Raw genomic sequence first — 119,038 nt, forward strand, 5'->3', positions numbered from 1 at the left:
ACACCACAAGATTTCTCCACCGAGCCCTCGCCGACAGAGCCCCAGATAACGTGGTGACGTCACCAAACTACGTTTTTTTAACTTGGAGACAACACATCGTACAGGCATGGATGTTCTTCCCAGTGTTGAATCAGATCTGCCTCCAGGGCCTGGGTCCAAATACAATGCGCTCCCCATGATCCTGTGGATGCCGCCATTGTTGCTGTTGCTTGCCAGCTTGCTTGTCCTCCTCACATTTCTTCCGTCCTCCCGGGTGCTGACTTGGGACATATCCTGCCTCTCATTGGCTGATGCTCTTTGTCAGTCGTGTCAGACTTCTCCAGTTTTCTAGCATGCCAGATATCCAGTCCCAGTCGCAGACAAAGGGGCGACTTGCTTGTAGGCTTGTTGACACATGAGGACTAGTTGTGGCAGACTATCTGCCAACTCACCTCCGACCCAAGGTGGCTCTCAAGTTCCTCTGCGACGTCAAAATCAGGTTGAAAATCGTGTAATGTGAACTAGCCTTTAAGCGCCAGTTATAGTTTGCTTCAATGGGACAAACTGCAGGAGATTGTGCAGTGTTTCTCATACACTGAATTCTCTACAGCAGTCTGCCACTATGCCAACATTGACTGTCCCATATTATCATTTTATGTTATATTTTTTACTATTCAAAATGGATAAAATCTTATTTCATCACAGGGCTACATGCAGGGCATTGATTTTCTCATTCATTTTCTCAGGGGTTGGCTCCAGAAGTCAGTAAATCCCCAGAGACCCCCATGCTACAGTTTTGGTCCTTAAAGCTAATTTCCTCATTCATGACAGCGGCACAGGAAGTAATTCTTATTACAGCTCCCCTGTTGACATTTTATTAAAGCTGTAAGTTATGCATAATAAAGGGAAGGCCAGGTAGCTACTGTGATGTAACCAATAGGTTATATCACAGTAGCTACCTCCATTATTTTCATAGTTTATGATTCATACCTGTACTCAGAGCTGTCCATCTGTGATCTGATCAGACACAGGTCAATACCAGGTGTAAACAGTGCCACACATAGGAGGTTGTGTTGCTGATGGCATGTACTGTAAAGCAATTTTCAGCTTTTTGGGAAATGCATGTCTTTGCTTTCTTGCTTAGACAATAAGATTGATATTGCTCATATAGGGCTGTTAAACATGAAGCTAGCTTGGTTCGGTACAGATCGGGCAAATGATATATAGTGTCTTAGCTTTAGAGGTGCCGGTAAGCAGATTTCTTTTTACCTTTAGAATGAACCAGGCTCGCTGTTTCTGCCTTTTTCCTGTCTTAATGCTAAGCTAAGCTAAGCTAATGGGCCGCTGGTATCAATCTCATCTTCTCATCTAGCAAGAAAGTGAATAAGTATAATTCATAAAATGTCAAACTTGTTCTTTAAGTGGAGCCTACATTACTATGGATAGCTCTGACCCTGATGGAGGCTGAGCCAGCCGAGTGTCTTTTCTGCTATGAATAAAGTGATTTCTCATCACTGACTGCAACTCTTTCTCTCTCTCTGTTGAATTTGAAACAATTTTCAATTTAAAATGTAGTAGTTAATGTGTTAAACATTTACAATGACTTCTGTTAAATCACATTTTATGCAAGTAATGCATCTATTATATCAATTTCAAGAAGAGATGTTAATCAACAAAACTCTTGACATTGTGCTACACTGAGTAAGGTGACCTCAGGATTGTTTTCTTTGGTTTATTTCTTACCTTTTCTAATGTTGGCTGCTGATCAAGTGAAGCAAAGACAGCTCCAAAAAAGGTACACAGAGACTCTGAAAAGTGTGTTTAAGCTTTTTGTGGAGCACTTATTCTTTCTCTCTACATTCAACAGGTTTTCATTTCAGCAGGTTTCTTGATGGATGTTTTCTCACATTGCTCATACTTAGTGACTCAACCAGTTGGAAAAACATGGCTCTTGAAACTTTCTCCTATTTTTAGTCCGGCAGACACCAGTTTGATTCATCCCTTGACACACAGCTCTCTGCGCCTCCTGTAGGACAGAAACTACTCGCCTCTCTTGCCGCTCTTTTTCTTTCACCTCACTCAGTCCTTTCAGAAATTCCTTTTGTGTTTTATTGCTATTGTCCTCTGTTTCCATCCTGTCCCCACTTGTTTGACCATTATTCTTTCAGCAAGCTTTTATTGACTATCTCATAAGGACAGCACAGCAAGCATGCTTTATATTTTAAGCATCTTTTCAGAAGGCGGATATAAACGACCGGCTCATTGTTAGTTGGCTTTGTGTCTTGAAATCACAGCCTGATCAAAGTAGGCTTGACTCCATCTGTGTTCACACCACTGCAAATTAAAACTGAATTTCAGCTTTGAATCAGCTATAAAGAATTTATCAAACTTTCAGAATAACCTGTGCCATGGTGCAGTGCAGGCTACTGTAATGAATATTCCATAGGAGCTAGCTAGAGAAAAGAGTTTGTGGGGTGATGTTAGAATTAAATGTGGAACAGTAATTTGGTTCTGTATCAGCCCTGCAATGGAGATTATCACTATGGTCAATTTTACATAAGAACACTGATGGTGAATGAATATGTGATAAGGTATAAATTATAAGAAATTGATAAATAAGACAGACCAGTTTTTGAAGTGTGAATTTTTCCTGTATTTATTCCAAAGTGTGTGTAAAACATGCAGTGACATAGTGAGATGGGTTTCCATCCCTTTGCTCTTGTTTTCTGCACGATTTACATTTCGCCTCTTTGCAAAGGTTTTGAAAGCTGTGATTGGGTGTAGAAGATAGAAAGCTTCCATGAAAAGACGGAGTAGATGTATGAAATTATGTTGTCATTCCTCATGTTCCCCCCCCCCCCCCCCCCAGCATGTTACTGTGTCCCATTACTGAGAGCATGTGTGACTGAGAGCACTCTGAGTCATTTCCCAGCAACAGCAATAAAATACAATGATATACAAGGTCCACCATCAAAATTTGCTGTTGCCATGGTAACGAGCAGCAGTTTTGAGCAAGTGGTTCTTGGGAACATAACACTGAAATGATATCTCTGTTTCATCTAATCCAGTCACTTTACATTAGCACGCTCTTTGAGTCGAAACTTCACAACACCTTATTACATGCAAGAATAGATTTTCATATAAGTCATCTTCAAAAGCAAAAAAATAAAAAGATAATGAAGGCACCCTTCATTTTTCATTATTTAAAACAATTACAACTGTCATGTGATACTGGCATGCAAGGGAAATCCTTGTGTACACTGAGCCAAGAAATACCATCCACAAACAGTGTTGTTTCAGTGTGCACAGCGCTCCTGTTTACAGTACAGCGTGTTGCATGTTCTTGACGTTTGCTGGCTAATGATTAATTTGTTGGCCAATTATTTATTATTTCAAGCCTAGAAGTTGTGCTCCCTGTCTCTGTGAATATGTCAAGGTTTGTGTCTAATTCCTGTGCTGTACATCATGTCCCACCTTAAAGGAACACCTAACCCCCCAAATGATGGCAAAACTATATAGAAACATCAATCTACAAACATTCATACAACTCGTGCAGTGTCATACAAGTCTCATTTATCCAGCCAGGGCACCAGTACTTTCCAAATAAGCATTTGTGTTTAAACCCTACGATTTAAAACGCTTACACATAAACTGCGCAGGCACACTTCTCGCCCATATGCGAGACACTTTATTCGGAAGTATTTTAAATGCTGAGTCTATGACTGGATAACTGAGACTTATAGTTTGGGAGTTGTTAAAGGCAAATTCATTCTACTTCAATTGATTAAGAAAGTTTGCCTTTTTGGATTCTCATTTTACCGTGGAGGTATGAAAGAAAAACTTACTTATTTTTTTGTTATGAAGTTATGAATACACAAATGTCTTCCATATAATAAAAGACATGATGTATCCTCCTGTCATATCCCATTACAGCTTACTGTATATTGTAGTCCAGTTTACATGAAATTGTTTTTTTTATTGTTCACACCAGCATACGTATCTGCTCTGTAAATCACATATTGTGTGTTCTGCTTTAAGAAAAAAAGTTTGGAAGTGCATTGCTAATATTTCCCCAGACCTTTCTTTTCTTCCTTGTAAAATAATAATGCATTTAAAAAAGATTTTGACATTATTTTTACTGCAAAAGCAGATGACTTAATGTGATCTCAGTTAGACTTTTAATTGTTCATTACAGACTTCATCTCTATTGATTAAATCATGTTTGCTGTATCTTTGACGTGCTATCAACTGGTAAATGAAGTCATACCAACAGAGTGTGAGAGAGAGTTATTTAATGTGAGCTTTAGATTTACAATGAACTTGCTCAACTGCAGCAAGTGGCCACCATAAGATGTATTGCCAGAGTCACTTAAAGGCTCTGAAAATTTTTCATGCAGGATCTTACAATGAGCAATGTTGTCCTACAAGAAAACACTATTTTCTGCCAGAGCAGGAACAGTTTTGGTTATTTCTCATGAGAGATTTCTGTTTGTTTTTGGCAGTGCTCTTCTCACTGGTTTGAAATGGGTGGAGCTCAGTTGGAAAAAATCAAATGTTGGAATCCCCCACCCCCCCTTTTTACCTTTGATGCTTATTCAGTTATAAAGAAATACCTAAGAAGTGAAAGCACGTTTTCAGGGGCTTTAATATAAAAAAGGTTCAACATGTTTAATACAGTTAAATTGAAAGCTGTTTTTATTTCGGCATGAAGACCTGTAGGGCTTAAAGAGTAAGAAACACACTCTGCTAAAGTTAAGTATGACAAATAGCCTTGGCCAGCTGCTACAAGACTGACTTAGCTGCCTGGTATGACAGCACGGCTGTGGACCGCCTGTTCAACTCATGTGTATCATGATTTCTCTTGCTTCTACAGAATTCCAGCCACACAAGCCTCTGCATCCTACAAAGGGGCGGCGCTCTTCATTGTGAGTTTGATCTCATTTGAAGAACATGCAACAGGATCTTTTATTTCTATCCAGTTTTCTTGTCTATCTTTAATTTCCTGTGGTGTGAGTTCTGACTTTGTGTGCTGTTTTCTAGCTTATGTTGAGGGAAAGAAAACCCTAATTGATTTACAGAAACCAGATGTGTTTGAACATCAGCCCAAACTAGAAAAAGTCCACTGTTATTGCTGCAATTGTTACAGCTCAGCAGCTCAGTGTTACAGAGACATTTTTCCTTGCTTTTGCTGTCTTGGCACAGAAATTGAGTGTAATCTGAGTCCATATTAATGCATTAATCACCCTGCTGGAATTCTGCGGCTGCACACAAACAAGCAGGAAATCTTAGACATGAAATACTGGGGGAGCAAGTAGGATATGTGTGTGTGTGTGTGTGTGTGTGTGTGTGTGTGTGTGTGTGTGTATGTGTGTGTGTATATATATATATATATATATATATATATATATATATATATATAGTGTGTATATATGTGTGTGTGTGTGTGTGTGTGTGTGTGTGTGTGTGTGTGTCAATGATGGTTATTTGGCCATACTCATCACAACAGAATCAGTAGGTCGGTGTGGCTCTTCAGATAATCTGACGCAATCTGGAATCTGGAAGTCACCAACTGTCTGACTGGTCAGTCTGGCTGTTTGTATCCAAATGCGCACACGTCTGGCGCGAAGTCCACCTTTTGTAATAACGACCAGACGCTTTGTGTTTCTCTTTGATCATCAGCTACGTGTCAGATGTTCATTAAAACACAGAGCAAAAGTACACGGAGTTATTGGGACCATGCGCCAGAGACAGTCTGCGCCTCGACGCACATGCATGTTTTAGAGTTGATGGTCGGTTTGCGACACAGTTTGGTAACAAATCAACTGCAGGCAGAGTTTCCAAAAGACACGTGACTGAGTGAAACTTGGAGTGGGTTTAACAATGGGGGGGAACTAATACATTTATTTCTGATGACGTGTCTGGTCATTATGAATACTGGAGAAGGAGGGGGGAGCAACGTTTCCATATTTATACATTGGCGGGGACATGACCCCCGTCTCCCGTGGCGATTGCGCGCTTGCACACACGTGCACGCTGTATGAAGTGCCCACATATGCACGTCCCGTGTTGCTGCGGGCTGGACTCGTGTTTCTAAGATCCCTGCAGTTGTTGACATCCCGTTCCCTCTGAAATGCAACGCAACATTTAAAAAAAATAAAAAATAAAAAAATGGACCCGATAACTTTAACAGCGGGGTAGGAAGAGAAAAAAAAAGCCGTCTGGCAGCAGTCGATATTAAAAACATGCAGAGGGAGACAAGCTCGGGGCCTTCCAGAGTCAGGAAAAAGACTTCGGAGAGCCGCAGCCAGGAGATGGGTATGGCATTTCTATTTTCCCCCAGCCCATTGATTTGTATATGAAAACATAGCGCTTTTATTCTCCCCCCTTCTGGGCTCTGCTTCTGAGTGATCAGCTGATGAAGAGACTAGCAGCTCGCCGCTATGCTGGCTTGCTAATTCTCTCCCCCACAGCTGCAGCCGATCCTGATAGCCAGCCTGCAGACTGCACTCAGGTAAATATCCTCCTCCATGTCTTTCTTCTCAGGCTCAGGATTCAGCCAGGCTACATCGCATGGGAAGAGAGGAAGAGATGGATAAAATGTGTGTGTGTGTGTGTGTGTGTGTGTGTGTGTGTGTGTGTGTGTGTGTGTGTGTGCGTGCGCGCGAGCCAGGGAAAGAGCGAGTATCTCTGTGAGCTTATTCCCGTCTGTCTGTGTAAGCGTGTGCGCGCGCACGTGTGTGTGTGTGTCTGTGTGTGTGTGTGTGTGTGTGTGTGTGTGTGTGTGTGTGTGTGTTTGAGAGCGGGGGGAGAGAGAGGGGGTGTGTAGGTGTGTGTTGTAACAGATGAGAGGGAATCTTTGCCAGATTAGTCAGGAAAGAGGCTGGCTTGTTAGGAGATAGCACAGGCATGGAGCATCACATGCACACACTGACACCCTTCCACTCACACATGTACAGTCAATCAGGCAGCTCTCAGCTGTGTTATACATCTTTGAGGATTACCCTCTATCCCTCCTGTATTCCGCTGGAACGATTGCAGCCCCTTAGAGAGAGCAGCGGGGCTTTTAAAGCCTTCATTTGAGCCGAGCGATGATGAACAGGATTTCTATTGTTACCTCTGTAGTGTTGTTGTCTCCTCTAACTCAATTCTCTGCCATGTATTTTTGGTTCGGGAGTGCAGGCATGCGTTTTGTTTGCTTTTTTGCCACCATCAGTCCTTTTCTTTCTCTAGGCTTGGATGAAATTATTTTCAGTAATAATTCTGCATCCTGTTCCTCAGACCACTGTGTGCAATATACAGTCATTCAGCATGCTTTCATCTTTGTCCTTGAGAAATACATTTCCACAAGTGCATGCTTTATTATATGATTTGAATGCTAGTGTGTGTACTATTGATGCATCAATATTCTGTTCGGATTGGACAGCATGCCTTCTCTATTTCCTCCCTCTCCTCTCCAGCCGGGTTGCTGCTGCTGCTGCTGCTGCTGCTGCCGCTGCTGCTGCTGCTGCTGGAGCTGCTCTTGCTGCATGCATACTCATGTTTCTGGCCTCTAATTGCTTTTGTGGGAAATACAGTGGTTGCAGCAGATATTTGAAAACGAGCGATGAAATGGTCGAAAATAACTCAGGATGCAGCAGTGGCATCCTTTCTCGATCACTGCGCACATGTGTTTCTGTCTCTTTTTTGTGCAAAACCAGGGAAATATGGGTTAATATTTATTGCATTATTAGCATTTTTAGACTCTGTGCTTTGGTATAACGTGGCTTCTCCAAATGTGTCAAACGTATTCGCATCCATTGTGCATTTTAAAAAACTCTGCCTCCCCTCGATAATCATCTGACATCAAAGCCTCCAGATAAAATAATCTGTCCTAAATTTGCAGAGACAGCACAGCAGTTGGGTCGCTTCAGTCCATGCAAATTCATATGCTTTTGTAATAAATAAATGAACGCTCTTTCATTTGAATACAAAACCATACTCTGTAATTCTGAATGCTTAAACTCCAGCCAGTACTGCTAATTAGCTGGAGACTGTAAGTGCTTTAATTTTAGGGTTTTGGGATTGGATTCTATAGCTTGCTGTCTGAAGTGCTTCAGGTTTCTCTCTCAGTGGTAAATGAATGTTCGAAAACATGTAGTTTGTGAGCATCCCAACTGTCAATATGAAAGTTACAAGAAATGGGAAGGAAGAGTTTAGAATGGAAATCGGTCACAGTTCTCCATTTTCCCTCCCATTCCCCAGTTGTTATTGTCCTTGTAATGCTGAGGTATAAACTGAACAACAAGGGAAGTGCCTCACAGGCTTTCAGTATAAACGGTACATATTTTTATACCACAGTGTTTCATTCGCCTAACCCCAGTGCTACAAGTTTGTTTAAGTTTGTTAGGTGTCGCTCCCTCTTCCCGCAGCCTGAGGCAGGAGCAAACGGTACCCTGGAGGAGATGGAAGAGGACATCAGTCTGAAGAAACGTAAAAGTGAACAACATGGAGAGAAAGAACTGCAGGCCACGCAGGAAACTGGTGAAAAAGTCAAAAGGAAGCGAGGACGTCCACCTGCTGAAAAACTGCCTCCGAACCCACCTGAACTCACCAGAACGCTGAGCACACTGGTAGATATGGTTATCAACTACAAGGACGGGTGAGGGCGCTCACTTCTTTTTGGATCATGTAATGACACTGTTATGCAACTAGATTTATTGTTATCCCAAACAAATGAACATGAATTCATTGTATTGCTGGGCAATATTGAGAAAATCAAATAATGATATTTGTTGATACTTAATGATATTTTTGACCATATACCTCAGTATCAATATTCAACCCAGATGCCAAACAAAATATTGGCAGTATATGTTTCTGCAAACCATGGATATGTTATGTTTGCATGTTATTATGTAGTTATTATGTAGTAGATATATTGAAACTTTACTTTTCAACAAGGCTGTGGTTAACATATGGTTACATTTAAGCATAAAACCCACTTGGTTATGGTTGTGGCTTAAAGGTCCAGTGTGTACGATTTAGGGGGATTTAGTTGCATCTAGCCGTGAGGATTTCAGATTGTGACAAGCTGAAACTTCTCCCGGTTAGAGTCTCTTCAGTGTTTCTTACCAGGTATTGAGCTATCTGGAGAGGTCTCTTCCTCTCCAAAACAAACCTGGTGATTTAAACCAGTCAAAACACTGAATAAAGCGGTTTCATATTACGAATCAGTGTTTTTCCAACAGTGTTTGGCACTTTGCAGCCACTAGCTTCGCAATGCTAATGTGCGTCCACCTTTTTTCTCTGATAACTTTATGTGTGTTCATCTTATTGCTGATCCAGACTTTCAGAAGTTTTTCACCGGGGGCTGAATCCTCCGTAGAGGTCTCCTCCTCTTCACAACAAATTGACCTGGTGATTTAAACCAGTAAAAACACTGAATAAAGCAGTTTCATGTCACAAATCAGTGTTTCTCTGATAAAGTTTGGCATGTCAGAGATGGGCTGTTGGCCCAGCACCTGCTAATGTGTGCTCACCTTTTTTTATGATAATTTAAGATCCAGATGTTCAGGAGGTTTTTCACGGGAGATGAATTATCTGCAGAGGTCTCTTTCTCTCCAAAACAAACAGACCCGATGATTTAAACTGGTATAACACTGTGTAAAGCAGTTTCACATTTAAAAAAATCAGTGTTTTTTCAACACTCTCATTGCAGAGGGGCCACTAATTGTGGTGGCAAATGCAAAACCGCAGTTGGCCCTACCCAGAGCCAGCGTTTGGTTTGTACGTTATAGGCTACTGTTAAGACATGGTGATGCAACATGGCAATCTCCGTACAAGAGGATTCGCTTCCTACGTAGATATAAACGGCTCATTCTAAGGTTAAGAAAGCACAACAATTTTTTTTTTCTTCAGGTAATTAAAAACTAAAGAAGACATACTTATTGTGTTACATTCCAATTCTGGTGCCCTTATATTCTACACACTGGACCTTTAAAAACTTTTGAATTCACAATCCCTGCTGGAAAAGCAGCATCTTCTCAGTAAAAAAATAAACGCTGTCTGTGGCACTATTCCCATTGGAGCAAGCATCAGCAATGGGTTGCTACAAAGCAGCACGTTTGGTGCCAAAAAGCCACTGGAACAAAGCAAAGACTCACTAAATCACATCTGGTTGTGTTGTTCCTTGGTCTCAAACAGTGGTCTGCAGCTTGGTTGTTAGTGAGGCGCTGGTCAGGGTTTTCTAAAACTGTCACTAACTCGGCCCGTTATGAGAGCCAATCTGCCGTGCCCAACCAAGAAACATATGTGCAAGTTTCTGTCAATGACCATCACTAACAACAACCTACTGCTGTTGGTTATAATGCCTGTCACAATATAAGACATGTTTTGTGTTTGGAAAGTACAAATGTAGGAAGACAGCAAGAAGCCTACTCACCCATCTTTTAAGTGGTTACATCTTAAGTTTGATCTTGAGCTCACAGCTGATATTCAACATGGTTTGTTTACATGAGCACACAGCTGATAGGTACAGTGGTTTGTTTACATGACATAACGGGGATGTATATCTAACAGATTCAGTTTAGACAGAGAGATGCTTGCTTGCTGTTAGGACATGATATTAGGTCTACATATTCTCTATATTTATATATTTATATTCTATTGTTTTGAACAGACATTATGACCAGAGATTTAAATATTTTAGACTTCCTGGTCAAAAACCAAAAACCCTGAGTGCAGTAGCACTGATTATAAAGCAGCTTGCTGTGTGTGTTTAAGAGAGACAGAGGGAGAAGAAGAGAAGGTGGAAGGTGGACTATTGCACAATATTTCTTTAAGTTAAACTAACTCAGAATGGTGCTTTGTCAGTTAATGACCTGCCTGTCTGATATTTTCTAACAAGCTTACCTGAACTGCCCGACCCACTGGTCCCAAGTTTATATCAGCCCATTCTCTAATTTCCAAGTTGTCAAATGTCACAGTTTCGTCAGTGATTTGGGCGTCAGGCACTGACACAGAAAGGCACTTTTTGTACCTCGCCGGGTGGTGTTACAGTATAATGCTGCTGGAACAGCATCAGTTCGAGATTGCCGTGCAATTTGAAACGCTGCCTGTAAGAAGGTAATATAAGGAGCTGGAAAGTCCCTGTCAGCTGGGTGGGAGGGGCAGTGGAGGAGTCCAGCACACTACGGACTTTCACATAGGAGCCCGCTGTTTGCTTCACGTGTGAATGTAAAGCCAAACCATTATATTTTTTTCCTTAATTGAACCACATACTTTTGTTGCACAAGGAAATAAACGTAAATATGAAGGGTTTTACTAACATTGTAGGTTTATTTTGAAAAAAAGACTAACAAGCAGAAACTGTACGTGTCCTGTGAAAACAGAAGTTTATTTTGAAAAGATATGATGCATGTAACAAGTGTAAATTGACACAGCATCCTGGAATGTCAACAATAGACGCAGGAGGACACCTAGTGCGTAATATGTAGATGTGAAAGTCCACTGACAAGCGGCGATATTTGTCAAGATGGGATGAGCATGCATTGGCCATCCACCATCCCTACCAGCTCCGAATGATACAGTTAGCTCATATTCTACATCACTTTACATAGCCTACTTCACGTATAAACAAATGAACAAATGTAACATATTCGTGGTTTGCAAGACGTACTCTGCCAACATGTCTTCTGGCAACTAGGCTGTGTGTGGAATATTGTAACAGAACTAAGAGTGTACAGTCATGTGAGTAACTCAGTGGGGCTGCACTTATGCACAGTGGTGCTGGAGTTTAATGCTAATCTTGCTTACATTTGCCAATCCCATGAATGTCAATCACATGCTGATGTGCTTTTCAGACACTTTCTTGATAAAGTGAATTCACATGACCTATCATGTTGTACTTCCAGGTTGGGTCGACAGATCAGCAAAGGCTTTGTGCAGCTCCCCTCAAAGAAGGAGGTACCTGAGTACTACGAGCTGATCCGAAAGCCTGTCGACTTCAGAAGGATCAGGGTACGTGTCACTGAAGACCCTCAGAACTCACATACAGATATCACTGTTATCTTATCTGTTGAGAGAATCTCAAATAAAGGGAGATGAAACTCCAGCTGATACATAATACATCAAAAGACACACTAGTATCTGTATTAAATATTCAAACGCTTCTTTTATTAAATAAATACTGATTAAGAAAATGATATAAATAGTGCTTAGGTAGCCTACAGTGCGGTGCCAAATGGATGATGTACTTCTGAAATGTGTATCAGTATGAAAAAAACCTTCAAAGTAACTATAGTTAGCACTGAAACTCTCAATAGAGCCTTTTTCATTTTTATGTCACCTGAAGGCCTTTGTAGGTTCTTTACATGCTGGCTGAGGGGAGGGGTATACAGTTGATTACAATCTGCAACCTCACCACAACATGCCATTAATTGGTTCAACACTTTGGGAAATACATGTATTTGCTGTTTAAAATTTCATTTACACCACATCAGATGTTGTGGCGTTTAGCTGCAGGGTTGTGCGGAGGTGTGGGAGTGTCACTTAAATGGCATGTGTGGGGGAGTGGAGGGTGGACACAAACCATAAAATAAACAATATCCCCATCTCAGCGACTCAGTATTTGTCTCCGGTAAGTCTGTTGAATCTTCAGTCAGTTTGTATGTTGGTTTAAAAGACCTGTAGAATTCCTGTTGATGATCATTACTGTGGCATCTTTACTGCCACAAAGACAAACTTGTGTTCACACACAAACAAAGCAAGCGCTCTCCTTTGTAGGATAGTACACACATGCTGTTAATAGCCAACATACCTAATGTCTTTTACTTACTGTAATGTTTAAAAAATAGTGACAGTATTGTTCATGTGGACTGGAGGACCTCTCAGGCCCAGAACTGCAGCCTTGGTTCACTACCCACATTCTGAATGAATGGGGGTAATGGTGTTTTGGCCCTGACGCTGGATTTGGTGTGAATACAGCCTGAGTTCGATGAGAACATTGTTGCCACTTTCGTGTGTATTAACTATGCAGCTACAGAGAGTTGTATTGTTGGCACTGTGATGTTGCCAGGCAACCAGTGGAGACTCCAGGAAGTCACTGGGCCCAGCCAAGAAATAGTGCCCCACCCAAATTTCAGCCCTTGTATGGATTAAACAAACAATATGTGTTAATGAATATGTTTTAGAGGTGCTGGCTGGTAGATTTTGTCTAACTCTGGACAAAGCCAGACTAGCAGTTTCTCTCTGTTACCAGTCTTTATGCTAAGATAATCGGCTTAAAGAGACAGTTCACCCAAAAACAAAAACACATATTTTAACTTTTACCTGTAGTACGTTTTATCAGTCTAGATTGTTTTGGTGTGAGTGTTGGAGATACCAGCTGTAGAGATGTTTGCCTTTTCTCTGATATAATGGAACTAGATGGCACTCAGCTTGTGGTGCTTACTGTAAGTGCTAAAAATATGATCGAGAAACTCAATAGAAGTGTCTCTCTACAGAAATTATAACCAGGTTGCTCAAGGTAATCCACAGGCCTTGTTGTGAGCAGTTTCATGTAGGAACTATTAACTTTCTACCAAAGTACACCCGCCAACTGTATCACTGTGCAGAAGGAAGAGTGCATCTACTCACTGATGAGAGGTTCGTGCTTATGACAGCACAAGATGTAAACATTGATGGTGTCCTCCTCAGCTGAGCTGTAACATTACCAAGATCAATGGTGCTAGGTAAACTAGTAGTAGGTGCACACTTCCTTTTGTGTGGTGATGTGGTGGGCAGGTGTGAACATGAGAGTGGTCCTCATCCTCTCATCTAAGTCAGCAAGGAAGCAAATGAGTAACTGTCAAATTTTGAATTGTTGCTTAAAAATGGGAGATTCAATTATTGTGAGACTTTGTGTGGGTTTGTGTTTTTGTTTTTTGGGAATGTACTTTTTGTTTTTTCTTATGGGGAAATCCTGTCTTGGAGTACTTCTTCTGCTAATTACTTATTGTGACTGTCACATTGAGGTTTTAATACTGACTCTGCTTCACAGGAACGTGTGCGTAACCACAAGTACAGAAGTGTTGGGGATTTGGAGAAGGATATTTTCCTCCTGTGTCACAATGCTCAGACCTATAACCTGGAGGGATCTCAGGTGAGCCCCCAAAAATTCTTCATTGAAATGCAACAAAATTATTTTTCACAGTCTCCATTTTATTATTGTAGTCGTAAATGGGTTTGGATCTCGATGTGGTGAAGGATCCATGCAGTTTATGTACGTGGAGGTTTGTGTGTGTGTGTGTTTGTTTACCTCTGCAGATCTATGAGGATTCAATTGTCATTAAGTCTGTTTTCGAGAGTGCAAGACAGCGAATTGTCACAGACGAGGAACAAAAAGAGACAGTTAGCGCCAGTCACAGCGATAATGGCGGTGGAGCTGAAGACCAATTTGTTCCATCAGCAGGTGAGAGTTAAAACGCTAACATCAGGAGGGGTTGTGTGTTTTTACAATGATCACAGGAAAGCAAAAAGAAGATGAGGACCCACACTGTCTGGCTAAAAATGATCATCTGTATAATTACTGTTTGCTGGATGCTCTTGTGTTTAAAAACTTGACTTTTGGATGAACTGAAAATAGACTCGTCCTTTTTTGTGTTTTTGTAACCAGTGAAACCATTACCAGTCCAGCTAAAGAAAGGGAATAAGGAGGAGAGAAGCAGAAATACCATGGCCAAGAGGCTCCACAGTGATTTAGACAGCGATGAGGATCTAGAGGATAACACCACAAAAGATGAAGGTTGAACTAAAGGGCCCTCCATGTTTTTGTATTCTGATTCATGTCTGTTCTCTATCACATTCCTTTTCATTGGTTTCTCCATTTTCTGAGCAAAAGAAAGGAAAATAAAACTGGAAGGACCACTCAAAGAGAGCCACTTATGGAACATAAGATGACTCATGCCACTCAAACACGTCTTGCTGCACATAGTGCTATTCATTTCATTTACTGTAGCTGGTCTTTTATTATGACTCCCCTTTTATCTGCCTTAGTCTCTGTGATTGCTTCTGCAAATGTTATGTAAAACACCAGTTTCACTGACTGTTTTTAATCAGTATATTTGATTGTATGAAATGCCTTCATATGTCTTGGAGCATGAAATGTATCTCTCCTGAAGCTGGCTCCTCCAGAGTAGCACCCGCTGATGACAATGTTGACGTGTTCAGGGTCTGAGAATCGAAGCACATGGGATGATGTTTTTAAAGGAAATTAATGTGATTTTAGAGATGATACATCTTTGATTTAAAAAGCAGTGGAAGTATGAAGTCTTACTGAAGTATTACTGATGCTTTTGTCTGTTTCTGGTACTTGGTGGAAAAAGTTTGGTTCTGATCAAGGGTACTCAAGTTGAACATTTTTATCCCTTGTGCTACAGTATATTCACATATTGTACAGTTTGTGTGAAAAGTAAGTTAAATACAAAATTTCTTTTCATTTACTCTCCTGGTTGTTGGGGGGGAGGAATACATCATTGTTAAGACAATCCCTGGAAACATGTATCACTTAAACACTTGAGAAATAAATTTTACCAAAAGACCCATTGGTTGGTGATTATGATCATTATTATCAATAGTTGTAATTATAGTGGCCATTTTTGTAGTACTTGCAGTAGTCATGAAGTCATGGATGATGACTGCAGAACAGAGAGGTAGTCATTTATATATATATATATATATATATATATACATATATATGACAATATACATAACAGTATATAAACCACTATATTAACTGGAGACACTAAAGATGTTTTTTCAGTTATAGATATCACGATCAGACCTCACCCAGTTGATTACTAATATTTTTGGTATTACAAGTTTTCTGAGTTGTTATGTTAAAATATGCAAATTAAATATGCACTGATTTGTAAATGTCCAGAACAGAAATCTGAACATTGGATAAAGCCAGGTTCAGAATTCTTGTTTCATTTTACTGACATGTTAAGAGTCAAAGTTTTTCCAGAGGAATTATCTCTTACATAAATGTCTCTATTTATCACTTTAAAAATAAGAAAACAAGGCTGTGAATGACATATGAACAAAGACCAGTGTAAAAATCGCTTGATATCACTGTGATATGAGGCAAAATATTGTTTGTGAGTGACAAATCTGGTATAAGAGAATGTATGAATATAATGATTTCAAGCCTTTTGACTTTCAAGGTCACAAACATTATGAGTTAGAAAATGACACTGACCCAGAGACCCACTTCTACCAGGACATTAGAATGACTTGTGGGTATTATTCTGAGGACAAGTTCCATCCTGAAAGAGCTTTTCTGTGATCCACTTTAATAGTAGAAGTCTCTACAGTAACTTCTCCAAAATCAAAGATTACCTTCAACAGTTTCAGCAAAGGGGGCGGCACGGTGGTGTGGTGGTTAGCACTGTCGCCTCACAGCAAGAGGGTTGCCGGTTCGTTCCCGGGTGTGGGAGCCCTTCTGTGCGGAGTTTGCATGTTCTCCCCGTGTCAGCGTGGGTTCTCTCCAGGCACTCCGGCTTCCTCCCACAGTCCAAAGACATGCACATTGGGGACTAGGTTAATTATTTGTAAACAGAGTGGATAACTTTGTTGCGAAATATGAGTTCTCTATTGTGTTGATATTCCATATGTACGGGGGACTGACCCCCACGGGGACAGCTGACATGGATATGAGTTACTGAGTGACCATCAATATGGGTTTAGGAGTAACTGATCTACATCTTTAGCAGTGATGGACTTTGTAGAAAATATAGCAACAGCAGTAGATAAAAAACAGCACACTGTAGGTGTATTTATTGATTTACATAAAGCGTTTGACACAATTGATCATTCCCTCCTTCTTCAGAAATGTCAACGCTATGCTGTAAGAGGTGTCGTGCATCTTTGGTTAAGAAGTTACTTAAATAACAGATATCAGTTTGAAAAAAATCAATATACTGAATCACATCTTAGAAGAGTAACCTATGGTGTTCCACAAGTTTCAGTATTGGGACCTTAGTTATTTATACTTAATTTACATGATATTTGTAAGGTATCTAATATGTTGAAATTTGTAACATTTGCTGATGATACAAGTTCATTTTGTTCAGGAGACAACATGACAGAGTTATTAAAAATGGTAGAAAGGGAATTGATCAAGTTGAAAACATGGTTTGCCGTTAATAAGTTATCATTAAATGAAAACAAAACAAAATGTATGGTGTTCGGTGGTGTTTGGGCTAATTGTGAAATAAAACTGAACTTCAATAGTGTATATGATGTGTTTTGGAGTGTATGATGTGTTTTGGAGTGATTTTAGAACATAAACCATGTTGGAAGCCACATAGAGAATATATTAAACGGAAACTATCGAAATCTATTGCTGTTCTTCATAAGACTAGGGAGTTGTTCAACAAGAAATGTTTGTATATATTGTATTGTTCACTTGTAATGCCATATATGTCCTATTGTGCTGAAATTTGGGGAAATGCTTACAAAACAAATATAGATCCGATAACTAAACTTCAGAAAAGAGCCCTCAGAATAATACATAAAGCAGGTTATCGGGAATCTACAAATCAATTGTTTATAGCATCTTTACACCTTAAAATTTCCAGACATGTATTTAAAAACATTGGAAATACTTTCTTGAGTTGTCAACAGAAACCTTCCTGTCTGTATTCAAAAATTCTTTAGATCAAGAGAAGGTAATTATAACTTAAAAGGGTTGTTAATTTATGAAACATGTAAAGTGAGAACCAATGTAAAATACAGATGTGTTTCAGTTTTGGGAGTTAAGTTATGGAATGGACTCAGTGCTGATTTGAAATTGTGTAGCTCTCTGTTGAGTTTTAAAAAAGTCTTAAGATGTAGAATGAATATGGATTATAATGTAAAATGATCAAATTGTAAAATACTTGAGAATTAATTCATTTATTTTCCTTTCTAAAATAGGATAGGCAAAAATAAGCCTGAGGCTTCAGTCTATTCCTTTTTCGGTTACAGACTGTGAGACAATTTGTGTGAAATAATCTTTGTTTTTTCAGAAGTATGTAACCAAAATTAAAATTCTTCATTCATTCATTTAAAAATCTTCAGAATATAGACAGGAATAAAACTGGAATGTTTGTGTCAATGGTGTGTTGGTTCTACTGAAGTGGAGATCTCTGGCTCAAAGTATGAGAAAAAAAGAATAATTCTAAGAAAATAATCTGGGTGACTGAGATTTTAGACTATTTTGCTTCCAATATACATCTTCTTTCTGGCAAGTGGAAAGAAAACATTCGAAATACACATTTCATTTTATATCTTAGTTCAGATATATGTTCTGGAAATGTATGCAAAAAGCACATATTTAATTAAATGATGCCTCATTATATATTACTATATTACTATATTTAAACATCAAATTTCAGAGAACTTGTAACACAAACAATAATTGTCTTAATGTAAGTAATCAGCTGGGGTAGTTTCATGGTGATATCCGTTGATGAGTTGTTTTTAGCCCTGTCACCTGTAGATGTATAGACTATAACAGTGTATAACATTAAAGACAGAAATCTGCACATCAGTAGCTGATGTACTCTGCATACACCAAACATTTCACTTTTATTTCTATCTGTATTCTGAAGGTTTTACAGACAGGTTTGTTCATATATCATTCTAAGCCTGATTTATATAAAATTGTATTCCTAAAAACATGATAAAAATAGATTTTTTTAAATGGCTGTTGACAGTATTTTCTGAATAATGGAGTGATAAAGGGAGATTCCCTCTTGTAAAAGATTTTGACTGTCAACAAAATGAAACAAGAATTGTGAACCTGGCTTTATCCAGTGTTCAGATCTTTGGTCTGAAGTATGAAAATCATCACAAATTTTAGTGTGCATGTTTGAAAAAGAATTTTATACAAAAAATGTCTTAATCTAAGTAATCAACTGGGGAAGTTTCATGGTGGTATCTACAGGTGAAAAGGGCAGGAAATTTTAATTAATAGATATCACCATGAAACTTCTTCAGTTGATTACTTATATTAAAGCAATTATTTCTGGTATAACAAGTTTACTGAAATCTGAGCTACAATAAACACCGTAATGTGCAGCTTGGATGTTTTCTTGCCAACTAGTCTGAGAGAAGACATGAAGTCTATGGAAAGACTATGGAAGTGAAATAGCGACCGATGCATTAAGAACATCGAAAAAGGTGCCTATCAGAGTCAGCTTTATTCCATTTAGAGTGCATGATCTTCTTTGTGACTTGTATTTTTGACAATGTGCCAATAGGTGGTGCAAGAGAACTGTTTGATTGTCTCAGTATTGCTGGTTGCCATACATACATAAGCATGTGCTTGTGTAACCGCATACCCTTCCTTAATCGCTTGTCATAGTTCTTTGCAGCATTTCTAGCTCTATATGAAATTGATCTATTAAATTGACAGTAACTGATAAGAGCATTATGTTTTGTACAGCACTTGGATGAAACCAAACCCTGGGCTGTGACACAAACTATTATTTCCATTAATGATACACAAATGCAAGTGATTTAAACTCTTCAAGAAACATACCTATTAAAAAATACAAAGATACAGCACCAATTTGTTTTTGTTTTTTTAATTACAACCACTGTGTGGCCATAGTCTACTCTAGACCAACCTGCTCACAGTGTTTCCAGTTAGTTAAAAGCACACAGTTGTTGCACTAACACCAATAGTCTCATTTACATCAAAGACAAGACATGAGAGAATGAGCATCCATAAATTACACAGCAATTTGTTCTCATGCACTCAATTGTTGATAGACGTTTGATGATTGTCTATCTCTGAACTGCATTACAGTACATCATATGTCACAAAGGCCCATTTGTGGCAATGTCACTGCCAACGTGTGCCCACTTAGCCCTCGAAGGCTTCTAATTTACGTCAGTTAGAGGCAAAGAGGCACCAATCCAAACACAAGTGTTGTACATATATATGTGACAGATGAGTAGCCTTCACATGCTATAACCTGCAAGTAACATTAAAAACCTGCCTGCAAGTCCACTTATGCAATAAAGTTTTGTGAGAGCTTTGATGAGAAATTAAAAGTACGAAACCCCAAGATTTACTGCCCATGTTTGCCTCTATATAGGCTTATATTATGAGAGTATTTAATAAGTCAGTATGATGAAAATATGCAATAATTGTGATAACACCATGATGTCTGGTTATTACTGAGAAATGATTAGGTAAAAGATAGACCTGATCTACTGGTGGTATTATACACAGCGCATTCAGAACCCTGCATTTTTTTCATGTTGTTATGTTGCAGCTATGCTGAAATCATTTACATTAATTTTACCTCTCATGAATCTATAGTCAAAACCCAATAATGACGATACAAAAACAGGTTTTTAGATTTGTTTTTGTTTTTCTTATTTATTATGACTAAATCTCACCATAACAGTATTCAGACCAACAACCCAGTACTTGAAGCACCTTCGGCAGTAATTACAACCTGAGGTCTTCCTGGGTTTGACGCAACAAGCCTTTCAAACCTGGATCTTGGAATTTTTCATTCGTCTGGCCGATCCTCTCGAACGCTGTCAGGTTGGATGGGAGACGTCGGTGGATAGCTATTTTTTCTCCAGCAAGGTTTAATTCAGTAGTGCCTGATACAATCTGGGGCGCTCATTTTTTAAAACTTGTGGAACTAGACAACCTAAGGCATCCATTGGTACCAACCATGCTGACACTGCTTGTCAGGTAGGGGGGTAAGTAACTTTTCAAATTTAGGCTCACTTCTGGCGAGGAAACAACTGGCATGGCCATTTTCAAAGGGGCCCTTTGGTTGTACACTACAACAATATAATAAAAGCCCTGAAAATAAGTTCTAGCTTTTGGTTTTGTGCCACCCCAAGACTTTCAATGGCCCTATCTAGCCATTCCCATGAAAAATTTCTGGGGGTGCCACTTGTTCTTTTGGGTTACCTTTTTATTTGGTTCTGTGTAAAAATGCGAAGATGGCATAAAAAAGGGACTTGGTAACAACCCTATAGAACAATCTCTGTAAAAAGGGCTACAGAGTTGTCCTTAAGAAACTCTTGCTTTGACTAGACTGTTCTGAGGGTCGTTGAGCTGTTGGAGGGTAATCCTTGGGCCCAGTCTGAGGTCACTTTGGCCAAGTTACCTTTAAGAAGTGTTCTGGTTGTTCCAGACTTCTTACATTTAAAAATCACGGAGGCCATGGTGCTTATGGGAACCTGCATTGTAGCAGAATATTTTTTGTAGCCTTCTCTAGATCTGTGCGGCAACACAATTCTGTTTCTGAGCTCTCAAATAATCTGATCTATGCACAGCATTTTATTCCTGGTTTGGTCAGCAAGCTCCTAAGAAAACCTACTGGATCTCTTCCATTTGCTCCTGAAATGTTCAGCACACTTTAGCAGCCACCTGTTGTTTCTCACTGTAAAGGTGTCAGTGACCTTTAGTGAGCATGCCAGAGAGCTGCTCCCCACAGTTCTGCTGTACATAAAAGACAGAGCTATGTGGATTTACCCATATGGGCTGAAATGAAAGCTACACAGAGTGGCAGCCTGAGCTGACTCTCTGTGGGACTCTCAGTCAATACAACTTTTCCACATTTCAGGGAGTTATTTGAGTCATTGTTAATATCAATAATATCACTCACTGGAGCTTCAAACTGCTGCTGTTTCATTAGTGACTGGGTTTAAAAATGTCTCTGTCTGAATATACGATGCAGTCAAATATCTGCATGCAGGCACATAATAAAGGGAACTCACTCAAAAGTGAGTGATGGTGTGCTTGCATTAAAATCTCATGCTATCTTGATGTCATTGCCCGGATGATTTAATGTATCACATGAGGTCATGGCTACAAACACAAGCCAACACTGATATACAGTTTGTGTTTAATCTTAACAACTAAATGAGTGTCTGAACTACAAAAAGAACTGTTTTTGTTGGGAATCCCAACTCTTAGTTTGGTTTCATCTGGTTTTGGTCTCATGTCTCATCACTAACTCTCCTGTCAGTTCAGATCACGCCTCCCTCTCAGCCCATTCAATCTGCTCATTACCTGCACCTGATTTTCCTCGCCCATCGCCACACCTGTGGCTCATCCTCCCATCAGTCCTTCAGTATATATATCAGTCCATGTTCCCCTGCCCTCCGCCAGATTGTTTTGTGTTTCTGCCAAGCTATCTAGCATGCTTTCCCTTTTTTTTTTTGCCTGATCACCTGTTTTTGACCCTGTTGGCCTGTTTTTTGGACTCTGGATTCCCTGCCTGCCCCTTGTCAGATTTGTTTGCTGGTTGGAATGATTTCCTGGTTTGACTTTCCCTGCAACTCTATTGTCTCTTTGTCGTGCATTTGGGTTCAAACCTGTACTGTTGAATCTTACAGTTTTACATGAAAGCAGTCTGTTAAGTGTAAAACTATGTGTCAAGTGGACTCAAGTATGCTCAACCTGATTCACATTGATAAAAGCATACGTGACACTAACTTTCTCTCTAAATTTAAAATATGTCATCAGTAGAACCTTACATTGACACAAAAACACCCAGGACAGTGTTCAAGTGTTTTAGTCACCAGCCTGTAGAGTTGACCGAAAAGGATGAAATAACATCAGAGATCTCACAGAGAAAATTTTGACAACATAGCTCATTATCGCAGTGCTTTCTGACAGCCAACTCACAAGTCTGGAGGTCAGAGCGTCCTTCAATGTACCAACATAAGGGTTGCCTGCTCAGAACACTGTAACTTTGTGAGCATATTTTTGAAGCGCAGTTAAATAAAAGGAACCCAATGTTTGCCTAAAAGAGATAGGACCTAAAACATCTAAGGTGTAAAACACATCTTATTGTAATGCCATTTTACCCAGACAGAACCAAAACAACCATATTACTTTAATTTAAAAATATTTTATAATTTTATAATTCAACCAAATACCAGTGTAATAGGGAGACAGTTATATAAAGAGCCATATCTCACTGGAATACTCTGCCATACTTTATTCATCAAGAATCCGCTATTTTAAAAATGGTTTAATGAAACAACTTAAAATGAGAAAGAAAAAGCAGAATAGGTATTCTTTACCGTAAAGTAAATTGCAATTTACTTCTAGCCGCACTAGGGGCCAGACGGTCTGTCCACCACTTTGGTCAAGATTAAAATTGTTCCACAAATAATAGTGGATTATCTAATGCCACCAGTAGACTTGGGTGATAAATATATATTCACATGTGCCAGGGTACTCGGTATATGATGGTATTTGTGTAAAAGAAAAAAAGAAAAAAAAAACAGTAAAAGTAAAGTAAAGTAAAAGCTGAGCTACTAGTGACTGAAGTCACTGTAGCATGTATGTCATAGCCTACAATGCATTGTTTCTAATATGCAATGAGTCTACTTAGACAAGTCTTGCTGGGTCTAAAAACTTACGGCCCATCGAATAATAAATTGATTGGAAATAAGCACCCTTCTTTCATTTCATTCCATTTATTTATTTATTGAATTGGGACAATGCACATTAATCAACATTAATGTAATTAACATCAACGTAAATGCACCAGACTTAGCATAAATGCTAATTTCATCCGTAGTCCCAAGGCAGGTACCTACACAACACAGACACAGTAAGACCTTTAAAAACCTCACAACTACAAATCATACAATAGACAATTTCAAAACAAGACACAGGCAGACAATATCAAAACAGTCTTACACAAGTCCTACACCTGGGTACATTACAGATTTGCTAACTGTCTAGGTCAAGAATATTAAATTAATTTATGTGTGAAAATATCATGGCAGGAGGACAGCTGTTGCTGCAGATACCGACACATCAGTGGCTGAAGACTTCTGCTTCTGCAGTTGGTCATCTCAGCGTGTGGCAATTCTCCAAAACAGGGGCAAAGGCATTTTCTTTTTTACTACTCCTGTAACGTTATCCCCATCACTTAGCTCAGCTGCCTGTTCCAGCAGTATATACTGACCTCTGGTGGTGCATGCTGTGCACTGCAATAATACATTACCTAAATACAGCATCTCTGTATCAGGTTAATAAAAGACGAGTATGTATAATTTTGACGGTATTGAAAATTATATCTGCTGGATTTGTAAATACTCCCGCATACCCTCATACCTTGATACTGCTCAAACCTAGCCACTTGCAGATCAAATCTTCAATTATTAAGAGAAATATTTTAACATCTACTGAATGGACTTGCACAAAGTATTGTGCAGCCATTCATGGTTCCCACTTAACCTGACCTTTCTTTGGTACCACAATGATGATGACATTTATGGTTCTTTGTGAAGTGTCTAGACAACACTCAAATGGATTGCCTTGAAATTTAGTGCTGAGAAAACCCTTTGTCTAGTTATTTTCTGGTCAAAATTTCCATTTCCATCCACAAAGATGTGCAAAACTAACCTCAGATGTACTTTGTCTGTAGATGGTGGAAAATGCAAAACCAAAACTGTACAAAGATGGAGCCAAAAACATCCTGAATAGAGGTGATGGTACCATCTTTGTAATATGGAACCAGGGTCTGCGCAATTATGATAGGGAAGTGGAGCTGCAGTATTGAGTTCTCGCTCATACTCCTGTCTGACCCAGCTACTTGGGGCGATCTTTGGCTTCACTTTTGTGGAGCTGGCATGCCATAAATCTTTATGCACAGATATTGTGTTAAACATTATAGAGAGGTTCAGGAATGAGTCCTAAAACCTAGCAATTAGTATTTTACCACTCCTGGTTCCTTTATCCAGAAGTTAATGAGTTTCTGAACATTTTTTGGTTACATGCCTGAATAAGGTCTGTGGTTGACACAAGCTCAGGAGGCTTCACATTTTTTTTATGACATAAAATACGTCAGTAAGTACCACACTCGTGAATTTTGAAGCTTTTATGTGTCTTTAAAAAGGCAGTTGCTAAGAAGTGGTTAAATGAGACTGCAGAATGTCATCACACCAAGCACGGCTTTACAGCCTTGTGTGTAAAGCCTAATGGCGACGTGGCAGCTATTAGACAGTTGGTTTATAGCCTTAACGTTTAATGTCTGCCAATTGCATTTATGCTAAAAAAAATCCTAAAAGTGGTGTTAATTTGTGAAGATTATCTTGCTGAACAAAATGTGTTAATATCATAAACTTTTGTTTGCCACAGATCTTATTTCTGCAAAAATCCAAAATCTGTGGAAAAATTCCATAGGTGTTTTGACGAGGGAACCAGGGCAATGCTGATTTACGTGTCAGTCTACAAAAAAGCATTGTCCCTGCAACACTCTATATATGTTAAATATCAGTATGTGACATAAGCGTTTCTAGCCCATTTTTGGGGGTGCTGAAGCACCCCTAAAATTTGAGGTTTTTTTAAAAAAAAAATTTTTTACAGTATGTCCCTTTTTAACAAGCTAGAAAAGTGTCAAAACCATACAGTACTTGGTTGCAACATAATATTTTAACAACAAAAATACAGCAGCAACCCTCCCCACCCCTTGCCTCAAAAATGGTTTGATCCACCCCATCCCTCCCACCTTTCCCCGACTTGGGCTCTGAGCGCTCTATCTGCACAGAGCAATGCCCTGCCTTCCATGTGCAGTAGTGGTGTAAGTACCTGGCTTAAACCAGGATATGTGGCACATTTCCTAACTTCTGCCACTCAGTACCAACACATTATTATCATTACCAGTCCTCATTTTTGCTGCATTTAATCAAAGGTCACTGTTTATGTTGTTAGGTAGGAGTTAGCTGACGTTTTTTCTAGCTAGGAAATGTTACAGGTGGTCAGTACCACTGTCCTCTGTTTGAATTGGAATGAGAGAAGCTAGCTGCTGTGTCATGTGCATGTGTTAATATTAAAGCCAAGGTGCTACGACTAGCTAATTGACTGGATGCCCATTAACATTATAACTCCTATTGTGTGTATTTATTATTATTATTTTGTAGATTTCAAGCACTTTTCTTTTTTGAAGTGTATTTTTATTTATGTATTTGTATTATATAATACAGACAAGAAGGGAAACGGCAGAGACAAACATTGAAAAAGTCAATTAGTGTTAATATGTTAATGTTATATGTTGTGCATTGCATTTCAAATAAAAGTCCAAAAAATAAGTCCAAGGTCCGTTTTTGGTATTTTTGGTACTCAGTATAGGGGGCTGGTTTACTCCAGAAACATACATACTGTTTATGTGTATGTTGAGGAGCTGCTGTATCAAAATGAGTTATCCTCCCCCAGAAATTAGGGTTACGATATGTTTCTTTTATGATTCCAATCCATTCCTCTTTTACTGTGGCTCAGCATTTAAATAACCTTTATCAGATTTGATGGTTTAGTCACAGACTTTCCCAAAAAGTGTTGTGCTTTTCTTTCACAAATGTGGGAATGAAATTGAGTTAAAATGTACAAAACAGTGAAATTTCTCTTGCCTGGCCGGGCAGCTCTCTGGGTGCTCAGCACCCCTAACCCTCTGATCCTAGAATCGCCCCTGGTATGTGAACACCTTAGCATGCCGACATTAGTATCTAGCTCAAAGCACCGAAGCGTGTCTGTTCCGCCAGATGAGACAGACGACTGAAATATGAAACACAGAAATGATTTCTTATAACGATCCAAAGAAACAATAAAAGAGTTGTCATTTCCTCAGGGATAATAGTCTTACCTGAATTGCAGTCGAGTTGCTCTCTGTAAATCTAAATCCCACATTAATCACCAGAAGGCTCATGAGAATATTGCTCATCAACACACCCCAGTATTGCGGATCTAATATAAAGTGTCTATTATTTTGTTCAGCCAAAGTACATTTTCTGCTGTATTCCCCAGGTAGAATAGGATAATGAAAACTAAATAAATCAATTTACAATATTGAGATATGCTCCTTAACATTTAATGAAGTGCAGAGTGTTAGAAGTAGAAAAGCCCCTCACAGATGTTTAGAGATTAACATTGTCCTTAGTGTGGGCCAGCTAAAAGGCGTGGGCATCAAACAATAAATAGCTCTGGGAAACAAAGCGGCACATATGTCTTCTTGATGAAAATCACACGTAAAATGACACGTAAACCTAATGGAGGAGCAGGGACAGAGATATTGCTGGAGGTAGACACACTAATGGCTTTTGGAGATTTGTAGCCCCAGAAGGTGACTTTAATCTGTTGAGAAGACAATCCATTTTCTCTTCACCCATAGGACACAGATTTAATAGATAGTTTATCGTGGCCTTGGCTAATCAACTGTAATAATAACTGTTGATCACATCTGACCTCATTGTTCTTTTGGTGTCACTCTTGGTAGGAGAATGTCTACACCAACATTTATTTATGTTTTTATGCTTTATTTGCCAGACTAGCATGGGTCATTTGGAGTTTTTCATTATTTGTATGACCTTTCACATTTATTTCTGCCTTTCTGAAGGAGATGACACATATTTCTCTGAGTGCTGACATTTTGGTTTATTAAACAATAAAACACATCAGCTGTCTTCTTACAGTCATAGGTTACAGTACACATACAACAATTAGGAGTACAACATTATCGGAGACAGCACCTTGAGGAATAACGACCGGAATGTAAAAGTCAATAATTCAATTACTGTGTATCCTCTGCCAGTGTTGCTATTCTCTGCTTCACTGAGTACATACAGTGGACCTATAAACTCATCCTTTTTTGGGGGGGTGAGTTTTTCCTTGTCTGCTGTGAGGGTCTTAAAACAGGGGGATGTTGTATGCTATAAGGCCCTCCAGGTAAATTGTAATTTGTGATATTGGGCTTTATGAATAAAATGTAACTGATTTAAATCTTGGTGACAACTAACCTGGAAATTCAGATACACGGTGCCCGATACACAAGGATCTCTTTAGGATCTGTATGAAACACACCAGGCTTTCAACTAATCCCAGTGTAAACCCATCACGGCAATATTAGACACTCAGAGTAACTGCTATAAAGAGTGAAAAGTCAGGGACACAGGACTTTCACCCAGAAGACCACTGTTTGTGTCCTGTGTGAAATAGGGTTGGGAACGATTAACCGATACGACCGGATATCCGGTTTGACAAGCGAGAGATATGGCTACATTGGTAGCAGCCTCCTCAATCGATACGAATCAGCCATGAATCCTTATATGAATCGATTGTAGAGTCATGGATTCGGGTATTGCGAGACTAGCAATCGGTTGACTGGCTTTAACAGTTTGCAACTCGAAAACAACGCGAGAGCCGGCCCGGTGGCATGCTCTGTAGCAGGCATTACTGACGACGATAATGGATGTAAACATCAGCGCCGGCTTGACCGGTGGAGATGAGGAACAGAAGCTAATGCTGGTTGGATAAACCAGGGAGCAGCCAAGCCGCAGCAGAAACTAAAGGCAAATCCTGCCGGTTGTGAGTTGAACACGGGGTCACAGACACAGACAGAAATACGTATTCCTGAATAAGTCAATAGGTAATTTATTCCATTGAAATATCATTGATGTATTATAGAAAAGTGATTTATCTTTTTATAAATGACAAACACAGATTGTGGCAAACACAGAGAAATAGTCTGACATGCTGTCAGTGATAAGCTGCTAGTCATCACAGTCCATGATATCAACTATTAACAGGAGATGTCAGATTCTGCCCCTACATTGCATGTTATTATTTTATTCTGCTTTATGTTTATATTGTACAGCGTTATAATAAACTTTGTTCCAGACCCTAGTCCATATAAGATACATAAAAAAACCCACAGACAATACCATAAAAACAACACAACAAGTAGGTTTAAAACACTACTACACACAAATTTTACTTAAAGTTCACTTCACTTAAAGTTTAAAACTTCTTCTCATTTTTATACTGATCCCATCCAACAAAATGATGTTCATTCAGCAAGTCTTTTTTTGGTCCATGTCTAAAAATAAATACATTTGACATGTGATTTTGTTATTGTTTGACTTTTCATTTTATTTTTGCCAGTGCCATACAGCAACAATGCTTGGGGGTGTGGTCTTTTACAAATTTGAAAATACTGTAAGAATGTCACTTTTATAGAATTAGCTTCTTTATTTTACAATGTATGATTAATGTCTACATCAACAAATGTTAACCACAGAATCGTATCGAATCATATCGGTTCTACACTGTATCGAATCGTATCAAATCATTCTGTATTAAAAATATATCGTTTTTGAATCGTATCGTAACCCGTGTATCTAGATACGTATCGAATTGTCTATCACAGAGAGATTCCCAACCCTAGTGTGAAACCAAAAGTCAATGTTGACTTATTTTAACATGATGTTATGTTAAGCCATGTACGTACATCACATAGTTAGGTCATCTCATGTCACATATTTACATCACATTATGTCTAACTGTAACCCCTTAATAAACATACTAACCCAAACTATTATCGTTGTTCTTAACCTAACCAAGTTTTTCTGTTTCCTTAACCTAACTGCAACATTTCACATTAGCCATGTTTTATGGTTTCACCTAGGAGACTACTCTGCATCTGATGCAGATGTTAAAGGGTATTTGATGACATGGGAATGAGGGCAACTTGGTACGTAACCTAACTTGAATTAAATACAGTACATGATGCACTGTAAGTTAAGTGCATTACACAAGTCAACTTTCATACTTTCACACAGGACACGAACAGTGTCCTCCTGGATCAAAGTCCTGTATTTGTGTCACCCATCCATCCACCTTGACTTCATCTCCACACAGACTATGTCACCTGACTGCCTCCTTTGCACATAGGGCCAATGATCAAATTGCTGCTTTTGACTAGCTGGGAATGTGTTGAGAAGAGATGACACAAAATGACATTAAACAAGATGAGATGAAATGCAGTCGAATATTGTTTTTGGTTTGGTTTTGGTCAAGTCTACACATAAAATCTGAACAGTTTTCATGAGCTTAAAATCACATCCTCTAATCAGCAGACTCAGCTAATGTTTGCAGTAATATTTACTCCTGTATACTGACAATGCATATTTATTCTTATTGTTCAGTTAAAATGGGAATTATATAAGAGTTACATGTCCCCATCTCAAAGCTCACCCCAGGCATTGTTTCAAAGCAATTTAATTGTATAATACAAATTTACATGTCCCCTAAAATAACATAATAATGTAGCATACTTAACACTCTGGTAGTCTAAATACATAAAACAATCTCTTGTTTTAAAAAAGGCCTCTAAGGTGCTAAGGTCCACCTATCATTGAACAAACAGTCAAGATAGAGCTGTATTACCAGTGTTCATCATCCTCAGTGCAAGTATGTTTACTTCAAAGTAACTTCTCTGTCCACCTGTCCCATGATCACAGAGCTGCTGGTGCTGCAGGACTTCACCCTCAGAGGAAGACGCACATATTTCTGCTTGCTCTTCGTTAAACTTTCTAGTAGACAAGCCCCTCTCTGATCCCATGTTAGTCCTCTGACATTCAAGTCTATTTAGCCCAGCTGGAGGGCAGGTATGTCTTTGTACTGTCAGCATCAAATCTCCACCGTATGGGTGCACTATGGCTGCAAAAACACAATAAAGGCCTCAACAAATCTTGCTTGCGTGACAGCCCACTCTGAGCAGGCCTCTCAATCCCAGACGCCAGAAGAAGATGCTGGCATAGTTCATTTCTGCAAACCAGAGATGTTGTTACATTCGCTCATATGTATCATATTAATGTTTCTAGACACAAAAACACCCAGTATAGAGTTTCATTATTGCAGTGCTTTCTGAAAGCCGACTCACAAGTCTGAAGGTCAGAGCATCCTTCAGTGTACCAACATGAGGGTTGCCTTCTAGCAACACTGTAACTATGTGAGTATATTGTTGAAGCACAGTACAATGAATGCAACCCAATGGTTGCTTGAGGGACAGGATGTTTTTCAATGAACAATGTGCAATTTGGTAAAAAATGTTTGGTGTGAAACATGTCTTGTTATAGTGTGACCTTTAACCAAAGGGAACCAGACCAACCATAGTACCTGCATTCAAGAATGTTTTGATATTTTTTTAACGTATATAAAGTAAAAGAAAGTAAAGTAAGTTGTCAAACAAGGCAGATGGGGAGGGGTCACATAGGCCACCTCAACAAAACCAATGTAAATGGAAAAAACAATTGACCTATGGCTAAGCCACGCCCCCTCCACTCACTCGGACAAACTATCAACATTCATTGACTGGGTGCTATGGCAGGTGTCACAGTACATGACATTTTGCAGGAGGCAATTGATGATTTTTGGAGACATAACGATCAGATGTCATTGACAAGTAACCAAAAGGGCCTAAACTACACATTGGGATATATTCATCATTAAATTGTCGAGAAGGTCGATGAAAAGCTTAAATTACAAGCCAAAATTTACAGGTCACAGTGTACGCTTGTGAACCACATCTCGTTGCTGTCGCCATCAAAGACAACAAGTTAAAGTGCCACTGAAGTTAAGGTTTTTGGCTCAGAGTATGAGAAAAGGATAACGGCCTTTTTACCATCTTTACTAAGACTGTCTCTCTGTTAGTTTGGTGCTACAGTATTTACACTGAATCATTCAGCATAACGTTTGCCAACCTTTGCTATCTCTGCGATTACAGATAAATTAATGAAGCTAAGCTCCAGAAGTTAACGTTAGCTTAAATAGAGCCCTTTGGACAACAGCTAACAATGATGTATGATCACCAAAGTACAACCTAGAACAAAACAGGCTAATGAACTCCCAGCAAACAAGGTGACATGATGAACAACGCAGCTAGGAGCTAACGTTAGACTAACTTTAGCTAATGTTAGCTAGAGATGTTAAAGATAACTTTATATTTCTTTCCAGCAAAGTGACAATATGTTGCCTCAAACACGATGTTGACTTACCTTAGAACAGATTGTAGACATCCTTGTTAATCTTATTCACATTGAGTTTATATTGTGGTCTACCATTACCACACAACTTTATCCAAAGGAGACACTTTTCTCGGTTGAGATGTGGTTTAAGAGAGTGTAAAAAAATACACCTCGTTGCCCAGCCTCTCAGGATACCTTGTGTCAGAGTTGCATGTACCCCATGCACACCGTTTGACCATTTTTTAAACTTCAAATCTCCGAAAAAGCTCATAAAACCAAACGAAACTGACTTAATGTAATGCATTTCAATTGAAATGCAGGTTCATTAATGAACGTCCAGGCAGAGAATGTCCGAGTGTATGGGAATGGCTATACGCACTGTGATTGGCACATTGCATTTGAGGGCGGGACTTAGCCATAGGTCAATTATGTAAAGAGCCATATCTACTATTTAAAACGGGTTTTTCTAAATGAGCAAAATAAATAAGCAAAATAAGTAGGCCTATTCTTTAACATACTTACTTTGTAGTGTAAATGTTCCAGTATAAATTCAGATTTACTTATAGCCACACAAGGGGGCAGTTGGTCTGTCCACCACTTCTGTCTAGATTAAAGTTGTTCTGCAGAAATTAGTTTGATAAGTTTGGTGACCTGTTGACTGTTCCTGTAGCCACCATGAGGTGATTGGGTTGGGCCTCTCCTTTCATGAGCCTGGTGGGCGGAGTCAGGTCATCTGGGAGATTCAGCTCATCTGGTCTGGCTCCCCTCACTTCGAACCTGTTTGGTTTTGTTGTATTTAGTTTGTTTGCAATGTTAATTTTGAAAGCTATTTTAGATTTAGTCTTAGTCTTAGTTTTGAGATGATAATGCTTATTAATTTTAGTCACATTTTAGTCATTTTTATCCTCCATAGTTTAAGTCTAGTTTTAGTCGATAAAAATTAAAAACATTCTAGTCAGCTTTTAGTCTTTATGTTTTCTATGTTTCAACTGTTAAGAAGCAGAAAATAACTTAATAAAGCCTGAATTCTTTCTGAGTCTGCAACATCAGTCATGAGGTTTAAACTCCTCCTCTCACAGAGTTGGTGATTAAAACTAAACATTCATTTCTGTCAGAAAAAACTCTGCTGCGATCAGACTGTTTACTTACAGCACAGTTACACTCACGGATAACTGAGCCTCCTACCTCAGTCCGGGTTTGGAATCCTGCAGGGATCAACTGTGAAGTCTGGAGGCTGGTGGCTTCTTGCCCCACTGCCATTCAGTGGCTAACAAGTGGCGCTAACCGCTAACAGCCACTGCTGCAACCGACTGCAACTAACAGACTCCACAAATCCATTCAGCAGCTCAACCATTTACAGCCAGACACTCATGGCTAATTATTTACTGCTGAATTACAGCTCACAACTCGCACCAATGGGGCAGCACGGTGGTGTGGTGGTTAGCACTGTCGCCTCATAGCAAGAGGGTTGCCGATTCGATCCCGAGCGTGGGAGCCCTTCTGTGCAGAGTTTGCATGTTCTCCCCGTGTCAGCGTGGGTTCTCTCTGGGCTTTCCGGCTTCCTTCCACAGTCCAAAAACATGCAGATTGGGGACTAGGTTAACTGATAACTCTAAATTGTCCGTAGGTGTGAATGTGAGCGTGAATGGTTGTTTGTCTCTATGTGTCAGCCCTGCGATAGTCTGGCGACCTGTCCAGGGTGTACCCTGCCTCTCGCCCAATGTCAGCTGAGATAGGCTCCAGGCTCCGAACTTGCACCAATGGCTGGCGCTGCTGAATGTTTTCGCTGGCTAGCAAAACATCCTGGCGCAGATGTTTTACTGGTGTTTACCAGCCTGTCGCTCATTTAAATATAACTGCAAGCACGGCCGTTCTCGGCTTACAATGTCTGATAGCCCACCACTAACATTTTTGTAATATCTAATGTCATTATCAAAAATAAAACATTGATTTTGTCGTAGTTTTTGTTATCAAGATCTATTTTTTGCTCTTCATTGTTTTGTTTTCATCATGGAGAAAAGGTCGTTTTCACCACAGTTTTCCTTAAGGAAAGCAACATTGTTAGTCTTAATTTCCCTTTTAGTTATGTAACATAAACATATTTTTACTTGCTCCAATCCTCTGTGCAGCCTTAGGCCAGGTTGTGACATCTCCCAAAAATGACAAAACATACTCCTCTGAGAAATATAACTATGGCAACAGAGCAGGAATAAGAGAAGTAATAATCCTAAACCCAAAAATATGTCTACACAAGATGATGAAAGTGAGAGGAGAAAACTGAAATAGAGATTCAGTAATATATCAGAATGTGACAGAGATGTGTTTTATCAACCCTTTTATTGGAGGGTTTCTCCACAGAATGTCTCTACCTCACTATAATTTGGTTAAAGTTTAAACTTATGAAACACGTCTGAAATAAGTAAACAAGTGAAAGAGAAAATCTCAGTTTAACAGCTGCGTGTTTAGAATTGGATGTTTATCAAAGTAGTTTGTTCTGTGTAAAAAAAACATGATGATTATTTCGTCTGTATGAGATACAGTAATAATGTTCCAAACCCAACACATTGTATGTTTATCCCTTTGATCCCTTTGAGCATAATCCAAGTGTTTTCATTTGGCTTATGATTTCCAACTGTTTTTTAAACCCAGTGATACAAGGACCTGAGACATTATTAATTCTAGGTTGAATTAATTTTAGGTATAAAAGTCCATATGGGATGGGGCATCGGTAGCATAGTGGATAGCGCCCCATGTACAGAGGCGATGCCTCGATGCAGCGGTCGCAGGCTCGACTCCGGCTTGCAACCATTTGCTGCGTGTTGCTCTCTTACCCCATTTCACTCAGTCCTGTTCATTAAAGGCAAAAGCCCAAAAAAATAATCTTTAAAAAAAAGAAAAAAAAGTCCATATGGGATGTCTTGTTTTCAGCAATAAAAATAATTTTGCGTCTCACTTTAGCCTCATTCTAAAAGGAAAAATCTGTTGTTTGTGTCAAAGTACAACAGTCAGACAAATTGACTACTCCACAGCTCCAGCCTTTCGTTCAAATATGGTCACTTCTGGCTTAAAAAATGAAGATGGTGATGGCCAAAAGGCTTCAAAATGGGAGTCCACAAACCAATAGGTGACGTCACAGTAGCTACGTCCATTATTTATACAGTCTGTGGTCAAATCCCATAGACCACCATGTAAAAATGCACAACTTCACGGTGAACAAATAAAAACAACAAAAAACGCTTTCAGTCTCTCTAGCTAATTTCACCATTAATCACAACTGTATGTTTTTTGTTTTTTTTTTTATTTTTATTTTTATAAAACTCACCTGTTTATATTTTATTAAGGCTTAAGTTTATGCACAATTAAGGGCAGAGAAGCTTTGAGTGACAGGTTGTCTGTCAGATGTCACCAGAGCCTCTGAGTCAGATCCACCCCTCACTCCTCCACAGCACCATCCTCTCATCCAAATATGGCTCCAAAAATGATGGTGAAAACTTATGGCCTCGAAATAGCAGTCAACAAACCACTAAGCAACATCATGGTGGCTACATCCATTATTTTTACACAGTCTGTGGCTGGAGTCTGGGAGCCACAGACATGAGAGAAAGTCTTGAGAGTTGAGCTAACACATTGTTGGCTTCTGTCTTTTCATGGGATTTGTTGACAGTAATAAACACAGAATGTAGCATGCCTCATTATTTTAATACAGAGGAGACTAAACCCCTGAGCTAATGGCAGCCTTCAGAAACATTTTGTACAGCTCCCGAACATGACATGAAATGCATGTATCGTATTTTAATCATCCGCAGTTCAACACCTTTACATTTAATACACTACTTGGCTCCTGTGTCAAACTGAGACCCCCCTAACAAGCATCTGTCAGATCAGGTATGACAACTTGTAGAGGGCTACTGGTTGCATGGCAACTAGTGGCACATCATGAGTGTCATGGTAATTACATTGTATTATCCCTGCTAAAGCAACAACAACTCAGCAGTTTAATGTAGAAGTGAGATGGGGAAAAAAAATTTGTTTCATGTATGCACTTTTCCTGTGCACATCTAAATCATATGCTGGCTCTGTGAAATTGGCACTCAGTCATCAAAACTTCAAGAAGTCATGTTTTCATAATGAAGGCTAAAATGTAACACAGTAAATCACCTATTTTTGGATCTTTAGCGAAATCATTATAATTCCTGTAAATATCTAACATTGTCTCTCACAGAACCTGCCCTTGTTGTCTGCAGCCTTACCACTGTGATGTAACAATAATGATCACTAACGACTTTGCAAACAAGCAGCAAAGACTTTAGGCGGTAGACTTTATTTATCCACTTTAGACTTTATTTATCCATATTGTTCAAATACAAATATCAAAGTATGTAATAAGCCAAAAGGGGGTGGCTGGAATATACATTTTTGTATCCATGTATAATAAGACAGACAGGTTCACACACAAGTGCAGTCATACAGAGGAATATTTTCCATATTTCTTTACATCTTTCTTGTGGTAACTGATCAATAAACCTGCTCAGTGAAATCTATGTGCAGATTGGCTAAGAACCAAACCAAAAAAAAAACAGCCACTTTCATCAAAATAATCCGAAAAACCAATCCAGTATATATTAAATACACTGTGCACTTCATGCTCTATCAGTGAGGTAATCTCCTTTTCTTTCTATCCCTGAGGCTGGTTATTTTGTCGCTGTCAATAATGTCATGAAGAGCATTCTTATAACCGGCTTAAATGTAAGACTTGAAGAATGAGTTTTTAGGAGGAACATGGTGAAGTATCCTCACTAATGTTATCAAGGGAGGCATGCACACGCATACAAAAAAGAAACTACAAGTAACAAGAGTCCCACCTTCACTGACACAAGCACTTCATCACATAGAACTTACTTAGTAGCAGGTTTTTAAAGAAAGCAAAGGCTTTATGAATCATCATCATTATTATTATTTGTCACATTATTTAACGCTTTAAGGAGACAGTTCACTCGCAATACAAAAATACATATTTTCTCCCTTACCTGTAGTGCTATTTTTCAATTCAGATTGTTTTGGTGTGAGTTGCTGAGTGTTAAAGATATCTGCCATAGAGATGTCTGCCTTTTCTTGAAAATAATGGAACTAGATGGAGCTTGGCTGGTGGTGCTCACACAGACATTTGAAAAACAATGTCACAAACTCACAAAAGAAGGTTGTGGCTAGATGGTAACACTATATTTGTGAAAATCTCTGGCAGGCTACATTAGATTTCTCTTGTCTCACTGTTTTATGGTGTTGCCATGGTAAAGGTCTTGGTTGGGGTTAGGGACAGATCATAGTTTGAGTTGAAATTGTATCTTGAAACATGGGATATGAAATCACACTCAAGTTCTCCAAATCTGGGGTTACCATTTAGACACAACTACAAAGGAGGGACTCACATAAAATACATTGCTCTGTATCATCACTAGTGGTAAAAAAAAAAAAAAAAAAACTTCATAAGATACCTTAAAGATTTTGGCACAAACACATCACATACTGCAGCTTGCCAAATACTGACTACAAAAAGTTAAAAATGACAATTATTTAAGCACTAATAGTGACAAAAACTGGATTTTATAATAACGATGAGAATAAGTTAATACAAGAATTTCCAGCAAATTGAACATTTTACAATTATGATTCTTAACTGTACATGTTATCCTGCTCCAGTATCAGTATCAGCACTGTTAACATCCTGAGCTAATTATGAGGATTAAAATGTACTTATGTGAGGAAAAAGAGCCCACACCTTATAAAAATAAAAATTAAAAAATTACATCATTTTTACAACAGTGCTGTCTTGACACAGCTGTAACCCTCTGTGGCAATGACAAAAGAATACTATCATTATGCAAGTATACCGTACAGAACATACTGTAATGAGGAAGTTTATTGTTGGTTAAGCCCTGAAGGTTTTCTGATGATGATATAAACACATAATGTGTAGTTAAGCACAGATGTCATGGTCAAATGGTTCTGAATGCCTATCAAGCATTATATTATGCATTTGTGCTTCGTGTTGGCTTAGTAGGTCTCATCTCAATTTATATGCTGTGCTCTCAGGTGAGACTCCACACGCTTCTTCTTTTCCAGAATCCTAATGCTTATCTATTAGTTACTAGTGTGCTAGTAAATGGAAATTTCTACCCTTTGACATGGTAGTGTTTAAAGTGTTCAAATTTCAAATCACCCCATGCGCAAGCAGAGAACAGGAGGCTTTCCAACTGAGCCTGCAATCCTGTTCCCCTGTTACTGCTTGTCACAGCCATCAACTCAGCGCAACTGCCTCAAGGCATTAGAACATGCACTTTGACTGGAGGAAGTTGACACAATATCTCATCACACTACCTTGTACTTCACCCTTGAGAGATGCACTATTCTAAACGCAGTATCATCAATCGTCCAAGATGTCTAGATAGGCCTTCATTCTTCCTGAAACATTAAAAACTATCAGGGGTAAGAGTAAGGTTCAGTGCCCTTATGAATAAAAACTGAATTGCACCATGGTGCCATTCGTAAAAATCTTACAGGTATTACATCACCTGCTCAGAGAGTTTGCAGAGAGAGTTGACAAAGTTTGATAGGTTTACAATATGTGCACAACAAACAAACAATATAAACAATCAACACGGTAAGGTTCATCAAAAATGCCTGGAATGCCACCAAAACCAACTGCTTTAATGTGACTTTGTTTGGCTGCACTGTAAACAGTTATACCACTTGTCCTACTGGTGCTATTTTAGACTGTGATTACGGTAAAATGTTAATCAAACAAGGGGTAATTAAAAAATAATGCTGTGGTTACTGGATAGTGTATTGCTGAACTGTATCAACATTTCTGTGACTTGGCAAGTACGTAATTAGCAATATTTCCTCATTATGCTAATAGAAAATGTAATTCACTTGTTTCCTTCAAAAACGCATTTGCTGTTTCAAGTTATTTGTAAATAAACATAATTTTTAGGAGACAGAGCTGTAGAAAATACATATGTAAAATAATATATATGTTCATGTTTAAAGTCTATTTCAATCAGTAGAGACTTTATTTAAAAGTAAACTAAATTCATTGATATGGTGCAAAATAAAGTTTGGAAATATGAAAAATCTTTGGCAATTAGATCCCATCAATACAGGCATATTTCTGTATTTGCTTTTTCAAATTAGTTGTATATACATCTCCCATTCTCTTTTCCAAGTCATTAAATACAGATGTTTTGTCACATAACGTAACACGAGTGACATCAGTGGGCAACACTAACTGCGTTCTCCTGGGTGAAAGTCATGTTTTTGTGTGACCCATCCACTCCCAGATAACGTGAACTTTCTCACTCCTTATACTACATCAGTTGCCTTCAGCATCAAGCATTGCCGCAGATTGGTTTACAGAGATCGCTGAAAGCTTTATGCGTCTCATCAAGATGCTAATGGGTGCCTTTGGCGTCAATATCACACACTGTGGAACATGACAAAGCATTGGTATTTGGCAACCTGGGGATGAGAATAGGCTGACATTCACTTGGAGCAAATATACACATATAGTACATTCATGTATTTCTGATGCCTGTTTTTCATTGTCTTAGAAATGCAATACATAATCTACCAGAAGCCTCAGGTCCTCTGGAAGTGTTCATGCAGTGTCTCATTCTGTCTAAATCTGAGACACCATTTCCAGGTCCTCCATGATCAGGTCCTGTTCTTTGATATGACTTTTAGCAGCCAAGCTCCCTCCTTCCTGACATGAGCACTTCCCATTCTTCCTTAACACTGAACTGGCTCTTGAGCCTGATCTACTGAGGACAGCAGGCTGGACCGGGAGTACAGCATTCCCTCGGATTCGGTACGAGTAGGTCTTCTGGTGCCCATTGCTCTCAGAGCACAGCTGGAATTTGAAAGCAGCTTGAAAGCCTCTACGAAAATTCTCATTGAAGAACCCATAGATGATTGGGTTGACGCTGCTGTTGAAGAAGGCCAACCAGTGAGCTAAGGGATACACGTAGATGTTAATAACACGATACTGGTGTTCTGTCAGGCTGGCGTAGTCGCTCAGCATCATCAGCGTCCACAGAGGGAGCCAGGATAAGATGAAGAGCAGAGCCACAACCAGCAGCATCATTATCACCCGATTCTTTTTCTTCAAAATTGTGTGACGACCCTCCATGCTAGATTTGCTGTTGCCTCCACCCTGTTCAGACATACTTCCACTGCCCCTCACCTGAAGAATAGCTGTCTTGGAGAGGGTGAAGCCAATGCGGGCATACATGATGACGATAAGGCTGAGAGGAGCGAGGTAGATGTTGGCAAACAGGACGGTGGTATAGATTTTCCTCATTTCCTGATTGGGCCAATTTTCCCTGCACCAGTAGAAGGGGCGAGTGTTGTTGCTACCAAGGACAATTCGCACTCTCTGCTCCTTTGTGACTTGGAGCATGACCCCAGAGGGACACATAATGGACACAGCTAGGACCCATATAATGACGATAATTAGCTTTGAGGTGGCGATGGTCAGCTTCTGCTTGAAAGGGTAGACAATGCAGCGGAACCTGACACAAAGGGGATTGGAGGAAATGTATAAAGGAAAAGAAGTCTTTTATGAGCATATAATAACCAGTAATACTATTGCAACCCTCACCTGTCAACAGCAATTGCCACTAGAGTAAAGACAGATGCTGACACGGAAATCCCTTGAACCATACCGCTTAGCTTACACACTATGCTACCAAATGGCCATCCTGTGGAAAAGAGAAAAAAGAGAAGAAAAGAAAAGAAAGCAGACTGCATGACTAATTTGTAGGGATTGTATCAGTGAAAAAAACCACAGGTGTCCTTCTGTTCTCAACACTTCCTTTCCAACACTTTTTCCATTTTTCTCACAGTATGATGTCATAGTCAGTGGTGTAGTGGGGAGTATATGCAGGTATGCGGGATATAACCACTTCTTTTTCAGGCCATTTACCGTATACCCACCTATCAGCCAAATAGCCCTTGTAATATATGGGAGAGTATACTAACTTCCTCCTCAGTAACCTACTCATCTAACTAGTAGTACACCCACCTCATCAACCACCACTACACCTCTGGTCATAGTGTGGCGGATTTCTTTATATGGTCATTCGCACCAGGCATGCTACATAAGCGCTACATTATGTAGCCTACACTGCTACATGAAGCTTCATGCTAGCATCAGGTAAACATGTCAACTGTTGCTGGTGTTGTAAATTTCTCCACAATGTCGGATCATTATCCTGCTAGAACAGGTTCAGTTGTGTTTAAAAGATTTTTTGGGCATTCTTCACAGTAGAAAGTGCCACTATTCTGTTACAAAAATATTTCGGCTACAGTGATGATGCAAATATGCAGGAATGACCCAGAAATGAGGCAGCATTTTATAACTCTTGGTTGCCTCGTCTTGAAGTCGATGGATTTTGTGTTGTTGTTTTTTGGTTAGAAATAAGGTCTCTCATTAAGTCAAGCTTAAGAGACTTTCACATTTTGTTCTATGACATAAATTACATCAGTAAGTACCCTACTTGAAATTTTTGAAGGTTTTGTGTGCCTTAAAAAAGGCAGTTGTTAACTAGTGGCTAACTGAGACTATGCAGCATCAACACACTGAATACTAGCTTTTTACCGTTAGCATTTTACTTCTGGTGATTGAATTTAGGCTTCAAAAATCATACAAGCACTGTTCATTTGAGATTATCAGAACTTGTAAGTATGCCCAGCACATTCTCACTCCGATCTTGTCACATACCGACTTTTCGATATGACTTCTTGCTCCTAATGGCTAAAAACAATTAGACTTGATTTCCTGCACTTTAGAGAAAATTGAGTATAATATTTTCATATTATAACCCAGCATTGACATATCATTAAAGAGAGAACAATTGGAACTACAAAAAAAAGACCTGTTATGATGTTGTCCACCAGCGTGGTTGGCATGCAGAAGATGCCAACCAGCAGGTCACTGATGGCGAGGTTGAGAATAAACAGGTTGGTGACCGTACGCATGTTCTTGCTGCGCAGCACAATGAAACACACCACGCCGTTGCCCACCATGCACACCAGGAATATGAACAGGTAGGAGACGGTGAAGATTGCAGCCACAGAGGGCTTGTGGAGGTAGAAGTCAACATAGGTGATGTTCTGGTGGGTCACAGGGTTTTCCTGCAATCTTGAGGAATTAGATGGGTTCGGTCCCCCCACCCAGCTGGTGTTAAGAACTAGGTTCTGGGTCATGGTGATATCTGGGTATAATAGAGACAGAGACATAAAGACAGGCAGTGGTATAATGATGGGTAAGCTATTACATTGTGTACTCAGTACACATGGTTATATATCCGATATCCTCTGTCAATAAAACCATCCAATTGTAAAAGAACTCATTAAAACATACTTCTTCCCAGTAGGAGTGTAATCTTGTGGAGCAGAAGAAGGAATCAATTACAAAAAACAAAATCAATAAGCCAGCTCCTTTGGTTTTTGATTATTGTGGTTGGATTGAGTAGTCATGTGTATGCTCTCTCACATACCCCCAGTATAATGCTGAGCAAAATCACCAATCTGTTCTGAGAGAAGTGGCAAAGCGTGGCTGGCAACACGCAGATTGGTTGCATCAATCATCCCGTCTAGTATTCTGGGATGAAATGAGGTTATAATTGATCTCAAACTATTTATGACATATATGTGATTGGTAGATTTTACACACCTTGATGGATGAAGCATTTTCCACAAGATTGAGCTTGTGCTCTTTGCAGAAGGATGACTTGAATTAAATCTAATAAACTTGTGTTTTATTTTTTCATATGATGTGTTCACGTCTTGAAGCTCAACATCTACTGTGTATCTAAAAGACTGTCCAATCACGGTGTGAACATTTTTTCACTGTTATAAACAGATAGGCCAGGGCAACTCAGTGATGAATGTTGAATTGATGTAGTTAATATGATGAATTAATAATTACTATTTAATAAGTAATTTCTCCATCATGTAATCTAATTTCATTTTCACACTTGATTGCGTATTTAAAGGGACAGTCCAGCCCAAAATCAAAAATACACATTTTTCCTCTTACCTGTTTTGCTATTTATCTGTCTAGATTGTTTTGGTGTGAGTTGCAGAGTGTTGGAAATATCAGTTGTAGAGATGTCTGCCTTCTCTCCAGTACAATGGGACTAGATGGCACACCACACTTTGTGGTGCTCAAAGCACCAACAAATACATTTGAAAAAATCAACAGCAATGTCTCTTTCTAGAAATCATGGCCTGGGTTCTCATTTATAAAACAGTGTGTAGGATCCATACTAAAAGTGTGCATGCAGGCAAAAGTAGAAAATGGTGTGCACCAAAAAATATTGTGACCTATAAAACCGTGCAGAGAAAAAAATTAAAAAAAAAAAAAAATGTTAAAAAAAAAACAAAAAAAAAACAACTCAGCAGCAATGTCTCTTTACAGAAATCATGACCCACTTACTCAAGATAATCCACAGACCTTGTTGTGAGCAGTTTCATGTAGGAACTATTTTCATTCTACCAAACTACAACCTTCAACCGTATCACAGTGCAGAAGAAGTGTGCATCTACTGCTAGCTCACCTAGCACTGCTAAGCTAGCTAACATTACAGCTCAGCCGAGGTAGACGCCATTAATGTTTACTTCTCACACTGCCACAAGCCGTGTGCCATCTTGTTCCATTATATTGGAGAGAAGGCAGACATTTCTACAGCTGATATCTCCAACACTCCCACTAAGAGGAAAAATATGAAAAAAAAATTGATATTTGGCTAGACTGTGCCTTTAAAGAAAACATTACATCTAATAGAATTTGCCTGATAGCCAGAGTAAAAGAGAATATTTGATTACAGCTGCTCTGCTACTTATAGTTCCTTGCCCATACAATTTTGATCATTGTGCAGCGTATTATACTAAAGCAAACACCAATCAAGAACTGAATAATATAATCTAAGTCTAGCAAACATCTGAGATTCAAACCCTCTGTGGATTAGATGAGAAACTCTTGTAACAATTACACGGATGACTGAGAAGATGTTGGAGCTAATAGCCCAAATGCAATAAAATACATCCAGGACCAAGGAGACCACTGTAACACAATAGAAAATGTGCTCTTAGATAAATTATTGTACTTATTATACTTTTAAAAGTCATGTCTGGTGGGTATTTTGTTCATATCAGTCTTTACAATACCTCACTTATTGGAAAATGTCTTTATTTTCCTGACAAAAGTCTTTCTATTAAATCAATGTGCAGTCATGTGGCCTTATCATCTTCACAGTTAACTAATAAAAGTAGATCTAGTAGTGTATGCATAAATAATAAGTCTGGGGGATGTGATGGACGGAGAAAAAAGATTCCAGAGGGAGATTATTATAATACATTAACAATTTCTGAAGTTTGCCAAATAATTTTATACGAGACACTTATTTTCTTACCTTATAGGAAACAGTATATTCCTTTCTTCTGTCCTTTCAGATGTTATTTATCCAGAAATTCCAGTTGGAGCACAGTTGCGCTCTCATCCCTATGTGAGACCCTGTGCATCTGCTCAGTCCGCCTGCCGGGCAGAGACTGCTGTAGTGCTTATAGATGGCAGAGAGAAAATAAGATTCATTCATGTGAGGGGCGGTGCAGGTGCTGGGAGCAATACATATGCGGAGGTGTTCTGTGACATGAATGTTACATGGATTTCATATGCATTATGTACTGTACACTGACTCCTTGTCACTGAGGGGCAGATGGTGGGCATCTGAAGACACCTGTTTTCTTTAGCATTCATCGGGCAAGTAGGTGTGGGGGAATGTCATTGCTCATCGTGGATCAACCGTCAGATTGTCAGTCCTCCTCCTCAGTGCTCACCCCACACTGATCAGGTCTCACCTTTTACAACTCTTCTCTCACACCTACAACTCTTCTCTCACACCTGCACAAAAATGTGAAGTCTGGGTGGTGCACAGAAGTTTCTGCAGCTCTGTATGACTTCATCACAGTGCAGTATTTTAATTTGGTTTAAGGTACATGTTGGCTGAAGTAATATCAGAAATGCAGGCTGCAGCACTTGCAAAAAAATATACAAAATATTGTAAACATAATTCATGATTAATGGCATGTGGGACAGAAAATTAGCTTAGATGGTAAAAATAGAGAGATGATGGGTTTTGAGAGTGAGATTTAGTGAAGGGTCAACAGCTGATTAGTGTGACTCATCAGATGTAGACTGCAGCTATAAGCTTGCCATTGGGCCACTGATTTCGACCGGCATTCTTCCTTTCTTCTGTTATCTGCACGTTATCATTTCCAAATCACCTTTCCAACGGGATAAAACAACCTCTTAGATAACAACTTACTGTATACACGAAGATTTTGACGCAATAAGGCATGCCTGCTTTGTTCTTTCAGTGAAATGTTGTAAAGATCTACAACGAATAAAACAACTTGTGAATGCATGTCAGAAATGCCCAGACTGCATCTCGCGGGACTCTCACACCCGGTGTTGATTTGTTTCCTGACACGGCCAGTCTGAGTTGATTTGCCACATCTTTTTTACCCCTAGCAGCAGCATGCGGCAGTGACAGCGACTTCAGTAATGTCCTGATTAATTTCACTTCGAGCCTCTGTTACATCACTGTAACAAAATGGTTTAACTGCTACATATAAAATTACCTGGATGGTCTGGGTATTATCGGCTACTTCTTCCACACTGTGCAGCCTGTAGAGCAAGCATGCTAGAGGCTTATGCCAGCTGAGCGGCTAACTATTGCCAGCTGAATGGCTGACTTGTTGTTGGACCAAATAAAATGTATCCACTGATTTACAGACATCTTTTTCACAATGTACAGTACAGGCCAAAAGTTTGGACACACCTTCTCATTCAATGCGTTTTCTTTATTTTCATGACTATTTACATTGTAGATTCTCACTGAAGGCATCAAAACTATGAATGAACACATGTGGAGTTATGTACTTAACAAAAAAAGGTGAAATAACTGAAAACATGTTTTATATTCTAGTTTCTTCAAAATAGCCACCCTTTGCTCTGATTACTGCTTTGCACACTCTTGGCATTCTCTCCATGAGCTTCAAGAGGTAGTCACCTGAAATGGTTTTCCAACAGTCTTGAAGGAGTTCCCAGAGGTGTTTAGCACTTGTTGGCCCCTTTGCCTTCACTCTGCGGTCCAGCTCACCCCAAACCATCTCGATTGGGTTCAGGTCCGGTGACTGTGAAGGCCAGGTCATCTGCCGCAGCACTCCATCACTCTCCTTCTTGGTCAAATAGCCCTTACACAGCCTGGAGGTGTGTTTGGGGTCATTGTCCTGTTGAAAAATAAATGATGGTCCAACTAAACGCAAACCGGATGGGATGGCATGTCGCTGCAGGATGCTGTGGTAGCCATGCTGGTTCAGTGTGCCTTCAATTTTGAATAAATCCCCAACAGTGTCACCAGCAAAACACCCCACACCATCACACCTCCTCCTCCATGCTTCACAGTGGGAACCAGGCATGTGGAATCCATCCGTTCACCTTTTCTCGTCTCACAAAGACACGGCGGTTGGAACCAAAGATCTCAAATTTGGACTCATCAGACCAAAGCACAGATTTCCACTGGTCTAATGTCCATTCCTTGTGTTTCTTGGCCCAAACAAATCTCTTCTGCTTGTTGCCTCTCCTTAGCAGTGGTTTCCTAGCAGCTATTTGACCATGAAGGCCTGATTCGCAGTCTCCTCTTAACAGTTGTTCTAGAGATGGGTCTGCTGCTAGAACTCTGTGTGGCATTCATCTGGTCTCTGATCTGAGCTGCTGTTAACTTGCCATTTCTGAGGCTGGTGACTCGGATGAACTTATCCTCAGAAGCAGAGGTGACTCTTGGTCTTCCTTTCCTGGTCGGTCCTCATGTGTGCCAGTTTCGTTGTAGCGCTTGATGGTTTTTGCGACTCCACTTGGGGACACATTTAAAGTTTTTGCAATTTTCCGGACTGACTGACCTTCATTTCTTAAAGTAATGATGGCCACTCGTTTTTCTTTAGTTAGCTGATTGGTTCTTGCCATAATATGAATTTTAACAGTTGTCCAATAAGGCTGTCGGCTGTGTATTAACCTGACTTCTGCACAACACAGCTGATGGTCCCAACCCCATTGATAAAGCAAGAAATTCCACTAATTAACCCTGATAAGGCACACCTGTGAAGTGGAAACCATTTCAGGTGACTACCTCTTGAAGCTCATGGAGAGAATGCCAAGAGTGTGCAAAGCAGTAATCAGAGCAAAGGGTGGCTATTTTGAAGAAACTAGAATATAAAACATGTTTTCAGTTATTTCACCTTTTTTTGTTAAGTACATAACTCCACATGTGTTCATTCATAGTTTTGATGCCTTCAGTGAGAATCTACAATGTAAATAGTCATGAAAATAAAGAAAACGCATTGAATGAGAAGGTGTGTCCAAACTTTTGGCCTGTACTGTAAATCAATGGGAAAATGTCTTTTTGGGCCGCAGGACATCACATGACATTGCAGTGCTACTGTTTGGCCACTACGAAACATTAGCTCACTTGCTGGGGGCCTGCTTTTAACAGTGAGCTCCTCCTGAGCTAAAGTATAGTCACGCTTCACCTCTAGGGCGACAACTATCCAGTTAGGTGTGTCTTTTTTATCACTAAAAGTTGAATCACACGGTGATATTTGTGGGGCCTTAGTGAGGCTATAGTGCGTAACTTCTACAGGTCCGTAAATGTCCGTTTCACCCAAGCCACTACTCGAGGAGATGACACAATGCTGATTAAGCCGATCGACTCCTAACATCTCGCGATATTTTTCAATATATATCATTTTTAGTATGCGTGTCGACCGACGACATTCCCGCGCTGGCACACAGGAAATGCTTCCTCACAACAAGAAGGGAGGGGGAGGAAGAGCGGAGAGTGTCATAGCAAGAGGTAGAGCGCAGGTAGAAAGAGAAAGCAACATGGCAGAGAAGCGGCCGAGACACGGTTCAGAAGTGGATCCTACCACAAAGGCAAGTATGTGTACGGTGTGTGGCGACTGGCGAGTGTTACTCTGTGTACATGGAAGTGCCGCCGGCTTATTAGTTGTAATAACGCATTATCCGCTGGGAGGCGACAGAAGTTACACACTATAGCTTTAATGATGGTGCTCGCTTTCTTATGTACAAATGTTCCACTAAAACAAGTTCACCCCGACACTACTTTGAAAGAGCACTGTTGCCGCATCCTGTCCAAGATGACTGTAATTGGTTTAAAGAAGCAAAAATAAAACAGCTTTTTCCCCCCCATAACAGAAAGAAAATCTGTGATTTCACACTTTTCTTTAACGCTGACACAGTGCTGTGGAGATAGGTGTGGCTGCACGAGACTAAAGCTCCTTTCCAAGCAATAAACAGAAAGCAACTGACAAATTGTGAAGGCAGAGACTCGTGTGTGTGTGTGTGTGACTATGTGTGTTTTTGTGTAATAGGAGTAATAGGAGGATCTCATCAAAAAATTCTCCTATGCTCAACTTTTTCCATCTTTGCATTTTTAATTTTTCGGCTTATTGTTTGGTCAATTAATTGGGCCCAGCAAGTTACATATTTTTTTCATTTCATCTCATTAGAGAGTGTTAACTCAGTGAGTTTATTCTGCCATGATTGTCCTTATGAAAACAGTAAGGCAGGAAAGGGAGACTGTTATACCTGGGCGGTCATTAAACCCTTATTTGTCCAGGTCAGTCCTTTAGAAATTGAAAATATCTTTTGCAGGGGAGACCTTACTAAGATGGTACTGTTGCAGGCAAAACAATATAAAATGAAGCCACAACAATGCTGAACAAGAGTCTGCAGCTACATCAGGCTGTACAAGCTAAATGCCAACATCAGCATGCTAACATGCTCACAATAACAACGATAGCTGATGTTTACAGCAAATATAATGCTAACCTGCATGTTCACTACTCTTGGTTTACCCTGTTTACATGCCAAAATGTGCTAAGGAGCACAAAACGCTGCTAAAATATGGTTATAAATACGCTAAGATCATGGTCAATTGTCCATTTAGCTGGCTCTTCCATTTCTCTGACAAATGTATGTTAAAGGGACACTTCACCCACAAAATGATAATTTGCTTATCAGTTGCTTAACAGTGTTACACTGAATTTGTGAAGAGACCTTTGTATTTATTAAATGCCTCCATGGTAAACAGAGAATACAAAAACTGGGAAAATTCTTGATGAACTGGAGTAATTGGGGGCCATGTTAAACTACAGCAAAACTACATCCAAACATCTGTGTACAAACTGCCACACAGCTTGTGCTGTATAATCCAAGTCAATTTATTCAGTCAGCTCAGTACTTCCCAAACACATGCATTTTTGCTATAAAAAAAGAGGTCTGATGCATGGATGAGTGCACCTGGATAAGTGCCTGCAATTAAACTCTGCTTAATAGCTTATTACTTACTCTGCTTAACTTTGGGATTCTTCATTCACTGTGGAGGCATGTTAGGGGAAGAAAGTTTTCTGTGTGAATTCAGCAAAACGTCAGGTGAGTAATTTATATACAAATAATCTTTTTCTGTTTTGTAGTATTAATTGCAAGGCTGTTGTGTAGTATTCATCATCAACATGAAATGATCTGAAATTATTTAAATGTTACTAAAAATAAATAAGAATGTCCTTCGTCTATCAAAGGATTAAATAATCCCATTCTTCCTCTCCATCCCCAAGGCTATTAGCCGTTCACATTTTCTAACAGGGCTCTGTGCCCTCGGATAAAAAATGCTGATGTCCCATATGTCGTTCAAAACTCATTATTACAATTCACCTGACTGACCTCTGCAGGAGATGTGATGAATGCTGGGCCACTCTGTTTTTTATCAGCAATGTGTTGCCTAACAGCAGGAGAGTCGTTAGATTGAACCAGCCATCCAGCTGGGGTCTTTCGGAGTTTGCATGTTCTCCCCGTATCTGTGGGGGTGTATTAATGACCATTGTGAGCATGAAAGTCCCTCACCTGGGACCCTAATTTTCTTTTAAAGGAGTCCATTTCGGACAGGAAAATGAAAAGTATAGGTTACGAAGTTTGGTATGACTAAAATAGCAATAGCCCTATTCATCAGTCAGAAATATGAGATGATAAATCAAACTGTTGTCTGATCATCAATATGATTATATCAGAAGTCAGAAAAGCAGACCATAACATCTGGACATCATATTTACTTTAAGATGCATAGATGCATAGATGTAGACCTAAGCGGGGGCTCAAGGGAAATGTAACCTTTAATATTTAGACGGTGCATTTCTCTCAAAATAGCAGAGGACTTTTATTTAAGACATGTACTTCATAAAGCGATGCAGAAAAGCCACAAATCAGTGCATAGAAACTCACCAGAATGCATAAAGAAATGAAACAATTGTGTAGGAATGAGCGAGTACACCATTATCTGTATCGCTGTCTGTCCAAATTACCTCTATCTGTGTCCGTACTTAGAATGGGCAGAATTTAAATCAATACATTCTCACTCCGACGTCGTCACATATTGACGATTCGGTCATAGACTTTCCACATCTACATACAATGTGCAAGGTACACTAGGTGCGTTGGTTGTTGCCGTACTGGGACACTGTGTTAAGTTCAAGATACACTTACGTTTTTATGGGAAATTTACATTGGTACAACACTGCAAATTTTTTTTCTTCAACAACAAACACACATGATTGGGTTTAGGCAACAAAAACAAAAAAACAGCAGGGTTTGGCTTTAGAATTTTACAGGACACAAACACCGCTCTCTCAGGTCAAGGTCAGTATTTGTTGAGCCCGTCCACCACCCCTCCCGCCAACCACATTTGGACTTTCGTCGCCTTAACTTTCGTCATTGTCCCACCATGTTACCCCCTGACGCTGCTGAGCGCCATTAAACTATAGGCTAATTGCCACCAGCTGCGTATCATGCCAACGTTAACGGATGCCTTTTTCACTGGTTTCTGGCGCTGCAAGTCCCTGCCCAAGTGCTGGATTTCGAGAGTGAGACTGGGCTCTTTAAATCAAACATGGATGGGGTTAACCGGAAATGAGTGGGAGCCAACAGGAAGTTGTTGTTTTTTTTTTGTTTGGTTTTTTTTAATTAATATTTTTATTGAAATTTTGGGTAGCAGACAGTAGTAGAAGACATCAATTCCACCCTATTAGATGTGCCATTTATAAACCCCAGCCCACTGGAAGTTGTTACTTTAAGACTGAAATGGGTATGGGTTGTTCAGGCCCCAAGGAAGGTTGCTGGGCTTTGTAGCCAGTTTTCATAGCAGCCAAGCCATGTAATTACTGTAAATCAGTGGAGACACATTTTTGAGCATCACCACCCCCACAAAATGACTCATTTTATGATTAGGATTTGATCAATTTGGTCCGATAAATTTAAAGTCTAAAAGAGTGGCACGATTAAATCATTTTATCCCATTCAAGTTAAGGGCCAAACTGGAAGTCAGCTGCTCGGCTTTTTTAATTTTATTTATTTATTTATTTATTTTTATATACTTTATTAATCCCCGAGGGGAAATTCAATTTTTCACTCTGTCAATTATACACAGGTCCGGCTTGCGGAAGCCTGTAGTGTACCTACTGTATGGGTCCAAAAATGCAGAAACTCTGTGCACTTTCATACCCGGTAAGTAGAACTTTTTTGGTTTTATGCACCACTGGGCAACTTTTGTAAGAATGTACAGGGCGCAGCTCGACCACTGTATCCAGTTCTCTTTGTACATCTGTGGGATTAATCAGAAGTTGCTATATTTATTATTTTTTAGAAAACTATGACAGAACAGCCTCAGTATATTGAGCTTCAGATAAATCTTGATCACAAGAGTAAGAGACTGAACACAGCTACCCAAACAAAGATTTTCCTTCATCACAAGTGCAGATATTGACACATTTTAATTGGATGATACTCTTACTCATAAAAAGTACATAATCCATACTGGATACTTGTTTCATCTTAGTATTCAGCTTAACCACCTACAATTTTGCTGTATACCTATTATTACTGTCAGCTTACACACCAGAACGATAAAACACCAAAGGTGTGTTAAAATCACAGAAAAAAATAATCACCTCATTTTTGTTTTCCAGAGGAAAAGAGGCTCCATTAAGGAGGCAGGCCACTACACACTAACTAACTAAAACTTTCTAACAACATGACTTTAGAGTTTAAATAGAACAATAATTGTAGGCAGCGTCATGAAAAGAGAATTTTTTGTAGCGTGGTTTTCTGCTCCGTTTACCTCATTATTAAATTGTCTCCCAAAGTCCCACTCCTCATCTTATTAGCTCCCCCTGAGAGCTAATTGTAACATATTTTTCACAGTGGATGCTTTGCTTCATTTGGATTGCACATGCATACAATTGGCAATACTTTCACTCATGGCAGTGGTAGTATAATTACATAGCATTCACACTGTGTGGCAGAAAAGTGTGGACCACCATCAAGAAGTCTTCAAACATCACTCCTCCAACACTTTTCTTTTAACATTATGTCCCTTGCACCAGAGTGCAGGGAATTATTAATTTACACACACACACCAACATAAAATGCAGAACTAGTGGCATACAGCCAATTAACTCAAAAATACAGACTGATTTTATTAACTGTGACATCCATGATTGCCTTGGCTGGCAAGGAAGTAGACATTTTATTTAGAAAAAAAAACACCCAGAGGGAAAACACTAATGGCTCCCCTCGCCTGAGAAATGACACAACGAGCCGAGTCTGGACAGACAATCACAGGGCATTGTTATGAACCTTGGAGACCATGTCATGGGAAGGGGATGTACAGTGAGTGCGGAAAGCCAGAGGGTGCCCTGTCAGTTTATTAAGAGTGCTAGAGCTGTAGGGAAAGAAGCTACAGCTCTAGCACTCTTAATAAACTACCCCACATCCTGCGAGTGAGTGAGTGAGTGACCTTTATTTGTCAGCTCTACCTATGGCAAAAATGTGCTTGAGCATGATGCCCCCTTCACATTTATGACTGCCCCCTCATATATGCCTGCCTAGAACCGGGCTTGCTACTGAGCAGAACATACGGTAACAATTGATGCCGTTGCAACAGCTGTGAGCAGAAATGGTGTTAAACATGAACCCAAACAGAAAAACCTGATTATAACATGTGCATGTGCCTTTTTGAAAAGAGACACTACTGCCCCCTTGAGTCAAAAAATAACACATCTTGGGATTAAACACCATGTGGGGGCTCAAGCATTATCTGCTGCTTATGCATTTGCTATTTAGTTTTGTTCACATGGTAAAATGTGGATACATGACATTTGCAGTATTGAACAGAATGTGATGTTGGATTTATGATGCTTGTGTGAGCCCTCAGCTGTTATGTGATGAATGGATGCAGACGTTTCAGGATGTTTTTAAGGACAAGCCAGTCGGGTAACCCTTTCTGAGCTTTGACCATCACACATATTCAGTCACTCGGGCAACACATATAATATCCAGGAGCATTAGCCTGAGCGAATGTCAGGGGAAAAAAACCATTGATGTTCTCTCCCACACCAGAAGAGTTAATTATTACACATTTTTTTTTCCTCGTGGCAATGACAAGAACACAGTGACTCATAGTAATGAGCCAATTAGTTTCATTACAGCCGGCCCAAGTCCTGTGATCGTGGAAACTATGCAGCCATCCTTTCTTATCTTTGCTGTGAGACTGAGCAGGCTTATCTCTGAGCTCTTGAATTCAACCCAATTCATCTACTTAAAAAACACACACGCACTCCACGTGTCTGCATCTCCCCAGCCAGATAGTCAATATTCCTATCACCTTTGTTGTTAGCAGAAGTCTAAAAACACCCTGTGATCTTAACTGATATGTAAGCTTGAATAAAACCATCTGTGTGTAGTGCATGGGAAAATAATGATACGGTGGGCCCCTGGGCACAGACATGCAGAATGTCCCACCTCTGCTACACTGGAGCAAGACACACAGACCTTACAGTTCTTTTTGGTATTTTGCATCTCTCTGTAGCCCTTATGCATCTGTCTGTGGTTATGTGTCTCTTTGTAGTCATATGAAGTCTCTTCATTGTTGTTTATGTCTTTGTCTCTGCAGTCAGTCTCTTTATAGTTGTTATGTGTCTCTTTATGGTCATTTTAAGTCTTTGTAGTCTTTTTGCTTTTCTTTGCAGTTATTTCGTGTCTGAGGTCATTTTGAGTCACACTGCATTTGCTTTGTGTCTTTTTGTAGTTATTTTATATGTCGTTGGGTTCATTTGGACTCCCTTTGTGGTTGTTTTGCCCCCTTTGTCATATTTGAGAGTCCCTTTGCAGCTGTTTTGCATCTCTGTTGTTGTTTTGTGTCTCTTTGTGGTCATTTTGAGTCTCTTCCAGGTCGGTACATGTCTCTTTGAGTGGGCCTGTGCCCGGCAGGCCTGTTCAGTAATCCATCTGTGATGTAGTGCGGATCATACTGTCCATGTCAGACTTCAACACTGTTTCAAGTTCTCTTAGTCTTTTGAAAACCCATCCTGTAGGAGCTGCATGGTCCAAACTCTTCGACCAAACTTGAATGATTTAAAGAAAAACACAACAATGTATTTAAGAATCATTTGGATTGTTTTATTGCTCTCATTCAAAACACTACTCCATAAAAAACACCACCATCTGCTTCCTTCTGAGTAATCTATGGTTATTGAGCACATAAGATGCTTGTATAAAATTGGTTTAACATCAAAAATATGACATTAATTGCGGAATCAGAACCAGAGAGTCAAAAAGTCAAGATATACAGATTACAGAACAAAGTGGAAGACAATGTGGTTTTTGATTTTTGGTTCAAAGTGTTGACTGGAAGCAACTTCAGTCTTGTGCTTCACATCTTGACAGCATATTGATGTGATTGTGAAAGCATTCATTAAAGCCCTTCTTTGCACTACAAATCAGAAGCAGTGCTGATTGTTCATGTCCTTATATGCATTTCAAATGATTGAGATGTATTACATTCATATATGAATTAATATCCTAAATCAACTGAATTAGTTTAAGTTACAGTGTGTAACACAGAACAATGATTAACGATTAAAATTTAAGACATCAATCTGTCACTAAATGGAATTTAGATAATGATGCATTAAAAATAGTGTCAAAGAAGAATATGAATTTTAAAGTGAAGCTGTTGCTCAAACATTTTTTTACCCTGTATACTATAAAGCGGTAGTTCTTCCAGGGCTGGAAGTCACAACGTTGCATTGCCTCACAGTGATTGTTGGTTGATTTGCATTTTATAAAAACACACACATTACATGATTAAAAAAACAAACAAGAATTTCCTCAAAGATTGAAAATTAATCACATTTATCACAACAGCTTTTAAATATGATCACATTTTAAAAAGGAATATTCAAATAGGCTTTTAGGGTTTAGTTCACAGTCAAGTGTGGGATAACAATACAGGCCATCCCTTCCCCCCAACCTTAGCACGTTTCATGTATTGAATTTGGGGGGAAACTGAAAGCCAAGGAAAAAAAAAAAAAAAAAAAAAAAGTGAGAAACTGGTGGAAACAAAATCTCAAATGTTTTTTGCTTTTGGGACAAAACTGCAAATTCATACATAATTATTTCACGTTGACAAACAAAAAAATACAATATCTTAAGTGTCACAGAGCAAAAAGGAACTCCAAGAAGAGATTCAGAGATCCTATGCAGTGCCAGTTGAAAAAAAAAAACAATAAAATAAATCAGTGTTTGATCAAAAAAATTATAATTTGCACAACAGATGTGCTGAATATATAATGCCTGGCACCTACAGAAACATAAGAGGTAGAGCTACATACAGGTATAATACATCTACATCTCCCTTAAACAGGGAAAAGACAGCTGAGTGGATACAGACCACTGAAAGAATATCGTCAAATTTGCACAAATGGGGAAGTTTAATGGTAAAGCCATACTTAATGTTCAAACAGCAAATTCATTTGCAGAGAGTTTAAATATAATAAATATAGAAAAAGGAAGAAGGAAAAAAAGGAAAAAAGTTCCAGTCCGTATGGTGTTAAACCATTTACTTCTTACCATACTGAAACAAACATGGTATTCTTACATGATCTTCTGGTTGTGTTCTGTGAGTATGCAGCCTTGGATGGATGCTTTTTAAATAATTTATATGCCCGTAAATATAAAATAAATACCTGCAAATAACTGTGCACCGATGGCCTTTAGTAGCCCTTTTGATCACTATAAGTTAAGTGGGATTTCTCATGTGTATCGCCTTGACTTGCCTTCAAATGCAGTACCTCCACTACAGTATGTTTTAATCTTAAGATTCCAGTAGTTGGGATTTTAATTCTACAAGGAACATAAAAAATCACAATATTAAAAACAGTACTATCAGAAGAGAGGCTGGTTTGTGTTTGGGATTATTTGGAAGAGAAGATAAAACATAAAAATAAAAACTATGGGGAACACCATCTGTATTCTATAAATCTACTGTATCCTGGACATCTTTTATGATAAAACATCTTTAGTTGGACAGTTTTTTATAAATTATTAGCATATACATTCTTAAAGTATTAATGTCCCATAAAAACTGCATTAAGATGACCTTGAGTAGCCCTTTTGTTTTCTGCAAGAACTCATGTGGATGAAGCTCCAACATACCCCGTGTCAGCCCTTATTAAAATTCAGTACCACCAAAGTGTTTCAGTTTTAAGACAAATACTTCCAGCTGTTCTGATTTAAATCCTTACACAGGAAATATTTAAAAAAAAATACTGTTACGAATCAGTACTATATTACAAAAGAGGATGTTTGTGCTGGTTCTTCTGTATCTTTAAATAATTCCTTCACAGATCTGTTTCAGAGTTCTTCCTCCAGAGGAAAGTGTTATCCTCAGAGTTCCTGCCTATGCGAATTTGAGGCGAACCTTTTGTGTATGAACCTCTGTCGAGACTGAAAGAGAAAAAGACAAAGAGTGATATAAATACGGTGCAGTAGGAACTCATAAATCACACTTGTGCATTTCCTTTCAGAGAAAATATGCGACACGTGAAAGCCAGCTGGTACTCACTCACTCGGCCACTGTGGGAGACTCAAAGTAGTGCTCAGCACGACGAATGCGGGTTAAGGAAAGTCTTGGATTCATCTCCTGCAGGAAAAAAAAAAAAAACTTTTAAAAATGTACTTTACAAAGACTCTGAAATTTCAAATGGATCAGTAGAAAAAGAGTAAAAAGAAAAGAAAGCAAGCACTGCAAAGCTACTTTATTGGTTATAATATTAAGAACTCTGTGGAAAAAAAAACTGGCAGTATTATAGTCAGAAGAGCATACTGATTTTTTAAGGTGCTCAAGAAATTTGTTAGTGCATGCAGGAAGGCTAGTATGACAAGGCACAAAGCCTTTACAAGCAAAATTTGAGCAGTCCTTAGAGCTATGGCAAAGCAAGCCCTGGCTAGTACTCACTATCCATAGATTTATCACCCAACATGGGCTCCTGCTCCATCATATCCATAGAGATTTTTATGCTGGGGACATTGTCATGGTAGGGGTAGTCAGACTGTGGGAGGATGGAGGGAGAACATTAACACATACGGAGGATCTATAGGAGGATGTAGACAATCACATGACAACAACAGATATACAGACCAGTTAAATGTTTAGGTTGAAAGAATGGTTCACTTACAAACTCAATTTCACTGTCAATGCTTCCTTTCTTCTTGTTTTTCTTTTTCTTCTCATCCTCTTTCTTCTTCTTGTCTTTCTCTGGGATGACATCATCCAGGTAGCTGAGGTCATGCTGTGAGAACACGTAGTCCATTGCCTTACGAACAGCAACCAATGCCAAGATCTGCAGACAGAGAAATAAGCTTTAACAACTCTCATGCCCAGATAAAGCCTAGCTCTGTGTAACTGTGGTCAGCAACACCAGCGATTGCAGCCATTTCTCACCATGACAGGAAAGATGATGGCAGCCACGGTGGACTTGAGAATCCAGAGGAGGGCCAAACACAAGGCCTGGATAAAGGTGAAAAGGTGGATGCGTCTCTGGGGGACGTGCCGCAGGTAGATCAGGTCCGGCTGGTGCTTGGCTGGCATCAGGAGCAGCTGCAAGCGGTCCATGAACTGACAGCAACAAACAAACAAACAGGTCAGTCCGGTCACGAGAACGGACATGCTGCAGTCAGACAGTTAACAATATCTGTGTAGTATTTACAAGATATTGTAGACAGATGCTTTAGTTTAGTTTATGGCTGCAACTAGAAGTGAGTAGGGACGCTTTTACAGACAGTTTTAATGTTATATTGTATTATATAGTGTAAGGGATTACAGTTTGAAATTCAGTAACTAATCCCAGTAATGCTCTGTTACTTTGACATTTTACGAGTCAAAATACGTTGCCACCTTCGCAGAGGGTTAATATCAGTTTTGTCTCTGTGCCTTCAGAGGACAGACTCCTGTGGGACGTGTTAGCTCAGCAGAGGGGCTTAAAGTGTTGGGAGGCATTTAACCTCTATCATAAAGGGACAAATACCCCTCCCACAAACTCAAAAGTTGTGATATGTTGTCTCTTAGCTGCTCGCTAGCCAGCATTAGCTTGACTTGCACTGATTAGTAAGCATGCATTCAGGTGGGTTTTGTCCACAGTTGAAGGGTGTGTGTACAGGAGTGCTGCTGTCACTGAGGCTAAGCAACACTGACTGAGTAAGTACTGGCTGGCTGCTTGTTAAACCTCAATGTACTGTTCATGTAATTACTTAAGTAATGTTATTACTTTTACAATGAGTATTATGTAATGTATTACCCTTTTTCAAGTATCTTGTTCAACACTTGTTAAGTCACTTAACAGGACAGACTAACTCACCTGGACACCATTGAGCGACGCCACACCCATGTAGAGAAACACACCATAGAGCACAGGCATGGGAATGAACTGAAGGACACAGAGGACAATGAATAATGTTATTAATATGATATGTGACCGGCTGTAACAAAGTCACCTGAGCTTAAATGAATTCTAAAGACATGAAAAGTTTGCTAAAGATGTTAGAGCTCTCTCCATACAGGCAATGCCAGTGTTAATTTTTAGCATCACTGCTTGGTTTAAAAATAGTCTGCAAGCAGCTTTACTAGTAAGAAAGTTATTTCAGTAGACACCAGTGTGTTCAGTCACTTGGCTGAGCACACAGGTGTGGCAGCTACCTGCTCAGCCAGCAGTGGAACATATCCATGTATGATCAGAAATCTGCCACAAAGTTAATATTTAAGCATGAAGAGGATTAAGCATGGCAGATGGAAATACATTTGAAACAGCATTCACACTTAACATTTTGCATCTTTCCCAAACTCACTTCCGGATAGTAGATGACAAGCCAGTTTGGAAAGGAAAATGTATTGACAGGACCAGAAGTACAATATTAAAAATGTCCACAAGGGGGAGTACCAGCTCAAACAATATCCTCTCACTGACTTCACGTTTTTCTTTGTTGTTTGGCAGCTTAATGTGGGAATGGAAACTGGAGAAGGCACTCAGCTGCAATCGGAGCTTAAGCCCCGATGAGCATGCTTATTTCACATCGAATTACTTCAACTATGGGAGCTCCTAATCGGATGAATACAAGATTTTAAATTATTTTAAATTTAAGAGGAGTGACAGGAGTTTGTCCTAAAACAGGTGGACAGTAATCCATGTTTCTGTGGAGGCATTAAGAAGCTGAAGCGCTACAGTACCTTGAGGATAGGGGCCATGAAGACAGAGAGTCCCGTCAGGAGGAACACAAAGATACCAGTGACTCTTTGTTCCCTGGATTAGGGGAAAAAGAGGAAAAACACAAAACTAAAAGAACAACTCTGGCTAACATGGAAGGCAAGATATATGAAAAACATTTCATATGATGTTTCCATTAAATCCAAATTCACTGGAGATAACACTGCATCTACAATATACACACTATCTTTGTAACAGAAATGTCCAAAACTTTGGTTTTCAGGTCTTAATTTCTATCAGCTGTGTACACACAAAATTGATCTTAAAAAAGGCGTTTCACTTTCAAAAGAAAAAATTTTCATTTCAGAATTAACATTAAGGAAACATTCACATTATCACAAATACATAATACGCACAATATCGCACAAAATCTTTAAAGACGTGGAGAACAAGCATAGTAATCAAAACACACGTTTCTCACTTAAGTACACTGATGCAAGTCTATCTGTGGCTTTGTATAGATTTTTACTCCCTTTCTCTCCTTTCCAAGACCTATTTCTCTCTTTTTTGTGTTCTTCAGTCCCTCTTCTTCCTGATTGCTTGAGTAGGATTACTTATTTTTCCCTTTTAGTTACTACTGGAAGATGATTCTGTCTTTGTGCACATGTTTTCATTATATACAAAAGGAAAGGCTCTGCGTTGACCATTTATGGTTAGACTAATCATGGGAGGATGGCAGAAGGAAATGCTTGTCTACTTGCCCACATTTTCATTTTTTTAGGGAAAAAACATGCATGAATTTTTCTTTGTAGGGTGGATTTCACACACACACACACACACACACACACACACACACACACACACACACACACACACACACACACACACACACACACACACACACACACACACACACAGCAATTCAGCCCATTGTATTGAAAACTCTGCCTTCTAGCCACCTGCTAAGAGATTTATTTTCACCTGGGAATCCAAAATAAATGAAGAGAGGAGTAGAAACTTTCACTCTGTACCATCATTTTAGAAACAATTTAATTCCTAAATGATGTCAGCACTGTGTCCAGCAGCTGCATTCTCTCACCTGACGCCCAGGAATTTAGGCTGCTCCCCAGGGGCCGACGTCTCGGTCTCCATTTTCAGGGAGTCGATGTGGGCGATGGAGATGACAGTGGCAGCCACGTACCACGGCAGGCCCATGAAAGAGCAGACAATCATCAGGACAGCCACCCAGAACAGGTCCAAGTGGTACCCTGCCCCTTTCTGAGAGAAGACACGAGCAAAGAGAGACAAGAGAGATTCTCACAGTGAAGCAGCTCATATGTTACAGGGTACAGATGGAGCATGCATTAACAGTTAAAGGACACGTTTGGTATTTTTCAACCTCGACCCTATTTTCTCATGTTTTTGTATCTAAAGCCCTATACTCACAGGACTAGTATTACCCGGGGACCTCTGGCACATTTTAATAATTGTGGAGGTTGTCTCTGATCTTAATCCCATGCCAATCTGCCAAGTTGTCAAGTAAACCCCCCCCGCAAATTACCTTCCATATTTCTCCAAACACAGAGGTCAGGTGATGGTATTAGTCGTGTGCAAATCAACATCTCAGCAATTTGGGGTGGTATTTAAGTCTTCTGTTTTCCCTGTGCCTCGTTTCTTTCCCGTGCTAGAATTACTGAGGCTGTTTTGGCAATTATAATTGAACATTTTGACAGCATTTTGGGAGCAGGATGCATGGAGACCCATTTACAGAAAGAGTAACTTCAATTCCATCAGAGAAGCAAAATCTTGAAAGATGATGAGATGGATGAGATGTGACAATGTGTGGATGAAATGGTTCTATTCTACGTTTAAAAGAAAAACAAGGCCATCAAAGCCAGAGGTGCTCTACGGTGTTTCTGTGTTGCGTAGAGTGGAGTTACACATGACTGTGCACATCACATCCAGGGGATAATGTCAGTAAATCTGAATAAAATACAGACTTTGCTTATCCTGGGCAAATGTGCTACAAAAAACAGACGTAGGGGGTTATTTCTAAATCACATGAGGTCCCCTGGTAATACTGGTCCCGTGCGAATAGGGCTTAACTGACTAATGGGAACAACAGTTTCTGAAAGTGGTCCAGTATTGGGCAAGACTGCTGCAGACAGCAGCAGCAAAACAGACTGCAATGTAAACACTCAGGGCATGCTCACTCTGTGAAATTCCTTAAGTACTAAAAGTGTTTGTATTTGCCGCTGGCGAGCTCAGATTATCATTTGAAGTTTCTGACAACTTATTATAGTGAGTATCCCTACGGGGATCGACCTTTGTTTCAACAGAAACTGCCCCCAAAATCGCTGTCATCACACCCACCAGACTCCATTTAAATAAACAGTAATTTATTGTGAAACACTTCATTCAAAGTCGACAGAAACTACACAAAACTCACAAAAAACCTGGTTTGTCTTTCAACTGTTCCAACCATCACCAACTCTGGTTTGGTTGAAATAAACCCATTATTCAACCAGTCAGATGTAAAATCAACTGGCTCTATGCAAGCTGCTTATTTGAATGGCGCCTAGTGAGTTTGGGGGTGTTGATTTCTGGGCTGTTTCTGAGTAAACAAAAAGGAACTTATGCTTTAATAACAAGGTCTATCTCTGTCTGGTTCCTTTCCACAATGTTGTCAGACTTGAGAAGTAATAATCTGAGCCTGTCAGTGACAATACATTAGCGGTGCAAACATGCTCTGAGTGGTGACACTGCAGCCTGTTTTGCTAATGCTGGCTGCAGCGCTCTGGCTCAATACTGGACACACTGAAAAAATGTTTTGCTCCCATTAGTCAGTTAGATAAAACAACTTGGGAAACTATGACCCGGGTTGAAAAATATTGAAGTTTGCCTTTGATATTTCTAAAATATGGCTATAGTCTTATGTTCAGTAGTTCAGAAGTTCTTTGTTCATTTATGCTAGCATTTTCAAAATGAATAAGACCTTGATGTGTTGTACCAACCTTGAGTTTGTGTTCTTTCCGGTTGACAATCACAGCAGTGATCTGCTGGTCCATAAATATCAGAATGGTAACCAGCAGAGCAGGAAGAGCGGCAGCCAGGTACACCCACCAAGGGTTGCCTCCAAAAGGAGGAACAAACCAGCCCCTCAGTGGACTTGTGGGCTAAATAACGAAGAACAACAAGGCTGTTAAAGCAACCTGGACACCAATAAATGAAAAACACCTGACTAGTGTATCATCTTATTTCTGCGTGTACATAGTCCAGATCCCTCAGACATTGATAACATCTCAAGTAGAACAGAAAAAATATCTAATTTGAAGTGATTACTCCATTACACTTTCAGAGAGTATTAACAATGACCAGAGTCTAACATTACTGCTGCATTATTGCAAGACACAAATCTGTGAATTAAGACTCTGTGGTCAGACAAAGCTGGCTCTGTACCTGCAACTACAAGACCGTCTGTGTTCTCACATCACCTATAATCAAGCTGTTATTTGATGCAGCTACCTGCTCCTCTACCTCATCATTCACGTCCTCTGTGCCAAGGCGGTCTTTACGCCAGCTGAGGAACATTTGAGCAATCTGCAAGACTGACTGTGACTTAGTTTCATGTGTCGCTTACTGGTCAAACTACAAAGAAAGCATTATGCTGGGATTTTAAAGAATCTTAGAGGCTTTGTAGCAGAAACATGGATCATTATCAGTGTAGTGAGAGGAAAGTGCACCTGGCTGGCTGTTGTCTTTCAGCTAAAATTAACTCAGTGCAATGATTTCAAACACAAAATGAAACAGTGACTAACTTAGTTTGTGACTAGTGTGGTTTGTACCTTGAATTCACTTGGCACTATGAGCTTTGGAGTTTCCACACCGACAAAGGCATCCACGCCGCAGAAGACCAAAATGGTCAAGATGATCGCAAAGTCACTGATGAGCTTCCTCACCTAGACGGGGTAAACATTGACAGCAGGTTTGACAGTGGGTTTTCTTTTTGGCTTGTGGCGGTAGGAACTACCAGACATAACCAGACAATGACATGTTCTTTGTGTTTGACAAAGAACTACAAAGAACTACATTAGACTATATATATGTCATTTATACTAAGTAAACACCAATGGTACATTTTGTTACCCAATGTCACATCCACATTATTGAATGGGTTGCCATGGACACCATCTACCCAGCTGTACTTTGCGTTTTGTGCTAACAAATATGCTGGCAAATATTAATATGCTAAAATACTAACTAAGAATGGGAACATGGTGAACATTATACCCATTTAACATCAACATGAATTGTAATTGTGAGTATGTTAGCATATAGACGTTAGCATTTACCTCAAAGCACCACTTTGCTTAAGTACAGCCTCACATCTCTAACATAGCTCTAGACTCTTAGTTGGGAGTGTACCTATGGTGCCATGATCCTATGTTCCCCAGTTCAATATCCTCTTAATATGACTTGATTTTTGACATCATTATCTCAACAGTGGCTGAACAGATTCAGATCTGCACTTTTTTCTTTTGTGGGGCTGCACAATATGCAAAAAAAAAAAAGAAAAGAAAAAGACATACTGCACTGATTTTGATAGATATTGTGATTGCAATATGAGTGTCAATTTTGGTGGGAAAGGTCATTTTTGCATTTTATACTCACTGAAAAAATATAAAAATAATGGTTACGTGATTTTTGCTGGGATCTGTATCAAACAAGTATGTTTCATTATGTCTGGAATATGATATGCTAAGATGATATGATAAGTTTGGGCATCTCTGTAGCACCACAATACCTCATATATAATGGTATGTTGTGATACATTTACCTTTATCAAAAAATTGCAGCTCTTGTTGTCTGTATATTTTACTTGGCTTCATTGCAATTTCTATGATATTTCGATTAATTGTGTCACCCTAGTTTTTTGCAATTTGTACTGTGCAGAAAGCCCTTATCAATCTCATGCTCAAAACGCAACGTAAGGCTCAAGTAACATTAGGCCCTTGGGAACATAGGACCCTAGGAACAAAGGGATGACCCTGAATTAAATCATTTATTTTGGATATTTATCAGAAAAGTGAGGTTACTGGTTTGAAGACAGTGTAAATTAACTTATGAATCTGAGCTTGAGCCCAATTCTTCTTTTCTTTGCCAAACTGTTGACTTTCTGGTGACACCACAAATATCTATAATGTCACTGGTCACAGTTTCACTAGATGCTCACTGCTTCCAACATTGGGCACAGGGCCAGAATAGAAAAAAACCCCACTGTTAGACATACATAGATGGATACTATCACTCACTGTGGTGGGGAAGAAGCGGCTTGTCTTGAACTTCTTCAGAGCCATGGAGCAGGTGTAGGTCCCAAAGAACAAAATGAGGGACATCAGGGTGATGTCAGGCACATAGCCACAGTTCTCTCCGACCAGCTGCCCTTTGTACTTCAGACACTGATCCTTGGTCAGAGACGCCCAGGTGGCATTTGCTGGCTGGAGAGATGAGGACAAAAAGGTTCCTTTAACCAACAAGCAACAACATTCAGGGAAAAAAAACAGCTCTGTTGTCAAATTAAGCAACACTTATGAAATTTTGAATCCATGCTGCTAAATGTCATTTAAACAAAGACACTACATACCACTTCAGTACTGTTTGCCCATGCAGAAACATCAAGGGGGTCTGATGAGTTGCCTAGTAAAGAGACACAATGTTGACCAAAATGAGATAACTTGCAGTGTCACACTTGTCAGTTTGAATCAGGGTCAACATCTCTCTCCCAAACAATCCTGCCGAGTCACTCGCGGCACTGAAACTGATAGGGCTGTTGAGAAGGTAAACAGTGGTATCTACAGGCTGACACACACTAGTATCATTTGTTATCTCCACTGTAAACAAGGCAAAAATAAGCTGAAAGCTTTGTTTAACATACAATAGTGACATCTCTGCCAAACAGGGCAAAACCAAATCAGACTGTTCAGCTTTCACTGTCTGGTATCACTGCTGATACTGAAGGCATCGAACAATGAGAACTTTTTGGCAAAGGATGGTTCAAGATAACGGTGTGTTGGTATCAGACACTGTCTATGTTACCAGATACAGTGACACCCCTGCTGTAATCTACCCTTACATGGCCACCACAGCTATTTTTCTACGACTACACACCTGGCATGCAGATGCAGTCGTATTGAGTGACGAGGTTGGGATCGTAGTTTGAGTTGATCGGGTTGTGATGGGCCAGCTTTATCATCTTCTTGAAAGCGTCATAGATGAAGATGAAGCTGATGAGCGCAGAGAAGCCTTCCTCGGTGAAGCGTGTGAAGTACTGCACCAGGAAGCTGGCGTCTGTGGCGACCAGCAGCAGACAGAATATACCCGACCACAGGCCGATCCACAGCCGGAACTCAAGGTAGTCTAACTCGTTGTCTCTAAGGAGAGGGACACATTAGAGACAGAGAGAGTGGTTCATTGTGTACAAGTGTATCCTTACACCATCATATTTTATTTCAAAGCAAAATCCTGCTAGGAATTCACTGTACTTTCAGTCACCTCTGTCTAACTTGAATTCTGTGAAATGTGGGCTTCCTTAAAGTGTTCTTAAAGGTTTGTAAATATTGTTTATGCCATGAAGCTTTTAAAAATAAAACACTGATTTTGAGGCTGTGAAACACTTGCAACCAGAGTTGTCAGCAGGCTTTTCTCCACATGGAAATAATGCACCTGTGATATCCAACAGCTGTAGACAGGCTAACAGCTGCCACTGAGTCAGCGACCACTGACCGGAGGCATGGAAACATTTGGCGGACACAGACGCCACAACATTCTTCACTCACAGTGTAAAATTAAATGAGAGTGAATTATTAATAATGGAACATAATCGGCGTGGTGTTTGGTAATGCTAGAAGACTCTCTCTGGGAGAGGATGGGAGTACAGTGGATGTAGAAGGGAGAAGTCAGCATTTAGCAACCATTAACACCCATAAGGTATTGTGAAATGTTAAATTACTTGTTCTCAGAGATGAAATAGTTGGACTGTACAGATAAACAAGTTAACAGACATTCAATAGATAGTGTAATAAAATGCCTTCAACAAAATACATTAGCTCCTGTGTTGGCACTGTCTCCTACATCTGGTTTTACAACAGGGCGTGTGTGTGGTCGTCGAGTCAGTTGGGACAGGAAGTTGACGGCAAAAACACATGGAAAATTAACAATCAGCTGGCAACTGTTAACTGCCAGCAGATTTACAGTAAGCACAAAAAGTTCCAGTGTGATACTCTTACAACAAGCAAACCTGAAGGAAAAGTTGCCAGCCTACAATAAACGTGAATTATCAATTTGTATTCTTTATGCTTGGATTTTTTATTTCATTTAAAAGGCGGCACAAGGAGAGCATCCCAGTAAACACAGAAACAGCATCTGTCCTTTGGAGATAGACAGCAACCTATAAATATCTGCCAGGCTACTGCAGCTGCTTCTGATTTGTATTTTGCCCTTGCTAATATTACATCATTTTAAAGTGCTGGAATGAGCTTGATCCTAGGCTGTAATTGTAGTATATATTGGGGGACCACCCCAGTGTTTAAATTGTCCTCCCTGACATGATGAAAAAATATAAATAAATGTGCTATGCTGTGAGAGGCAACCACGCCCCACCATCCAATATAATCATCAGCAAGTAATCATAATCATGAATCATCATAATCTGCGTGTGGTTTGTCCAAGTGGTGTTGCCGTACCCCAACAGGAGCTAATGTTTGACTTTTTTCAAACATATTAGAGAGTAGAAAATTAGAATTCACCATGAGTGTTACCAGGCTATATTATTGGCAATCTTTTTGTAACTGTTAGTATGCCATGAAAGTGTCATAAAAATCAATAGTATGTCATAAAAATGCAGAAAGAAGTCATAGTACATTACATCATGTAATTAAAAGTATCACAGTTTCATATGTCATAAAAAAGCGGTAGAAAGAGTCATGTATGTCATAATAAAAAAAAGTCATGGTAGAGTCAGTGTGGTCACTTTTCTTGTGCGACCCTCAATCATATGCTGGCTCCCTAAAATGCCTCACAATCATCAAAACTTTGAGAACCCCTGATGCAAGCTTTCTGTTTCAAAATGCTGAATGATGGGGGATATTACCCCCCTACACACCCCATGGAGGGTTGGGTTGTAGACAGTATAAGCTGAAAATGGTCCCCCCACCACAATGTTAAATAGGTGATGATGGCCCTAGTTTGATCAGTAACTACTCACTTGCTGAAGGTGAAAAGGAGTCTTTCAAAGACAAGCACCGGGCCTGTGCTGCTGAGAATCGTCAGGGGTTGACCGGACAGCAGACAAAACACTGTTCCTGTCAGTGCCGTACCCAGGAAACTTTCCAACACTCCCTGCACACATGTGGAAAAACACACAGACATTACACACAGCTCATGGAACATGTTAGCCCTAAAAAAAATATACAAAAAGAGATGAGATCGAACATTCATATTTGTAGCACGACTCCATGTTAACCATTTTGGAAAGAAATTGTTCAAGAGACACAGTCTTTTATCAGCATTAAGCACAATTTTCCATTTTTCTTCTCCAACTCTTTCTGAGCCTTGGAACGTCAATACCATAATTTTGCTTACTCAGCTGGAAGTTTTGTTTTCCCTGTACACATCACACAGCTGCAAGGCTGGCCCATCAGGACAGGCCTGTTTCATTTCCAGTTGTCTCAGTCTTTTAGACTCTGTGTAATTCATAACCCTAATGCTGTATAGATACAGTTGATAGATGGCATGCTAGTGGATAGATAGCAACTGACAACTTAGCTCTACTTCTGAGACCTGTGCTGAGTGAGGTTGGCTGAGGGCAGGGATTCCCTCTGTTGTGCACAGAGTGGAGAGGAGGATTGAAGAGGTGGTGGCGTTTAAGGGGAGGGGCCATTAGAAACGCAGCCATGACGAAGCTACAGTGGCTGAGTAATCTGGATCTGTGGTTATTTACAGCCTGGGCAAATCCTTGAGGCTGGTGCTCTGCAGGATTGCTAGGATGCATCTCTTTGACAGAAGGGTGCGGCCAAAGCCAGGGACAACCCTATACTGTCAGCTATCAGAAGCACCAAGATGGCTGCAGCAGCATATGCTATTATAGCACAATTGTACAGCTCTTCCAATTGCAGCCCTGTCAACAGCAGGTACAACAGATGGATGCAGTATGAGCCTCTGAGCTCCAAATTAGCATGGCTTATCAGCTGAAGTGAAATATTTTTGTTGTCCATTAGTTTGTGACTTAACATGGAGAGCTAGGTCATCTTAAAACAGATCAAATCTCATTCAGTATATACATACAGTGCCCAGCTCTTGTGAGCCATATTCTATGTTGGTTATGTTAGAAAAAAAAGCAAAGTGTGCTATGTGAGGGGAAAAAGGAGGATAGGAGTGCATTTAGAGAAATACAACACATTTCTTTAGTACTGACATGTGATGCAATAGCCATGAACTGCGCCTCTACAAAACACTGCCTACTTTAGCATTAGTAGTTAGAATCAGGAAATGAAACAACATGCAACAGGCTGCCTAATGCTGTGTTAACAGTGTGTTTATGACTGTTTAAGAGGCACTCCACCTTTTTTACACATGTAGTTTAGTTCACTCATCATGAGTACCACTCTCTATTAAAATACTTTAATAGTGTCTTCTGTGGCTCTGGAGGAAGCTTTACTAGTTTGATAAAATAAGCATAATGATGTCATCAGGGTTAACATGGATTTGTTTTAAAGGTATACTATGCAGGAATTGTCATTAGTGTTTGTAAACAACATCCATACTTGGCCTCTCCTCCCTACTGTGCTTATACGTACACTGCAAGGTACTTGATAGAATGTTATATTTGTTGTATCCGGAAAGCTGATATGCTCGCAAGGGCAGGGTCTCCACAGATAAAAAACAGTGCCACACACTTCTGCTTGGTTTTAAGTAGGGCTAGGTGTCCAGTACCTTTAATGCATCCACCAATATAACCCAGTACCAAGCAGTATCAAAATTTCTCCAGTAAAAACGATACTTGCATTCGATCTCTTTTGTCCCGGGGTCTGATCCTGGACTGTTCCGACTCCTTGCTAGATCAACAAACTTTCTGTCGATGCCATCTCAACAGCCAGGGAATGGCCAGCTCAACGTCTACCTGGATAAATCTGTTTTGTCGTTTAATAATTATAATACGGATTACTGTTAATTTATTATGCTGATCTGTTCTGTACGACATCTATTACACGTCTGTCCGTCCTGGAAGAGGGATCCCTCCTCAGTTGCTCTTCCTGAGGTTTCTACCGTTTTTTTTTCCCCGTTAAAGGGTTTTTTTGGGGAGTTTTTCCTTATCCGCTGCGAGGGTCCTAAGGACAGAGGGATGTTGTATGCTGTAAAGCCCTGTGAGGCAAATTGTGATTTGTGATATTGGGCTTTATAAATAAAATTGATTGATTGATTGATAATTTTGAGCGTGTGATGCATGCTTTTATCACGTCATGTTTAGATGATTGTAATGCTCTTTATGCAGGAATTAATCAAAATGCCCTGTTGTGCTTACAGTTAGTCCTGAACTCTGCGTCTTGTCTTTTAACAGGAAGCAAGAAACACAAGCACATAACCCCCATTCTGGTCTTGCTGCACTGGCTTCCTGTTCATTTTAGGATTGATTTTAAAATTTTATTGTTTGTTTTTAAATCTTTGAATGGACTGGCCCCCACCTACATTTCGGACATCATTCAAATCTACACACCCCCGAGATCACTGAGGTCCACTGGTCAGCTCCAGCTCGTGGTCCCTAAGACCAGACTTAAAACCAGGGGTGACCGAGCTTTGTGGTGGTCTGTGGTCGCCCCTAAACTGTGGAACTCCCTACCCCCCCCAGATTAAAATAGCCCCCACAGTTGAAACTTTTAAGTCTTGTCTTAAGACTCACTTTTATTCTCTGGCTTTTAACATAACTTGAGAGTTGTGTGGTCTTCTCTTGTCTTTTAATTTATTTTATTGATTTTCTTAATGATTTTATTTGTTTTTATTTATTGTTTTTAATTTATTGCTCTTATTCGATTATATGACTGTTTTTAGTATTTTATTTAGTATTGGTTTTTAGTATTTTATTTCTGTTTCTGTGCAGCACTTTGGAAACCTCCGTTTGTAAAATGTGCTATATAAATATAGTGGATTGGATTAGATTGGTTGGCATGAGCGTGTATAGCAGCAGCGGCTAACATCAAACACCAGCTGTTAAACCGTCACAACAAACTTACACCAAAACAGCCAATTTCTGTTGTTAACCTGTTAATAACCATGGGTAATGTCAGTTGTGTGATGCTTACAGTAAGCCCTGTCACTGTGTTTGTGCAGGCCGACATTCAGCAACTGCCCCCATCGTGGAGCTCACACACCCACAGCAACAGCAGCTACATCCCATAGAGTCTGTGGTAAGTCAAGCACGTTGTATTGACAGAGTTGGCAGTCCAGCATGCTTAGCTACCAAATGTTTGAAAGTATAGCTATGCTACTTGCCAATTCAGGTGTCAGTATCAATAAAGAGTACTGATATTTGAAACAATATCCAGCTCTAGTCATAAGGGATGATTAGGATGAATTACTTTTGTATGACTGTTTCAAGGGTTTTTAAGGAAACTTTTAAGCAAACATTTTGGAGTCAGGGAGGGTCAAAGAGGAGATGCTATCGAGTTGTATTGTGGGAAATGGGGGATCAAGCTTGACCTACACTAGGGACAGAAAGTTGTGTTCAGGTCCAGCTTTTTCCAAGTGGTCATACTTAGGTTAGTGTTCATCTTGTAAGCACAAAGTTAAACTTTGTCAGCAGTCATAACGTAGCTTGGCTGGTACAAGGTTAATGGGACACTTGTTTTGTCTGCAGTCAGCTGTATACAACAGCAGTGTGGAGCTTTCCCTTTAAATGTGCACCACAATATCTCTGCAGACACAAACCTCACTTGTTGTACATATAATGACAAAACTACAATAAAAAGCAGGAGAGTTACCTGCATGTTTTCTGTAGCATCGCCAAGCAGGCCTCCAAAAGTGATTGCATTGGTGACTGTGCCCAGGTAGATGAACAAAATGGCTGACAGAGACTGGATATGTATTGCATCGTAGAAGTCACTGGCGAAAAATGGCAGCTTCCTCTTGATATCCAGGACAAGACCTCCACAGAACCTTGAAAACAGAGCCATTCGAGTAAGTAGGTGCAACACAGTTTCATAACTTTGCTTACTTAAGTTGCAGAAATGATGCAATGATGAAAAGATTCTTTCTTTCTCAAAAAGAGAAAAATGTGTTCTAAATGAAGGAAAACATAGTTACTGAATAGTGAGGAAGTATTGTTTTTTAGTGATATGTGGAATATTTCCTCACTGAAAACTTACTGGAGAAATAAAGAGACTCAAACAAACAGATTTTTCACGTTACGATGTATATCTTCACTGATAACAATCACATGTCATCAAGATTATAATCAGGATGATAACGCCCTCATGTACAAGGTGCATGAAGCCAACTATGAAGATCATGACAAGGTTACACTGTGAGTATGATTTACTTTATGGTATCCGCACCAATTTCATTTAAGACAGTGAAATCGGACTTACTTTTTGGTCCACTGAAGTTCCTCTCCAACCTCATGTCCTCCTCCTCCTCCATGTCCCGCATCATGCGGAGTGTCGCCGTTCATCTGTGGCGCCTCTAATCCGGCATACATGTTCTTCCTTTAACAGACAAGACAAACAGTCACGTTTCACATGCCTTCAAACATGCTGTCCTTCAGTTCACCAAAACAAAAAATATGGGGTCTAATTAAGTCATTTTTACAATAAACACTTGTATTTTGTGAAAATGAATGTTGTATACAGGCTGTTAAATATATAGTTTACAAGACGGATGTAACTTCTAAAAGGAAATAACACTTTTCTTACAAATGAAAAGATTAATTCATTAGCAATAAAATGCACACACTGCTACAGCTGTACTTGGCCTGGTATGACCAGCAGTTTATGGTGGCTAATGTCATCATATGTTAGCAAACTTCACATAGTCCATTCTCTAACCTTGTGATTTCTCCACCTGTGCTATGTCAGAGCATTTCAGCTAAATCCTAAACAGCTGGATGCAACCAACTGAAATTCCTCCTGTGTGGCCAATGTAAAGGAGAACTATGGTGGCTGATGTGAAAATGCAAATGGCCCTATTTAGAGCCAGTGTTTGGTTTGTCCATTCTGGGCTACTGTAGAAACAACACGGCAGACTCTGTGGAAGAGGACCACTCCGTATGTTGATATGAATGGTTCATTCTAACTAGCACTGATGCTAGTTAGAATGAACTAGCTAAAACACTGATGAAAGCATAGTTATGAATATTAGAATCCATTTTTAGCAATATATCCCCTTAAATCCTACACACTGGACCTTTAAACTCTCCCAGTAATTCTTATTTGTAGCCACTCCACAGCAAAAGTTTCACAGTCTTGCTTTAAGAAAAGAAGAATGGAGGTGATGGCTGATGGAGGGGAAGATGTCTTTATGGTTTCAAATATATGTTCATATTACATATTAGATATGTAGATTTGTAATAGATTTATATGCAGTAACTTAATTCATTTGGATTATGTTGTGTGGGTTCGAACTAACCTCTTGTCGGAGGAGGGCAGGGACTTGGGTGGCTCTATCCTGATGTCAGGATCCCACTCTCCAGGGGGCAGGACGATGACCTCATCAAGGAACTCCTCAATGCCAGCCAGCAGGTCCTGCCTGTCCTTAGCTTTATAGGCGATATCATGGAACACCTGTAAGCAAACAAACATAACCAACCTATTAGTAATCAATAATATAACAACATTAGACAGAGAAAACACAGAATGTGCTATTACAATGGCTCATTGAAGAACACTGCCTACTCGCTTTTGATGACGCATACAGAGTGCAGTGTGTCACTGAAATGCAAATGATGCTAAACATCATCACCACTACAGTATTGACAACAACCAAGAATTTTCTAAAGTCTTTTACAATGTAAATAAATAATGAGTAATTATCTGTGTGCACCCCTGGGCCACAGGGACATCAGGTAGAGCACTACAGGGCTGATGACACATAAACACAAACACCTGATAAACCTGTGACACCACTTGTTGCGCGGGAGAACATAGAGGGCAAAGTTTAAATTGAGGAAATCCTGGAAAAACATGTCCTATCCTGCCGTGTTGACATATAAGATATGCTGGGAAGAAGTGAGGCCTGTGGGAATTCGCAGGCAACGTGCTCTCAGGGTTAAGTACGTCGTGAACCAACAACACAGGAGAGTTATTTCAGGAGATACAAACACTGAAAATTTTGGAAAAGTCTGTATTGTATGTACTGTTTGCCTCACTGTATTGCATTTATTCTGCCATCACAAAAACAGATTGGCCTCCTTCAACTTCAACACACGGCTTAACAATTAAGCTATAAGTTGTTCACTGCCAACAAGACTGAGCAGGCAAACTGCTGTGATGATTAATACTGCAATATCCAGAGAGCTGAGAGATTTGGCAAGAGGACAAGTACTGCAGGAGGTGTAGTCCCACTTGACTCTAGTGCTGTGAGGTTTGTGGTTTTGATTGAAATGCCTCAAAAAACTATTTGATGGATTGTCATGTTCCCCACAGGCTGAATTGCCATCACCAAGACAAAATTTCAATTTGTGCAAGACCCTGGTTTATGACCCACAACTAAAGCTATTCCCATCTGCTTTAACTGTACTTTGTATGTAGGCTAATTAGCTGGTGGTAGCATGCTAACACAGTAAACTTATTTGAAAGGGACGTTTGTCCCCAATATCAAAAATGCATATTTTCCCTCTTACCTGCAGTGCAATTCATCAATCTAGGTTGTTCTGGTGTACGTTACCAAGTATTAGCGATATCAGCATAAAGACGTCATCTCTTCAACATAATGGAACTACATGGCACTCGGCTTGTGGTTCTCAAAGCGCAAAAAAATACATTTGCAAAACTGTCTCTTCATGACATGCTTAAGATAACCCAGGCCTTTTCGTGAGCAGCTTTATGTAGGAACTATCTTCCTTTTACTGAACCACACCTGCCAACTGTATCACCATGCAAAAGGAAGCATCTACGCATGGATGATAGACTTGCGGTCGTGACAGCACAAGATGTAAACATTAATGGTGTCCTCCTTGGCTGAGCTGTAATGTAAGCTAGTCCAGTGGTGCTGGGTGAGCTAGCAGTAGATGCACACTTCCCTCTGCACAGTCATATGATTGGTGCGTGTAGTTTAGTGGGAAAAAAAATAGCCCCTACATGAAACACAACAAGGTCTGTGGATTATCTTGAGTACCCGGGTCATGATTTCCAGAAAGAGACATTACTGTTGAGCGCTTCTAGCACTACAAGCTGAGTGCCATCTTGTTCCATTGTTTCTTTATCTATCTATATATATTATATATCCATTATACTAGAGAGAATGCAAACATATCTACGCTCAACATCTCCAACACTCAGCAAATCATACAAAAAAATAATAATATTGGGGTGAACGGTCCCTTTAACATGGTAAATATAAAACAGATACCTGCCAAAAATCATGTCAACGTGGACATTGTGAGCATGTTAGTATGCTGACGTTAGCATTTAGCTCGAAGCATTGCTGTGCCTAAATACATTACCACCTGTAGACTGAATGGAAAGGTAAGAACCGGTTTCCTTAAATTTCTAGCAGCTTCTAAAACCTTAATGGGGTGTTTCACTGTCAGGAGACAGTAGGCCATCTCTTTCCAAAGGAGATCTGTAGATGCCATTATCTCAGGTTCACAACCAATCAGAGCTTAATTAGTCCAATCAGAGCTTAAGGGAGGATGAGATCTCTTTGCATTACAAGAGTAAGGATTGATTTAGTGTTCTCCATCAGCTCTGTTGGTTTGCAAATCGAAACAAAAGCAGTTAAACAAAACTCAATCATTGTTGTGATAAAACATACAAAACGTGGCACCCAAGTTAATCTCTGAATACAAGTTCAGCAACCTCGTATCAAAACCAATCCAATACCTCTGTACAGTCTCAACAACTGAATGTAAATGAAAGTAAACAGACAACTATCAAATTAGTATGTGAATAAAGTACCTCATCTGACATCAGGGTGGCAATGGCTCTTCCGATTTCATGATAGGACTTTGCTTTACCTTTGGGGCCCAGCAGGACAAAGAGAAATCTAAGTCACAAGAAAATGTGATGTTAGGGCACATTCAACGAAGTCAGAAAGTAAAATGGCAGATTTTATTGAGGCCATGATCGACTACAATGAAACAATCAAGCTAAGTGACAGTAATTATTTTTCAGTTAATGGTGCGGCTGGTGTGTGCTCTACCTTGTGGGCACCGGGACCTCAGTCAGAGCCCCCAGCATGACGGCCTGCTGCAGACGGACAAACGCCACAAAGGGAGTATCGAGGAAGTCTACCTCTCCAACCAGCACGTTTGATGCCTCTGCATCACGGGGCAGTTTCTTCATGAATTTATTCTTCAGCTGTTAGGACAGATATAGCAGAGCAGGGAAGGAAAAGATAAAAATCAGCTTATTAAAGGAATACTTCACACCCAAATGATCATACATTTATCTATTACTCAGACCATGTTACATTGAATACAACTTTGTTTTTCTTGTATGCCTCCTTGAAGAATGAAGAATCAAAACACAGTGACAATCTTGATGAATAGAAGTCCTAGGGGTCTGCACTTAACAGCAAAACTATATCAAAACATTGGTTTACAAACTCACACAACCTGTGCAGTATAATCTAAGCCTCATTCATCCAGTCATACTCTTCTATACTTCCTAAACAGACAGTCCTTTCCGACAGAAAACAAAACTTAAAGTCAAATTTATTTATACTCTCCTCAAAGCCAGACTCCATTGACAAAAACAGTATTTTTACCTTGCAGAAAATGGGAGTGGCTGTTCCACCACTGCCTCAGTCAGTCAGTCAGTTTGTTATTGTGTGACTTTTGTGAATCCAAACTAACCCTTCAAAACATCAAAGTCACACAATAACATATACTGACTAACCAATCGAGGCAGCAGTAGACCAGCAGGTCCCATGTTTAGCAAGGTAAAATCATTGTTTTCTTCAATGGAGTTTGGTTTTGAAAGAGCCTAGATCAAGGTCCTGCCTGTTTGGGAAGTAATGACCACACGACTGAATAAATGAGACTTGGATTAAACTGCACAAGTTGTGTGACAGTTTGTAGACTGTTGTTTTGATATAGTTTTGCTGTTGTTAAACGCAGATCCCTATGACTTCAACTCATTAAGAAATTTGGATTCTCCGTTCACTGTGGAGGCATGCGAGAAGTTTTCTTCACAAGTCAACATAACGGGGAGCCACTGATATACAAATGTTATTTGAGAGGTGAAGTATTCCTTTAAAATGTCATGCGACATTGTAACACTGAATACAAGTTCACAAGATCATGCACACACAAACTCCCTTTCTCTGCCACATGCAGTGTGATCAAAGGTAGATGTGACATTTTAAATAAATGTGCTGATTAAAATGTGGTTGTAACAAGGTGGGGACAGACGCAGTGTTTCCACCGGTACAGGTAGTGCCCGCCCTTTCCTAGAATTATGTGCTGAACAGCAGCTTGACTTTATGCCACCTAATAAACACACCTTACTACAGCAAATGAAACTGCATCTACAGTCTTCCACTAAACTGATATGCAAAGTACAATAATACACAGACAAGTTGTTGATGAAAGAAAAAACTTAGTTGCAGGGAGATGATTAACTAAGACCTTGGTGTCATGTCCAAGAACAGAACATTTTGACACAGCTACACTTTCATTAAATGTGCAATTCCAGCTGTTACAGTTTAACTGCTTCTGTGAGCTTTTATCTGTGTGCCCTGTATCTGCAGACCACACAGCCTAATTACAGTAAGCTACTCGATCATGAGTCATGACAGGGAGAGAAACTGCACGTGCTGACGATAGAAACTCATGGGACAAAGATGAGAGACAGTGAGCTTTTGTTGTGAGCACAGAGCAAAGGGATCACATCTATCAGTCTGTGAGGCTCACAAGCTTGTGCACGCACACACAGCCCAGCACATGACACTGCATAGTACTGCTCTGTGAATGGAGACCTTAAGTATCATCCACTATGAGGTTGCATAATAGATGCAACAATACAGAGAGACACAAACAGATTACCTGATCCTTCTCTGGTTTGTCAGAGAAGTCACTCAGGCTGTTGGAGGTGAGGTTTCTGTGGGCAGTAGCTGGACTACCTGCAGAGAAGTAAGACACTGTTAGGATCAAAGAGGCCGGGCGACACTGCAGAGCTTCAAACGGGACATTTCTGGCAGAGGAGGAGGACAAGTCCCAGAAAAGAAAGGCACCAGGAAAGAACACAAAGAGAGACAGAAAACTCAGGACCTAGCTAAATGTGGCAAGGCTTAAGCTTGAGGACTAATGCCAGATGGTCATTCATTCCCTCAGAGAGAGGAGAGCTGGGATCCATGGCCGTCTTAGGTCCACTGCCTCTGCGCATCAGCAGAAATTTGCTTAGGCAACGATTGGCAAATGGGTGTGAATGTAAACTCTGGAACTCAGTTTGATATGGTCCATTTACTGACAACATTACAGAACAGAGTCTAAGACATTTTAGCTTTCTGTTACCAGATAAATATTTAGTTAGTACATTTTAATGAGTGAAGCTATTCTGTCTTTGTGGGTCTCTACACTGACTTTAAGTTTGTAGCGCTGAATAAACACACATCCAGCTTCTTTTAATGTAATGGACTAAAGGAGAATTGAATTGTATATCTCCAGCCAGCTACTTCTACGTGAAGTATATCCCGATTCTGCTGCTTTCAGTAGGAGTGCTGTGACCTCACTTACAGAGGTATCCCATGCTGGAGCTCCTCATGACCTCACATGGTTCCTCTGGGTCGTGTGGGCTTAAACAAGGCACAGGGTGCTCAAGGGGGTTGCGTGCTATAACACGGCAGATTCAGTAGGTCAGAGACAGTGAGCACAGACCCAAAGAGAAGGAAAAAGACAAGGAAAAGAAGGTTGGGAAGGAAAAGACAAGATGGAAAAGATTAGGTAGAGAAAAATATGTGTAAGACAGAAATAAGACACCAGAGGAAAATAAAGGTGGAATCCTTTGGTTTAAGAGGGACTTTAAAAAAAGTTGGTTTTGCATTACCATTCTCCTGGTTGGTGAACAGCCTACTTGCACTGGAAACACTCTTGCCAATGTCAGCAAGGGAGCGCAAGTTGGACTTCTTGGTCTGGTGGCGATGCTTTCGTAGCAAGGTGTACATGACCTTCTCCTTCAGGTCCGCCTTCAGCTGACCACACTCAATCTGGTTGTCGGTGATCAACTCTGTAAGAGGGACAGATCAAGATCAAGTCACCCTCAGTTTCTTCAGTACCTTTAAAGGGGACCTATTATGCTTTTCTGAATTTTATGTCTTATATACAGTGTTACAGTGATGGGTGTTTGTATTAAACGTGGCCAAGGTTTCAAATAATGAAGTAAATGTACGTAAAAGTAATCCCTGTGAGCAAATATCTCAGGCTTTAGACCAGTCTAAATACTCTGTCTCCAACATTGTCTTATGGCTACAGTGACATCATAGTGTGCCGGATTTTTAATGTGGTCATCTGCTCCAGGTACGCTACTGCAAGTGTTTACATCATGTATCCTACATTGCTACATGAAGCTACATGCTTACGTCAGGGAAACATGTAAACTTGGTTGCTGATGTTGTAAAGTTCTTGCTGATTTAGGGTCATATTCCTGCTGGAACATGTCCAGTTGTGTCTAGAAGCTTTTATTGGTGATTTTTTTGTGGTAGAAAGTGCTGCTATTCTCTATTAGCACTGACGGTGCAGAGACGCCAAGATGTGGTAGAGTGGGTTTTTTCGGGGAGGGAGGGGGCTAAAATAGACAGGTGCTAAATGTAGCATTCTCAGATAGCAGGGTGAATACAGGTGTTCCAGCACAGACAGGCTGAGGCAAATAATGTTTTTTGGCATGTTAACCTGTTCTGGTGGAAACACAAACATAAACCTGAAAAGGAGCATAATAGGTCCTCATTAAGAGTGAGTCAGTATTCTGGTCACCAACCGACGAGCTGTGGCAGCGTGGAGGCCTCCAGGTCCAGCATGATGGTGCCCTTCTCGATGCACGTTTTGAGTTCCATCAAGCTGTGCAAGGACAGAGTGGCCACATGAGGCTTACTCCAGCGCTCGCCACCCTTCTCCACCTTCTCCTCAAACTTGATCCATCTGGACAGAGGAGGAAAAAAAAAGGACACAGAGGAAGGCAAGTGTTGAGATGTGTTTACAGTACTGGGCTTGTGCTGCTGTAGGAACTTGGTGTACCTCAAAGTCACACCGTGCATAATGGCTTTAATTTTTTCACTTTCTCAAACACGTTCCTACAGCAAAGGTCACTGAACATTAAACGTAAAAGTACATATCAGTGGCTTTGTACATTTATGAACAAATATGGGCCACAAACAAAAGGAGACAAGATGGGCTCCCTTTTCTTTACACAACAACCCCACGGTGTTTTGAATTGGTCACAGTTCATAAGTCAAGGGTAGGGGATGCACGACAGCGGAGAAAAAATAAATAAATCACTCGACTTGAGAAAATATTCTGCATGCTGGAATGGCAACAGACAGCCTTTTGTGACGCACATGTCTAAATGTGAGAAACAAAACTTTGTTACTACCATGGAAGAGCTTAGCCTCCAAGGTAAGACTCAGGACAAGGATTCTTTTTAATAATAATGATGCCTCACATGTCACCGCTACAAAAGAGCCATTCTCCTAGGGCCTGAGGATGGGGTTTCCTCTGGGGATAGAGTATCCCTCTGGCTTTGGTCCACACGCCTGTGACCACACAGTCTTACTAGGAAAGGAGCCTGGCCACGGATGACCTCAAGAAGTTCGTTTATCTTCCCTTTCATGTAACCCCCACTTTTCCTTCCTAAAAATATTGCATGACTATGCCTTTGCCCTACTAGTTATCCTATCTGTGGCATAACTGTGTATACCCCAGACCAAGTACTGCTAAAACTATCTCAATTTGGTTACAGCTTTCTCTAGCGCAATGAAGACAGACATGTCACTCGTGGACTTTACAGAACTATGTAAAAGCCACTTTTGACACTAATACAGGGAAACATTTAACAGTTTAATGATATGCACATTGCAATGTCCAAATTCCATGTGCTCCAGAGCTAACTGTTACATTAAGTCTTGTTTTGACCATGTGGGAGTTTCTGCCTTTTCCTGCTCTCACAGAGCAGGTACTACAGATCTCAATCAGATAAGAGCAGACTGGGAGTTCACTGGAGTACGGCCTATTTCCCTACACATACAAAACACGATTATTCATAAGTGACTGTGTTCCGCTGACTGCACTGGGATTGTAAAGCAGGAAATTTTTGACTAGACTGCCCATGGCTCTTAATGTAAAAGGGTTGGGGGGGTCTGACAGATCGCGTGCCTGGCTTAAAGAGACATTCAGTTCAGCAGCTCACCTCGCTGTCTCCTTCCACTCCATCTCCTGCCCGTCCACAGACAGCAGCTCGTCCAGCTCAGTGAAGAGCTGAGGAGGTGGGGGACCATCATCCTCTTCTCCCAGGATAAACCTGATCCTCTCAGCTGGAGAAACTGTGGGGAGAAAGAGGTAAGCTAAGGACCACCAAAAGTCTCATTGTGACTGTGCAGCCTTCATGTTGGCTGTGCATCAATGAATCTGAGGTGAGAAATAGGTTAGTTACTATGTAACTGCATGTAATAAGTTACTCATCTTAAATAGCTGCTCATGAAGTCATGTCACCATGTAAACACTCCCTGAGTACCTAATTGCTCGGTCAGAATCAAACACAAAAGATGAACACAAGGTGCTATCCCCAGACTTGAGTCTGGTTGCAAAATCTGAGTGAACCAAGTATAATCTGGCTTTACGCTGCAATATATTTTCATAAAAGCTTGATTCCCTCTCCTCTGCAAATAAGCATGGAGTCAACACTGGGTTGGACCAAATCTGTGTGGGGGTCTGGGGGATGAGGTGCTGATGTTAATGTTACCTTTCATGCATGTCCTGACTGACATAAAGTGTTATTATTGGTATTAATAGTGTTACAATAATAAGTTTCCCATCAACAACTAATGGGAACATAAAACCTAGCAAGTGGAATACGCTCAGAATGGGATTGTTCGCTAGCGTTAGCTAATGTACAGAATGTATGCTAGCTAGCTAGCTAGTTAGCATGACAGGGATTTAGCAAACACTGCGAGATAACCATTCAAAAAATTACCAATTTCCATAAAACTTTACAAAAACTTACACAATGGACAGACATATAGCCTACCTAACACTAATATTATATTATAGTCTTCCACTTTTAATACATTTGAAAAGTAACAGAATACGGAGACAGAACAGTGTTAGAGGCTTCTGACAGGGTACGGCAACACCACTTGGACAAACCGCACACAGAACTATAATACAGAATACTAGAACCAGTAGTGATAATAATAATAATAATAATAATAATAATAATAATAATAATAATAATAATAATAATAATAATAATAACAACAACAACAACAACAACAATTTGTTGAGTTAATTTATGATTACATTTGGGAATACATGGAAGTCATGTTATACTAAAATAAAAATATATATACTATCACACTTCCAAATAACCACAGAAGTCAGAATAATCTGAACCATTAGGCTGCAAATTTTGCGTTTTGGAAAAACAAATGTAGATGTATAAAAGGAAATGCAGGAATCTTTACATGTGGTTTGTTTCTGACTATATATTCAACATATCTGCAGAAAAAGAAACAGCCTCATTATACAGACCTCTCGAACCTGCTTGAACCCATGAGAACAAAAACCACAGGTATTTAGATTAGAGGAAAAAAAACTTAAACAACACACCCTCACCGGGAAACACTCTCACTTCCTTCTGAGCAAGGTGTGCCACGATCTATCTCAGAACAAAACTGACTCGTCATTATTGGACACTTACAGTAAATGCTCGTCTTGGTCGTCAGAAATAGACATAAAGAGAAAGCTATGCCCTCAGGATTCACTGATAAAGTACCAAGAGGGCACCAGTGTGTTCTATCCTATATATAATGGGTTATCTATTGGAAGAACGACTATTTATTCTTGTTGATACTTCTAGGAAAGTTGTGCAACTGAAGTAATGAGTCAAAGTGGAGGTTAAGTGGTAAATCACAGGAGGCTATTTATGCAGCCTTCTCTTGATGAACTATACCAGTCAGGAATCCACAGGTGGATACCTCAACAACGTAACAGTGCCTGTGACCTTTTAATCCCCACACAGCACACCCAAGCTTAATTTAGGATGGTTGTTTTTAAAAATAGTACAGTTGGAACTTTACTGTAGCGAGGAAATCTAATGTTAAGCTATATGAAGGTCAGGATCAGTGTGTTGGAAACACTGAAAACAATGTCTGCCCATCAGCATTATTGTGCAACACACTGCCGTCATCTACCATTGGCTTGAAGCACAAACACGAGATCTTTCAGTTTTCCTCATGGCAACAGGGTCTTTCCGCTGTCCTTCCCACTTACAGAACGTGACTTTTAACACAGCACTTAACGACGCCACGTCGTGTACACAACAATGCTCACCTCTTGAGTCTCACAACTGGTGTTATCAATGAAAACCAGGCCTTTGTTGTAATTGCACACAACTTTTAAGTGGACAGCTCCACAGAGTTTGCCAAAAGTCAACAAGATTATGTGGATTTAGATAGAGGGCAAAACAGCGGAAAATCCATCAAGTGGAGGGCTCTAGATACACTGTCTAGGAGCGTGTGTATGTGTGTGTTTTGAATTGGGACTTTTGTTGTCTGGCACACGTCAGCCTGAACGCTACCCACACACCACACTGTCTGACTATCATCTCTGGCACACCCTCCCCACTACCTCCACGCCATTTTCACATATGTAGCTTGTGAAATCTATGGACGCATGCCAATTACTCATAGTGAGCTCATGGTGGAAGCAGAGGAGCTAGAGGGGAACACCACCTGAATTCAGAATTCCAGTATGTTATTTCCATGACCTTGGAAAGCTCAATCAGTGTTTGTGAACATGGGTTACTCTCTCTCAAAGCCAGAAACCAGAGTCGCGTGTCTCAAACTTGTGATGTTATAGGTATAAAGTCTGGAGCTGCTCCACAGACAATGAATGACAGCCTGATGTTGTTATCCTCAGAATGCGTGTTGTCTTTTTATACCAAAATGAGCTTTTTTTCTATTGTAACTAACTAAAGGGCAAAAATCTAATGTGAAAATCTTTGCAGGGGTCACTGAAGTGGTTTAGTTCTCAACAGGAGGAAAAACATTTATCCCAACAGTGGCTCTAGCCTCATCATACAGTAGCGTCTGTCCTCTCATTCAACCAAACAAGACTATTTACAGTTCAGATCCTCTGCGGAGATACCGTAGGATGAGCAAGAAGTAGTTTGTGTGTGTTTGAGAGGGCATTTAAAGTGAACCGTAGTTAAAACCTGCTTCTGTGTTTAGTTTGTCTCCACTTTTGTCCCCACCTGCTGATTTACAGTCTGATTCTATATGCATGAACCATAAACACTGTTCGCATTTAAACAAATGGCGCCATGTTTGAACCATACACACATAAAGTGCTACACGGTAAAATAAGGGCATTTATGAAAGATCAGAAAGATTTGGAAATGGTCTTTAAGGAGAAGGCTGGATCTGTAACACTGACTGTTACTTATGTTAAGGTTGCAAGTTATGACGAAATACTCACTTTTCACAGCTACTGTTCCAAGTTTTACGACACTGATAATGTGCAATTGAGCAGTGAATAGTTGTAAAGCCGTTATCAAAAACAAATACTAAATCTAATAGCCTTTTATAGATATGCTGGTATGCCAGTTTCTTCATGTCCTTATGCAATAGATTTGTAATATTGGAAAATAATTTAATTGGTGAAACAGTACCATTACAATGCAGTTTTCACAGAGTTATCAGATAGGGCCTGTGATATCTAGGCAGAGATTAATGTGAGCAAAACTCTTATCATAGCATGGCACCTTCGGATGACTAAGCATACAGGCTGGTTTACACTCGAGCATGAGGCGTAACAAAAAGGAGGATTACAGCGTCAGAGGAGCCAGCAGTGTGAGAGGATTACTCAAGTGCTTGTCTGCTGTGTGGAGTCTATGAAGTGACAGCTTAATGTGATGCCCCCATGACTGAGAGAGGTGTGTGATCGTAGGTGGGGAAATGCATACAAACGGTGCTGAGGATAAAATCTCATTTGACTGATATAAAATGATAAGTTCCACTCATTTCTGATCAGCATGCAATTGTGAAAATAGACCTTATGTGCAACAGAATAAATGAAAATCAGCTGCTGTATTTACAAAATGAAATGTCAGATGATGAGACAGGTGTATTTTCCTCACAATACCCCTGATGCCTGATACTCTGGTCCCACCTTGGTCCGCACCACACAGTGTAATGTACGGTCTAATTTCCCAGATCCATTTAGAAGCACCCAGTTCTCCCTGAGGCTTGATTTTCCCACAGTTACTGCAGCCGAGCAATTATGCACAAGAGCTTCTTTCTCTGTGGATTCTCAGCTGAACCACTGTCCCGGTTTTGCTTTGAAAAAACAATTTTGGCATGCCTACAGTTTCCTAATTCAACTAGCTGTTCTACCATTTTATGTTACCTAATGGTGCTGCCAAAAAACGGTGCTCCAACTCACTCTCTAAAATCACCTCAGGATTTCTCTTCTGTATATTACAGAACGTGCCTATTGCATAATGCATGATCGTCTGCTTCAAGTTCCTAAAAAAGCTAAAGCTTCCTTATAGTGTCTGAATTTTTGGGTGAAGAATCTGAAATGGCTCTGTTACCATTCTAGCATATTTCACTACATATTTGTTTCAAGCTTTATTTAAACATGTGATGTTCCATGTAACTACCAGTTCAGCTATATCTTATAATTCTGGATTTGATGCCTTGAGATATATAGGTGCTGCTGACATTGTCGACACGAGGTGGGAGGCAAATTCAAGTCCAATATTGAGTGAGACTGCCGCAGCCTGCAGCGGAAAAACAGGCTGCAATGTAATCACCCTGGGCGTGTTTGCACTGTCAATTTACATCCACTAAAAACACTCGCTTTTGGCGCCGACATGCTCAGATTGTTATTATACATGTCTGACAACTTATGGAAAGGATTTCTACAGAAACAGATCTTTTTGTTAAAGAACACAATCCTTTTTATTTTTTTATTTTTTTTTTTTTTAACCAGAAATGGACCCAAAATTGCTATTGCCAAACCCACCAGATTCCATTTAAATAAAGTTATTTTGTCAACACGGAACACACTTCATTCATAGTCGACTGAACAAAATATACCCCTAAAAACCATCTTTGTTCGTCCTTTCCGCTGTTTCAATAATCACCAACTATGGGTTGTTTGAAATTAAGCCTTAATTCATCCAGTTAGATATGAAAATATGCTGCCTCTATACATGCTAAAAATTACTGTTTATATGAATGGAGTCTGGTGGGTTTGGTGATGGCAATTCTGGGGCTGTTTCTAGTTAAACAAAAAGAGCCTTATTCTTCAACAAAAAGGTCTACCTCTGTAGGGATCCCTTCCGTAATACTATCATCAAACACTTGAAATAACAATCTGAGTCTGTCAGTGGCAAAAACGAGCCCTTTTAGTGGACATAATTTGATGGTGCACAAATGCCCTAAGTGATTACACTGCAGCCCGCTGCGCCGCTGCCGTGTGCAGCACTCTCACTCAATACTGGACCAATTTCAAAAACTGTTGTTCCCATTAGTCACCCAGACACAAAACATGGGAAAGTTGGGTACTGGTTGGAAAATATCAAACTTAACCTTTAATGGTTACCTCCAACAGCAGTAAAGCAGAGATTAAACACTTTCCCATTATGCCAGTTTCCTGGCTGTGCCTTTTCAAGGTGAATTCCAGTATTTTGATAATTGTATGTCTTGCAAATAGCTTACAATGGTAATGCTTGCTACTCTTTTAATTACCCACGTAAGAGGTTTATGTGGTGGTACCAAGCATTCATCAAGGCTTAGAGATAAACATAAGAGATCCCTATACAATTATATGGCTCATTTACAGACAGTTGTTGAGAATTTTCCCACCTGTGAAACCACATTATCAAAATATATATATATCTCATCTTGTACATTCAAGAGACATATGGGTTTGTACTGACCTATATGTAAAGACCTTTCTGGTATTATAATTCCTCCTGTTCTAGAAAACGATCTGGGGATTAATGGTTGTACCATGGCACTTTCTTAAGCTTCTATATAAGGAGAGACATCTGGTATGTCTTCCTACAGCAGGAAGAAGACTCTTGAGACTGACAATGATCTCAATGCGCTTCTTAATGTGCATTTTGCATCTTTATCTACATTATGGACCAACATTCATTTAGTTCTGTTGGTAGATCCTGCGTCATCACTTCAGTTTACCATTACGTGATCCTTCTTTGTTCTGTCATTGCTCTTCTCTGTGCTGAGGTTGTACTAGATCGACTTGTTGCAGCAATATCCTTATCAAGCTTGTGAAACATTTTAAAAATTTGCTGTTTCTGCTTCCTTTTCTTTCTTTCCATCCACCTGGTTTTTATCTTCTGAGAATCCGCCCTTGCAAATCCCACTAAGTGCTGTGTTAATCATCAAGGTGACAGATTATACCCCTCTTGTATTTACTTTACACACTTTAAGCCAATCCAGTGTCATTTGCAGATTAGTATTCAGCATGTTTCCATTCCCTTGCTACTCTAATTCTGTTGAGTGTAGGTTTCTGTCTGGGGATTTTTTAAGTGTTTTTTCTTTTTCTTTTTTTGCTTTCTTGGCTGCCACCCCACCCTACCTCCTTAACTACAGAAGCACTGATATCCTGTAGGCTGTGCTTTGCAGAGTGCTGCTGGACTTCACCCAACTGACTTAACCAACATTTCAAGAGCAATAAAATCATTGCTAATATCTATGTATAGTCTGTGTACTGGGTGCTTTCACTGAATTTGGTTTTATCAGAACTTACTGAGAGGTTTGAGGACATTTGTGGTGGATTCATCTGCATTCTCTCCATCCAACTTGTATCCTTCCGTGCTGTGGTCAGCTCGCTCACGCCTCTCCTTGTGGCTAGACTTGCGTCTGTGGCGTCTCCTCCGTTGATAGCTCTTGGGAACATGCACACCAATGTACACTGTGTGGTGACCTGCCAAAAACCATGACACAATAGAGGGAATGCAAGTCAGATTATGATCACAATTACAAGGAAATCACATTAATCCTGAACGCTGGTAATCCATTTCAACACTGGGTTGTGGTGTGAAATGTTTGCTTATCACAAAGCCACTCTGACGCATCTTTCTTTGGCTTGTGCTGAGGTTTACAAATGGTTCACTGATATTTGTTGCTTATTGTGCAATCAGGAAGAGATACAGTCAGTGAAACTGCAGATTCAAATAAATGCCCTCCACTTCCTACACAGCAGGCATATAGGAAATGATGACTTAACATCTTCAGGAAGTAATTAGAGAGAGAGAGAGAGAGAGAGAGAGAGAGAGAGAGAGAGAGAGAGAGAGAGAGAGAGAGAGAGCGAGAGAGATCTTCTCAATACTGGTAATAACTGGCAGGGTAAGCGTTGAAGCAACCATGCATTTTTCTATTCAACCATGCATTCCATAAACATGTCTTGTGGGATTTAATGATATCTTTCACACCTCATAGTGGTCTGTCTTGCTTCCTTGTAGAAACCAAAGACCACCTGAGGTGCACACAAAATGATGCACTTCTAACACATTCCCATGCAGGGGAAGAAAAGGATCTCGCAAAGGATGTACGGATGCACACAATCAGTTTGACATCGTGCCAAAAGCTGTGACGCGGTTCTCTTTGTGTGCACCCTTAAGTGTTGGTTTGTGAAATGTGAATATCGCAGTAAACCCATGTGGGCGTCTCAAGATGAATTCTTTTGTGGCTTTAGCTGACAGCCAGAAGTGGACAGGATTAGAGCACTTAAAGGAACATCTTCCTGTTCAGAAATGTCACGCTAAAGTGGAAAGGCATCCAATTCTGTGCTGATACTACAAGGAAAACTAGTGTTATTCCCTGCATAGATGAAGCACATTTAGTAGACAGCATATTTGGAAAGGCACGGATAAGATGAAACTCATAACAAATCTGTCAGCTAGCTAATGTGTTGGTGGAATTCATCACTGATCTCACCTTCCACTTCCTCCTCATCGCAGACATGTTTAACAAAGGATGCTCCTCTGTCCAGGACTGCCTCATCCTCCACTCTGCAAGGCAAGAGAGAGAAAATGATTAAATATGGATCAAAAATGAAGCCAATGCCAAAACACCAAAAAGTGCAGTTCCTTAAATGGCCGCTTGACTCTGGTTCCAAGAGCAAATCAATCTCAGGCCCCCAGGAAAGCCGCTCAGCCTTGCTTCCAATTTTTCCCAGTGGCCACTTGCGGCATTGCAGCAAAAAAAAAAAATCCCCTGCAGCCAAAAAGCATTTTCCCCATAGACCATGGTAAAAGAGACATCTGTAAAACTACTGACAGGACACCTCGAACTGCAAACATGATCAATAATGACTCTTTTATAACTTCTTATAGATTATATTTGTTATATGTTACACATATGTTTTATATTTGATAAACTTTTCTTGAGCTAAGTTATGTATATCTATATGCGTCTTCAGTGAGGTTCATATCGCAGAAGTAAATCCGGGATCTAGAAACTGCTTTGGTGTACACGCCAGGCAAGCAACTCCACTGGACTGAATAGGCGCCGTCTTGGGATCAAGGCACCGATCCAGGATCTAGTTATTATTATACATCTATGTCCAAAACAGGAATCCAGGAACTAATGCATGACATCATGGTGGCTACATCTATTATTTTAGTCAGTCTATGGCCAGCACATAGGGCAACATGGAATATAACCAAAATTTTTACTCCAGTTTCATCTTTTACCATCAACAAATTAATTCAAATTTTAAACTGTTTGAGCTGTGTAATTTTTAACCCTCGTACCAGTAACTGATACCAATAGAATATAATAGAAGCAAATCCAGTTTTACCATGAAATACAACCCAGGTAATGACTCATATTTACTGTAGCAACTTCTTGTTCAGATACCTAATGCTGCTGAATATTAGACTGACAATGTGTACGATTATGTTGGATTTTTTTTTTTTTTTTTTTTCAAAAAATGTAACCAGAGTGATTCACAAACATGGTGAGTAACTGCATAACAAGGGTTCAAAATCACTTAACCTTACAAGCCTTAAAGTGCATTAGCATTTCTGATGCTATGGCAATCACCCACATATGACCAGAATGTCACCTACCCATCAACCCACGATGCAGCGCAACACTTGCACAACACTTTGTCATAGTAATACTTGCATAAACAGTTTTGACTGACAGTCATACTGGACCTTCCAGTTCACAAAGACGGCCTTATGTCAATGACATCTTTCAAAGCGATATGACCTTCAGTTTTCTTTGATCGTCAGTGGTCAACCTTGCTGGAAGGTTGAAGGAATGTGGCTCCTCCAGCCCAGCAAAGTGTGGCCTAATCCAGGCAATTAAAAGGTGGTTTAGGGAAACCCCAATTTCAGAATTCTCTTCGGTCAAAAAGGAAAGACTACACCTGATTCCAACAACAAAAAGTAAAGACAACTGAAGCTAATATTTCATAACATTAGGAATAATTTTCTAGTTTAGTCTTATTTCTATTTAGGTCTCATCTCAACACAGACAGTTTAGATCAAAGTCAATCCACTCTTTCAAACTGTTGTGGGACTATAAGCGTGTCAGTATCAAATTAAGAACTCATCTGCCATGGCTAATCTGACCAACTGCTTTATGAGAATAGTTTTGTAAACAACAAAAAAATAAATATTTGATTCTGGATCAAGAATGTGAATAAACATATGAACAGTTTCCATTTGCCACTGAACAATCCCCAACTGGGGATGACACAATTCCAAAAATGAGAGGATGGGAGCAGTGTACATAAACTGCTAAATAAACAAAGTCAGGAAGGATACAACTTGTTCCTCCAATTGCACTGAGAGCTCATCTGAATTCCCCGTGGATATGGTATCTGGCCTTGAGAGAGAGAGATAGAGGCATAACGCTGATAACCGACGCAATGTTGATCCACCAGCTCCCGAGATCAAACAAGTGACAGGGAGCAGCCGGGCTTGGTGCCAACTTTACAAGCAATACTATTACAGTGATTAGCCTCTGCACCCTCCTTTTGTTGCCCATTGTTGTTTACAAAAAAAAAAAGAGAGAGAGGTCAAGTTCCCACACGGCGCTGTGTGGAGAACGCAATCGCTAACGTTAAGCTCCAGATTTTTGCGCATGTTCTGTTCTGCTTGTGCTGTCTTCTTTCCTTCCAGGACAGCGCGAACAGAAAATACCAACAGCTTCAGGGAAGAACTTGTACTTAACCAGTTATCGTAATACAGCCTTAATTGTCACTGAGAATGTGGTTGTCAATCAGAGAGAAGACTCATTCAAAACAATTGGGTGGAGCTATTTTAATTCATTCTTGAATAAGCATTGCACATAAATGCTTCAGGATCTTTCCAGGAACACAGCTCTGTCTTGCAGCGTTTCCTCCTGCAACAGGTACTGAAGTCTTGGCAATGTGTGTGTGTGTGTGTGTGTGTGGAGGCAGGTCATGTAACATGGTGAAAACCATTGGCCACACAGGAGAGCCAATGAGGCTCATGTTGCAGGTTTACTGCTGGCTATAGCCAGTCTATGGAGCCACGTTAATCGCTCCACAGTGGGGCCTCAGACAGGGAGACCCTCATGATGAGAAACATACCACAGGTGGCACACAGACATGCAGGATGCAGGAGAAGAGTTCAGCATTCCTGTTTTGAACGGTGTGCTAAATCAAAAAGAATTACAATGGTATGTAAAATGAAATGTAGAAGAAAGAATGAGGCGATGTTGGGGGGTTGGGCTGCGAGGTGAAAAAAAGCTAGACGATCAACAAGATTTCCTGTGTTTACAATGACGTGAATGAGGAGATATGGGATCTTATCTGTTTTCATACACATACACATGTTATGCATTTAACCGGTTTTGCTTTCTGCCGCCTGATTTAAAATTCATATTCAGTCATTTTGACAGACATATATAATATACACTCTTCAGCATGTCAGTCAAAATGACTGAATATGGCTGCAACCAGTACTGTAGCTGCAAAACAAGGTGCAATGTAATCACTCTGGGAATATTTGCATCTTCAATTTATGTCCACTAGAAGTGCTTGTTTTTGTGACTGACAGGCTCATATGTGTCTGACAACATTATGGAAAGGACCCCTACAAAGACAGACCTTTTTGTTAAACTAGAACAGCCCAAAAATCGCCATCGCCAAACCCACCAGATTCCATTTAAATAAACAGTAATTTTAACATTGTAAAACACACTTCAATCAAAGTCAACAGAAACAAAATAAACTGAAAAAAGTGCCTTGGTAAATCGTTCTACTATTCCAACAATCAAACCCACCATAAAACTCTGGTTTGGTTGAAATAAACCCTTAATTCACCCAGTTAGATGTGAAAAATCGCTGGCTCTAAACACATTAAAATTACTGTTTATTTAAATGAAGTTTGGTGGGTTTGGTGATGGCAATTCCTGGGCTGCTTCTGGTTCAACAAAAAGGATCTTACTCTTTAACAAAAAGGTCTTTCACTGTAGGGATCCTTTCCATAATGTTGTCAGACACATATTAAACTAATCTGAGCCTGTCAGTGGCAAGAACAAGTACTTTTAATGGATGTAAATTGACTGTGGATAATTGCCTCTACTGGTTACACTGCAGCCTGTTTCACAGCTGCCCGTTTCTGGACCAATTTAAAAAAAACTGTTGTCTCCATTAGTCACTCAGACACAAAAACATTCAAAAATAGGGTTCAGGTTGAAACATACCAAAGTTATCCTTTAAATATACTCTCCAGCATTTTAGTCTAAGTGATATATATGAAGTTAAAATCAGGTAGCAGAAAGCAAAACAGAAGCTACTGTAAATGCATATCTTCTGTCTGAAAACAGATAAGATCCTGTGTCCTCATTCACGTCATGGTACCACAGCAAATCTTCTTGATCTTCTTTTTCATTTCCTGCCATGACTTCCTCTGTCTGATTAATAAAAAAAAATCAAGAGCTGGGTGAGGGTCAGAGCAACCAGCTGCATTCATCTCCTAACTTCTCACATTGCTTCTGTTCTTGGTGACCTCGTGGGGCTGGATAAACCTGGCAGTGCGTGAGGAGCTGGGATCAGCTGCTCAGGATCAGGGATCATCCCCATCTCTTTACAGAGTGACGCAGCCAATCCCACCAGCCAGGTTCACCATGAGGGTAGGTACCCCCAGCACAGTCAGTGCTACCAGCAACACAGTGATGACTTAGGAGCGTTAAAGTGATACACCACCCAAAAGTAAACTTTGACACTCATAATCTGAGGGATTGAAAGGTGGTTGTAAATTATTTTCACCTCTGACAGAAAGAACAGAGGCAATGATCAGCATGAATTCAAAGAGTTTTGATAAAACTTCTCAAACCACCCTTACTGTGCAATTAACTTTTGAGGAAAGAGCGCCTTATTGTTGTTGCTTTTCGAGTCTGCCTGAGGTGAGTGATACTGAAGGGAGAAATCGCTAACTATTTTAGGAGTGCAACTAACAACAACTTTAATTATCAATTATTTAACAACTGAAAAATGTGAAAAAAGATCTTCAGTCTTGTTTTCATGACAACTTGTTTGATTTAAAAAGTAAGTGTGTTTTGCCTGAAAAATGACTTTTATGGAATATAAAAAAGGTTGAAGTAGCAGCTTATTGGCTTACAAATCAAAGTGTCTAATGTCATAGTGAGTAGAGGTGACAAAGGACACGCCTGCCATGTGCGCTCAGGTGATTATGTGTCTTTTATGCAATATCTGACCTGTAGTTAACTCCCTGCTTCTTGAATCCACCTTGACATTTGGAATTTCCTCCAGCAACACTTGAATGAATGAGGAAATGGATGGGTATCTAATTGCACAGAGCATCACTCAGCAGAGCACAAAGGAGCATTCAGTGTTCCACTTAGTACCAAGAGGAAGAGTCACACAGGTAAATGGATGGATCAACTGTAAAAAGAACATTTCCCTGTTGCAACACATTTCACAATGTCTACAAATGACAGAGAAGAATGAGGAATCGTCTTGTGTTTTTACTGTTTCTACAGCCCCTGTAAAAGGACAGGGCACACACCCATGTTTAGGTATTACAAGTAACTCCTGGTGTCAATTTTTGCTACTTGGAGAGGTGGTAGTAACACTTTGAGGGAGCATGGCCCCACTTGGTAAATATTAGGAGATCAGGCTGTTGCTGTAAATCTTATATCTATAACTAACTCACATTGGCTGCGGGTGAAAATTTCCAAACAGCTGATGAATTCCAGTTGCACGTCAGGAAAGTGCTCGCAGACTCACAAGTGTGGTTCCGTGTAACCGTCAAGTCTGATTTGTTGCAGCTTTGGCTCTTGCGTCATTGCGCAACGTGGACGCACACCCTGGCCCGCGCCGAATGTGGATTTTTGGGGTGTCACCTCATAGACCACATGATACACACAGCTTTATTCATAAAGTTGCACTAAAGACAGCACTCCGAAACTTGGCCTGCGTGCCCTGACTGTCTGTCTAATTGAGACTGACAGGTACTTGGAAATTAGATTACCGGCCGTTCATAGCCACAGCGGTGCGGGGACGGTGGCTTATCCAGCCAATGACGGGTGTAACGTGTATGAATGAAAGTATTTCAGAAGCCTTATCAATAGTCCACTGAGTTTTTGCTATGAATGTGGCACCAGTGGTTAACAAAACCTGATGAGCCAGTGAAAGAACAGAATTACGCACAGAAAATCTTCTAATAACACGCTAAAAGTGTGTTATTTTCACATAGCGGGTGTTCACCTGATGACTTATTTACACGTTTACACCTGGACAGGAAATGCCCTGAACGTATAGTACGTATAGTACTGCGAGCCACAAGGTAAAGTTCTCAACAAAGGTAGACAAGCGGAAGGAAAAGATCATAAACTTACTTCTTGTCGGAACTCATGGTGACAAACTTCGCCTTTAAAGATGATCAGTCTGGCGTCCAGCTGTCGTTCAAAATACTGTTGTGGTCGGTGTTTGGAAAATCTTCACCTACTCTAGCTGTCGCTCTTTTCAAAAGGATAAAAGTAAGACAGAAGTCGGTGGAGCTATCTCGCTGGAATGATTTCTTCAACTCTACAAATCAAATTAAACTCGTAGCACACAATCTTCATATCTTGCTGGACTCTTTCAGGTCGTGTCTAGGTGACATCTTGAAGGAAAAGGCTCGTTTTGTGTCTCGCCGAGAGCGTGTGGAGAGACTCTGAGAGCGCAGCGTGTCTTTTTCCATATTTAAAGTGCCATCCCTCCTCCTGCGTGACGCCACCGGGGGGTGGAGGTCAGAAAGTTGCTCTGAGGTGGCGCATCAGACACTTAACTTGACAAATGGTCTGTCTATTGTTCTTTTGATGTCTATAGGTAAATTATAATTTGGGCAGGTCTATGAAACCAGTTTAACGCACTTTGTCAGGATGGAAAATAGTAAAGAATCCTGAAATCTTGGACCAATTTATTGATAAAGTATCACTTCTACAGAGATTACACTTTAAATGCAGTCGCTTAAAATTGACTTGACTCAACTGCAGTCAGTATTTATTTTAATCACTTTAAAAAAAAATCACACATCACCAACAGTGTGGAGCTTCATCTTGCCACGCACTCTGAGCTCTGTAAATATAAGCTACTAGAAGAGAAAATGAAGGCACCTATTTCAAGTAGCTTTAATCAAATCCCATTGGAATTACCAGTTAAAGGCAAGCTCAGCAGTCAAAAATAGCTCAGTAGACTGCCGTTATGGGGACTGGCGACATCTTCTGGAGGAGTTGAGATATTGATACTTCGTGGAAATGACTAGATTTACCTACACTTGGCTACCATGGTATACATGGGGCTGGTACATAAAAGACGACACAATACTCAAAATGATTTAAGTATTTCAAGTTTATTGTCATTTGTGAGGACCTATACACATGCATTTGCACACAAAACATTTATAAATACAAAAAGATGTAAAAAAAAAAAAAAAAACACTAATAAAAGTTTTTAAAAATCCTTCAGGTCAGATCATGTGATGATTGTACGGAATATGTATATATACACATGTATGTAAAAAAACAAAACAAAAAACTAATTGTCATTTCATTGGTGTAAAACACTCCATCTGGTCCTTATTCTTCAGGCACTGTCTATGTTTCCCATCAAGTGATGTTCACAACATGCTCAAGAACTCCTTTACCTGAAAAAGAAAAACAGTCAAGCTGTTAGCATTACCAGTGAATATGAACATCAGTGACAATCATCTTTTCTTTGTTCAGTTCAGACTTCACACTAACATTTTGGTTTATGTTATTTGTCTTTTGAATGGTAGGGAAAAGTCTAAAATGCACCCGTGTTTACCATCAACATGAAACTAGGGTTGTCAAGAGTATCGATACTCTGAAAAGTATCGATACTCAAACGCTGTATCCGGATACAATACTAATTTACACAAGCATCGATACTAACAGTGCACGCCACCTCAGCGCCTGTCGGGTGTGCGCGACGGGTCCGATGGACACGCGCTGTGCAGGCAGCGTCTGGCAGGCACAGAGCCCTCGCTGCAACCCGGCTTGTTGTCGCTGCTGTGCATGCATGCACACATTTCTGTTGCTGCAATATGGCCAGCGCAGCTGCAGGAGGATCAGCCAGTTTTGGTCAAAAATGATAAAGGAAAAAGCGCTCTTTGGAAATATTTAGTGAAGTGAACACAGCACGCTGCAGACGGCAGGTACAGCCCCTCCCCTCACTAGCAGCTGAGCAGCTGGTGTCGCCAGCATCAAACTAAAATAAAACTTCTAGCGTTAATTAATGTGGGAGCTAAGCAGAAAACTTTATCAGTCATGCCCGTCTGTAACATTAATAGACAATGTTAGTTTAACAGGACAACATAATTATGTGTGTCTGAAAAGTTATGTTAACTGCAAAGTCACAGATTGAAGCTGAAAAAACGTTTGGTTTCTCCCGTAACCCCTGGTTCTCTGATCACATAGTGAGGTAGAAACAGGAGCATCCTGAGCCTAGGAAACTTTGCTTTCAAAAGTAAAAACATGCTCATTATGGAGGTCGAATGGCTCCTCACTGCAAAACCTCCATCTCATCAAGCACCCTTTGTCTAGTAGAGTCCAAAAATCTAATATTTAAGTGAATGTGAAAGGTACGAACCGGAAGGAGTATAGCGCTAATGCACTGCCTTGGACAATATGAAAAATAAAGCATGTTTTGGTTCACACTTAGAACATGGAGCCTCCATGTTCACACCGCTTTATTGCAGCCGTCAGTTGTACTTTGCTATCAACAAAGTTAATAATAACGTGAGCATTAGCTGCCTCTCCCACTTAGTGAGCACAGCTGTTGAGGGCAAAAATTCCTGAGTTGTGAAATACTCCAAAACACACTAGGGGACATAAACTTCCCTTTAAGTTGGGTGTGAATGCACCTTAATTCTGTCTTCTTCCAAAATACATACATTTTTAGATTTTGAAATGACTTGATTTGTATTTAACGTTTTTTCCATTTGTTATAAGAAAACAGTTTTATAGCTCAACAAGTAGCGCAGAGCACAGAGAAGCAGTCAGAGCTACAGGCTACAGTGAGGCCAAAAACAGAGTTCCTATGACGTTTTTCAAAACAACTTTTTATGTCGGGGTTGCAGCACACTTGGATCACTACGGATGAGCAGTATGGAGATACTTTGTGAATTCAATTTTGTGTTCTTGGATGTTAGTCTGGGGCGTCTGCCATTAGGTGTGCTAGCTGCTCCCCCCGCTGATCTCCGCAAGGGATGTGAGGACTCTAAAACTTCACCAGGGCCTCCATCGGCATATGGGTGAGTAGATAATGGCTGAATTTTCATTTTTGGGTGCACTATCCCTTTAATGTTAAGATTAGCTAGAGAAAAAATGTTTTTTTTTGTACCAGGCTGTAAACATGTTTATTTCTGCTGTAAAGTCTGATATTTCAACATGGGGTCTATGGGGACTGACTGGCTTCTGGAGCCAGCCTCAAGTGGGCCTTTGAAGTGCTGGCCTTATTTTTCAGCCACAGAGGTTCCCGCCTGACCAACACAAACTCCTCTGTGGGATTCAGAGCAGGGCAACAGGATGCCTAACTCCTGGAAAGGTCAACTCAAAGTCCAGTTGACCTTGGAGTTTTTGGAAGGAGGCAAATTTAAAAGCATTATTTGACTATTTAAAATCTTTAAACAGGGCTTAACGGTCATTCACCTTCTCAATCATGTCGGCTTTCTTTGTTTTATTCCCCTTAAAGTCTTCTTCTACATCCATGGTCAAGACTGGCACATCACTGAGATAGTCAAACTCCATCCTGTAGACAAGAGGTGACAAGGAACACACAGTCAGTGATGCTTGAGCACCATGAAAAAAAGGATGCAGTTTCCTGGAGATGAATTCAGTTATTTCCTCAAGGTAATGGAGCTCGGTTCATCTTTGTAAAAGGAAATCCTGTACATACAATGGACCTAACAACCCGCCCATTTCCAGCCTCATCCCTTTCTTGGCAGATGTAAATCACATGTATCCCAAACCATTTGAATCCCTCATGATCTCGTACTAACGGGGTCTTTTTCTAATGGACAAGATCCGTCAGGTAACTAACACCCTTTGTAATGCAAACTCATCGGTTGTCCTCAAAGATGCATAGTTTTTTTTTTTATAAATAATCATTTTATTTATCCTATCCTTTAGCCTTTAGCCAGAGAGGCTAGCTCTCTTCTTCCAGGGAGTCCTGGTCAAGACTGCAGCATAATTAGTTCACATAAAAATAAAAATAACATCAAAATAGTAGAACACATACAATACATGAAAGCATCACAAGGGAAACCATAAAAGTAGAAAGGCATACGGGCCATACCAGTGATACACATACACATTCCACCTGAGTCGAGGATTATGGAAAACAGCAACATATTTCCTTCAGGGCAGTCTTAAAAGGCCTTTAAAGTATTCAAAGAAGGGAGAACTTCTAAAAGGCACTGACACTGTACAGCTCATTCCATGCCCAGGGTGCATAAAAAGAGAAAGCAGTTTCACTAAGCTCTGAGTGTACCCTGGGGACATTTAAAACAGTCCGATTTGTAGAACAAGTGCAATAGTTTCTGATATGAAAGATAAAAGGCTGGAAAATGTGTACATAGTTTAGCCATGAATGTTTTGGCAATAAATAGCAACATTTGCATTTCCCCCGTGTTACAGCGAGGACCTTTGGGTTGATATAAAATGCAATGATGCTTGTGTGAACCTGTGATTGTAGCAAAATATAATGCAGCATGATATGCTAAATCGAGTATTTAAAGTAGGGCTGAAGCTGCATGCAAATAAAATCACACCACCATAGTCTAATACAGATAGAAATGAGCGTTCACATTTTTTCCTGACCTCAAATTGACTTTAGCAGGAAGAAAAGACCAAATATGACCTAAGCCAGTAATACTCAGTTTACACATGCCAGGTGGCCCACTGACCATTATATAATGGAAATGCTCTGCATACACCTGACCTGTGTGGGGCTGCTGCGACTGAATTTGCCTTTTAGCAAAGACAAATTAGGACAGCAAATATGTGGCCCCTGGGCAAAGCAAGATGAGTTTCCCTGCTTTCTAAATACATTCAGTATGCACATTAAAAGTCAGCTTTTCATTTTACCATATGTCCAGATATTTGTAGGAAGTGAGTCTTTCCATACATGTAAGTTCTAATGTCAAAATAGTGGGATCAGCTGCTTTAGAGCAAGGTTGAGTGAATGTTAAATAGTTAGTCTTCTTTAAATGTATGATTAATTTCAACAATGAAAGTTGCAGAGATTCAAAAGCATCCTGCAAGAGCTCTATGGTTTCATTCAAAGATGTCACCTCGTAGATGATTGTGTACATATGTATCGCAGCTGAGTTTATAAGTTAGGAACTAAAACAGATCCCTGAGGGACACCTTTGCTCTTTGTTACCAAGGCTGAGGTATAGTTTGCTACCGAGACAACCTCACTTCTTTCCGATAGATCATTTTTAAACCAAATCAGAGCCATTTCACTAAGGCCTAAACAGCCAAGTCTCCCCAATAGCTGTTCTACAGGAGTCAAATGCTTTGGATAAATCATAAAACAGATGCACAGTGCCAGTTACTGTTTAAGGATTTGATGATGTCATTGGTAACTAGCATAACCGCTGTTATAGTGCTATGACCTGATCTAAAACCTGGTTGAGATTCACTGAGATCATGATTTGATAAATAATTAATGATCTGGCATTTACAAGAGATTCAAATACTTTGGCAATAACAGACAGGTCAGAAGGGTCTCCACCCTTTAAAGGCAGAACCATAGCTGATTTCAAGGTACTGGGTATGACGTTGGAGGATTTAGAAAATCTACAGTAAGATTTTGGTTAAATAAAGAAGCAATAGGCTCTGCAAAAATATCCGCAGCAATTTTTAAAAGGTTTCTGATGACAGTGTGCCATAAAAGTCTGTGTGCATGTGTGGGCTCACGTCATGGTCTTGTGCTGCAGCCAGCTCTCATGCTTAAAGTGGAGTTTCTCCAGGTATTCCAGAGGGATGTCTTGCTCTTCCTCTCTGCCCCTCAGGTGCAACCTCTCTAAACATTTCTACACACATACACACACAAAAAGGAAATTTACATGATAGTGAGTGTCAATTCAATGTTTTTCTAATGGTCAGAAGTGAAAACGTCTCCATTCTCCATTGCAAAGTCATTTAAATGTAACCAATACTTCATTATAAGTAATTATTTGTGTCTTAACAATGTAGTAAAAGAAGTTAAGGAGACTCGTGGGAGTACCTTCGGAGAAGCTCTGAGGTAGATGATACCATCCAACTCGATGTGCTTGCCAAACTGGCTGTGCAGCCAGCCGTGCCAGTCCTGGTAGACAGACCACTCTGTCTCATTCAGGCATTCACTCTCATAGAGGTTGGCTGCAAAGATGTACCTAGGAGGACATTATGGACAAGGAGTTTCAAGTTATGACATAAATATATAAAAAGGCCATATCAGTGTTTAGTGCTAGTTGCATATTTACATTACTGTTATCTTTCAAAACATATTTTTAAATTAAATGATGAGCCATGACAGCATAAAGTTAATCCAAAAAGACATACAGTACAGTAAACTGACACATACACTTTAGAAATTATAAGGTAAAATTTTGTTATTTCATGCAGTAAATAGTTTACAGTTCAGCAGCTTACGTCCATGAATGTGTCAACTGTAGGGCTACAACTAACCATTCATTTCTGTCTAACCTGCCAATTTAAAAAAAACAAAAACAAAAAACAAAAAACAAAAAAAAAACAAAAGTAACAGAGTGCTGCAGGAATGGGTCCTAAAACAAAGTCCATGTATATTTCATACAGGTTTTTGGTTAGATGCCTGAAATAAGGTCTGTGGTTAACAAAAGCTTAAGATACTTTCACGTTTTGTTCTACGACTTAAAATAAATTAGTAAAGACCTCACTCATGAATTTTGAAGCTATATGCTTCTTTAAAAAGTGACACGTGGCTAAATTTCAGTGGTATACGTCACCATGACCATCACTGTCCATGGAGGCAATTCTTTGTCGACTAGTAAAGCTGCCTTGGCATTTGCCCTTTAGGCCGACATTGTTGTTTATTTTGTCAACTGACAACTACGTAGTTGCTGGTGCTGGCTGACAGGTTACACTCCATTTAAAACAGCTTGTCTGGCCCGCACCGTTATGTTTTAAGCGGTACAACGCTCCACTGAAATGGAGCAGACCCACTACTTTGTAGCCTCGCTCAATGTCCCGCCCACAGCTCTATCTGATTGATTATATGTCAAACGTAATAGCCCATCAACACTGAAGGGTGCCGTGCCTCTGATGGACAAAGACAAATGCAGACTGGAGCTGCTCCGTTAAGTAGAGCTGTGTGTTGAATGTAAGACAGCAGCTATTAACATTACAATCCTATACACTGAAGTCACAAAACACCCAATGTTTCCACTGCTTGTGTTCTCCTGCTGGTTGGTTCATATGAATCAGCGGTCACTCTGTCATTGGAGACCTTATTCTGCAATGTAGTTCATACACCTCACTGGTAAATCAGAGAAATACGCAGAACACTGGGCTTCATGCTCAAAGTAAGTTTCTGTATTGCATCAAAACTTCCTCCCAACAACAGTGGAGATATTACCAGAACTTCTGAGGGAGAACTGGTGGGAGGGATGTTTGTTTGGGTGTTAAAGTTCAAATAAACAATCTTTTCCCAGAGTCACTGACTCCACCTTTAAACTTAAACTTGGTTGACTGCTAGTCATTTATGCTTGTATTTAGGGTCCGGGCAGCTAAGCTGCTGGGACACTATTGTAATCCTAGGTATTCTTCTTCTTCTTCTTTCGAGGAAATCATACTTCCCATGGGTGAAAACTCACCAAACTTTGCACAAAGGTCCAGTGTCATGCCAGATATCCTCAGCTGTAAACTCAAGCCAATAGTCCTGATGGTGGTGCTACAGCAAGCGTCTAAAGTTCAAAACTTTGAAAATTCATAACAAATCAACCATATGTGCTACAACTTCACAACTTTCATCAAACTGTAGCCCTATAAACCTATTAAAAATTATGAAGTTCATCACTCTGGTTTTTTTTTTTTTTCCAAAAACTGTAAAACTTCTTAAACCTATCTCCTCCCACAATTTTTGCTCAATTGACACCAAACTTGCTACAGAGCATCTTCAGACTGTCCTATAAAAACTACATTTCTCAGATTTTTGATTTATCAAAAATTGAGCCTGCAGTGCATCAAAATGTTTGACTGTAAACGGTACCGTAAACATATACATGCAAATTTCTGCTAAATAAATCTTCAATGTTCATGAAAAAAAAGACAAAATTCTAGAGTCATGGTAGATGATGTGTGGCAAATTTCAGAATGTGAACAATTGAGTCAATCTAAAAACGGCAATTTTAAACATCAGTTTTTCACTTACGGAGCAAATCAATCATTGTTACAAACAAATTACCAACATCTCCATGCTGTCTAGATGCAATATGTGTATTTTCAGATTTTGTTTCGATAACTGAATTTTTTACAGTGGTTTGAAATCTGCTTTTCCATGCATGGACGGCTGCTAAACCTGCACGTCTGGCTTAGTCAGTTTGTGAAGCTACACACAAACTGTCACTGACTAATTAGCTCAGTGAGAAAGAAATTGATTCTTAGTCTCAGAGGTTGTGAGTTCAAGCCTCAGCTGATGCAAAGGCAGATTGTGTTGCTAAATTCCTAAATGTCTTCAAATTCTTCTGCTTGTTGCTCAGATTAGCCTAAAAATGCCCGGACCTGACCCATCGCTGCGCAGCAGCTATAATCCACTTTGTTTTCCTACCTCTTAAGTTTTTTAAAGCACAAAGCATTTCTTCTTTCAGCCCTTTCAGACAATAATTCATCTGCCAGCTTTAACAGTAGTACAGTTTAGCTTCCAGCTTTTCTAGCAATGTCCTTCATCTCTTAGCTCCTTTAGATAATGCAGTTCAGCTTCTAGCTCTGCCAGTTTTATACTTCAACTTCCAGGTTTTTTAGCAGTGCAATGCATTTGATCTTTAATATCTTCAAGGCAGCTCATTTCACTTTTCTGCAATTCAAGTGATGCTGGCTGATGTTTACCTGTCACTGTAGATGGAACGCTCGAAGAACTGCACAGGATTCTCAGCCTCTCTGAGCTTCCCATTGGCCGACCTGATCTGAGCACGCACCCGGCTGATGCAGGCGTAGCTCTGGAAAGTGTAGGCCCACCTCTCCGGTTTCTCGTACATCATCTGCAAGACATTCCCTCCACTCCTCTGAGATGTGGTCAGCTCCTGGGACATAAGAGATAGGGTGTATTTTAAACTGTGCATAAAATGAATACCTCCCCACTGTTGCAATTACAGCTTGGTGTACAGTAGTCCACATATTTGTACAAGCAATGCATGACTAAAACCTGGTTATTTTAAATTTGCAGAGGCTGATTGATATTTATAGATACTATATCAAAATCTAAGCTGACATTTGAACCAATTGTTGTCTTTGCTGACATGCTTTGTGTAGTTATTCTAAGGCTGCAACTAAAATGTCTTTTAATTATTAATTAATCTTATTATTTTCTATGAATGCAGCAATGAAATTAAATTATTTAAGTTTTATTATTAGCTCAAATTAATAAATCAAAACATTTAAGAGCAACAACGGAGACAGGATTTTCTTAAACTCATTCAGTCCATACCAAGGGCATACCTGTGATGGCTACAGTGAAAATTAATCTGATGCTGAACTTAGTTTGTCTCATGATCAGCAGAGGGCGCCTGATTTAACTCCTGTAGCTGTGGATACAGTAAGTAGTTGTGGCAGCAGAAGAGCCTTGTTACAGGACTCCTCAACAGTTGTCCATACTGATAATACCCCTGTGCTATCAGTTTACACTGTACTACACAGTGTGCAGGGCAGTGTTCAGTACTGTTTGCACAGTTTCCAGCTGTAGTAACAAAGATGTATATCTTTAAGGTCATTTGGGCTTTTATTTTCTACTTCTTTGGTAATCAAGAATTACAGCTTTCATGTCAAGTAAAAAAAAAATAAAAAAAATAAATAAATATAAATTTTGCTCTTCTTCAAAATGGAGATTAATGTAATTCAAAACAAGATATCAAAATTGAGCTGACATTATTAATCGACCGACAAAGAAATGGTCAGCAACAATTTTAATTTTCAATAAATTACCTCAAGTCATTTGTGAAGCAAAATTGCCAAATATTCTCCGGTTCCAACTTCTCAGATGTAAAGATTTGCTGCTTTTCTTCGTTTTAGGTAACAGTAAACTAAATATCACTGGGTTCTGGACTGTTGATCAAACAAAAGAAATACTACACATAATTATATTTTCACTCTGCGAAATTGTGATGGACATATTTGGCTACTTTCTAATGTTTTAAGAGACCAAAAAATTAAATGAAGGAATTAATCATCAATGAAAATTAACGGTTACTCCCAGCCATCCATAAAAGCACAGACTCTTCCTAAATATTAAGTCTATCCATGTGCAACATAATAAAATCTGCTTTCACCTATACTGTGTGTAAATTCCCAAATGACATTCATTTAAGTATTCTTAGTCATGGTGGGACAAAGAGACATGTGGTTGATATGCTTCCAAATACTGGCTAAAATATATGTACTTGAATATCCTGCTTATTGTCAGACCTACAGTAGCAGTGGTCTTTATATGGGACCACTGAAAATGAGTCTGAGGGTGAGGCCAGGCCTGCAGTCGAGTTGGAGGTTAGAGAGGTTTGCCCTGATGATGGCATGTTCATCTGTCCAGAGTGGGACCATCTGTTCCTCTGGGTGTGTGGTGGTTATGACCAGTGCAGATATGTGGACAGATGGCAGCTGCACTCTAAATACAGATGAAGACTCCCCCAGTTATCTTCACAGTGGATGCTGAGTCAGTGGTTGCGAGAGGCCAGAAGATTGCAGGATAGTGTATGAAGAAATTCATCCTGGATTTATAGTGTTGGCTGAGATGCAGTTTATAAAGACGAGCCATATTACCTCCAACTGGCAACAAGCAGATGTGATGTGATGTGATGTGATGCTGATGTAAAACCATTTCACAGCAGAGCACGTATACTGTATATGGGTGTCGGCTGTCAGCACTGAATTCGGATCGTTACTTCGAAATGCGGAAATGCTGTGCACTGTTTCCATACCTCAAAGTCACTGCCTTTTGTTTGGACATTGCACCATCTGGCGATTGGCTCTGGTACCACCTCCCAGTCCCCGCTCTCCTGCTCCAAAAGGCGCACAAAGGTAGATTTGCCCGCCGCTGAGCACAAAGGAAACAGACATTCAAGTCAGTCATACTGAATAATAAAACATGTAGCAACACATTATGCAGATATATTAGCTACTAGGGATATTAGCTTATACCGTTAGTTTAGTCCTGGTAAAGATATTAGTCTTGCAGTTGGCGGTAAAATTTTAATGTTTATGAAACTATGAACTATGTCAGAGTTATCACTGTCTAAAAATCACTGTCCAGCGTTAGTTAACGTTGTCTAATGCAACATTCAGACACGTTAGCTTAGGTTTTTTATGTAACTTTAGCTTGTTATGTTAAGTTTCCCCTTTGCCATAAGAAGTGCTGCTCTCACCAATGTTTCCCTCGATAGATATCCGCCGTATCCTCTTCTCCATTGAGTCGTTCAGGGAGTCGTTCATTGGGTCGGGGCACGGCCTCTTCGGAGTAAAAGACATTTTTCTGCGGATAAATAAGTCTTCCTTGTTGATTAGAGCGGGCACTGCAGCTGCTGCAGGGAGGAAAGGCTGCCTGGTGTTTAAAGTTTGGCGGTAACTGAACTCAGGAAGCGGCGGTTTGCACAGCTGTGACACCGCCCAGGCAGGAAGCAGCTGCGGCCCCTCACGTGACCCAGCAGCACCCATCAACACCAGGCCGCTCTGGTTATTAATAAGCAGAATGGCTAATGTCAGTGTTGTATCATTACATTATTATTATTGCTGTATATATATTATATAATATGTAAGTAATACTTAAATGTTGGTAGAAGTGAAACTTTTTAATGCTGAGTGCTAATGCATCACATGTATGTAAAATATCAATTTGAAAAGTAACTAGTAACTACAGCTGTTAAATCTAGTGCAGTAAAAAAAAAAAATACAAAATTTGTAGTGGTGTAGAAATATGAAGCTTTTGTGCCACTAAACCTGGCTATTTCATTTTACACATTTTTAGGGTGTAAATAATGAATTATATAATTTCCCTTTCATTGTCCCTATTAGAGCAAATTAGGTGTTTTTTTTTTGTACTGTACTCGGTTTGTTTGTCTATTTGAATACCTTTTGTTCGTATGTTTATTTTTGTTGAGTTTTTCCTTTTTTGTTTGTACAAATGTATTTGCAAAAATTAGCAAAAGAACAATGATGAAAACCGTTATGTTGTACAAACGTGTCTTTTTTCTGTTCTCGATTACTCTTAGGGTCTGTTCGTTATGTATGGTGGGGCATGGGGTGGTGGAAAAAGGGGGAGGCATGTCAAATAATTTTTAAGCACTGGAGATGGAGTTATGTTTATTTTATTTTGGCTTAGGAGAGGGGCATACACATTTAAATGGTTGTGTTTTGCTTAAAATAGTTATATCTCATCAAAAATATTTTACATCTCATTTAAAATTTGGCCCAATAAACAGTTTGCATTAACTTACCAGCATACATGACTAGAGTGAAAAACCTTGGGCTTTTTTTTTTTTTTTAACTACAGGATTTCATCTTCAACGTTTAACTGTCAGCTCTTAAAAAAACAAGGAGTAACTTAAAAACAAAAAACAAAAACAAAACAAAAAAAATAATGCTGGAGGGAGGGTCATACATACTCCACCAGTCACCAGGGAGGCTCCAGGAAAAATATTTGTAGCTTCAGGCAGGGTAAAAGAACAAAACAAAACAAAACAAAAACAAGTCACATCTCAGCCACCCCCTTCTCTGATAGGTAAAGAACAGTCCCTTAATAAGAACTATCAATATAGTAGGAATATGAAAAAACATAAAATGAAAACATTGTACTCAAGTACCTCAAAATTGTACATTATTTGAGTAAATGTATTAAGTTGCTTTCCACCACCACATTTGCTTAAGTCAAAGTACAAACTCCAATAATGATAAATACTCCACCACAAGTAAAGCTACCTACTGACAATGTTACTTAAATAAATGTACATAAGTATTGGCAAAAAGAGTACCATAAGTCAAAGTACTCATTATCCAGAATAAGTTACATTATTACTGGTGATGCATAAACATTTAAGAAGCACTTTAATGGTGTAGTTGGCTGAAATGTATCTAATTATAACTGCTTTAAATACTTTGGGTCATTTAATGTAGAACAATGCATTACATTTTATCAATAAGTTGAATGTTTTGTATGTAAAATGTGCAACAGTAACCATGGTTGTGAAGTAAATGGAGCTGAGCAAAAAGTATGATATTCCCCTTGAAAAAGCACTATAAAGAAGTGAATAAAAAAACAAATGAAGTAAGCACCAAGCTCACACACCATTGTAAACATACAATTCATTCAAAGAGTCAAGACCACCTTTATTTGTCTTGTAAACAGCATAAATCAATTCAGTAGCATTGAAAACCCCTACCAAGCCATTATTTACAAACATGTCATCAATTATTACAGTCCAGGAGGAAAAAAACTGTAGGCAATAGGCTATGTTATGGGCGTTTCATAAAGATGAGATGCTTTCAGGATGACTGATTTTCTATTACATTTTTAGATTATCTGGTGAGCAGTAACATTCATAATAGTTAGCTAAGGAGATGGAAAAAAGATACTCAACGGTTAAAAACAAACAAGATTTTAATATCCAAATGAGGGGAAAAGGGAAGCAGCCTCTAAAAAGACTTGATGCATTCTTGAAACCAAAAGCTACCACTCCATGCTCGCGTTATCTTTAAGTAAGGTTTAACCCTCAGTATTTACATGTGTGCATTGAAGTATTACACCTCTCTGACAAATTATATATAAAGATATATAAAATGTTCATCTCACTGTTTTTGAAACTAGACCTGAAAGAGAATTCTGTTTCTATCATACACCAGAATTTAATCAATAGAAAGGAAAATGAATATCAGATAATGTATGGATGAGCCAACTGGTAACCCTTTTAGTGTTGTGTCAATCATTGCATAGTAAACTACACTTTGAGATTAGGGAGGGGTTCATGCATCTGCTGTTTGAAGCACAGCAACAAACAACTCAGACCATACAAAAGCATAAGAAATCTCACTTGTGCCCAAGAGCCAATTTCAGAGGAGGGTTAAGCAATTCAACATTCATTTGGGAAAATAGAAGGGAGGAAATAAACTATGATCAGTCACATGATACAGCTTCTCACAAAGCACAGTCTATGCAGAATAAACATTCAGGCAAAAGAGGTCAGGAAAATTGTTCAAAGTGCTTTATGGCTAGTGAGATAACAAGGGATGCAGTATAATCCAATTCAAAATGCCTGTAGTTTTTTAACAGTGGAGGATGTAGCTTTAAACACAGGTCTCTACTTCTATTTGAGGACATTTATATACAATTTAAGGTTTTAGATCCCTTGAAGACTTTTCCTAAAATTTCTACTTCAAGTTTTAAGGGGGGTTAAACTAATATACAGGAACATGTCACTAGGAAAAGCTAAAAGTTAAATTTTCAGTCCCTGCTACAACATGACAATATTCTAGCCTCACTTCTATGTCCCTCAACACATTCATTTATCATAACCTGCACAGAACACTTGGTAAAGAGACTTACTAACTAAATAAGGACAAGATTGGTGCGGGGTTTAGGTAACAGAAAATAATGTTTTAACCAAGTTACAGTACAAATAGAAAAGAAGTGTAAGAGGGAATTAAAAAGCAAAGAAACTTAAAGGGGAGGTGGCGTTGTAAATTTAATGCTGTGTCAATCAAGTCAGTGGTATATGGCCTTTATCTTCTTTCAGCTCTCTGTTGATATAGGGCGATTATGAGCCATGCTAGGCACTTAGGATTCTTTTGTATTGACAGATGTGGGCTCTTAAAGATGTGAAAAGTAGCAAACCGCAACCCAGATCCTCCTATGTAGATAAATGAGTAAAATAACTAGCTACTGCGGTGAAATTGGCTTTAAAGGCTGGCTTAAAATCTCGCCATAATACCAACAAAGCCTTCCTATTATCATACAGCAATGTATTCTTCCCTGCAGGTGAGTTAGAAATGGGAATCTAAGAGCCTCGTGTTGCCATAAATCCAAGTGGAAAAAAAAAATCTGTGCAGTATAATAGAAAACTAATTAACATCTATCTATATTATCCTAAATGTAAGCCATGACTGAACACTGGGGATCTTTCCATTCAGCTAAAACCATTTTCTCCAATATGTTAATCTGTGGTTTGTTCAATTACGTGTGTAATCCCTGATAGCATTAGTCCTGGTGCCTTAAACCTATTAAGACCCTTCCTTCTTCCTGGCCTTATTAAAAACATTTCCCCAAATGGAAATATAGTATATACTGCATACATACAGCCAGGGTGGGGTGGGTATCTGTGCAAAAACTAGAAGACCAATAAAATAAGGATTATATGGCTGTTTATCTATCCTTGGTTGTCAGTTTTTCAATCAGCTCCTGAAGTGGCACCAACTCTTTCCTGTCAATGAGGTTGAACTCCTGAAAAAGACAACAGGTAAGGGAGCAAACATTATTACATTATCCGCAGTATGCTACATTTCTTATTGCTAATATACAACTCAAGTGATTAATACGCATAAGTCAATATTCAAATGTTCTTTACCTGAACAAAAAAGATGAAGTGTTTGAACGACGTGTTGAGGTGAGCCTCCTCTTGCAGCTGCATGACAGAATCAAAGTGCTGGTGGTAGATGTGAGCGTAGACTCTGAACAGGCGCTTCAGAATGGTCTTCGCCACTGACATAAAGTTTCGCTTGAAGGGGACACCTTGGGAACAAGAGGGCAAGAGAGAAGAGTGGTTATTCAGATTCTGTTCAAACATACAACAAAAAAGCCCTGCATACCACTGCTGCTTGCGCTAGGTCTCACTTTCTGCTTTCTCCAGTGCTAAAACAAAGTGTACAGATACAGTAGGTCTGGCTATGTGAGACTAGCGCTAGGTTGACCTGTGAAAGAGCAACGCACATCAAGATGGCTAATATTGATGGGAGCAAGGAGAGATAGGAAACATTGGAAAGATTTAGTCAGGCCCAGACTCAAAATCAGCAACTATCAGAGTACCAGAATGCTAAGTGTAGTTAGCATCTTTTATTTGTTTATGTTGTTGGTTAGCTTGTTAGCCTGTAAACGGCAATGGCTGTAACAGCATTTATAACCAAAACCTGCACAGTCTACCATGTCTGCTGTCAAAACTTTAATTTAAGGCAAACTCTGCTCTCTGTACTGACAAGTCTGCTCTGCACTGGAGGTTTTAGGTTTCTTTCCCAGTGATGTGTCCAAGTCTTTAACCCCGTTGATATGCATTTCCTGTGTTAGACAGCGACTGGCTTTGTTATTAGTGATGTACCTAATCTAGCTCACCAGGTGTACTTTTGAATGTACACTTTTAGCAAAGTGCACAGACATGGCCCCTTCAATAGAGGACTGTAAAACACCTCTCTAGTGACAAACAAGAGAAAATGTCTTAATATACATATATTTAACAAACAGTGCTTGGTTTCTTGAGGCATATCTTAAACAGAAAAAATGCAATGGGAGGTTTAGTAGCTTGAAAAGCTGACACAATCAATCCCTCAAACTGTGCATGACTTTCTTCTATTATCTGCTGCTACAAATCTCAATAAGCCCCAAAAGCTCAGAGCAATGAAAGCAGATACAGCTACAGTGTGTTCTCAGGATTGCAAATGTCTTTACAGGCAGGCAGGCCGCAACATGATTTAAAGGGAAGTGCAAACAATCATGAGTGCAACCCAGAACCACCGCATGGTGAACAACACATTCATCTGCAGTTAGGAAATGCTGATGTTGTTTCAACAGCACTGCTCTCTACACCAGTGATGGGTTGTGCAGTTCTTCTTTGAATAAGTGAACAGTTGGCAAGTACAGGAACCTGGTGGAGCGCTTCTTCCTTCAGTGTATGGCGCGCTACAGACCTATGGTACTTACTCAGCATCAATTATTCAAAACCAGCTGGTGACCAACAGGACAAGGAGTTCCTGATTAAAGAAACCACCTTCACGCTCTTCTAAGTAGTTAACTTTTTCATGTGGACACCAAACTCAACTATTCCACAAATATTAGTCACTCACAGATTAGAGGGTAGTGTTAGTCCCGATGAGGTCAAAAATATCAAAAGTTACCCTGTGGAGCTTTTGATAACTTGTGGCACAATGAAGAGAGTCCCTGCTTTATCTGAGATAGTGAGAGGCTTTGGAGTCCTCCTGATACAAAACTGATACCAGCAATAGATCGATCTGGTGATCGTGGAAAATGAAGAAAATTCTGTCACTCCTCCTCACATCTTTAGTCATAGGCTTCTTCCACTGAGATGCACCGAGGGATAGATGAGACATGTATTTGTGCTGGCTGCCTTCCAAATCCATTAAGCCTCCACCCTAGACAGCACAAGCTTCTGCTAGTTGGGAGAGCTGCGTTGCTATGGCCTGCTTCAAAGTCAACTAGAGAACTCCTGAATACATTCATCTGGAGGTATTTGTAAAACTTGTCATGACTAGATATGTAAATAAGCAAACAGACAACATTTACATGTGCTTTGCTATTGACAACTTAGATAATCTCCTAAGGACATTCATCCAAATATGTAATACTTTCTCCCTTAGCGAAGTTTATACCGTTTCTATACATGTGTGATTTACATTTCATTTATTTTAAGATCCATTCATTTTGCATGGCAGGCAAAATTTGACATAAAAGGTGTAACCCATTTGTGCACTACAGAGCCCTTTTTTTCTAACACAAGACAGACTTTGAGTTTAACGATTAGCCCACACCTAATGATTGGACATAACAGGACATTCTGTGTGCAGTAATAGAAACCACAGTAACATATCAACCCCATACAAAGACAAGATGGCTTTGACAGGATAGAGAAAACAGACATAAAACTTACCGATCTTTGAAGGGAAAAGTGTCTCATCATCAAGCTGGTCCTGCACCCAGGTCATGAGGTAATCAATGTACTTGGGAGCAGAGCATTTGATGGGCTTCTTGATGTTGGTCCCATCTGCCCAATGGTACTCATACCTGCAGGAAGTATAGAGGATTCCATGTGGGTTCACACTTCATTCACTGCTGACATCATTTAATGTACAACAACATGGTATTTGATTTTATTTTCACTACCCCATTTCCAAAAAGCTGTCACCAGACACATCATTCTCATGTGCAGAAGCCAATCTAAATCTTGTGAGCTCAGTTTCCATACAACATGCTGCTGAGCCTGGCAGCAGGAGGCCAGACCAATGATGAAGGGGCCTATGGCAGGTGTTTTACACAACCCTACCCTACACACTGTTGAGCCAAGGCCCCCAGGAAGTGTGTTTGGCTTTGAAAGTAGTTTTTTCACTGGCCAAAAATTGGAATTATGCCTGTCACCTGATGCTCTGTGGGCCAAAATAATTTTTCCCACAGCCTTACATGGCAGTGGCTGACAGAATTTGACACATTCGATTCCAATAACATTTGGAAAGTCTGAAAGGAACACAAAATTTATTTATTTTAAGCTAGCAGAGTACTAAACCGAAAGTCTCTAGCGCATCTGCTCTACGGGTCACACAGTGCAGAAGCAGTGCCGATCATCCAGGTCTTTTTATATGTGGCACTGGAACTTCTTTGGCTTCATACACCACTGACGAACTTTCATAGGAATGAACAAGGCCCGCCTCCGACACAATATCCAGTTCTCTTTATACACCCATGGTGAAGTCTTGACAGACCAAGATGAGTGAAGCAAAGCACGTGAGCTGGTTTTATGAGACGGCAAACTTACAGAGCAACAATGTCAAACTTACTTAGGACCAGCAGACATGACTGGACAGCTTTCCTCTGTGCAAAAATCTGTGATGGTGCCATACAGCATGTTGATCTGGTTGAAGAAATCCACAGCTGAAAAAAAAGGAAACATTCAAATCAAGCACACATGAGATCAAATACCTTGTGTGCCAGCACAAACAGCTGGCATCAAGTTTCCCCGCGGCCCTTTACCCACCCTACTTCACTGCCCCAGTCCAAACTGTAGACCAGTGCACACTCCAGTTATCTGGAACAAATTGCGTTATCGCTCATTCCCAGGGGCACAGAGCCAACTTTGGCTTTCCATCAGTTGGACAGATCCATTTAAAGTGTTGGCAGCGTTAGCTTTGGTGCTCCATTTGCTAACCTCACAGGAAAGATACATATTGAACAGCTGATGTGTGAGGTCCTGTTTAAGGAGAGACCAGCTCCCTCTTATGTTTGATTGAGTTTAATCAGTCTCCAAAGACAGATGTTTTTATCCATAGCGTTTGTTTTCATAGGCGAGTCAAAGCTTGATAATAATTTAACATATTCCATAAATACATATTTGACACTTTTGATTTCAGTGCCTTCAACACAGTTCTGGTCAGGACAGAGCTGAGAGCCCTCACAACTGAATAATCCAGAATAATGCATGTTTCAAGGCAATACCGAACTAATCTCTTATTAAACTTTTTCATGTCCTGTCATGCCACAAAGTACTTGTAGGCAACGGGAAAAATATAAAGAAATCACGTATGTCAGGTAGGTCTGCACTCAACTGGTCAACATGTTGATTTGGCCATGACAGATTCTCATAGAACCAAGACTGACATAGGGGTGTATGTTGAAAATCAGAGATGCTCAGGTGATACAGAATAAACTGCTGGAGTTGTTCCATCAAATTAAAGAGAAAACCACTGATGGCCTACTGGTGAGGATGTACACCATTTAACTTTTCCACTTTGATTCTGCATGGGGGCATGCTGCATGTCATAACTGTCAAAAAAGTAAATAAAGTAAATAAACTTAAACTCTCTTTCTCACGCTACTATCACTACGCAATGCATTTAGTGAACTTAGTGAACTGTTTCTTGTGAACAGAGATCACGAGGAAAAGTCATATAAACTTGGTGGTTGGAGAAGTTATCGCTCACAGCTATTTTATTCTAACTTCCCTTAATTGTGCAAGTTAAAACAACTCATGTAGCGCTGACTAACATCCATCCCTATCCACTGACCCTTTATGAAACCGGAGACTACAAGTGTTGCAATGATGACATAGCTAAGCCACCTCTCCGGCACATTTAAAGGTTCAGTGTGTAGGATTTAGAGTGATATAGTGGCAGAAATGGAATATAATAAGTACATTGTGTTTAGTATATAAAAACCTTAAAATAAGAATTGTGCTTTGTTACCATAGAATGAGGCATTTATATCTACACAGGGAACTGGTCCTTGTTTATGAAGTCCCCCATATTTCTACAGTAGCCCAGAACACACAAACCAAACACTGGCTCTAGGCTGGGCTATTTGCGTTTTTGCGTTGGCCACTGTAGTTAGTAGCCCTAAGCAGCGGCAGAAAAGCACTGTTTTTTTAACCGCTTGTATTCATGCTGTCCATTTGTTTTGGGGAGGATGAGAACTCTGTGGATAATTCCACTCCCTGTAAAAACCTCCTGAACAATGAACACTGAAGGAATCCTAAAGGGAGGAGTTTCAGCTTGTTGCAATCTGCAATCCTCACCGCTAGATAGATGCCACTCAACCCTACAGTGTTCCCTCAACAAAGCTAGAAAATGCGTCAACTTGTTGATGCATGAGATTTGCTGCTTACATTGTGTAAAAACAGCGGATAATTACACTCTGCCTACTTTAGCATTCATGTTTTTTCTGCCACAAAGGGCTCAAAAATGCCCTCTTTACTTTTGAAAAACCATGCAGTGCAATCCAAGCAAATCCATTAACTTCAAGAGATTCAAATGACAAAAAAATCTAATTTAATGATACATTCACATCCCTATTGAGTGATGTGCATTACACCAGTGTAAAAAAAGATCACATTAAAAATTCAAGTCCTTGTCACTTTACCTTATGCTTTAATTAAAGGACTTTAAATAAAAGCTCATTTCAGCTGTTAACATGCTGATACTCTGAACATCTCCAACCATAAAGGCACTCTGAGGCGAGAGGAAATTATGCTTCTGCCCACCAGCCATTTGTCTCAATTTAGAGGAAAGTAAACAAGTCTCTCACAGCACAGACAATAACGTCTATTTAACATTCACAGTGGTTTTTCCAGCATGAATGCGCATGGTCTTTAGAGGGAATGCCAAGATCTTACACCCTGATAGTTCACTCTCAACTGATTCTTGATGTAGACTAATTGCGGTTTCAGGAACAGGACTATGGAGAAGAATGCGAATATAGAAAATAAGAGGAGAGTGACAGATAAAAGACTAAAAAAGGGTGTGTGAAGGTCAAGTCACTCTGCCAGAAACCCAAATCTACAAAGAGTGTCTCAAGGAGGGGGGAAAGAAAGGTAAAACTGGTGCTTACTGTTGACTGCGACCCACTCATTTAAGTCTTCACCCTCGGGCAACATGACTGCCATGCGCAGGTTTCCACTTCCTAGTGTAGCCTCTGCATGTTTCAACAGCTCGTACTGATGAGAACCCTCCGGGATGTTCTTCTTGGGCTTGAACGTCTTGGCTGCACGGCTTGGACTGTGAGTCACATTTCAAAGAGGAAGACAAAGAGAGTAAATAATAAGGAGGTAGTTAGATATGATGACAAATGGTGAGTTCACAGTGCTCCTGGGTGAGGGCCTTTTGCTAACAAAAAAGTCAGGGTCTTCTAAAAAAAAAAACATGACAAGAGTTGAGCTCTTGTTGACCTGATGTGTTTGGCAGAATCAGAGTGGGGGGACCAGAACAGTATGGCTCTCTGTGTGTGTAATGAGGCCATTTGGAGAGGTACGGTTTTCAATCGCTCTCACTGCTCCATTAAACAAGAATTCATCACAACATGGTAGGTCACACATTAAAATGTTTTTCCTTTAATTACAGCATTAACATCCATTAAAACCAACCTATATCAAAATCATCACCTAAGATCATTTTATTAAATGTTAAATTTATTTTACTAGGGCAAGAGAAAACTGGCCGTTTGTTACAGAGCAATGGTTAAACTACATTCCTAAGTCTTGAAGTAAAATACTGTCCATGGCCTCTACTTCAGCTGGAATGTGCTTTTGATCGACTTTAACATTAATCATTAGGAATCAGGTGTATAGCTAATCAAATGTGTCTCTGCCTTCTAGTGCCTGATGGAAACTACGTCAATTAAACATTAAAGTAACCTTTTAATGATGACACAATACGGTGTAAAGGAAATTGAGGGGTTTTTTAATTAATTTGAAATGTTTAAAACTGGGATTTCGCATAAGTTTAGTAGCCTAACTTGAAGTAAAAATGAGTGACCTATCCGGTAGCTGCCTCTGAGAGCCTGAACCTCACTCATGTTCTTCCATTTAACCAACACTCACACCTTCACCAGATGGCGCATTTGATGTAACCCCTCCACCCTCTGATTTCATCCACAAACCGGCTTTTTGTGTAGTCGACTAAATATCACGACGCAGTCTTATTACTTTGATCAAATATTGGGCCACAGATTGATTTTTGCGTCCTGTCACATCAGGGCTTGATTAGCCCGTAGCAACAAAGTGTTCACACCAGCAAATATCCAGGCCAGACTGAGAACCCCTCTCAGTTAAAAAATTGCCCTGAGGTTGGTACAATGTGGCTTAAAGTTTTACGGCATAACGTAACACCAGTACAATGAATCTACTATCGGTGCCTGTGTTTGTTATCCTGAAAAATATCAGGAAGCAACGTGAATCCAATCAGACATTCGGACGTGAGCCCAGCAAGTAGTCTTAGCCTATATTATGCTATCGCTAGCTAGCTAGCTAGCTGTGGAACGCTAACACCACTTGTATTTACTGAACGTAAACCTACATGGCAAGGCAAAATAAGCATTTGTGACACAAATATTACTTACAAAAGAAAGGCCATGTTTCCTTGGACCGTAGAAAACCACCCTCTTTACAAAAAGCTAACAAGCAGAGTCTAACGGGATTGTTTGTCAAAACTCTCAAATCTCACACGTCCTCGGTTCTTCTCGGGCTTCTTAACGTGGTCCTAGTGAAAAATCCGATAGAGGTGTCACTGTGGCAGAACCCACTAACAGCGAATACACTATCGTATGAAAGAAATTACATAAATTTGATAGCCAAGCTGGTCCCCTGGATGCTGCTCTGTACGCTGAGAAGCAGCAGCGTACTGAATGTAATGCTAACTTCTTCATCTGACGTTCAGGGCAGAGCAGACACATTCCTGCCGTGTGCTGCCACCTAGTGGAACAAAATGATCAACACTAACATTAGGTGCTGGCCCACTAGTGCAGGCATGAGCACAGTGCTCTCCAGCAATAATTAAGTTTCGAGGCAGAAATCCTAAATATTTCCAAAAAAATATTTATTACGACCAAAATCAAAATGTTTACTGCATCTACAACATTTTGATAAGACTGATACATAATGTTAGGCTTGATGAATTTGTGTAATAAAATAGAAAACAATACAAACAAACGTCATAGAATTTTTCATGTATAAATAATATTGGATATTTTTTATTCAATGATGTTGTATATACGTTGTTGTAATATTTTGCTATATATTGTTTTCATTTGTAATGTTGTTGTCAGATTATTAATAAGAATGTCTATCTATATAATGTAAATAGAATATTGAATATCTACCTATATAGAATACTATTCTTCTCATGGCATGCAAGAGTACATCAGGAAGATGGCCCCCCAGGATGACATGCTCAAACAGTGCCTCAAGGGGCTGAAGACAGAGGAAGATGAGAAGGAAGAGGAAATATTGTGGAAGACTAAATCTCTTCCATTGGATGTACCATCAGCAGATAGATGACATTGCTGACATAGAGTGGCTACAAAAGGCTGATCTGAAGGAAAGCACAGAGGCCTTGATCATGGCAGCACAACAACAGGTCCGGCGCATCAGATCCATAGAGGAAGGGGTCCACCATAGCGAACAGGGCCCCCGGTGCATGCTGTGCAAAGAGGCCCCTGAGAAAGTCCAGCACAAAGTAACAGGATATGAGATGCAAGCAAAAAGTAGACAAAAAAGGACAAAGGCTTTTACTGGTTGAATAAGACCCGAGATATTTACACTGCTAAATGGAATGGATAGGCCACGTAAAAAATGCATGAACTTCATATTGGCCTACATTTCAACCCCTGATTATATTGTAAATGGGGGAGTTCAATAAACTATTAACCTTTTTTTTAAACTCTGAAGTTGTTATAGATTTCTTTTCTTTTGTTTTTCAAAATGAAACAAACCCGATAGTCTATATAAACCTATAGTCTACACAAAGCCTATGGTAACCACACTGAGCTGATAGGGGCCACTTAAATGAAGACTCAGATGACAGCCAAATTCCATATCTCAGCAATGTATGAAAATATAAAAATATTAACCATAACCAACCAACCCTAGAGAGG

General features: G+C 39.8%; 5 protein-coding genes across 9 annotated transcripts; 1 reads left to right on the forward strand and 4 right to left on the reverse strand.

The window, feature by feature from the left end:
• The first annotated feature begins 4,784 nt into the window (after positions 1–4,784).
• LOC125905975 (probable global transcription activator SNF2L2) lies at positions 4,785–15,554 on the forward strand. 4 transcript variants are annotated; one of them, XM_049604325.1, is made up of 7 exons: positions 5,765–6,294; positions 6,450–6,490; positions 8,388–8,617; positions 11,871–11,976; positions 13,997–14,098; positions 14,263–14,407; positions 14,612–15,553. In XM_049604325.1, exons 1-7 carry the CDS (start codon positions 6,222–6,224, stop codon positions 14,743–14,745), a joined length of 831 nt encoding a protein of 276 aa, XP_049460282.1. In that variant the 5' UTR covers positions 5,765–6,221; the 3' UTR covers positions 14,746–15,553. The 4 variants fall into 4 exon arrangements, with proteins under 4 accessions (XP_049460281.1, XP_049460282.1, XP_049460284.1 ...); XM_049604324.1 differs by lacking the exons at positions 5,765–6,294; positions 6,450–6,490 and adding an exon at positions 4,785–4,904 and having other exon boundaries at positions 14,612–15,554; XM_049604327.1 differs by lacking the exon at positions 6,450–6,490 and having other exon boundaries at positions 5,772–6,294.
• A 23,897-nt stretch (positions 15,555–39,451) lies between these two features.
• Positions 39,452–42,039, reverse strand: LOC125905964 (neuropeptide FF receptor 2-like). The gene is made up of 3 exons (XM_049604309.1): positions 41,709–42,039; positions 40,433–40,532; positions 39,452–40,343 (listed from the first exon to the last, which is right to left on the reverse strand). The coding sequence occupies exons 1-3, from the start codon at positions 42,037–42,039 to the stop codon at positions 39,452–39,454; spliced, it is 1,323 nt and encodes a 440-aa protein (XP_049460266.1).
• A 12,360-nt stretch (positions 42,040–54,399) lies between these two features.
• Positions 54,400–95,145, reverse strand: LOC125878642 (electrogenic sodium bicarbonate cotransporter 1-like). 2 transcript variants are annotated; one of them, XM_049559981.1, is made up of 26 exons: positions 94,798–95,145; positions 88,891–88,964; positions 87,701–87,877; positions 81,108–81,240; positions 79,683–79,843; positions 78,756–78,935; positions 77,756–77,832; positions 75,910–76,067; positions 75,666–75,753; positions 73,177–73,331; positions 72,141–72,257; positions 71,535–71,709; positions 67,766–67,899; positions 65,671–65,933; positions 65,147–65,199; positions 64,815–65,000; positions 63,348–63,461; positions 62,517–62,678; positions 60,602–60,780; positions 59,526–59,598; positions 58,660–58,728; positions 57,747–57,920; positions 57,481–57,645; positions 57,261–57,354; positions 56,872–56,945; positions 54,400–56,749 (listed from the first exon to the last, which is right to left on the reverse strand). In XM_049559981.1, exons 1-25 carry the CDS (start codon positions 94,812–94,814, stop codon positions 56,902–56,904), a joined length of 3,222 nt encoding a protein of 1,073 aa, XP_049415938.1. In that variant the 5' UTR covers positions 94,815–95,145; the 3' UTR covers positions 54,400–56,749; positions 56,872–56,901. The 2 variants fall into 2 exon arrangements, with proteins under 2 accessions (XP_049415938.1, XP_049415936.1); XM_049559979.1 differs by having other exon boundaries at positions 56,868–56,945.
• A 639-nt stretch (positions 95,146–95,784) lies between these two features.
• Positions 95,785–106,284, reverse strand: dck (deoxycytidine kinase). The gene is made up of 7 exons (XM_049560032.1): positions 106,062–106,284; positions 105,618–105,733; positions 103,537–103,730; positions 100,697–100,844; positions 100,387–100,502; positions 98,113–98,212; positions 95,785–96,086 (listed from the first exon to the last, which is right to left on the reverse strand). Exons 1-7 carry the CDS (start codon positions 106,162–106,164, stop codon positions 96,060–96,062), a joined length of 804 nt encoding a protein of 267 aa, XP_049415989.1. The 5' UTR covers positions 106,165–106,284; the 3' UTR covers positions 95,785–96,059.
• A 1,713-nt stretch (positions 106,285–107,997) lies between these two features.
• Positions 107,998–117,802, reverse strand: LOC125878660 (MOB kinase activator 1B). The gene is made up of 6 exons (XM_049560028.1): positions 117,506–117,802; positions 116,000–116,166; positions 113,458–113,551; positions 112,557–112,690; positions 110,250–110,413; positions 107,998–110,125 (listed from the first exon to the last, which is right to left on the reverse strand). Exons 1-6 carry the CDS (start codon positions 117,517–117,519, stop codon positions 110,048–110,050), a joined length of 651 nt encoding a protein of 216 aa, XP_049415985.1. The 5' UTR covers positions 117,520–117,802; the 3' UTR covers positions 107,998–110,047.
• Positions 117,803–119,038: the final 1,236 nt, after the last annotated feature.

This window comes from Epinephelus fuscoguttatus, linkage group LG18 (assembly GCF_011397635.1).
Source record: "Epinephelus fuscoguttatus linkage group LG18, E.fuscoguttatus.final_Chr_v1".
Classification (NCBI taxonomy): Eukaryota; Metazoa; Chordata; class Actinopteri; order Perciformes; family Serranidae; genus Epinephelus; species Epinephelus fuscoguttatus.

What these genes read in the sequence shown, in the direction of transcription:
- dck (XM_049560032.1), bottom strand. Translation starts at nt 106,164, where the DNA reads ATGTCTTTTACTCCGAAGAGGCCGTGCCCCGACCCAATGAACGACTCC. An exon ending in ATCTATCGAGGGAAACATTG is followed by an intron (nt 105,734 to 106,061) that starts GTGAGAGCAGCA and finishes CTTTGTGCTCAG; the next exon opens with CGGCGGGCAAATCTACCTTT. An exon ending in CGTTCCATCTACAGTGACAG is followed by an intron (nt 100,845 to 103,536) that starts GTAAACATCAGC and finishes ATGTCCTCCTAG; the next exon opens with GTACATCTTTGCAGCCAACC.
- LOC125878642 (XM_049559981.1), bottom strand. An exon ending in GAGTGGAAGGAGACAGCGAG is followed by an intron (nt 79,844 to 81,107) that starts GTGAGCTGCTGA and finishes TCCTCTGTCCAG; the next exon opens with ATGGATCAAGTTTGAGGAGA. An exon ending in GGAAAGAACACAAACTCAAG is followed by an intron (nt 60,781 to 62,516) that starts GTTGGTACAACA and finishes GTCTTCTCTCAG; the next exon opens with AAAGGGGCAGGGTACCACTT.
- LOC125878660 (XM_049560028.1), bottom strand. An exon ending in TGAGTGGGTCGCAGTCAACA is followed by an intron (nt 113,552 to 115,999) that starts GTAAGCACCAGT and finishes CTTTTTTTTCAG; the next exon opens with CTGTGGATTTCTTCAACCAG. An exon ending in ACTTCATCTTTTTTGTTCAG is followed by an intron (nt 110,126 to 110,249) that starts GTAAAGAACATT and finishes TGTCTTTTTCAG; the next exon opens with GAGTTCAACCTCATTGACAG.
- LOC125905964 (XM_049604309.1), bottom strand. Translation starts at nt 42,039, where the DNA reads ATGACCCAGAACCTAGTTCTTAACACCAGCTGGGTGGGGGGACCGAAC. An exon ending in GGTGGACAACATCATAACAG is followed by an intron (nt 40,533 to 41,708) that starts GTCTTTTTTTTG and finishes TCTTTTCCACAG; the next exon opens with GATGGCCATTTGGTAGCATA. An exon ending in GTGGCAATTGCTGTTGACAG is followed by an intron (nt 40,344 to 40,432) that starts GTGAGGGTTGCA and finishes CCTTTGTGTCAG; the next exon opens with GTTCCGCTGCATTGTCTACC.
- LOC125905975 (XM_049604324.1), top strand. Translation starts at nt 4,788, where the DNA reads ATGACAGCACGGCTGTGGACCGCCTGTTCAACTCATGTGTATCATGAT. An exon ending in AAGGGGCGGCGCTCTTCATT is followed by an intron (nt 4,905 to 8,387) that starts GTGAGTTTGATC and finishes CTCTTCCCGCAG; the next exon opens with CCTGAGGCAGGAGCAAACGG. An exon ending in CCAATTTGTTCCATCAGCAG is followed by an intron (nt 14,408 to 14,611) that starts GTGAGAGTTAAA and finishes TTTTGTAACCAG; the next exon opens with TGAAACCATTACCAGTCCAG.